Source organism: Podarcis bocagei (genome assembly GCF_964188305.1).
Source record: "Podarcis bocagei genome assembly, chromosome: 13".
NCBI classification, from domain to species: Eukaryota; Metazoa; Chordata; class Lepidosauria; order Squamata; family Lacertidae; genus Podarcis; species Podarcis bocagei.
The window spans coordinates 5869221-6013399 of record NC_138138.1 but is presented as its reverse complement, the minus strand read 5'-3'; the positions used below and the strand labels follow the sequence as shown (position 1 = coordinate 6013399).

The following is a 144179-nucleotide window of genomic DNA, read 5'->3' as shown; positions in this document are numbered from 1 at the left end:
CATCATTTTGAGAGTCTGCGCATGCGCGAGCGGCGAAACCTGGAAGTAACCTGTTCTGTTACTTCTGGGTCACTGCGGAACGCAACCTGAAAATGCTCAATCTGAAGCTACTTTAACCTGAGGGATGACTGTAGTCACTTCCTTTACATCACGTGTGTTATTTTGACCCTAATCCTGTTCTTTTTGTTCACAGAAATACAGGTCCTCCTTGACAGCCCTCTTTGGAGGCTGAGGCTGGTCACATAAGGGGAAATCCACGCCCCTTCATACAGCGGTGGAGCAAGCCGATCAGGCGCCTGGGGCAGTGTGCGTGCCCTGTGCCCAGGGGCGGGGCCAGCCACCCACGGGGCGGGGTGAGCTGGGGCAGGATGCTCTGCGGGGCCTCCAAGGAGTCTGCCTGCCTCCTCCCCCTCAGCCGCCCTACAGCTGAGGGGGAGGCGTCGGGAGGACTGTTTGGGGCAGCGTGGAGCCTGCAGGTGCCCAAGCCACCACATCACTCCCAGGAGAGATGCATGGCTCGGGCGCGCTGCAGGCCCTGCGGTGTCGCCCGGCATGTTCTCAACCCCCCCAGTGGTGACACCTAGGGTGACCCACCCCCACCGCACCCCCTTCCTCTGCCCCTGATCCTGGCCCCCTTTCAAATCCCCTGCCTGTTCACACCGCAGGGCAAGGGAAAAGGACTTCTTTTGCATTTCCAGTTAGGCTCTCCTTGTCCTTGAATCGTTTCTTAAAGGCCCTTGCTTGGCCAGGTCCTTTTGCATAGGGTAGCCCAGGAAGTCCTCTGTAGCTTGTATTTCTCCCTTCCAAATAATCCCAAACCCTACCATTTATTAATCTCTAGGGTTTAGTGGGTTCCCCCTCAATCTATAACAATAGTGTGTGCATAGCTGTCAACTTTCAGATTTGAAAATAAGGGATCAGCAACCTCACCTGTCCTGGGGACAGTCTACGGGATATCTAACAATCCGGGATAGCAGTGGGAAGCAGCGGGAAACGGTGCTGGAATAAGGGAATTTCCCGCAAAAAAGGGGAAGGTTGACAGCTATGATTGTGTGTAATGTTGTAACTAAGGTAATTCCAAAGGGAATGTCAAGCAGGGAGGGAGGGAGGAAGAGAGAGAGAGGAATTCTGGTGGAGAGAGAAGATTGGAGGAGGCTTGGAAAGGGAGTTCGAATGTTGGGGGGAGGCAGTTGAGAGTGTTGAGAGTGGTGGGTTCTAGAAGGGGGGTTCTTGGTGGGGGACCTGAAGCTAGGCTGGGCTTAGGATCAGTAGGAAAGTCGACGTTGCCAGGGGCATGTGGCAAAGAGGGGCTCTGCCAGCTGCCTGGGAACAGAGTTCCCTGAATTTAGGTGAGCCACAGAGCCAGGGCTTGGTTTGTACAGCTAATGCCCAGATGCCTCGCACCACCCCCTCACCACCTTTCGCAGCTGAGTCCTGCTGTGAAACATAAGCCAGGGTCTCTAAATTTATGTCCCTGACATTTCCCATCTGTAACATCTTCCTCTGTTTTTATTTTCCTTTCTGTCTCCCAGATCCTAAGCCAGGCAGCTGTGGCGCCATGAAGAAAAAATGTCGATCACGTCTGCTACCTAGGAAGTTATCTTTCCACAAGGGCCAACATTGATGCCGAAATTCAGCATCGCCTGAGCTCTGTGAGTGTGGCTTTCTCCCGACTGAAGTGCAGAGGGAAACCAAAATGCTTGTTTACAAAGTACTACAAAGGTACTACCAATCTTACTATATGTTTGTGAAACATGAACCACTTATAAATGCCATCTCCAACTCCTTGAAAGAGTCCATCAACAGTGTCTCTGAAAATTTTTACACATCACTTGGGAAGACAGGTGAACTAATATCAGTGTACTGGAAGAAGCAAAGATCACCAGTGATGAAGCAATGAACATCAACTTCGTTGGACTGGTCATGTTGTGCGGATGCCTGATGATCGTCTTCCAAAGCAACTACTCTATTTCGAACTTAAAAATGGAAAGTGTAATGCTGGTGGTCAACAAAAGAGGTTTAAAGACTATCTCAAGGCAAATCTTAAAAAATGTAGTATAAACACTGACAACTGGGAAACACTGGCTTGCGAGCGCTCCAGTTGGAGAACAGCCTTTACCAACGGTGTCATGGGTAAGACACTCGAACTCAGGACGCAAGGGACAAACGTGCTAAGAGGAAGGTTTGCTTGGCAAATCCACACCATGATCAACTCCTGCCCGGGAACCAATGTCCCCACTGTGGAAGGACGTGTGGATCCAGAATTGGCCTCCACAGTCACTTACGGACTCATTGTTAAAACCGTGTTTATGGAAGACAATCTTACTCGGCTACGAGTGATCGCCAAAGAAGAAGATGAAGAAATGGCAGAAAGGGAGGCTGCTGTGGAAGTTGTGGTATGTTAATTCCATGGGAAATTTATTCCTCACATGTGCCAGGAGGTTGTGGTGCCAACCTGAGTGAAACAGGGTTGGGGGGGGGGGAGCAGGCCCATCTCTCCCCAGCCCTTCGCCCCCTCCTTCCAAGCCAGGGTTGGGCCATTATGTGTCCAGGCAGGAGCAGCGATCGTTGGCAGCCAGTGGTGACGTGGGCATGGGCAGCCTGGCAGGGTGGCTTGTTCTGTCCCCCTCCTTCCCTGAGTCAGCTGGCCGGACACCCTCGCCAGCGCTCAGGTTGTCTCCGCTGTAGTTTGGGGGCAGGCCCCTCTGGGGGCCCTATGTCCCCACCGCAGGAGGGCCCTGCCTCCGCTGGCTTGCCTTCCCCTGCGCTGCTGCTGAGCTACTATGTGCCACGCAGGAGGAGGGATATAGCAGGGGGGGGAGCAGGAAGGAAGCTGGGAAGGCAGATGGGGGGGAGAAAACATTGAGGGGACTGTGCCCCAGAGGAAAATCATTGGGGAGGGCCCACAGGACCCCTGTCCCCTAGAGTGGATGCCTATGCCAGGAGAATACAATGTCCTCCTTCCTTCGCAGGGCCGTGGTTTGGGAAAGGCTCCGGCCAAGCAGCAGCCCAGCGGCGCCATGGGGAAACCCCAAATGTGCAGGGACCTTCTGTGGCAGAGGAAGTGCTTCACGGTCACCTTGCCAGCTGGAGGAGGAAGGCCTGATTTAGATATTCCTATAGTTTTACGGGGAGGGTTTCTCTGTGGTCCACCTGGGCAGGACATGGGGGGTGATTCTCTCCCATGCCAACCCCATATCCCAAGGCTGGGCTGGGGCAGTTTTAGGATGGCACGACCAGTGTGCTCACACTGGGCACCGCGCTGCAGAGAGTGCCAAAACAATGCTGAAGAACAAAGGGGGTGTGCCGAATCTTATGGTCGTACAGGGCTCTGTTGACATTTGAGAGCCCAAGGTTCACCCTTGGTTGGGCACAGTTCCAGATTAATACCTGTGGCAGTCAAAATATCGCTGGTCTCCTCGCAAATTATCTCCTGATACCTTTTTGATTTTACCAGCCAACAATATTAATAAACCAATTTTATTACGGAAAACAGTATTCATTTTAATCTGTTGTCACGGGACCCATAGGCCGGTTCCTGCTCTGCCCATTGGGCAATGTGGCTCTGGTTGGGAATGCTTCTGTGGAGATGAAACGCACCCCCCCCCCATCATTCTTTCCTTCAGACAAAAGCTGACATGGTGTGTGGAACTGGACCAGGGGAAGAAGTGGCTCTCCTTGCCTTTTTAGCTCATATTTTTCTCTAATTTCTGCATCCCATGAAAACGTCCTTCCTGAGATTCTAGCCAACATCAACCAGTAGTCTCAGCTACCATAATGAACCTTAGAATAAAAGAGATACATGTTATTATCTATAGATTTATCTTGAAATCCTCCAACCAATCAGACTAACTGAGCTTGTTTCTTCCTTAGGAGAGAGGCCGGCCAGAACAAGGGGGGAAAGGCTACCACCCCAGGTAAGTGGAAATGCCAGTTGAGTGCCCTATATGATAGAAATGCTTCCTTTCCGTGTCCCCCCTCCCTCATGTGCCAGTCTGATGCTAGCAGGTTGGAAACCAGGCGCTTGCTGATTGCTCTGTTATTTTTGCAGGGAGGGAGCCTTCCCCCAAAGTATACCTTGTTCTGGCCAAATCCCTGGAGAGACGTGAGGACCCTCAGGTACTGGGGCAGAGGGAAGGAAGGGGTCTTTGAGGAGTCTGCCTGCCTCCTCCCCCTCAGCCGCCCTACAGCTGAGGGGAAGGCAGCGGGCAGACCGTTTGGGGCAGCATGGAGCCTATGGGCGCCCAAGCCACTGCGTCACTCCCAGGAGAGATGTGTGGCTCGGGCACACTGCAGTGGTGAGTGCCACTGTTAACAACCATTCCCCAGAGTAGGCATTCTGTGGGAATGTTGAGGAAAGCCAAAGAGGATATATTGATTAAATATTATCCCTCCTCATGCTAGTGAGCAAGTAGCAGAGCACATTCCGTTGCACACTGCTGGAAGCAAGTTGATGGATTCGTTAGAATCATTTAAGTTAAGCAATCCAGTCTGGCTTGTCCAGATTGGATTGTTCCTGGTAAACTTCCCCTTTAAAAGGTAAAGGGACCCCTGACCATTAGGTCCAGTCATGGCCGACTCTGGGGTTGCGGCACTCATCTCGCTTTATTGGCCGAGGGTGCCGGTGTACAGCTTCCGGGTCATGTGGCCAGCATGACTAAGCCACTTCTGGCGAACCAGAGCAGCGCACGGAAACACCGTTTACCTTCCCGCCAGAGTGGTACCTAATTATCTACTTGCACTATGTGCTTTCGAACTGCTGGGTGGGCAGGAGCAGGGAGCGAGCAACGGGAGCTCACCCCGTTGCGGGGATTCGAACCGCCGACCTTCTGATCGGCAAGTCCTAGGCTCTGTGATTTAACCCACAGCGCCACCCGCACCCCTTAATTTCCCCTTTAGTACCCTATTAAAAACAATAATGACACAACAGTCTTCTTTTAAAAGTAATGATAAAGTTTACTTACATTCAGTTCACAGTATTGTCCTGAAGGCAGGCTTTATCTTGTAGTTACAGTTACAGTTGTAGAGAAAAGAGGTCTGAGCTAGACCTCAGACTTTCTAGCTTGTGGCTTCCATCCTCTGTAAGGACGAGCCATGTGCTGCTGGCTAAGAGCTAGCAGAGAGGAAGATGGCTGCGCGGCTAGCCGTTTTATAGGGTCTGGCAGGGTCAGGCCCATCTACCTGGTCACACACAGGGGGATGAGACTCCAGAGCAGGTATGACAGGAAGTCCTCCCTGTCTGAAGCCACATTCCCCTGTGTGTCCACTCTAGGCAACAGGAAATGTTGTATTTGACTGCTACGGTGATGATACATCCCACACATTCATTTAGAACAGGTGTGCAATTTCCCCCTGGATAATAAGTGCTTATCCTGACTTCTGTTTGCACCATGCCTTCCAGGCACAGATCTGAACTTTAAAGCTGGGGGGTGGGGGGAGGCACTTCCCCAGGGAAAATCCATGTTTTACTGCTGAATCAGATCAATTCACAGACTCCACAGAAAACTTGATTGTCATTTGCTCCAGTTCAGGGGGAAACAAAACAACAACAATACAGTGGTGCCCCGCAAGACGAATGCCTCGCAAGACGGAAAACCCGCTAGACGAAAGGGTTTTCCGTTTTGGAGGTGCTTCGCAAAACGAATTTCCTATGGGCTTGCTTCGCAAGATGAAAATGTCTTGCGAGTTCCTGCGGGGGTTTCCCCCCCCCTTTTCCCAAGCCGCTAAGCCACTTAACAGCTGATCCACTAAGCCGCTAAGCCGCTTAACAGCTGATCCACTAAGCCGCTTAACAGCTGATCCGCTAAGCCGCTAAGCCGCTTATCAGATGATCCGCTAAGCCGCTATACCGCTTATCAGCTGATCCGCTAAGCCGCTAATAGCGCTAATCCGCTAAGCCGCTAATGGGCTTGCTTCGCAAGACGAAATACCGCATAACGAAGAGACTCGCGGAACGGATTCTTTTCGTCTTGCGAGGCACCACTGTACTCAGACATAGAGCTTTAAAGCATGCGTAGGCAAACTAAGGCCTGGGGGCTGGATCTGTCCCAATCGCCTTCTAAATCCGGCCCGCAGATGGTCCAGGAATCAGTGTGTTTTTATGAGTAGAATGTGTCCTTTTATTTAAAATGCATCTCTGGGTTATTTGTGGGGCATAGGAATTCGTTCATTTCCCCCCCAAAATATAGTCCGGCCCACCACATGGTCTGAGGGACAGTGGACTGGCCCCCTGCTGAAAAATTTTGCTGACCCCTGCAGTTTAAAGTATGGTCCTGTACCGAGAAATGTGCCCCAAAAGGAAGTCTGGATGAGCCCTTAAGACACGGATTTCCAAGTATATAATCATCTGGAGTGGAATTCATCCGTATTTGGGGAAGAAGAGGAGTTGCTGAACTTGCACAGGAATGGGTATCTGCATCACTGTTGCAATTCCTCCTTCCTGAATCTAATATACCGTTTGGGGTTGTGTGCCAGAAATTACATGCTTGGTTTCTAAGGGCTAGTTCATATATATGCACATCACTTGCTTCACCCACAGTCCATACTTATGTGTGAAGCTCCTATATATGTACACACATACACGCACACACATGCACACACATGTATTCATAGGTGGTCATCAAGTGATGAAGGTCTGTTGAATAAAAAGCAAATACAGTGGTACTTCAGGTTACATACACTTCAGGTTACATACGCTTCAGGTTACAGACTCCGCTAACACAGAAATAATGCTTCAGGTTAAGAACTTTGTTTCAGGATGAGAACAGAAATCGTGCTCCGGTGGCGCGGCGGCAGCAGCAGGAGGCCCCATTAGCTAAAGTGGTGCTTCAGGTTAAGAACAGTTTCAGGTTAAGAACAGACCTCCGGAACGAATTAAGTACTTAACCCGAGGTACCACTGTATTGCCGTAATTTAGCTTTGAGTCATGCAGGCCTACAACATTCTCCCAGCTGCTTTAGCGCAGGTTGATCTCCTGGCAGAATAAATCTTGAAAACATTCACATGCTCACCAAGGAATGTCCACCTCATAAGAAGCGTCACCTTGCATACTTTTCTGTCTCATAAACTTGAAGGTCAAATGAAACATTCATTGACAAATACAGAATATGAAACAGGCACAAATCCATGTGCTAACAACCCAGGAAAGGGAAACAGATGGGGCAGTGAGTCATGCGCCCTCCGTTTATGGATCTTTGGGGACTTTTAAGGCAAAGCCCTGTGCTGGTCACTGAAAGGGGAGTATTCATTTTCATTTAATTTAGATTTCCATTCATAAAGGGATAGCTGGGGAAGTAATTTGACTGGCAGCATATAATGGTAGAGTGAAGAGCTGCAATTTAAAAATGAAAATGCAGTGTTTAAGTCCTTAGTAACAATGAGGATGCTTTCTGTATTAAGCTAAAGCAATGGCAAACTTTTTCCATTTTGCCAGTATCCTTTTTACTGATTTTCTTCCATGGTAAAAATTATACATTCTAAATAAAATACAGAAGAAACAAAAGATTACCAAATAAACAAATATATAAACCCTTAAATTCCTAAAGAAGACTTGTATTATTTAAATATTTTTGTTAATTCACAATTACTTAATTTCTTCATATGACTTCCAACCTCCGCATTGAGGGTTCATCCTTTTTTTATTCTTATTATTATCACTGCTTCCATATTCCTTCTCTCCATTTCTTTCTTTATTCTATCTCATGTGTTATTTATCTAACTTGCAAATTGAGGAGTTTAGTCAAAGCCTGTGCAGGTTTTCACTTGGGGACAATGTTTAATTAAATATTCTTTATAAATTCCCCATTCTTTTTTTTAACCTTCGAGTTGGCTGTCTCCTAATTGCCTCTGTCAATTTTGCTAATTCAAGATATTCAAACAATTTCTCCTGCCATTCCTCTTTTGATGGTATCATTTCACCTTTCCATTTTTTGGCGGCCAGTATTCTCGCTGCTGTTGCGGCATATAAGAATATTATTCTTTTTTCCTTAGGAATCTCTGGTCCCAATATTCCTAAGAGGAAGAAGGCTTCTGGTTCTTTTGTGAAAGTTTGTTTGAACATTTTTAAAAATTTCCTCGTTTATCATATCCCAATTTTTAAATTTTTTTTAAAAATAATATATTTATTAAGATTTTCAAAGTATTACAAAAGAAAAAGAAAAAAAGAAAAAAATACAAAATAAAAAAAAATGGTTAAAATCAACTCCATCTTTCCATTACTTATTTTTCATTAGCTTATTTCCCGGACCTCCTCACGCCTCCCTTTTTTGTATATCAATTCGGTTTGTTGGTTCAGCAAATCCCTACCCTCTTTGTTTATCCTAGTCTTTAATTTTAAAATATTATGACATTAAGTTTTTACCTAAATAATCCATTTTTCATATTCCCTTATAATATTACAGCTGAAAACCGCTTAATTTCTATCCAACATCATTCTAACATTCATCAATTTTACAATATTTCTGTAGATAGTATTTAAATTTCTTCCAATCTTCTTCCACCGACTCTTCTCCCTGGTCTCGGATTCTGCCAGTCATTTCCGCCAGTTCCATATAGTCCATCACCTTCATCTGCCATTCTTCCAGAGTGGGTAGATCTTGTGTCTTCCAATACTTTGCAATAAGTATTCTTGCTGCTGTTGTGGCGTACATAAAGAAAGTTCTGTCCTTTTTTGGCACCAATTGGCCGACAATGCCCAGAAGAAAGGCCTCTGGTTTCTTCAAGAAAATATATTTAAATACCTTTTTCAATTCATTATAGATCATCTCCCAGAAAGCCTTAATCCTTGGGCACGTCCACCAAAGGTGAAAGAATGTACCTTCAGTTTCTTTACATATCCAACATTTATTATCAGGCAAATGATAGATTTTTGCAAGCTTGACTGGGGTCATGTACCACCTGTATACCATTTTCATAATATTCTCTCTTAAGGCATTGCATGCCGTAAACTTCATACCTGTGGTCCATAACTGTTCCCAGTCAGCCATCATTATGTTATGTCCAACATCCTGTGTCCATTTAATCATAGCAGATTTCACCGTTTCATCCTGAGTATTCCATTTCAACAGCAAGTTATACATTCTTGACAAATTCTTAGTTTTGGGTTCTAACAGTTCTGTTTCCAATTTTGATTTTTCCACCTGGAAGCCAATTTTCTTGTCCAGATTATATGCCTCCATTATCTGATAATAATGAAGCCAATCTCGCACTTTGTTTTTTAATTTTTCAAAACTCTGCAATTTCAGTCTATCTCCATCTTGTTCCAAAATTTCCCAATATTTCGGCCATTTGGCCTCCATATTGAGCCTTTTCAGAGCTTTCGCTTCCATCGGTGACAACCACCTTGGGGTTTTATTTTCCAATAAATCCTTATATCTTATCCAAACATTAAAGAGTGCTTTCCTGACAATATGATTTTTAAATGCTTTATGTGCTTTGACCTTATCATACCACAGATATGCATGCCATCCAAATACGTTGTTAAAACCTTCTAAATCCAAAATGTCTGTATTTTCAAGAAGTAGCCATTCTTTCAACCAGCAAAAAGCTGCTGCATTCATAGTAAAGTTTAAAGTCTGGCAGGGCAAATCCACCCCTTTCCTTTGCATCAGTTAATATCTTTTATTCTGGGCTTCTTGCCCTGCCAGACAAATCTAGAAATATCTCTCTGCCACTTCTTGAAACAGTCCATCCTGTCCACAATTTGCAATGTTTGAAACAAAAACAACATTCTAGGCAATACATTCATTTTTATCGCAACAATGCGGCCTAGCAGTGAAAGCTTCAAATTTGACCAAATTTCTAAGTCTTTTTTCACTTCCGTCCAACATTTTTCATAATTGTCTTTAAATAAATTCCCATTTTTGGCTGTCATATTAATCCCCACGTATTTCACTTTCTTAACCACTGTCAAGCCTGTCTCATTCTGAAACCTCTCTCTCTCAATCGGTGTTAATTTTTTCTCTAAAACCTTGGTTTTTAACTTATTCAGTTTAAATCCTGCCACCTGACCAAATTCTTGAATTAATTCTAAAACCCTTTTAGTACTAGATTCTGGCTCCTGTAGCGTCAATACTAAGTCATCTGTGAATGCTCTCAATTTGTACTGTTTAGCTCCGACCTGTATACCTTTAACCCGCTGGTCCCTTCAGCGGGTTCAGCAAAACCTCCAGGACCGATATAAAAAGCAATGGGGAAATTGGGCAACCTTGTCTTGTCCCTTTTTCTATCTTAAATTCTTCCGTCACCACATTATTTACAATTAGTTTAGCCTTTTGTTCTGAATAAATTGCACTTATACCGTTTTCAAAACCTTGGCCTACCCCCATCCCCTGTAGGTTCTTCTTCATGAAACTCCAAGAGATATTATCAAAAGCTTTCTCCGCGTCCACAAATATCAAAACTGCTTTAGTATTTATGTTCACTTCTAGTTTTTCCAGAATATCAATTATATTCCTCAAATTGTCAGGCAAGTGTCTTCCCGGGAGAAAGCCCGCTTGGTCTTTATGAATCTCTTCCATCAACACTTTTTTCAATCTCTTGGCCAAAATGTCTGCAAAAATTTTGTAATCCACATTAAGTAATGATATGGGGCGGTAGTTCTTAAGCTGAGTCTTTTCAGTCTCTGTTTTCGGTATAAGTGTAATGTACGCCTCTTTCCAGGACTCTGGTGCCCTTTTCCCTTCCAATATTTCATTGCAGACTTCCTTTAAAGGCTGTATTAACCACTCTTTCAAGGATCTATAATATCTAGAAGTCAGCCCATCCGGTCCTGGAGATTTGCCCAATTGCATGTTTTGGATGGCACCTTCTACTTCCTGTTCAGTTATTTTATAATTCAACATTAATTTACTTTCTTGAGAGATTTTTTGTAATCCATTTGTCTTCAGAAATCGGTCTATGTCCATTTCTTTCTGTGGCCCTTGTGTGTATAGTTGTTTAAAATACCTCTGGAAACAGTTTCTAATCTCAGTTGGGTTGTGTATGTTCTTTCCTTCCACTTCTAAATTTGTGATAGTATTTAATTTTTGTCTTTTTTTCATTTGCCAGGCCAGCAATTTCCCACATTTATTAGCTGATTCAAATGTTTTTTGTCTCATTTGTTTAATTTTCCATTCTATTTCCTGATTCATCATTTCCATATATTGTACTTGGTATAACTTTATTTCTCTCAAAATCTCCTGCGACTTTGGTTTTACTCTCAATTTCTTCTCACTTTCTTTTATTTTCCCCAAAATTTTATCTTTCTTCTCATTTTGGCTTCTCTTCTTTATTGCATTCTGTTGTATCAGGAACCCTCTCATGACAGCTTTGCTTGCATCCCAGATTACTCTTTTTTCCACATTGGTGCTCATATTTATCTCAAAGTAATCTCTCAAGGTTTTTTGGGCCTTCTTAAGCACTTCTTCATCTCTAAATAAGGTGTCATTCATCCTCCATCTAAAGGAGCCAGTTGGTGTTAGTTTCATTTCCATCTTAACAGCATTATGGTCGGAGCAGGCTTTTGGGCAGATTTCCACTTTTCTTGTCTTTGGTGCCATTCCTCTAGTTACCCATATTTGGTCAATTCTAGTCCATGTTATCTTGGCTTCAGAAAAGAAAGTTCCCTCTTTTCCCAAGGGATTCTTTGTTCTCCAAATATCGACTAAGTCCAAGTTGTCTGTCATCTCGAAAAATGTTTTCGGTAGTCTACCATCCTTGGTGACCCAATTTTTTTTAATTTTATTTTATTTTATTTTATTATAATGCATTTTTATTGAAGTTATACACAAAAAACAGATATATATGAAAATACAGAGAAAAAATTACAAAGAAAAAAAAGAGGAAAAAAAAACCACACATCCGAAAAAAGAAAGACACACAATCTGAACTTCCCTCCATCCTTTTGATAAGTATCAAATATCTCCTTCCATTACGTATTTGATTTTCAATCTATAGTCTTAAATTCACTCGCTGGTCGTATTGTTCTAACCCCGTCAATTCACTTTAAGCATTTATTCCAATATATTTCCAAAATTTACTCCAATTTTTCAGAAATTTCTGTTCATCCTGATCTCTTATTTTACCTGTTAGTTTGTCAAGCTCAGCATAGTTTACCATTCTAATCTGCCAGTCCTTTATGTTGGGGATGGTTTCCACTTTCCAATATTGTGCCAACATAATTCTCGCTGCTGTGGTGGCGTAGAGGAATATCGTCCTATCTTCCTTTTTAATTTCTTTATCCATCATTCCCAACAGGAAGGCTTCAGGCCTCTTGGGAAAGGTATACTTAAATATTTTTTTAAGTTCATTATAAATTAATTCCCAAAAGCCTTTCACCTTTTTACATGTCCACCATAAATGATATAGGTCACCCTCCACCTCGCCACATTTCCAGCATCTCTTATCCTTTAATCTATACATTTTGGCCAATTTCACAGGGGTGTGGTACCATCTATATAGCATCTTCCAGATATTTTCTCTCAATGCCATACATGCTGTGAACTTTATGTTACAATTCCAAACTTCTATCCACCTTTCAAAATCAATGTTATAACCAAAGTCAATTGCCCATTTAATCATTGCCTCCTTCACCTCCTCATCTTTTGTGTACCACTCTAGTAATATATCATAAATTCTGGACAGGGTTTTATTTTTGCCTTCTATTACTTCTATACTAAATTTTGATTTTTTATCATCAAAACCCGCCTTCCTCTTATCCTCTTTTAACAAATCATTCACCTGGTGGTATTGCAGCCAACCAGTGAATAAATTTTTTATTTCTTCATAAGGTCTGAGTTTGGGCCCTTGGTCAGTTTTTCTTAACATTTCTTCATAGGTGGCGTTTATCTCCTCCATATTTATTTTCTTAATCGTTAAGGCCTCTATTGGTGAAATCCACCATGGGGTCTTTCTTTTGAGGAGGTTTTTGTTCCTTTCCCATGCTTGATATAATGGTCCCCTAAAAATATGATCTAAGAAACTCTTGTGAACTTTCACTTTCCCATACCAAAGGTACGAATGCCATCCGTACCAATTATTAAAGCCTTCCAGGTCCAGTAGCTCTCTATTCTCCAGTTTTATCCAATCTTTTACCCAATATATACAAGCCGCTTCATAGTATAAACTTAGGTCCGGGAGAGAAAAACCCCCTCTTTCTTTTTTGTCTATCAAAATTTTCATTTTTATCCGTGGCCTTTTCCCCTGCCAAATATACTTTGCCAAGGCTCTCTGCCACTCTTTACATTGTTTTAGGCCTTTAAGTATGGGGATGGTTTGGAATAAAAATAACATTCTAGGCAGAATGTTCATTTTAACAACAGCTGTCCTCCCCAAAAAGGAGAGTTTCATCCTCCCCCAAATTTCCATGTCTTTCTTTATACTCCTCCAGGTGGCATCGTAATTATCCTTGTATAAATTTATGTTCTTAGCTGTAACCCAGATCCCAAGATATTTCACTTTCTTAGCTACCGCAATTTTGGTCTTTCTTTCTAGATCTATCACTTCTTCCTTTGTTAAATTTTTAACTAACATTTTGGTTTTGTTTTTATTTACCTTAAGTCCTGCCACGGCTCCAAATTTGTCAATTTTTTGTAAAGCTTCTTTTACGCTGTTTTTTGGGTCTTCTAAGGTTAGTACAATGTCATCTGCGAAGGCCTTGATTTTGTATTCCCTCTTTCCTACCCTGACTCCTGTGGCTTCTGTTGCCCCCCTCAGTCTCTCGTTTAGTATTTCTAATACTGTTATAAACAATAGAGGGGACAGGGGGCAGCCTTGTCTAGTTCCTTTATATATACTAAAATATTCTGTTGTGGTGTTGTTTATTACCAATTTTGCCTTCTGTTCCTTATATATAGCTTCTATGCCTTTTCTAAATTTCTCTCCCATTCCCATCATTTCCAAACTTTTCTTCAAGAAATCCCACGAGATGTTATCAAACGCTTTCTCCGCATCTATGAATACCAAGGCCGCTTGTCTATCTATACTCATATCCAAATATTCAATAATGTCTATCAAGTTCCTTACATTGTCCCTTAGTTGTCTCCCTGGGAGGAAGCCCGTTTGATCTTTATGTATTCTGTTGTTCAAAACCTTTTTTAGTCTTTCTGCCATTATATCTGCAAATAGCTTGTAATCATTATTTAGTAGTGAAATTGGCCTATAGTTTTTCACTTCCAAAGTATCTGCCTCTTTTTTGGGAATCAAAGTAATATATGCTTCCTTCCAGGTATTCGGGATCCTTCCTTCCTTTAATATATTATTCATCACTTCGCCTAACACTGGGGATATTTGGTTACTTAGTGTTTTATAATATTTGGCTGAGAGCCCATCTGGGCCTGGCACTTTCCCGTTTTTCATCTTTTTAATCGCCTTCTTTATCTCTTCTTGGGTAATTTCCTGGTCTAATATCTCTTTTTCTTCTTTTGGGATTTGTTTTAAATGATGTTCTTGCAAAAACTGCTCTATTTCTTGTTTTGTTTCCTTTCCTCTTTTATATAAGTCCTTATAATATTTTTGAAATATCTTCCTTATTTCTTTTGGCTCTTCCACAATCCTTTCTCCTTCCCTTATCTTACTAATCGTATTTTGTTTTCTTCTTTCTCTTATTTGCCACGCCAGATATTTGCCTATCTTGTTTGCGGATTCAAATGTCCTCTGGTTCATCATTTTAATTTTCCATTCTACCTCTTGATCAATTATTGTAGAAAGTTTAGCTTGTAATATCTTTATATTCTGTTTTGCGATCTCCTCACTGGGGTTGATGGTTAATTTTTTTTCATTTTCCATAATCTGTGTTAGGATCTGTTCCTTCTTTAACTCTTTTTCTTTTCTTACTTGGCTGTTTTTCTGTATTAAAAAGCCCCTCATAACTGCCTTTCCTGCGTCCCACACCGTCTCTATAGCAGTTTCCCCGTTTAGATTCCATTTAAAGTAATCTTCTATTGTCTCTATTGCCTTATTTACAATCTTCTGATCATTAAATAGAAATTCATTCATTCTCCATCTAGTTGTTTTAATATCCTTGCCTTTCAGCTCACTGTAAACCGCATTATGATCGGATATAATTCTTGGGAGAATTTCTGATTTAATTAAATTCTGGGTTAATTCCTTCGAGATCCAAATGCTATCTATTCGCCCCCAGCTCTGATTTGGGTTTGAGAAAAAAGTGTATTGTTTTGTAGTGGGGTTTTTGAGTCTCCATGCATCAATTAATCCCAGATTATTTACCATGTCAAAAAAAGATCGCGGTAATTTACCTTCCTTCTTTTCTTGTTTTTTTGTTAGCTTATCTAAATTTGGAGACACCACCCCATTAAAGTCACCCATTAAAATCATTTTTTGATCCATCCATTCCATCAATTTATCTCTTAATTCAGAATAGAAAGCAGATTTTTTATCGTTTGGAGCATATATTCCAACAACAATTATTTTTTCTCCCTGAAACACCATCTGAACAATGATTACTCTCCCTTGATCATCTTTATATAATAGTTGTGGCTCATATTTTTCCTTAATATATAGTACCACCCCTCTTTTCTTCACTCTATCTGATGTCACAAAGTCTGCTCCCAGTCTCTTATTACATAATAGTCTCTTATGCTTATTTATTATATGCGTCTCTTGGAGGCATATTAAGTCATAATTCTTTTTCAATAATACATGTGTAATCTGGTTCCTTTTGTTTTTATTGTTCAGTCCATTCACATTCCAGTTTAGTATTTTTAACGTCATCTGTTCTGTAGTATAAGTTAACTTATCAAACCTATGCGCAATCTACTGTTCTTTGTCTCCTTTCTCTAGTTCTTCTCCTTCTCCTTTTGAGCTCTCCTCTCTTTCTTCTTCTTCACTTCCCCCATTTTTTTAAATTTTAATGCAGCCCCACCACATGTGAACTTCTTCCATTTTGATTTCTCTTCTGAGAAACCCCTGTACATGGATCACAGAGACTTTAATGCCAAAAAGGATCCCACTGGTTCTTTCTCACAGGCCTGGCTCCAGGTTTGGGTGGAGCCCAGGTTGCTTATCCTTCCAAATGTCCTGATTTTCCAGGGACAGTCCCAGAATTACAAAAGCAATCCTGGCTTTTGATTGGATCCTGGAATGTCCATATTTCCCCTGCCAGCACCACTGCCACCAAGCTCAAGGAGGAAGATGAGCCAACACTTGTCCGGAGTGATGGCAGTGGTAGAGCATCGCTGTGATGGCCTGGGAATCCGATTCAGAGACTGAACCGGAGGAATCCCAGCCTGCACAGGAGTCCCCGCCTCCAGGGCCGGCTGAACTGGGGCAGGGCCTTGATTCTGAAGCGCCTGCACCTGTGCCGGATCCTCAGGAGCAGGCACCAGGTGAATCCACTCTGGCTCCGGAGGTGGTTGAGGACTCAGTGCCTACAGGTGAGTCTCCCCCTGGGTCCAGTAACCCTTCAGCCTCTCCTGAACTGCAGAGGCTCAGGGCAGAGAGGCGAAGGGAACTGGTTTCTCCCAGGAGGAGTGCTCGCCTTAAGGCCAGGAGAGGCGGGTCTCCTGGGGGCTGGGGCCGCCCCCGGCCTTAGAAGAAGATAAAGGCCAGTCAGCCCGGTCCCAGGTTGAGGGAGCAATGTCGTTGATGAGCTGTTTCGGCCAGCATCCAGTCCTGTTCCCCCAGAGTCCCTGTCCTTGCCCGGCTTCTCGCTGTGGACCCTGCTTTGCCTGAGGAGGACTGTCTGGCGACCCTCAACTCAGGTCCTGGACCTCACCCCACGGTAACCTCCCCCCTGGACCAGCACAATTGCGTTACTTCTCCATAGTCTCTCCATGGCTGCCGCTGCTGGTCCCCAGAGCAGCTCCTGGTTGCCCTCCTCTGCACATGTTCCAGCTTGTCAACATCCTTCTTAAATTGTGGTGTCCCGAATTGGACACAGGATTCCAGGTGTGATCTGACCAAGGCAGAATAGAGTGGGACTATTACAGTGGTACCTTGGGTTAAGTACTTAATTTGTTCTGGAGGTCCGTTCTTAACCTGAAACTGTTCTTAACCTGAAGCACCACTTTAGCTAATGGGGCCTCGTGCTGCTGCCGCACCGCCGGAGCATGATTTCTGTTCTCATCCTGAAGCAAAATTCTTAACCCGAGGTACTATTTCTGGGTTAGCGGAGTCTGTAACCTGAAGCGTCTGTAACCTGAAGCGTCTGTAACCCGAGGTACCACTGTACTTTCCTTGATCGGGACACTATACTCAGGTCCGTCTTAATCATATCCGGCACCGTGGTGCAAAGCTCCTTCCAGCGCGAGCCCCCCATTTCCCATTTTTTTAGGGAGGATGGCACTGCCGGTGGGGCTGGAGGAGGCGGGCAGTGGCAAGAGGGCGGCTCTTCCGGCAGGGAAGATATGGAGGCTGGACGCGGCACCTCCCAGCTCAGCTGGCCACTTCATGCCGTGGTGGCCACAGCAGACAGAGGCTCCGGGTGTGGCGCTGCTTCGGCACGGCATGGCAGAGGCGGGCGAGGGTGGTGAGCTGATGCCAGGAGGCGCCGCATCCAGCCTCCACCTCTTCCCTGGTGCCCTCCAGAACTTGGTGCCCTGGCGCCCCGCACCACTAGCCTCTATGGGTAAGACACCCCTGACTATGCTGCTGCGGATGCAGCCTAGAATAGTGTTAGCTTTCTTCTTGCTGCTTCATTACACTGTTGACTCATGTTAAGCTTGCGGTCAAGGGAGATGGCCCTAAATTCATAATACAATCAGGATTTACGACCTGGTGAAAAATTGTATACTAAACCAGGTAACTGATGAATTCCAGAATCACTGGCACTCTGCTCCAATGGGCACAAAACACTTGTTCCGCTTTAGGGAGGGATAGGCTTTCATACAGGCAACACTCAACTTTCTGGGCATCCATCCTCCACTGTGAGCATGTGCTTCCTGTACTCATTAAATTTACTTTTGAAAGCATCCTTGCATGGTCAGGCTACTCAAGTGTGTGTGTGTGTGTGTGTGTGTGTGTGTGTGTGTGTGTGTACGTCTATGGTGGGAGACCTAGCATACGTGCCTTTCCTTACATATCCACATGTATACAAGATTGGGATCTTGGCTTTTCCACCTTTGAATTTTCCTAGCTGACAGTATAATTTATCAATGTCATTCTGAGAGGGTAGCTTGACAACAAACAGAGTAGTGGTAAGCAAAATAGACATCAGATACTTTTGCATCCATTTCTGTGTGTAAATGAAACCTCCAGACTAGCTTTGGCTCTTATTTACGCTGTTGTTGACTCACAGAAGTGGCTCTTCCATGATGTGGGAGCCTCCTCGGATGGATTTTTCAGCAGCAGCTCAGGCCGTGGAGAGGGAGGCTCAGTTGCCAAATGAGACACAGCCCTGGTGAAGTGGGAGCAGTTTATTTCAGTGAGGTTTGTGCAGGAAAACTGTGCAGGGGGTTTGTGGCGCTCCTTGTTACTTTATGGAAGAGCTGTGCCCTATTAATTTTGGGGTATTACTAATACAGTGGTACCTCGGGTTACATATGCTTCAGGTTACAGACTCCGCTAACCCAGAAATAGTGCTTCAGGTTAAGAACTTTGCTTCAGGATGAGAACAGAAATCGTGCTCCGGCGGCGCGGCAGCAGCACGAGGCCCCATTAGCTAAAGTGGTGCTTCAGGTTAAGAACAGTTTCAGGTTAAGAACGGACCTCCGGAACGAATTAAGTACTTAACCCAAGGTACCACTGTACGTATAAAGTTTGTTGCTGAATTTCACCTTTTGTGATTTCTGATTAGGTGAATCATTAAGGAATTTTGACCGAGGAAAGAAGAGTCTCTCTCTCTCTCTCTCCTTCTACACACACACACATACACACACACACTCACACACACACACACACACACACACACACTGTGGGGGTCATTGCATCCCTAGTAAGCTTTAGATTCCTGCTACGTACTGTATTCTCAGTAAACCTTTCACTACAATTTAGGCCTCTACACTAACCATCATAACTAAAAGGTTTCCTGTGACGTTCTGACTTTGTTTCACAAAGAGGCAACAACCAACATGCCATTAGCTTCACAATGAAGCTTGTTACCTAATACCTGCCTGGATATGATGACAGCAAAACAACCCTCAGTTGCTGCTTTTGCCCCTTAGGTTGGCTGGAGGTTATGCATGGTAACAACTCGAGAAAGAAAAAAATGCATTTTCAAAGGGAGAGACTCCAATCTTATTCCTCAACCCAGTAACATTGGCCAACTTGGATCACCCCTGCCTTGAAGAACAACCTTAAACCTTCACGCACAAGGCAGAGCTGATGTCTTTCTGAGCATGTGCGGATGAACTGTAGTCAAGATAACAAAGGAGCATCAAAAGAGGAGAGTTGCTTGGACAATTGTGTGTGTGTGTGTGTGTGTGTGTGTAAGAGCCTGCTTGAAGGCAGCATCTTCGGTCACCAGCTTTGAATACTCCAGAAGCAGTGACAGGCTTCTTGCCATTTGCTCCTAGGTTGGCCATCTAGCTGCAGCCAAAACAATCTAATGGTACGTCTGTAATGGAAACGGCAGTTCACTATAGCCATGAAAACTTGACCTCAGTACAAAAACTATGTACCAGCCCAATTTAATCCCTTCCACAACTTGGGAGGTATTAAAACTTCACAATGATAATTGTTGGGAAACAGCTACATTTGCAAAGAAAAGAAAAGAACAGAACGCCTTCCTTTAACCTCAAACTTCAGAATGGCTCAGCTAATTTTGCTTGAATGCCATAGAAAGAAAAGAAAAATTATCTGCCTGAGGCAGACATAAAGGCATGAAAAAATTTCACTCAAATACTTAGAAAGTAACACAAGCAAGGAAAATAGCACCAGGGATATGACTAGTAAGTGTGAGGCAAATTAAACCATAATAACAGTTAAAAACAAAACAAAAGACAAAAAATGTACCAGTACCTGTAAGACTAGATAGATAGATAGATAGAGGTAGAGGTAGAGGTAGAGGTAGAGGTAGAGGTAGAGATAGAGATAGAGATAGAGATAGAGATAGAGATAGATAATGGCTTTATTATGGTATTATGGATATTTAGGAGTCAACTAATTGAAAACACAGTTTGACAAGCGTCATGATAAGAAAAGCCCTCTCTTCGTGACCCCATGGATCAGAGTACACCAGGCACTCCTGTCTTCCACTGCCTCCGGCAGTTTGGTCAAACTCACGTTGCTAGCTTCAAGAACACTGTCCCACCATCTCATCTTTTGTCGTCCTCTTCTGCTTGTGCCCTCAATCTTTCCCAACATCAGGGTCTTTCCCAGGGAGTCTTCTCTTCTCATGAGGTGGCCAAAGTATTGGAGCCTCAGCTACAGGATCTGTCCTTCTCATCTGCATATTTGAGGTTGTTGATATTTTTTCCGGCAATCTTAATTCCGGCTTGGGATTCATCCAGTTCAGCCTTTCGCATGATGAATTCTGCATATAAGTTAAATAAGTAGGGAGACAATATACAGCCTTGCCGTACTCCTTTCCCAATTTTGAACCAATCAGTTGTTCCATATCCAGTTCTAACTGTAGCTTCTTGTCCCACATAGAGATTTCCCAGGAGACAGATGAGGTGATCAGGCACTCCCATTTCTTTAAGAACTTGCCATAGTTTGCTGTGGTTGACACAGTCAAAGGCTTTTGCATAGTCAATGAAACAGGTCGATGCCTTTCTGGAACTCTCTAGCTTTCTCCATAATCTAGCGCATGTTTGCCCCTTCGAAATCCAGCTTGCACTTCTGGGAGTTCTCGGTCCACATACTGCTTGAGCCTTCCTTGTAGAATTTTAAGCATAACCTTGCTAGCGTGTGAAATGAGTGCAATTGTGCGGTAGTTGGAGCATTCTTTGGCACTGCCCTTCTTTGGGATTGGGATGTAGACTGATCTTCTCCAATCCTCTGGCCACTGCTGAGTTTTCCAAACTTGCTGGCACATTGAGTGTAGCACCTTGACAGCATCATCTTAAAAAAAATTTAAAAGTTCAGCTGGAATACCATCACTTCCACTGGCCTTGTTATTTGCAGTGCTTTCTAAGGCCCTATTTTAGGCCAAATATGTTTTGGCTATGAGGCGATTCCACAGTTCAATCTTTACTAGGTTTTACTGAATCCAGGGGGACATTCTGACCACTATGCGTAAGATTGTCATTTATGATTACTACTGTGGGCCTATTTAGGCATTTTATAGGTTTACATCTAAAATTTGAAGTGTGGGTGTGCAAACCTGATGTTTTAAAATACAGATATCTGTCATTATTATCAGATAATGGAGGCATACAATTTGGATAAGAAAATTGGCTTCCAGGTGGAAAAATCAGAACTAGAAACAGAACTGTTAGAACCCAAAACTAAGAATTTGTCAAGAATGTATAACTTGCTGTTGAAATGGAATACTCAGGATGAAATGGTGAAATCTGCTATGATTAAATGGGCACAAGATGTTGGACATAATATTATGTTTGCTGACTGGGAACAGTTGTGGACCACAGGTATGAAGTTTACGGCATGCAATGCCTTAAGAGAGAATATTATGAAAATGGTATACAGGTGGTACATGACCCCAGTCTGGCTTGCAAAAATCTATCATTTGCCTGATAATAAATGTTGGAAATGTAAAGTAACTGAAGGTACATTCTTTCACCTTTGGTGGACGTGCCCAAAGATTAAGGCTTTCTGGGAGATGATCTATAATGAACTGGAAAAGGTATTTAAATATACCTTCCTGAAGAAACCAGAGGCCTTTCTCTTGGGCATAGTCGGCCAATTGGTGTCAAAGAAGGATAGAACTTTCTTTATGTATGCAACAACAGCAGCAAGAATACTCATCGCGAAGTACTGGAAGACACAAGATTTACCCACTTTGGAAGAATGGCAGATGAAGCTGATGCACTATATGGAACTGGCAGAAATGACTGGCAGAATCCGAGACCAGGGAGAAGAGTCGGTGGAAGAAGATTGGAAGAAATTTAAAGACTACTTACAGAAATATTGTAAAATTAATGAATGTTAGAATGATGTTGGATAGAAATTAAGTGGTTTCCAGCTGTAATGCTTTAAGGGAATATGAAAAAAGGGTTATAAATAGGTAAAAGTTTAATGCTATTATTTTTAAGATCAAAGATTAGGATAATTAAAGAGGGTAAGGATTTGCTGATCCAACAGATGGAAGTGGAATACAAAAAAGGGAGGTATGAGGAGGTCCGGGAAACAAGCTAAAGGAAAATAAGTAAAAGAAAAAATGTATGTTTTTTAACTATTTTTATTTTGTATTTTTGTTATTTTTTTGTTATACTTTAAAAAAATCTTAATAAATATCTTATAACAAAAAATACAGATATGTGACAGTTACACTCATTAGAGAGCAAGGGGGCCAACCTGAATAAAATATTGTGAGGGCCCAGGTATGCCCCGCCCAGTGCACACACACCATTTGAATGGCCCATCAACTTCGTTAGGGCCCGGCCCCCTCAAATATTTTATTGTGGGGGCCAAAGCATCCCCAGCCCCTAGGAGTTGGCTCCTACACTAGAGACCCAGAATTGATGGTTGAGAAACCATGATGAGAAACCAGGATCTCTTGCTGCATAGTTTTTTAAAAACAGAAAATGCCTGAAATAGCAAAATAAATATGCACCTCCATAAACTTGGTTGCTAGCTTTGATCATTTATATATTAAATGAATATTGATGAAAACATCTGCCTTTTCTTCATTGATCCAGATACAGTCCATATCACTTGCTAAATGAAAACTTGAATATCCAAATGGATATTTCATGTGCGGTTCTTTAGCCTGAGGTAATGATCAAGCATGTGCCTGCACGGTCTTTATTTAAAAAGGCAAAATCCCACTGATCATCTGTTCAGGACAGGGGGGCCAACTTGCCCCCCACATTAACCTCCCAAGCTTGTTGCAGCCGCTGCCTGGCTCCTGGGCTGCCGGGCAGAGGCTGAGGCGCATGGAGGGTGCCTGGTAGTGGTGGGGGCGGTGCCCCCTAAATATTGGGGGGATGCTGCTCCCTGCCCTGCCCAAAAATATTGGGGGAGCTGAAGTCCCTTCTGCCCCCTATACCTGGCGCCACTGGTTGAAGAAGAGAGAAACTGGATTCCATCTCTGCTCCACTCCCTTTTCCCCTCCAACAGCTGTTTGGTGGGATTTCAGACTTTCCCCCCTTAAGGGCTGTGTCTAGCATGCATCGTAACAGGCTAGAAAGAGCAGTGATGGGGGAAAATCTATTCAATCTGCATATATGGATAAACCTACTGAATTTGCACTTCTTAAGACAATAGAAGGTTCAGAGCAAAGTGCAGGGTCAGCGAAACATGAGTAAACAACCAAATAAAAAAGTCTTACTTGTTTCTTAAAGCTAGCCACAGTAGGAGTGGCCCATGTTTCCCAAGGGTGGGGGTTTCAGAATCAAGAGGCCACTACCAAAAATCCCTTGCCCCATTTCACAGACCCTCCAAGTGTCCCTATTTTCCAGGGACAGTCCCAGATTTACGGACGCCGTCCCGGTTTCTGATTTGATCCTGGAATGTCCTGCTTTTTGTTAGGATGTCCCTATTTTCATTGGAGAAATGTGGGAGGGGATTGGGGTTATGTGCTCCCGGAGCAAAGGAGATATAACCTTTAGACGACACCTGAAGGCAGCCCTGTATAGGGAAGTATTTTCTAATGTTTAATGTTTTATTATATTTTTATATACGCTGGAAGCCACCCAGGGTGGCTGGGGCAACCCAGTCAGATGGGCAGGGTATAAATGAAAATTATTATTATTATTATTATTATTATTATTATTATTATTATTATTATTATGTTTAGTCATTTAGTCGTGTCCGACTCTTCGTGACCCCCTGGACCAGAGCACGCCAGGCACTCCTGTCTTCCAGTGCCTCCCGCAGTTTAGGACATCCCTATTTTTATCGGAGAAATGTTGGAAGGTATGATGTCACCATTGCCCTAGCATCTTGTAGAGATGGGATCATTAGAGCTTTTCCTGCTGACTTCAGGGCAGTAGACAGGAATACACGGAGAGGCATTATTTTAGAAACCTGGAGCTCAGGAAGGGGCACCGACTTGCCTCTCACATTGAGGGGACCCAGAGTTATGTGCTGTCACATGCATAACGTCATGTGTCCCCCCCACCACGCGCATCCCACCACGCCCTCCAGCACACGAATGCTCACCCAGCGGCGGGGTCTGAGGCACGGGGAGGGTGATATTCACCCTCCACGTGTCCCACCCCTGCGCAGCTCCTGAACACTCACCCTGCGGTGGCAGCAGATAGTGGCCCCTCAATATTGGGGGTGAGCTCAGCTCCCCCAAGATGTTAAATGACAGCTAAATGGCCATTTAAATTTCCACTCCCCATGACCTAGATCCCCATGACCATTCCTTGCTTTGTGTCTTGATGTAGAAACTGGCTAAAAACAAACTTTGCTGAATGAAAGTTGAGTAGCTGGGATCAGTCCCCCACCAGCCTCAGGAGGAAGAATGAGTAACTCTGTCTGATTTCGGTGTGAGCTGTTCATCTCCAGGGTGAAGGAAATATGGATCACAAATTTCTGAACGCTTTAAAATAAACAAATGACGGTGAGGACTTCGCCTCAGCCAAATCACCTCACCCCTCACATTTCTCTCCAGGCCAAACTGGCCCAAGACCATTTGCCGCCTGAAGGAGAAAAATAAATGGCAACCCTGCTCATGTCACGGTTCCTGGTAAGCGAGAATGGTCAAGTTATACTAGCACGTGATGTAGAAAATTTCACAATTGCCTCTCCTTGGGAGTAAAACTACTACCACTACCACCATTTATTACTGTTATTATTATTCAGACTAATTGCTGCCTTTTCATGGCACCCAAAATCAGCTGTTTGAGGCAGCTGCTTCACTCTGACCAGTGGCAGGACTGACCCTGTGTTTATCATCTAAGTGCTATCATGTTTATCATCGCTGCTATTTTTCTAGAAAAAGAGGTGCCGGAACTTACCCTGAACACCTCCCTCGTTCTCTTAGAATGGCAATGATGCCCACCTGATAGGTGCTGGAACTGAGTCCTGGCGAGTTCTGGCTGAAAAAAAGCCCTGGTCATCAGTAGTTTAGACTGTGCAATCTGAGCTACACAAATCATAAATTGCTGGATTTACCGATGAGTTGAAATCTGCCCCCTCATGACGCTTGAACAGTTTTCTTCCTGCCTTCCTAGCTTAGGTCACTTCCAATACTGGAATTCCAGGCACGAATTCCAGGCATCCCAGGAAGGGCTCCCTCTCCTCAGCCGCGGCATTCAGTACCTCTGAGGGACAAACACAATGTTAAGCCAGTTCCCTCTGAATTCACTTCTTCATATTCAAAAAGTTATCTGAAAAACTGCTCTGTCTTCAAGTATAGCTGGAATGACAGAGGCTTGAAAAAAGAATCTGATAGTCCAGAGCATTAACATCTTTGAACCCTTGGCGCTTCAGAAATCCAAAAGAGGCAAATCACATTAAAGCCTGCATTTCGGGTAGCGACAACACCAAGCAGGAGCAAATTCCAACCAATCTCATTTTCAAGCAAAGCAGTTTCAGATAGTGATGAGGCTGAATACTGAATAGCTGTTGATGTGATATTCGTTCCAGCAGGGAAAGCCCCTGGGCACTGAATTCTTTACTTCAAAATACGCTATTTTGTTTGAGCAAATTGCTTAATGGAACTCTTTCTAAACAGAATTCTGTTACCCAAGCGCACTAAGGCAAAGCGTTTGTATCAGGTTTGAAAGTTGAAAGCTTGTTGGATTCTAAAAAGATAATTTAATCATATGATCACCTACCTACTAGCGATGAAAGAGGGTTACTAGAAGCCTACAATGCCTAGCTGATACTCTAGGCCAGTTTCCCCCAAAGTGTTACCTGTGGGGCACGGTGCCACCTGCAGAGACATCCCACTGCACCCACAAGTCGCTGTCAATCCTTCACTCTTATTGGGGTACACTAACAGCAACCCTCACTGGGTTGAAAGGGATTTTTTCCTTCTTTCTAACGTCAATTTTAGGGTTTGCATATTCCGCCTTCAGAGCAGCAGTTTTGCCTGTGTAATAGCTGTTTCGTGGCCCAAGAAAGAAGAAGAAACACACACACAGAATTACATTTTAAAAAATACAAGCAAAGGTGAATAAGGGCCATTGCTACATCACTGTTATGTTAGGTTTGCCATATCTTGAAGCGCAAAAAAGAGGACAGCTTGAGCCACTGCCAACCCAAGCTGCGCATGCCTGCAGCCGCGCCCAAGCAGCCCAAGCCGCCGGTTCCGATGCCGGCACCCGAGCCACAAACCCCCAAAAGAAAAGAAATAAATAAACCTAAAAACCCAGACATTTCCTTTAAAATGTAAAAATCCCCCCAGATGGGCATGCTGGCTCCCCAAAAAGAGGACATGTGTGGGATTTCCCGGACATTTGGCAACCCTGTGTTATGCAGCAGGCTAGATTTGATCACCTGAACAAAGGACGGTTAGATGGAAATGAGGTTTTTTGCTTACACTGTGCAGGGCTTTAGGAGTGATTTCTTAATGTCACATCTTCAAATGACCCTTTCCCACATCAGTTTATTGGCAGAGGAGTCCTGCACATTTTTTTGCGGAACCTCAGAGCGTTGCAGAGTATTCTGGAACCTGTTCCATGGAAGGGCGCATTCTCAGGATAACAATGACCTCACGGTTTTCCTCTGCAGACTGTCCCTTACACCTTAGAAAGAGGCCCTCACTTCCTTACTGCTGTGCTGGGTGTGGGAAGATTGTGGACCAGCTCTTTTGGAGAAGTTTGCCTGCCATTGCTGAACTCTTAATAAGCTTCCTACATGGAGAGCCAGGGTGGTGTAGTTAAGAGCGGTGGACTCGTAATCTGGTGAACTGGGTTCGCTTACCCACTCCTCCATATGCAGCTGCTGGGTGACCTTGGGCTAGTCACACTTCTCTGAAGTCTCTCAGCCTCACTCACGTCACAGAGTGTTTGTTGTGGGGGAGGAAGGGAAAGGAGATTGTGAGCCGCTTTGGGACTCCTTAAGGGGATCTGTCCAAGGAAAGGATTGGGTGACATATTTTACAGGGATATATGGCCCCCGTCCTGACTCACCCTCACAAGTTTACCATACTCAGTTTATTAGAACTGCCAGAATGGCCAAACGTCATGCCCAATCAGATTAAGAGACTAATCGTAAACCAACTAGCCAATAAAGCTCAAGGAGAAGACATGATCCCACTGGAGATCTATAAGATAAGACCTGATTTCTGGTCACCCATTTTTGCAAAACTGTTTTCACACATTAACAGCTCAGGTCGCATACCGGAAGGGTGGAAGCTGAGTATAACTGCCCCAATATATAAAAAGGGTGATAAGAAAAGCCCTGCCAATTATAGACCCATTAGTTTGTTAGATGTAGCCTCTAAACTATATGCCAGGCTCCTTCTTGGGAGACTGGAAGAATGGGCAGATACAAATAAGGTGATATCTGAAGTCCAGGCAGGTTTCCAAAGAGGGAAATCCACATTGATTTGACCAGTGCTTTGTGATGAACTTTCTGCTATGTAAATACATCCATAATTTGAAGCAAAAATTATATGTCACTTTTATCGACCTAAAGTCAGCTTTCGATACAGTCCCAAGACACACATTGTGGCAAAAATTGGAAAAGACAAATATAGACCTCCATCTATTATTTCTCATCAAAACATTATATACTGACTTCTTAAGGGGAGTGAAAGGCGGGATATCAAGTCCAAACTCTTCCAAAGACCTCCCAGGATTCCTAGGAGCACAGTTTGAAAATGACTTTAAATTATGAATTCATACCCTCCAAGTGTCCCTGTTTTCCAGGGACAGTCCCAGATATACAGAAGCTGTCCCAGTTTCTGATTTAATTCCAGAATGTCCCACTTTTCCTTAGGACGTCCCTATTTTCATTGCAGAAAAGTTGGAGGGTATGGAATAAGATGTCCCCAGTGTTAAGTTGTGGGTGAACATATCAGATGACACAGCGATTCTTCAAACAGCTCTTGTTTATTCAGAGACCAGAACAGAACAGAACTGAAGGGTTCAGTCAGCCTGCTTATATAGAACTCCAGTACAACGTAACTGTAACAATTTTCTAAAACTATCCAATCACTGAACGTCACTTTCGATCCCTTATTTGCATAACTATCTACAGTATCCCCCTGCTGGCCCAGGGTCAGAACTTCAGTACATAACACCCAGGGCTTTCTTTTTCGCAGAACTCAGTTATAGCATCTCTCAGGTGGGCGCTATTGCCATTATAAGAAACCAAGGGAGGCACTGATGGTGAGTTCTGGCATCTCTTTTTCTAGAAAAATAGGGTATGAATGTTGGAGGGTATGAACAACAAGCAACTGAGACCAAGATTAAGTGCAGAGAAGTTCTGTAACTGTAGAGGTGTTTGCTTGCTGTGATAAATGCTTTGCCTAAAACTTGCAGTATTCTCTGAGGCTCAGGAAGGATTTTTTTAAAAAGAGCACTCAATCAGACTAGGAATCAGTGTGCACAGAACTGAGGAAAAGCTTCCAATGAAAAGAAGGAAGGAAAGCTGAAACAAATTGTGTAGGGCCAATTTCACGACTAACATTAGAAATTCTCCATATTTCAGAAGAAGGCTAGGCTGGAATGCAGATTAAAACCCATACATGGAACAAAAATGAAACAGAGTATGAAGAAACCTGCTGGCCCTCAGCTACAGCCCTCAAGTATATAAGCAAGTTGCTTATGGATGAGGTGAAGCTTTCCGCTTCTGCGTTTCTCTGGGGCAAAATGTGCAGGTCACACGAGGCACAAAAGATGCTCCCTTCAGACCTCCTAGAGAAGTAAAATATTCTTCACACCACAGCATTTCACACATTACACAAAGTGGGTTTCCCACAAAGTACTTTGCTTCTTTAGTGCGTCTCTCAGTTTTTGTTGACAAAATTAGTCCCAAGAGGTAACCCAAGAATGCTCAAATAACTCTCCAAAGAACTGAAAGGGGCTTCTAGCTATTAGAATTTCATGCCACTTCAAAAGAAGTTTTAAAAACAATTAAACGGGAATTCTTAACAAAATGCACAGCTGTTTTAAATAATAAAATCGGAAAGATACAATTGCTTAAGGATATTTTCATGCAGTGCTATGCAGACACTCCTGGGAGATGCTAGGCGATGGGTACATTTCTAGTCCATCAATGACAAGTATGCAACTAGTCCAAAGTGTGACCTAGGCTCCACCTGTCACTCAGCTTGCGAGGGTCCCATTTGTAACCTATAGAAGGATATTCCTTTAAACTACCAGAGAAGGCGGAGGTTTTTTTTTTAAGTAAGTTTCAGAGATCATGGAATCAAGTTCTGTTGCCTTTCAGGTGGGTATAGGGCATGGGTAGGCAAACTAAGGCCCAGGGGCCGGATCCTGCCCAATTGCCTTCTAAATCCGGCCCGCGGACAGTTCCAGAGTCAGCGTGTTTTTACATGAATAGAATGTGTGCTTTTATTTAAAACGCATCTCTGGGTTAATTGTGGGGCATAGGAATTTGTTCATTTTTTCCTTCAAAATATAGTCCCGCCTCCCACAAGGTCTGAGGGACGGTGGACCAGCCCCCTGCTGAAAAAGTTTGCTGACCCCTGGTATAGGGCCCTGCCTTATATTTATCAGCAGATGCTAGAAAGGGGGAACACAGTGTCCGCCTAGAACAGGCTTCCTCAACCTCTGCCCTCCAGATGTTTTTGGCCTACAATTCCCACGATCCCTATCTAGAAGGACCAGTGGTCAGAGATTATGGGAATTGTAGTCTCTCGGAAGGCCGAGGTTGAGGAAGCCTGCCCTAGAGCCATGCAAAAAGGTAAAGGTACCCCTGACCGTTAGGTCCAGTCACGAACGACTCTGGGGTTGCGCGCTCGTCTCGCTCTATAGGCCAAGGGAGCTGACGTTTATCCGCAGACAGCTGCTAGGTGATGTGGCCAGCATGACTAAGCTGTTTCAGGTGAGCCAACAGCACACGGAAACACCGTTTACCTTTCAGCTGGAGCGGTACCTATTTATCTACTTGCACCTTGACTTGCTTTCGAACTGCTAGGTGGGCAGGAGCTGGGACCAAGCAACAGGAGCTCATCCCCTCGCAGGGATTCAAACTGCCGACCTTCTGATCGGCAAATCCTAGGCTCTGTGGTTTAGACCACAGCATCACCCATGTCCCAGGAGCCGCTGAAACACGAAGCCATGAATAGAGGCTGGACGTCAGTTCTTAAAGGCTCTGTCATGTGACTATGAGTCCCGCTCCCCGCCCAGCAAGACCAAGGTATTGAGAAGGTTAGCATGATTTTCATTTTCTCTCTGAGTGGAAATGAATGAGAGTGGGGGCCTGAAGGGGTTTCCCAAGCACGCTCTTGGGTGTTGTTAATGAGCATTGATGCATCTGATATGCTGCCCTGCCAGTGGGTCGTAGGGGGCTTCATGTATGGGGCTTCCTAGGGCCTTCTAGAAATCCGGTACTTTCTGGATTACCATATCTGCTGGACGTAGGGTGGAAATACCGTATTTTTCGCCCTATAGGATGCATTGGCCCATAAGACGCACCTCGTGGTTTTTTTTGGGGGGGGGAATGAATAATGAATAATAAAAGACAGACACCTGCGCGAAGCACGGGGCGTCCTCCGGAGGGCGCCCCATGCTTCGGGCTGCAGGCTGCTGCCAGCAAGCCTTGCGAGCCCGCGGGAACTCCCCCCGCAGGCTCGCAAGGCTTGCGGATAGCTTCCTGAAGCCTGGAGAGCGAGAGGGGTCAGTGCGCACCAACGCCTCTCGCTCTCTAGGCTTCAGCGAAAGTCTGCATTCGCCCCATAGGACGCACACACATTTCCCCTTCATTTTTGGAGGGGGGAAGTGCGTCCTATAGGGCGAAAAATACGGTAACTCCTGCATGTCATGTTTTGCCCTGTGGTAGATCACTATTCTAGACGAAAAGGATGACTTTTAGAATCAAGATTCTGGGGGGAACCATTCAAAATGGCAGGGGAAGGCAACACACTCTTCAGGCTGAATAGTCCAGCCCAATTTAAGGGCTGTCAGCCCTGTATGCTTTGGCTTGATGAAGCTGGCTGGGCTCTTTAAAGGTCACTGCAAAGAGAAGCAACCAGTCACAGATGGGCAAAGGTGTCGTTAGCTTGTCAGCTGGAGCAACAGAGCCGGGTCTGTGTTCAGCATTTATTCAACAGGCTGAGGTGGCATCCAGCAGCCATATATATCTCAGCATATTTTCTAATGAAAAGGACAACAGCCCAAGACTCCATAGCTCAGACTCACACTATTGGCTATCGATCTGTGTTTTGTGTTTTGTGTTTAATGTCATTAGCATCTGCTTTTGCAAGGATGCAAGAGCCTCGGTTTCCTTAAGTGGGTGGTGTTGATGATCCCCTCGCTGAGATTTATAGCATTTCAGCCTATTCCTTAAAAGAAAGCCATACTAATTTCCCAAAGCACTGGCTACGGAGAATTATCGCTGAAATATCACACAAGGAGAAAGATTCTACATTCCAAGTGCAGTCTTGCAGGGGAATTCTGTCGAGAAACTGCCAAGAAAATGGCATTAATTAACTGCCAAGAAAATGGCAGTAATGTTTCCAAGCAGGACAAGTTCATAGGTCCCAGGCCCTAAGGAAGTCAGATTATCCTCCACCAGGGCCTTCTCAGTGATGGCTCCCACCTGGTGGAATGCTCTGTCCCATGAGACCCGGGCCCTGCAGGATTTAACTTCCTTCTGCAGGGCCTGTAAGACAGAGCTATTCTGCCTGGCTTTCAGTTTGAACTTAGCCTGATCTTTTATTCCCCTTCCTTCCTTCCTTCCTTCCCTCCCCCTCCCCTTTTTATGAAGATTACCCGCTCTGTGATCCCACAGCTAATTCTCCCCTGGTCTCCTCGCTGGCCCAAATAGGACTAACTTAGCCAGCTAGCCCTGGTGATCACCTAATGTTTATTGGATGGATTCCCCCCCTAAATTGATTTTTGATTCCCCCTCCGTGGCAGGTGCGATCATGAGACTGGAAACCGGTTGCCAAGCCTTTAGGTATGTGGCCCTGAAAGCGAAGTTATGGCTATGGCTCAAGCTCTGTTTCAGACCGGTGGGTTTGGCCCCCTTGATTCTGAGGGATAACTTTAAATCTCCATGGGAAGAGGAGATAGTGGAGGAAGTGCAGAAGTGTGGGTTGTCCTCCCTTTATATAGAGTCCATGACGTATAGCCACGCAAAGGCGGTGATCGCGCAAAGATTAAGGGATATTGCCAGACAGGAGGACATAGCCCGTGTGAAACCTGGGTTGTTTCTGGGGGAGCAGTTGTATCGGGCTGCTCCAGCTCGCTACCTGGCGGATATCCACTACGTGGAATACCGCAGACTATTTACTGCGGCTAGGCTGAATGTTCTTGACTCGGCGGTCCTGAAGGGAAGATATGGAGGAGTCCTGTATGACCAGAGATTATGCCACTGTGCATTGGGTGAGGTAGAATCCACAGAGCACATTTTATTGAGCTGTCCCTTCTACAACGATTTAAGACAGTATCTTATAACTCCATACTTACCCCAGCTCAGTTCCCGACAAAGAGGAATGCAGACAGCATATCTGCTAAATAGGTCTTCTGGGAAAACAACCTTGTCAGTGGCTAAATTTCTTTTCCTGGCACTTAAGTGTCGGAAACGTATAACTGAATGCTTTGACGTGGGTTATCTGTGAGAGGTCTAGTACTGTGTCCCTACCTTACTTATGTACCCCCTATGATGTTATAGTTTTTAATTATTGTGTAATGTTTTAACTCTGACTATCGGTCGAATAAAGAAATTGATTGATTGATTGATTGATTGATTTTATTGTTATTCACGTTTTATACTGTATTTAATGCTGTTTTTTTGTTGCATCAAATAAGTGTTTTAAATTTGTTGTTAGCCGCCCTGAGCCCGGTTTTCTGAACCCGGAAGGGCGGGGTATAAAAAAATATATATATTTTTATTTATTTATTATATTGGGAGGCAGGAAATTACTGTCAACTATTGGCAAGGGCTGCTGAGGGCTGACTGGGGGTGCAGGCAGTGGCGGAACTTCAAGCTCTGGCGGGGGGGCAGAGAGCAGGCGGGGGCGTGGCTGGTGCACATCCCAGGGGGCGTGGTACACATTCCGGGGGCGTGGCACGCTGCCTGCAGGGGAGTAGTGCCCAGCGCAGGGGGGGACCCAGCCATGATGGCACCCCACCAGGATTGTGCCGCCGGGGCGGTGCACACCCCCCGCACCCCAGTTGCTCCGCCGGTGGGTTCAGGGACTGAGCCTGAGAACCCAGAGGCAGAGCTTGCCCCAACCTAAGTTCCTTGCCCTCCCAACTTTCTTTCAGAAATGGAATCTAGCGCAGGAGATATGTTATGCATGAACAGAGGGTGTTCCTGTTTGCTGTCATTGCCAAGAAATATTCAAAAGGTCACATTAAATAGATGGAGGAAATGAAGTGTAAAGCAATCTAATCTTGATACTGGTGGAGGTCAGGACGCTCCGCTGTCTTGCAAATTAAGGCAGCGTTTAGTTGTGTTATTGTGGCCTCGGATATTTTTGCACTCTTAAGTAAAGAAGCTTTCTTTTTTAAAGCGAAAAGCAAAAATATGCACCTCTAATTAGGAGATATAGGTTCATAAAGTAAAGTTTCCTTTTTGAAATTTTGCTTTGTTTTACAAAAATTGTTTAAATTCAATCGCACTGAACTGAAATTTAAGATATTGGCAGGTGCTTTGCATTTACGTATTTGCAGTTTCCCGTTGCTCATAAGAGGACCACCACAAAGATGCGAAGGGTCTGGGGCTCACAAATTTGCTGTCTGAGCCCAGGGCAGGCAGGTCTGCTTTCTTATAGCACAGTTAACAGTTGCTCATTCTACATGTGCCTATTTTATTGCTTTTAATTTTTGTTTGTTATAATTGTTCTGTTTTATATACAGCACATTATAAAATGAAAATAAAAATAAAAATAAACTTTACTACTACTAATAATAATAATAATAATTGTGACTTCATGGCAATATGTATTTCCTGTAGTCCAGATGGATGATTTATATATGGATGATTCTCAGAAATGCGAACAAGAAGGAAGCAACTATAAGATTTTCTTCTAAGCTGTTATAAAGGTCTGTTGTCAGGCAGGAAGTTGGGACATAAGTTTTTAAAAAAACAGTGCTTTTTTGAATATTCAGGTATATCTGATCTTAAACTGTCAAATAATCCAGATGTGTTTTTTGTTGTTGTTTTTTTGAGGTGGGGAGAGTCTACGTACCTAAATGGAGTATTTAAGGACATGTCTCTAGACAGCGAAGTGTTTTTCAATATCTCGGGATTATTTTCTCAGCCAATAACAGCTGGGATAAGCATCGCAGGCCAGCAAAGCTTTCTCACTCAAGTGTTCTGCAATATTTTGCTTCTGAAAATCTGAAAATAATATATAATGTTGCCAAAGTGCTGGTTTCAAATTGCGAGCGGCACTTCATCAATCCCACAGAGAATGAGTAAGAGGTCTGGTTGGAAAACATGGGTGTGGGCAGATAGAAATGCACTCATAATATGAATCAATTGCTCCGATCATAAAGGTGTGGTTAATATTGCACTGCAGTAATAAAATTGCCATTGGTGCTGTACAGTAGAGCAGAGATGAGATGAGGCCACAGCAGCTGGGCTAAGGATAGACGTGATGCAGCAACAGTATGTGGGCCACATTGTCTCATGGAAAACCACCTTTGCTTTTCCATTTAGTTCAGGCAGAACATGTTCTTCTGTCAATAACCTGGACCCAGTTATTTAAAAAATCAGCCAATTGTATTGCATGGAAATCACTGACAATACCAAGACATGTACAGTGGTATCTCGGGTTACATACGCTTCAGGTTACAGACTCCGCTAACCCAGAAATAGTACCTCGGGTTAAGAACTTTGCTTCAGGATGAGAACAGAAATCACGTGGTGGCGGCAGCAGGAGGCCCTATTAGCTAAAGTGGTGCTTCAGGTTAAGAACAGTTTCAGGTTAAGAACGGACCTCCAGAACGAATTAAGTACGTAACCAGAGGTACCACTGTAGTTAGACAGTGACTGGGTTCAAATAAATTTTTTTTAGCATTTTTAAAACATGCCCACCAACGCATATTCAGCAGTGGGGAGAACCCTGAATGGCCACTTTATTGGCAGGGCATCGCAACAACAGACCTAAGGTTAATATGTTTAGCCTGGTTTGCTTCTGATAAATATTGATCACTGTGTATTACACTTAAATAAAAAACCTTAAGAGTAACACTGATGCATTTTCAAAACAAACTTGAGCCATTTCAACTTGCTAAAGCCTACATTATATACAGCTGCCTGTCAGAATATGTAAAAAGGTGAAAGGTAAAGGACCCCTGACAGTTAAGTCCATTTGCAGATGACTCTGGGGTTGTGGCGCTCATCTCGCTTTATAGGCCAAGGGAGCCGGCGTTTGTCTGCAGACAGTTTTGCCAGGTCATGTGGCCAGCATGACTAAGCCGCTTCTGGCGAAACCAGAGCAGCACAAAAACGCCATTTACCTTCCTGCTGGAGTGGTACCTATTTATCTACTCGCACTAGTGTGCTTTCAAACTGCTAGGTTGGCGGAGCTGGGACCGAGCAACAGGAGCTCACCCCATCATGGGGATTCAAACCGCCAACCTTCTGATCGGCAAGCCCAAGAGGCTCAGTGCCACAGCGCCACCCGCGTCCCTGTCAGAATATGTAATATCACTCATTTCTTTGAAGGCCCATCAGCTGAAAAGGCACAAGTGCAACCTGGCTAACGTAAGAAAATCCCTGCATACAAAGACAAAAGGCTGCCCTGCCCAGCGTTTTGTTTTCAAAGTGGCCAACCAAATCACTTTATCCTGACCTCCAAAGCAGCTTACAAGTTCCTTCAGGACCAACTAATTCCCCTGAGCTCTCCGTCAGCCACTGAGATCCTCTGACAGGGCACTTGTGGTGATGCCCCACATACCTGAAGTTTGCTTGGCTTGTACTCAGTTGCCCTACAGGTGTGGCAGGCCCTGTCCTGTGGAACTCCCTGCCATTAGAGGTTTGGCAGGGACCGCCCCTGCCTTCTTTCAGACAGCTTCTGAAAACTAGACTGTTCCTATTAAACCAACCACAATGTCTTTACTGAAGTTCTGTGATGTGCTTGACAATATTTTTTACTGATTTGATTGTATTCCTGTTATGTCGTATTTAACCTTGATAAACTTTTATTATTAAAGTGCAATAATAATAATAATAATAAATTTTATTTATATCCCGCCCTCCCCAGCCGAAGCCGGGCTCAGGGCGGCTAACAACAATAAAACAGTACAAAAGTACAACATAAACAACATTCTAAAATCATTCATTATAAAAATTATAATGAGACTGTAAAATGGTCATTTTTTAAAAAAAAATAAATCAAGAATACATTTCTGCTTCCATTTAATAGCTATATCAAAATACAGTAAGCCCTCATCTTATATGCATTTGACTTGCACGTGGCTGAAATTGCACAGGTCAAGTCCCAAGTAAGGTGGACAGCTTGAAATCTCTTTTTGTGCCCAAGTTTTTAAGCTCTTGGCCTCACTTGCTGGTCAAGGCCTGCCCACTTTGCCAGCTTGGGGAACTCTTTCTTTTTCTCCTTAGCCAACAGCTTCACTCCACGTGGCTTCCATGCATAAGTACTGTATAACCCTTGGAATTGATCCCTCACATAAGACGTGGGCTTGGTGTATAACAAGTCATCAAAATCCTTCCCAAGGGCACTTGGTCGTAGATGGCCTTGTAGGAAGAGGGCACAGAACAGCTGGAACAGGAATTGGCACCTGATGTTTCCTCTTTCTTTCTTTTCCTTACAAATGGCTGGCGGAGAAGAGACGGAAAACAACCCTCTTTTCCCACCACCTCCTCTCTGCTGGAACTACCTTAGATAGTCCAAAGGAGCACCCATGATTAAGTCACTGTACACAGGTTTGTACATAAGCCCCTTTTGTAAGTTTAGCTTATGTATTTACAGTACATTTCATTATGTAGCTGAATTTCTATGTGCCACTGCAACACAAAACCTCCTTTATGTTAATTGATAAGTTTAATTTAGTGGTGTAGGAATCTTGGGTCTTTAGTGTTAAGACCAATATATGTTTTATTGTTTGTTAAGAAAATTATGTGTCTATGGTTATTCCTGTGTGTAATTTGGTATTTGTGTTTTTTCTTTTTTCTTGCTGTATCAATAAAAATTAAAGAGAGAGAGAGAGCAGGGGCAGAGAAGAAATTTGATTCAGCTTGCATTTAAAGGCGCATCTATGAAATTTGCACTTTCCAAAACTATATGAGAACCAAAAAACAGTCATCCTCCAAAATTTACACATCTCCAAATTTTGCACTGCAGTACTCCAACCAATGTTTACAAAAATGTATACAAGTAGGTATTTATAAATACTTTGTTGTGTGAAGCTTGTAGTGGGTTTCCTAATAGCTCAATATCCTTGATAGCTCAAAAAGTGATTGAATTGTGTCTCGTTCTAAATGTCTGCAAAAGGCTGATGCTCCCGCTACTTTTCACAATAGTTTAGAAAAGGGAAAGCCAATAAACCCGTCTAACTAATCTCCTGACTTGGGCAGAATTGTTCTCTTTGGTGCGTTTACTGGTGTTGTGTCTAGACTAGTTTTTAAATGAGGCAGGAGATGAAGGCTTCCAAAACCTTCTGTGGTTGGAGAAATTAGTCACAGCTCAATGGAACTTGGTAGAAATTCTAGGTTTTGCCCTGGTTCCAACCACTGTCATCCCTTTCCCATACAAAATGGTACAGACAGGATAGCAGCTGCCTAGTATTAAGACTTTGAAGTGCTTCCAACACTCTGGTTCTTGTGGCCTAGTGGTATCCAAAAGCTTGTAACAAACTGTTCCGGCGTTGGAAGTGAATAGCTCAGGAGGAAAAGCTTCCCCCATGGATCCAGTTCAGATTATAAATCATGGATGGAACTATATTGTGATGGCATCCAAAGATGATCCAACAGGGCATTCCACTTCTTAAGGCACTCCCTGATTGGAAAATTATCCTTAACATTAACTAGGCAATTATGAACAGTCAACACAATAAGAATCATAGAGTTTGAAGGAACCCAAGTGTCGTCTAGTCCAATCTCAGCTCAAGCATCCATGACAGGTGGCCATCCAACCTCTGCTTAAAAACCTCCAAGGAAGGAGAGTCCACCACCCCTCGTGGGAGTCTGTTCCACTGTTGAACAGCTCTTACTAACAGAAAGTTTTTCCGTATGTTTAATTGGAATCTCCTTTCTTGTCACTTGAAACCATTGATTCAAGTCCTCCCCTCCAGATCAGGAGAAAATGAGCTTGCTCCCTCTTCCATGTGACAGCCCTTAAGAAATATGAAGATGGCTATCATATCTGTTCTCAGTCTCCTCTTTTCTAGGCTAAAAATACCCAGCTCCTTCAAGCACTCTTCATAAGGCTTGGTTTCCAGACCCTTGATAATCTTGGTTACCCTCCTGTGCACACGTTCCAGCTTGTCAACATTTTTCTTAAATTGTGGTGCCCAGAATTGGACACAGTATTCCAGGTGTGGTCTGACCAAGGCAGTATAGAGTGGTACTGTCACTTCCCTTGATCTGAAGAAGTGTGCATGCACACGAAAGCTCATACCAATAACAAACTTAGTTAGTCTCTAAGGTGCTACTGGAAGGAATTTTTTTATTTTGTTCCCTTGATCTGGACACTATACTTCTGTTGATGCAGCCTAGAATGTACTGCTAGTAAGCCAGGTGTCCCCATCTTATATTTGTGCATCTGATTCTTCCCGCCTAAGTGCAGAACCTTACATTTGTCCCTACTGACATTCATTTTGTTAGCTTGCGCCCAGTTCTTCAATATGTTAAGGTCATTTTGAATTCTGATTCTGTCTTCTAGAGAATTAGCTACCCCTCCCAGTTTGGTGTCATCTGCATTTGATGAGTATCCCTTCAATTTCTTTGTCCGAGTCATTTATAAAGACGCTGAACGATAACAGGCCCAGGACAGAACCCTGTGGCACACCACTTGTCACTTTTCCCCAGGGTGACGAGGAACCATTAATGAGTACTGTCTGGGTTCAGTCGGCTAAACAGCTACAAATCCACCTAAAAGTTACCTCGTTCAAACCACATTTAACCACCTTCCTTGCAAGAATATCATGGGGGAGTTCGTCAAAAGCCTTACTGAAATCAAGATACACTATGTCCACAGCATTCCCCTGATCCACCAAGCTTGTTACTCCATTAAAAAAAGAGTTTCATCTGACATGACTTGTTTTTGAGAAACCCATGTTGGGTCTTACTAATCACAGCATCCTTTTCTAAGTGCTCACAGACTATCTGTTCTAGGACCTTTTCTGGTATCGTTGTCAAGCTTTTTCCCATTTTGAATGTGGGGAACATACCTGCCTCCAGTCTGCAGGGACATCACCTGTTCTCCAAGAATTCTCAAAGATAATAGACAAAGGTTTTGAGATTACACCCGCAAGCTCCTTGGATGCAGCTCATCAGGCCCTGGAGATTTGAATTCATTTAAAGTAGCTAGGTGTTCCCTTACTACCTCTTTTCCTATCTTGGGCTGAAGCACCCTCCCCACATCATTTATTCTGTTATCATCAGGTTGGGAATTGCTTTCCTTCTGGTGAGATCCCATGAGATCTTGGAACTCTTGTGAGATCTGCTGGAAGCTGCCACTGCACAAGCCCCCTTAGTGAGGCTTCAGTGGGAGATGTTGGCAAGCAGGGGTTGCCGCAGGGGGACCTTAGGTGGCAAAACAGGATGGGCTGCTCTTGCCACCAGTGAGTTGTTACTGTCACTGTGGATCCTTCCTTCAAGCCTTTCACTCCCTTCTTTTTATACCTTCATTGGCATAGTTGATTGCTCACCACAGCCCTCCAGTTGTCCTTTCTCTTACCTCTTATTGGGGGGTGTGGAGTTGAGTCCTGCCCTGCATAATTGATCACAACACACACACACCATTTGAATAGCGATGCCCATCAACGTTCACGGGGCCCAGACCTCTCAAATATTCTATTGGGACCTCAGCCCCTAGGAGTTTGCTCCTGTGCCTCTTATGGAGTGTTTGCAAGCGCTTAACCTTCTCTATTGCTTTAGCCCGGCCATTGCTTTTTTTAGCCAATATTAATTCTTCTTCCTCTACCTATATTTTTTGTTTGCTGCCTCTTTGCTCATTCCCCCATTTTGAGGGGCCTTGTTTCTCTGTGAAGCTCTGTGACCCTAATGTTAAAGGTCCTAAAAGGTCTTGTTTCAGTGTGTCCATGTCTGTGTGTGTGTGTAGAAGTATATATGGGTAGAGGAAGTGCATGTGATAAGAAAACCAGGGGATGGAACCACAAACAGATATTGCTGGGTATCCATTTTAAGAGCCAACCGTGTCATGATGACGAGTCACTGAAGGTTTTGCTTTGGAGGAAGACAGTTTGATAGACAGTGGACCGCCATTACTGGCCACCATCTGTACATAATCCGAGGGAGGGTGGTTTGGTGTGGGCCTGAGGCCATGCAAAGGAAATACTCGAATCCCAACCACCTCTAAATTTAAGCTCAGACTTGACAACTGATGAGCTCCAGAAGCTGAGTGACAAAGCTACACTTATACTGTGGTTCTCCCCTTCCTCTTCATTTAAAAGCTCTTTGATGGTACTACTGCAACTCCAAATCCAACAACTGAAGAATCACACCAGCATTTCTGTGGCAAGGGGCTACTTTGATAATTTGAGACAGACAGCATTCTTAACTTCATTTTTTAAAAACAGAATCAACATTTGCTTTGGCAATATGGCCAGGTAGCAAAAGGCTAGCAGTTATTATTATTAATCTCGTAAAAACATGTTTATGTGTAAGATGGGGTTTTTGGCCAAAGGGTTGTGGGGATGGTAAAAGAGAGAAGAGAATGTGCTTGGAAAACACATTCAAACCTCCAGAATGTAGTGAAGTGTTCAGGGTTGGCTTTAAGGGGAAAATCCAGCTCCCAAACGTCTCATTACTTGCTTCTGTTAGGCCTAATAAACACAAACCACAAGTGTTGTGGGGCCGGGTGGTGTGGAGGGTGAGGTGTGGTCCCTTCTGCTCTCATACACAGCTTTGTGTGACTTCACAACACACCAAGCCTGGTCAAATTTTCACCCTTCCCTACGTGTTTCTGTTATTCAAATCATGTGTTATGATTCAGAAACCAGACAGCACTTGCTCACCACATACAACTTAAACATACAACTTGCGAGCCACCAGATCAAATGCAGTGCACTAGTTATCTGTTGTGGCCTGTCAGGAGCTTGACGGATACCCATTGTTTTTGCAGTGCTGGATGATGGTGGGGTAATCCAGGAGGTTTATTGACGCCTATAAGATCACCATGGCAACCTTAACCTTAACCCTGGTGTGTGGGAATCCCTTGCAGACAAACACAATGCCTAGAGACAGACAGTATCCAGAGAAGAAACAACTGCTGTGAGGAGTGCAGAGGGGAGAAATGCCACAGTACATCTGCACCAGCGAAAAGAGATGCCTTTGTCTGCCCCAGCTGCAATAAAACATGTCTCTCCCCTATCGGTCTCTACAGCCACAGCAGTCGCTGTAACTCTCCAATGGTTTGACTTCCCTCCTGAAGGCGCACTCCTCCATTGTCTCTCAAGACAGATGGATGCTAACAGAAGGGGGTGGAGACAAGGTATGATGTAAAATGTGCCTTTGCAGTCAACAGCCAGCTATTTTATTTTAATGCAGATAGCATCAGCTTCGTAGATTGATACTTATCAGGATCGCATCAGTTAAGGATGAATTTAACCATTTGCCCCTGTTATGAAGAAGATGAGTGCCTCAGAAGTCCATATTTGTGAGAGGAGGAGGCTATTCCATGGGCATATTGCTTGCTTTGCAGAATGTACGGTGCCTTGCAGGTTAGCAGTGTCTGTTGGGTACTTATGCCCCTGCCTGAACGGTGCTAATAAACAGATAATTCCCCAGTGTTCTCTCCTCTCAGGGAAACAGACTTTCTTGCATCTGCTCCTGGAACACCCTAACACTTGAAGGAAGCGCAGAGCTGGGCTCAAAAGAATAAAAACTATTCTTTGTTCAACGTGCTTCCCAAAGATCTCAGCTGCTCTTTTTAGGGGCTCCTAGTTTCTCTCCAGCAAGCCTAGCATAGGGGGCATCTTTTGGGAGAGGAGAGAGGGCATCAAAGTCTTCTGCAATCTTTGCTGTGGGTGTGAAGTCCTTAAGTCAAGAGCAGAAACTGGAAACCCAGAGGCGAAGCACAAGCCACTAGCTAAAGTCACCTTTATAAAATAGATTCCCTGTAGCACCGACTGCTGGCTTCCATATTGTCTACAGGGTAATAAAAAATGTTTTCTCATGATGTACCCTATGATTTCTCTTCTGTGACCACCTCCCTTAGCTCACTGAACACTACTTTCCTGTGAGGTCATTCCCTCACAACACTAATCACTGCAGTCAGACTTAATGTATGAAAGCATTTTCTTATTTTAGCCACTGGTTTCATGCAGGAACAGTGAGACCTGCCGCTCTTCATACAAGTCTGATGTACTAAACCCCTTGTGTGAATTTCAATAATTAAGTCCCAAGCACCAGTGGTGTAGCGTGGTGGTGGTGGGGCCACAGGGGTGGTTGCCCTGGGTGCAAAATTGTTAGGGGGAGCAAAATTTCAACACCTGGTGCTGCCTCAATATAGCTGCATGCTTCTTTTGCGGGGTTCCATTGAAAATGGCTTCTCCCTGCAAACCAGGAAGTAGACCCTCTCCATCCATTTCTCTTCATCCCACCCACTGTTCCAGGTGGCCCCGGGTGCTAGCAACCCACACTATGCCACAGAGGTTTCATAAACACCTCTTTAATTTTGCAATAAGGTTTTCAGGCATGCAGAAGTAAGTAACCTCTCGTGCAGATAGGGTTGTTCACACAGGGTACCTTTGAAGCACATCCAAAGCTTTCCCTCAAAGAATTCTGGGTATTGTAGTTTGTTAAGGGTTGCTGGGAGTTGTAACTCTTTGTGGGGTGAACTATAGTGCCCAGAATTCTTTGAGGTGGGATCTGTGCTTCTGATGTGCTTTAAAGGCAGCGTTGTTGTTTTCTGGGGGTACTCAAGGATACCTGCCCCCTCCAAAAACAAACATAAAACAAAACAAAAAAACCATTAAAAGTGTGGCACTTGCTGTAACAACTTCATGGTGAGCACCTTTTTTCCTAGAAAAAGAAAAAACACCTTTTAAAGGTATAGTGTTTATCCAGCCTCAGTCATATGCAGAGTGGGTTTATGGAAATAAATGAACTTACTGTATTTTTTGCTCCATAGGACGCACTTTTTCCCCTCCAAAAATGAAGGGGAAATGTGTGTGTGTCCTATGGAGCGAATGCAGGCTTTTGCTGAAGCCTGGAGAGCGAGAGGGGTTGGTGCGCACCGACCCCTCTCCCTCTCCAGGCTTCGGGCAGCTATCCGCAAGCCTTCTGAGCGCGACGGGAGTTTTCTTTATTCCCCCCCCCTAAAAACTAGGTCCGCCCTATGATCCGGTGCGCCCTATGGAGCGAAAAATACGGTAAATTACTTAACTAGCTTAAGTCCATCACTTTCTGTGGGTCTACATCAGGCATAGGCAAACTCGGCCCTCCAGATGTTTTGGGACTACAACTCCCATCATCCCTAGCTAACAGGACCAGTGGTCAGGGATGATGGGAATTGTAGTCTCAAAACATCTGGAGGGCTGAGGTTGCCTATGCCTGGTCGACGCTGAGAATGGATTGGTTAGATGCAACCCATAAACATCTCTTGGTAAAACCCTGTGAGAAAGGAGAGACCTTTACTTCCTTTGAGGTTGAGAGAAGAATGTCTCCTGAATGGCAAGTCTCCTTAAAGCTCTTTATATTTCCCCCCCTTAAATTGCATTTAACTAGTAAAGTTTTCCATGACTTGATGTTCTAATTCAAACAATGAGCTGAGGATATTTCTGCCTTGTAGGTGATTCTACTAAATGCTACTGCCCAACAAAACATGTTAGATGTACCCATATGAATCGTGCAGCACCGAACAGAAAGAAAGAGCTAAAGCTAAATCCCAATGTACCGGTATTTAGTATTTTTAATATCTTAATATTTTTAATTTTTTTTAGTATTGGCTAAAAAAAGCAATGGCTGAACTAAAGGATTTAACAACAATTTATTCTATCCTTTGCAGTATCTTGATTAATTGGTCACTTTCTAGTCCTCAAGAGGGGAGGCTGATCTTAGGGGTACATCTAGCATAAATTTGTTAGAAGATGAGCAAATTTCACATTTGTGTTGTTGTTTTTCTTAGGTTGTTGCCATCTGGAAGTGGTGATTTCTCCGTTTTTTATTTCTCAACCGGGCCTATAATTTCACCTCTTTTTGTCACTATTCCCCTCAGACTCCCTTCCTGCGAAAGTTAGTTCAGGCACAGGGATCTGCCCTACCTGCTGAGAAGACAGATGCAAACAACATATTAAGCTTCTCTGCAATCCCTTTTTCTTCCATTAGCACAACTTCAACTCCCTTGTTCTCCAGTGGCCTTATCTATCTTCCTAACTAGTTTCCTGTTTCTAATGCATTTTTTAAAAAATTGTTGTTGGTCTTCCTGTTTTGAGCGATGTGTTCTTTGAATACTTGTTTTTACATCCTAGTCTGCTTGCACTTCTTTTGCCAAAGTTTACATTGCTTGTTGTTTTTCTCGTTTGGACAAGACTTCCATTTTCTGAAGGAAGCCTTCTGGCCTCCAAAGGTTCCTTTGACTTGGCTCGCCAACCCCTCTCACATCCTCTTGGCCCTGATGCTCCCTTTCCTGATCTGTGCTGTACATTTCAGTTGTGTTTCTGGTGCTTTGGTTTTAAACAACTCCCAAGCATTCAGGAGAGACCTGACCCTCTTAATGTTGTCTTTCACCTTCCTTCTTTGGTAGAGCATGAGACTCTTAATCTTAATCTCAGAGTTGTAGGTGTAAGACCCAACATGGATGAAAGATTCCTACACGGCAGGGGTTGGACTTGGATGACCCCCATGGTCCCTTCCAACTCTATGATTTTATGAATTCTTTAATTTTCGGGAAGTTTCCTTGTACGAAGTCAAATGTGACCGTGTTGAACTTTCTTGGCAATTGTCCAGTTACATATATCCCCCCCCCCATTGGGCAAAAGATTTCTGCATCACAGGGGGTTGGACTACAGGTGAAACTACAGGTGAAAATTAGTTCATTTATTTCAGTAACTCAACTTAAAAAGTGAAACTAATACATGAGATAGACTCATGACATGCAAAGCGAGTTATGTCAAGCCTTTATTTGTTATAATTGTGATGATGAAAACCCCAAACTAACAATGTCATAAAATTAGAATATTAAATGAAATCAGCAAAACAAGAATTGCAAATAGAGCAATATTGGACCTCTGAGAAGTAGAAGCATGCATATGTACTCAGTACTTGGTTTGGGCCCCTTTTGCATCAATTACTGCCTCAACGCGGCGTGGCATGGATGCTATCAGCCTGTGGCACTGCTGAGGCGTTATGGAAGACCAGCATGCTTCAATAGCAGCCTTCAGCTCTTCTGCATTGCTCAGTCTCATGTCTCTCATCTTTCTCTTGGCAATGCCCCATAGATTCTCTATGGGCTTCAGGTCAAGCGAGTTTGCTGGCCAATCAAGCACAATAATCCCATGGGCACTGAACCAGGTTTTGGTACTTTTGGCAGTGTGGGCAGGTGCCAAGTCCTGCTGGAAAATGAAGTCAGCATCCCCATAAAGCTCGTCTGTGGAAGGAAGCATGAAGTGCTCCAAAATCTCCTGGTAGACGGCTGTGTTGACCCTGGACTTAATGAAGCACAGCGGACCAACACCAGCTGATGACATGGCTCCCCAAATCAACACAGACCGCGGAAACTTCACACTGGACTTCAAGCATCTGGCATTGTGTGCCTCCCCATTCTTCTTCCAGACTCTGGGTCCTTGGTTTCCAAATGAGATGCAAAAGCTGCTCTCATCAGAAAAGAGATTTGGGGAGCCATGTCATTACTGAAATAAATAAACTTTTTCACGATATTCTAATTTTCTGAGTGTCACCTGTAGATGATCCTCATGGTCTCTTCCAACTCTATGATCCCTTCTATGTCAAATTTGGTAGCACTGTAGTCACTGTTTCAACCAGTTCACTTGCATATCAGACCAAGTCCTGGGCACCACTTGAGATTAAATTCAGAGTCGCCATCCCACTGTTTGGTCCCATGACCAAATGTTCTCATCATTTAGCGTTTTTGCAAATGCTACATCTTTGCTGTTGATTAGATCGTGCAGGCACCCATTTTAAATGAATCGGCTATTATTGCAGCACTTTCTCCTTTGGATGCCACCTTGATTCCATTCTCCAACTCAAAATCACCAAGGCATTTGGGGGAACTACTGTTGGAGTCAGGTACTGCCACCCACGGCAACTTATGCGGAGGAGATTGTCCCTTTCGGCATTCCTAGCACGCTGGTCTCTGTGTCCCCTTTGATGGGAGTTACGTCGCCTCCAGTAGGCCCTTCCCTGTCCTCCTCATAGAGTTTTAACCAGAAATTACAATGTGCCACCATCTCCAGGCTCTCCTTTAAAATCAAGCCCTCCAGTTTGCCCATTTGGGCTCACAGGTGTCTACCATTAGCACATCAACACCTTTATAGGGTATCATTCTCCCTATGTCTTTGCCATCTTGTTTCCTGGCACTTTCAATGCCTAGTTCCACCCCTCTCCCATTTGGATCTTTAATGCTGGTTTTGTTTTTTGTTTTTAAATAATGTTTATTAAGGTTTCACAAACCATAAAAGATTCCAAGATTTATGCATAAAAGAAAACTACTAAAATATAAAAATACAAAAACAAAACACATAAAGAATACACAATAAAAAAACAGTTAGCAACGGAAAAAAGACAAAGAAAAGAAAAAAAAGAATAAAAACAGAGAAAAAAGCCAAAAGACAAAACAGAAAATAGATTAATATTATTCAAATCTTATATTTCACTCACTAGTTTCTTGACCTCCTCACACCTCCCATTTTGTATTCCAGTTCAGATATTAAGTTCAGCAAATCCTTACCCTCTAACATTTATCCTAGTTATCAATCCTTATTTACATTTTCTTAAAAGTCTTTTTACCAATACCAATTATTTTCCATCAGACATCATTTTAATATTCCTTAATTTTACAGTACTTCTGCAGGTAGTCTTTAAATTTCTTCCAGTCTTCCTCCACCAACTCTTCTCCCTGGTCACGAATTCTGCCAGTCATTTCTGCCAATTCCATGTAGTCCATCCCTTTCATCTGCCATTCTTCCAATGTGGGTAGCTCCTGTGTCTTCCAATATTTCGCGATGAGTAGTCTTGCTGCTGTTGTTGCATACATAAAGAAAGTTCTATCCTTCTTTGGCACCAATTGGCCAACTATGCTCAGGAGAAAGGCCTCTGGTTTCTTCAAGAAGGTGTACTTAAATACCTTTTTCAATTCATTATATATCATTTCCCAGAAAGCCTTAATCCTTGGACACGTCCACCAAAGGTGAAAGAATGTACCTTCAGTTTCTTTACACTTCCAACATTTATTGTCGGGCAAATGATAGATTTTTGCAAGCTTGACTGGTGTCATGTACCACCTGTATATCATTTTCATAATATTCTCTCTTAAGGCATTACATGCCGTAAACTTCATACCTGTGGTCCATAACTGCTCCCAGCTTTAATGCTGGTTTTGGAGGTGGGAAGAACTCAAATGCGTTAGCTTCCCCTCCTGCCCTTTGCAGGCAGTGACTTTGCTATGAAAATGGCAGACGTCAAAAGATGGCGCTAGGAAGGTGAGCTGCAAAATTTCAGAAGGATGGGTTCAGGGACCAAAGAGTGAACGGAAACAACAGCTTCAGGCTTATATTCTGCTCAGTTTGCACCACATGTCTGAGTGTCAGTCTGACTTGGCAAGAATGGAGGCAGCACAGAAGAATAATAACTTGAATGTCCACCATTTCCAGGCAAGCACCACTAGCATAACTATCTAAGGGGCGTGGGTGGCGCTGTGGGTTAAACCACAGAGCCTAGGACTTGCCGATCAGATGGTTAGCGGTTTGAATCCCCGCGACGGGGTGAGCTCCCATTGTTTGGTCCCTGCTCCTGCCAACCTAGCAGTTCGAAAGCACACCAGTGCAGGTAGATAAACAGGTACTGCTCTAGCGGGAAGGTAAACGGCGTTTCCGTGTGCTGCTCTGGTTCGCCAGAAGCGGCTTAGTCATGCTGGCCACATGACCCGGAAGCTGTATGCCGGCTCCCTTGGCCCATAGAGCGAGATGAGTGCCGCAACCCCAGAGTCGGCCATGACTAGACCTAATGGTCAGGGGTCCCTTTACCTTCACCTTTTACCACCATTTCCAGGCAAGCGCCGCTAGCATAACTATCAAAGCACAGAAAAAACAAGAACAAGGTGATACGTTATTTCAGTGCCCCCTCCCCAAAGCACTGAAATTGGAGAACCTTGGTAAGTCATTCATATGATTAGAAGCTAGACCTGTCAGTCACAAAAGAGATTTTGCTTCCACCACCTTAATGCTTTTGTATATAGCAAGCTTAGGGAGAAATGTTTCAGTTTTGGAAAACACTCTTTTTGTTTTTTGAACATCTGATTCGCTGAAATGCTCTGAGATGTTGTGGGCAAGCCATGAAAGTCTGGAACAGCCCTACTTCATGATTCACAATTTGTGCTAATATTTTGGCCACCGCTAGTATAAATATATATATGTTGTGTTGGACAGCCGCTGCTTGTTTTTCTGCTGAAATATTGCAATTCTCAGGCATATCAATAAAAAAAGTTTTCTACTCCAGAAATGATATACCAAATTGTATGGTCATTAAACACCCTGCTTTGAACAACAGCAGCAGCAACAACAACACCATGCAAATACTATGATTTTACCAGAGAAGGCAGGGCGCAGAGTCACAGCAATATATATGTCCTTCCAACACCAGTCTTTCCAACTATGTGTAAAAACCAGCATTTCCACTTCTTTGTATGCTGCAAGCCTTGCATGGATTTGGCAGTGATGAGCTAACAGATGGTAATTTAACAGTGCTCTTTTGCAGAGGTCATTAATAACATCAAGCACCTGTAATATCTAACTTACATTTGTGTCTGTGAAAGAGCTATCCATGCATCAACCAGCCCCAAAAGCTACAGGAGATTTGAGACAATGCTGTTCTCATTACCCTTTTCACAAAACTATTCTTCACAACTCACCTAACTATTAGATATTTACAATCTCTTTGCGCAAAAGCACTGAAGCAGGTAGACTGCATAAGGGAAAGCAGCAAAGTGACCTATATCTGCAGATACAAAAAAAAGGTAAAGGACCCCTGGATATTATAGTCCAGTCAAAGGCAACTATGGGGTGCGGTGCTGATCTTGCTTTCAGGCCAAGGGAGCTGGCATTTGTCCACAGACAGCTTTCCGGGTCATGTGGCCAGCTTCTGGCGCAACAGGACACTGTGACGGAAACCAGAGTGCCCAGAAATGCTGTTTACCTTCCCTCCGCAGCGGTACCTATTTATCTACATGCACTACGTGCTTTTGAACTGTTAGGTTGGCAGGAGCTGGGACAGAGCAATGGGAGCTCACCCCGTTGCAGGGATTCGAACCACCAACCTTCTGATCAGCAAGCCCAAGAGGCTCAGTGGTTTAGACCACAGCGCCACCCGCTCCCTCTGCATATACAAAACGCCACAGTTAAGGGTGCATTACCAGGTGCAGATATGGACTGGGCTTGGCAATGGACTGAATAAGTGCCAATAAACTGAGACTCAATCCAGGCAAGAGAGAGATACTCTGGGTGCGTAGTTCATCTGCCCTGTTAGATGATTAGCCTGTTTTGGATGTCGTTGCACTCCCTTCTAAAGGAGGAGGCTTGTAGCTTGGAGCTGCTCCAAGATCAGGGGGAAGGCATCCTGGTTCACTCCTTGAGGCATCAAGGGACTTGCCACACTGCTGTGCTGCTGCCACTGTGCCATCCTACTCCCCCACTGCAGTGGTGCCCATGAAGCTTTGGCAGTGGTGCTGACTTCTGGGGAGAGCTTGTGAGGTCCTGCCTGTATTGGGAAACTATTGATGTCTGATATTTTGTTGTGTTCTTTTATACAGTGGTGCCTCGCAAGACGAAAAGAATCCGTTCTGTGATTCTCTTCGTCTAGCAGTTTTTTCGTCTTGCGAAGCAAGCCCATTGATGGATTAGCGGATTAGCGCTATTAGCGGCTTTTAGCGGCTTTTAGCGGCTTATCGGCTTATCGGATCAGCTGATAAGCGGCTTAGCGGCTTAGAAAAAGGGGAGGAGGGGGGAAAACCCGCAGGAACTCGCAAGACATTTTCGTCTTGCGAAGCAAGCCCATAGGAGATTCGTTTTGCGAAGCACCTCCAAAACGGAAAACTCTTTCGTCTAGCGAGTTTTCTGTCTTGCGAGGCATTCGTCTTGCGGGGCACCACTGTATTCTGGTGGAAACTGCCCAGAGTTGCTGGGGCAGCACAGTCAGAAGTGGGGTAATAATAATAATAATAATAATAATAATAATAATAATGGCCGAGATCTTGTGAGATCTTGTGCACTCCTTGAGATCTCACAAGCTCTCGTGAGGTCTCACTGGAAACCAGTGCCTCTGCCACTTCTCCAGAGGTGGCCTGGGGTATGGGATCCCCGTGACGGCACTGCCTCATGCGATTCTGCTTGAGGTGGTCACCTCACCTCGTCTCATGGACAAGGTGCCTCATGGGCCCTGTCCTAGATCCAGTATTGTCGCAGGTGGCCTCAATGATTTGAAGCATGTTTTATCAGCTTTGGTTCATTTACCAACTCGAGAACACTGGTTTTCAAGCTTAGAGGGCAAAAGCTGCCTGCAAGGACTGAGTGACTGCTGAGGAACCATGCGATGGGGGAGCCAGCCCACAGCTACACAATCACACACCTAATTCTCTTTTAAACCATTAAATGCTGTGATGCCTTGCTGCTGAGCATGTGGAATATCCCTTTTTTGCAAGCAATAAGGAAAACTAGTGATTTTAAGGTATTTTTAGAGCTGACCTTCTACTGAACTCCGCAGTTGCATGACATTCCCATTGGCGCAGTGGTTAGTGTTCTATAGCAGAGAATTGCCCCCAGAACAACAGAAGCCCATTGATTTAAATGAGCTTGCATAGTTGTAATTGAGGAAGGACGGTAGGTTCTGACCATTAAAATAAACAACCCGGTCTATTTTTACTTGTGGCTGCTTTGTGGGTAGCCATATCATGAATATTAGGCTTTCCAATTTATTACTTTGCATCGGGTCATCAAATCACTCACACTATGGAAGCCAATGCCCACGAGGTCCAGGCCTCTCTGTCCTAGGTTTCCCGCCACAGGCTGCTACAGGATTGTCAGCTATTTTGTGAAATACCGTTCTTAACGGCAATAAAATCCCTCATAAAAACCATAGGACAAAATACCTTAGCCTGAAGGGGCAAATTACATTTTCAGCAGGTTTTTAGAAAGGAAGACAGAACACAGCTCATAATGAAGTCTCCTTCACACAAAAAGCAAGGATTCAAAAAGCCATGAATTAGACTCTGCTCGCATGTTGCTTGTGTAAAGAGGCTACACTTACAGAAAGAGGCTGTGTCCCTGTCCCAGAAGTATGGCTCCCTCCCACCTCTGTAACATGGGGGTCTGAGGCAGGGAAGTCTTTGTGCATAAACCTCTGTGTGTGTCGACTTCTCCAGATGCTTGAATCCTGCTCACTCAGAGTTCCCGGTCTTACAAAAGGCTGCATGTGTAGAGGTCTGTGAGTGAAGGCTTCCTTGCCTCAGAGGACCGTGCGACTTCAGGGGCGCTTGTGGATGGTACAGAGACAGCCCAAGACATTTGCCACCTGAGGTGAATCACAAAATGGCGCCTCACTTCCCACCAGGGAAGAAGGCATGAGTGAAGATCTACATCAGGAACAAGGGGGGGGGATAAAGATCTACATCGGGGTCTGCTGCCCCTGTGGATCCTGCTGCCTGAGGCGATTGCCCTAAGGGTGGGCCAGCCTTGTGATGGTAGGACCAAGAAGAGCCATGAATCAGTAGGATTGGTGCCCAAGGCACAGCCCTGCAGCAGACACACACACACACACACAGAGAGAGAGAGAGAGAGAGAGAGAGAGAGAGAGAGAGAGAGAGAGAGAGAGAGACTCCTTATGGTGGTAAGGAGTTGGCGTCAGTCATCTCTGCTACCATATATTCATAGGGTCAAAGGTAAAGTAAGTTACTCAGGCACAAAACAATTTGGATTCATCAGGTCAAAAAAACACATAAGCCCATGCTCTTTAAACAGTCTCAGAACTAGGGAAATCTTTCATTTTTTTGTGTTCAAAACAGAAAGGTCTCTATTCCTGAGGAACTAATACAGTGGTACCTCTGGTTGCGAACGGGATCCATTCCGGAGTCCCATTAGCAACCTGAAAGGAATACAACCTGCATCTGCGGACGCGCGGGTCGCGATTCACCACTTCTGCGCATGTGCGTGATGTCATTTTGCCTGTCTGCACATGCGCGAGCAGCGAAACCCGGAAGTAACCCTTTCTGGACGCAACCTGAAAAGACGTAACCTGAACCGAACGTAATAAGAGGTATGACTGTATCTCCTGTTTTGCAGTGTAGGAAACACAAGGAAGGAAAGGAACAGCAACAGGCAGGGCTTTTTCCCAGGCAGAACTCCCTGGAAGTGAGTCCCAGCACCTGTCCGGTGGGCACCACCGCCATTATAAGGATGTAAAAGACATGTCCCTGTTTAGATGTTCTGCCAGGGACTTCTGCGCCGAAAGGTCAAGTCAGGAAACCTAAGGTGGTTGGATGTGGTAGGTTTGCTGTGCTGTACGGTGGTACCTCGGGTTAAGTACTTAATTCGTTCCGGACTTAACCTGAAACTGTTCTTAACCTGAAGCATCACTTTAGCTAATAGGGCCTCCTACTGCTGCTGCGCCGCCAGAGCATGATTTCTGTTCTCAACCTGAAGCAAAGTTCTTAACCTGAAGCACTATTTCTGGGTTAGCGGAGTATCTAACCTGAAGCGTATGTAACCTGAAGTGTATGTAACCTGAGGTACCACTGTACTAGTAAATACCAATGATCACAAAGTGAGTATGTGACCTTGGAGAGCTTGAGTGAGAAAGAGAGAAAATATATGTTTCTGCTAGATGCAGAAGGGGAGCCAGAGCTGGAATAGGAAAACAGGGGATTTCGTACTACAAATAAAACATGAGAAATGAACTCTCCTTTCCACTTCTGCCATTGTATGGCATTCTGTGAATCTTTCTCTAAACCACCTATTTTGGTGGCGCATGAAATGTTATTTCCTGCTAATTCACTCTGACTAGTTTGCGTGGCATAATTCCACACGGAGTTCAAGAGGATTATCATGTCCCCGTGTAATTATCTCAGCACTGTAACACAACAGTTAACAAAGACTATGATAAATAAATGCTAATGGGAGTCATGAGATTAAATTTAAATGGCCCACCTTCAAATAGCTGGAATATCATGAGCAATAAACTTGAGTCAATAAATAGCCCAATTCCTTTACAATGGTTGTTGTTATTTGTGGTTTTTTGTTTTCTTTTGTTTGAAAAGGAGACAACTCTTTCGGAGGATGTTTAATTCAACTAGAACACATTTGGGACTCAGCTACACAGGTCAATTTATAATGTTAAAATGTGTTATAAAAATGTGACATCAGAAGGCGCTGTAGAGCAGAATCCAAGGTCAGTGGCAGATTGCCTTGGGAGCGTCCCCCCACCCCATAGCGTTTTTTAAAATATATATCTGTCTAGAGCAAGCCTTGGAATCATTCAGACATTTGGGAAGTTATGATGTGGTTATTTTGAAGAAATAGATTTAGCAGAAGAACACAGAAGCTTGTAAAATTTAGCAGAATGCAGAAGCTTATAAAATGACTGGGGAAATAAAGTGGATTACAGCATGTTGTAGAAGTGGAAAGTTGTAGAAGGGAAGTTAAAGTGATATATGTACCCAAGTTGCTACTTGCTCCAAATGTGCTCTGGTTGGAAGAAAAGCGCCACAATGACAAAACACAAACTCATGTAATATGATTATTGATATTAATTAAAGGATGTGTAATGATGAGGTGGGATTTGCTAGGAACAAGAACTGTAAAGATTTGTGGCTAGAAAGGTTCAAAGCAGAATCAAGGGTGTAGGTAATCTAGAATGGGCAAACAGAAATCCAGAAAGGGAACAGACATTATTTTTGTAGATTCTCTTCCTTGATGTTTTGTCCCATCTACATTATTGCCGGGGTTCTGCCTTTCGGTCTTTCTGACTGTGGGTTTTCCCACCACCATTCCTGGCAAACACCACTGAGACTGATGACAGACAGAATAGCAAATGAAAACAGAACCAATAGCCAGGTACATATCCAGAATACACCATACCATTGTAAAAAGATTGTCACAACATCTTTTTGGATAAAATTTCTAGAGAATGTTTGCAGTGCACTGGAAAATTAAGGGCTTTATTTATTTCATAGAATCATAGAATCCTAGAGTTGGAAGAGACCACAAGGGCCATCGAGTCCAACCCCCTGCCAAGCAGGAAACACCATCAGAGCACTCCTGACATATGGTTGTCAAGCCTCTGCTTAAAGACCTCCAAAGTAGGAGACTCCACCACACCCCTTGGCAGCAAATTCCACTGTCGAACAGCTCTTACTGTCAGGAAGTTCTTCCTAATGTTTAGGTGGAATCTTCTTTCTTGTAGTTTGGATCCATTGCTCCGTGTCCGCTTCTCTGGAGCAGCAGAAAACAACCTTTCTCCCTCCTCTATGTGACATCCGTTTATATATTTGAACATGGCTATCATATCACCCCTTAACCTCCTCTTCTTCAGGCTAAACATGCCCAGCTCCCTTAGCCGTTCCTCATAAGGCATCGTTTCCAGGCCTTTGACCATTTTGGTTGCCCTCCTCTGGACACGTTCCAGTTTGTCAGTGTCCTTCTTGAACTGTGGTGCCCAGAACTGGACACAGTACTCCAGGTGAGGTCTGACCAGAGCAGAATACAGTGGCACTATTACTTCCCTTGATCTAGATGCTATACTCCTATTGATGCAGCCCAGAATTGCATTGGCTTTTTTAGCTGCCGCGTCACACTGTTGGCTCATGTCAAGTTTGTGGTCAACCAAGACTCCTAGATCCTTTTCACATGTACTGCTCTCAAGCCAGGTGACTAATACAAATTGGACTAATACAAATTGGAGATTTCATGAATCCTGCAAACTGAAAATCAGGGAAGATTCAGTCAGACCTTGACACCTATTTCAAAGTCATCTGAATCTTAATATTTGAAAAGATGCTCTATAAGTTATATTGGAATAGCAAAAGCAGGTAAGCCTCCTGTGCTACAAAATCTTCTGAGATCACAGTAAACCTGTTCAGCTGCCGTATGAGAAACACACTCTGAAGTACACACATACATATTTATGTCTTGAAGGGGAAAATGGACAGGGAATGCCTCCCATTCTTTTAACCTTTTACACTGCCACCAGACAGAAACAGAGTAGGATATTTATTTAAAAATACATCCAGAATTGGCAGCAAAATGTATTTTAAAGGTTGTTTTGGGAAAGTAATGACAGGAACATAGGAAACTGCCTGGTACCAAGTCAACTGGTCTATCCAGTTCAGTGCTGTTTATGTTGGTTGTGGCTTTCCATGATTTCATATATTCCTGGCCTTACGTGAAAAAAACAGGGATGCAACCTAGGACCTTCTGCACGCAGGCTCTGCCCCTGATCTACGGCCCTTTCCCACAACTAACAGGCAGCAAGGAAGCATCCACCTACAGTGGTACCCCGCAAGACGAATGCCTCGCAAGACGGAAAACCCGCAAGACGAAAGGGTTTTCTGTTTTGGAGGCGCTTCGCAAGACGAATTTCCCTATGGGCTTGCATCGCAAGACGAAAGCCCATAGGGAAATGCTGGCGGTCGGGAGCAAAGACTTTCGCCCACAGCCGGCCTTCAGAAGAGGACCTCTTCTGAAGGCCGGCGGGGGGCAAAAGTCTTTGCTCCCCCCCCCGCCTGCCTTCCCCCCCCCCCGCCTGCCCCGGGCGATCTTAAAATGCTGGCGGGCGGGAGCGAAGCGTTCGCTGCCGACCCCCAGCATTTTAAAATCTCCAAGGGACAGCAGAGAAGTCTCTGTCCCGGGGAGATTTTAAAATGCTGGGGGTCGGGAGCGAAGCGTTAGCTGCCGACCCCCAGCATTTTAAAATCTCCCCCTGTCCCTGTTCCGAAGTGGGGAGGGGGGGGCGGGGACACCTGCCCCCGCCGCCCCACTTCGGAAAGCTGTTCCGAAGTGGGGCGGGGGGCGGGGACACCTGCCCCCGCCGCCCCACTTCGGAAAGCTGTTCCGAAGTGGGGCGGGGGGGCGGGGACACCTGCCCCAGCCGCCCCACTTCGGAAAGCTGTTCCGAAGTGGGGAGGGGGGGCGGGGACACCTGCCCCAGCCGCCCCACTTCGGAAAGCTGTTCCGAAGTGGGGCGGGGGGCGGGAACACCTTCTGAAGGCGGGCAGGGGGCGAAAGTCTTTGTCCCCCCTGCCTGCCTTCCCAGGGGCTTTTAAATCGCCCCGGACAGCGGAGAAGTCCTCCGCTGTCCGGGGCGATTTTAAAATGCCGCCCGCCAGCATTTTAAGATCGCCCCGGACAGCGGAGAAGTCCTCCGCTGTCCCAGGGTTTTTTAAAATGCTGGGGGTGGGAAGAAAAGCCCTTGTCCCCCCCCCCAGCCTTCAGAAGAGGTCCGGGGGCAGACTGTCCCCGGACCTGGTCCGAAGGCGGTTTCCCTAGGAATGCATTAATTGATTTTCAATGCATTCCTATGGGAAACCGTGCATCGCAAGACGAAAAAACCGCAAGACGAAGAGACTTGCGGAACGAATTAATTTCGTCTTGCGAGGCACCACTGTATTTATCCAGCATTTGCCATGATTTATTTGCACAAAGCTTACATGGTGGTTCCACTATCTCCGGTCTTTATTGAGCATTTATTCCGATTTGCTTATGGGGTGGGTTACATGACAATAAGCTGTCATGCTTATCTGAAGGAGCGTCTCCACCCCCACCATTCTACCTGGACACTGAGGTCCAGCGCCGAGGGCCTTCTGGCGGTTCCCTCGCTGTGAGAAGCCAAGTTACAGGGAACCAGGCAGAGGGCCTTCTCGGCAGTGGCACCCGCCCTGTGGAAAGCCCTCCCACCAGATGTCAAAGGGAAGAACAACTACCAGACTTTTAGAAGACATCTGAAGACAGCCCTGTTTAGGGATGCTTTTAATGTTTGATGCATTACTGTATTTTAATATTTTGTTGAAAGCCGCCCAGAGTGGCTGGGGAAGCCCAGCCAGATGGGTGGGGTATAAATAAATTATTATTATTATTATTATTATTATTATTATTATTATTATTATTACTACTACTACTACTACTACTACTACTGTCATTCATGCAATTAGCTTGTGGCATATTTGCACATCTTCCTATTAGTAGCTCTTTCTCTACACACGTTCTGTGCATGTCCCAAGGCATTTTAAAAAGTGGGTTTTTCTTGCCTGAGGGTGACAGGGCACTTTGCTTCACTTTAAACTACACAGACCTAAAGTTCCTGTAAGCACTTGAATCTCTGACCCGGCAAAATGGTGAGCCCCCCTCCCCACTTGGAAAAGCCAAAAGAGTTTACCAGCCTTGTGAGGAATGGCAGGCATATGGGATAGTTATTCTCTTATTTAGCCACCCCAGAGTTCGACCAAGTTGGATCCTTCCATTGCATTGCATTGGGGGAAGTGAGGAAGCCATGCTTGTCTGTGAGCAATAGTGCCTCAGAAAGGGGGGGGGGGCTATTGTTGGATACTTTACTGTAACCAAAAACTTCAGTCTTGTGTTTTATCCCCACCACAGCTACTCACCGGGGGTTATAGCAAAGCAAATAGTCTAATTTGCCAACACCTAAATGACATCAAGCAACAGAATTTGGCCACAAGAAGGAAATTTTGCCCATGGTATGACCATTTTTCATCCTTCCACTTTGACTCTCTGGCACCCTATTCGTATAATCTAGAAATCCCAAAATATAGAGGCACCTTTACCCTCGCAAGACTGAATGTACTGCCCTTGGCTGTACTTGAGGGACGATTCCAACAGATACCATATGAAAAACACTTACGTCCCTGCGGATATGGCAGCACCAAATCAGCGGCGCATGCCCTCCTCGCGGGCACTCTTCACAAAGACTTGAGGAACGAGATTATTAGGCCTCTTTTATTGACCATTCCAGGTCACCCAACCACTGCCACAGTGTTCTCCTGACAGATCAAGAGGAGCAGATGGCTGCAAAGGTTGCAATGTTTCTAGCTGGGGCAATCAGAATAAGGTCCACTATTTGACTGCTGATTTAGGACCCTAAACTGTGTTTTATATAACCGACTTTTATTTTGTTCTGTGTATATTGCAATGCTTTTTGTTGCTATGGTCGACGGCCGATGCAAATAAAGTTTCATTCATTCATTCATTCACTGTAACTGAGGAAAAATTAAATGGTAAGTGTTTAATGGCCAGAGTATGAAGATTTATATCACATAAATCACATAACATTCTAAATTCATGAGTACTTTAAGATAGAATACATGAAGAAGCAAGAACTGTAGTACAGAAACATGTTGGAAAACCACATCACCTCAACATTATTTATTACCTCTGTTAAGCTGTAAAAGTTAATCTGCTGTACACAAGTTTTGGTGTTGCACAAGCTGCATGCAAGTACAGTGGTGCCTCGCAAGACGAAAAGAATCCGTTCCGCGAGTCTCTTCGTCTTGCGGTTTTTTCGTCTTGCGAAGCAAGCCCATTAGCAGCTTAGCGGATTAGCGCTATAAGCGGATTAGCGGATCAGCTGATAAGCGGCTTAGCGGAACAGCTGTTAAGCGGCTTAGCGGATCAGCTGATAAGCGGCTTAGCGGAACAGCTGGTAAGCGGCTTAGTGGATCAGCTGATAAGCAGCTTACCGGAACAGCTGTTAAGCGGCTTAGCGGCTTAGGATCAGCTGATAAGCGGCTTAGCGGCTTGGGGAAAGGGGGGGGAACCTCCGCAGGAACTCGCAAGACATTTTCGTCTTGGGAAGCAAGCCCATAGGAAATTCGTTTTGCGAAGCACCTCCAAAACGGAAAACCCTTTCGTCTAGCGGGTTTTCCGTCTTGCGAGGCATTCGTCTTGCGGGGCACCACTGTAGCTGTCTTCTCTGTCTTTTTATTCTGGCATGCAGCGCAATCTTCGGCTACCCTTTTGTTGAAATGCCAGAAGGGAGTGCCATTAAGGGTGGGAAATCATGTATTAAGGTTAGCGTGAGAGACTTCATCGAAAACCAGAAGAAGAGCCTGCAGGATCAGGCCAGTTACCAATCCAGTCCAACCTCCTGTCTCACAGCGCCCAACCAGACGCCTGTGGGGAACCTGCAAGAAGGAATGGAGGAAGGGACAAAATTGCATTGCCAAAGTGATTTGCACCAGCTGGGCTTGCAGTGTGCCTTTAAAAAAGAGAGAGAGAATAAATTGGCTTCCCAAAGAAATGACAAAAGATTGGAGGGATGGAGCTGTAGAAAGAGAGTGAGCAAAAGACTGCAGTCCTGAGGTGAACAATAGTGTGAAAGCAGCCATAAGCCAAGTGAATGTGTAACATATTTTGCCAGTTCTGTCAATCCAAGAATTTACTTGGCCTTTGCACTGTATTATTCTTCAGGCAGTGAAAACTGCCGCTCCAGCTGGGTTGGAAACGGGCACATCGTGGCTGAGCTTAGCAGAATTTGGTGGGTCATAGGCAAAGAGTGAGTCCGGATGGTCTGGGACACTGAAGGGCGAGGGCAGATAAAAAATATGGTTCTGCAGTTCAGTGGCTTGTCAAACAGCAATACGTGGCCTTCCGGATTGTGGTTTTACCGGTTGGACTGAAAAATACCAGGTCATTGGCACCAGTATGCTGGTGCATTGAAAGATCATAGTCATGTATTCGGCTATTATAAAAGAAATTGCTGCCATTTGCAGAGAATTGTTATGGAAAATGTGGTTTTTCCTTACCACATTCGGTACATAGCGATAGCAAATGACAGTGCGGCTTTTCTGAACAAGATACTCAGCCACTGCTTTACATCACTAAGAAATTATGGAAATGCATTAAACACACACACACACACACACACACACACACACACACACACAAAAAGAGAGAGGTGTGTGTGTGTGTGTGTGATGTTAAGCTTAGGTAAGAACATTCTGCCCAGTTCTTGTTCTCTCTATATAATTTTATTTTCCTTGTTTATGCATATCTTGACACATACCCCCTCAGCAAGGGCTGTGCTTTTTGAACCGTCCCTTATCATCTTATTTCCCCAATTCATAAAATTCTGCCTTGTGAAAATCCTCAGAAGAATGCCAAATGCCTCCCTCCCCCCCAGCCCCTATGTACCTGGCAACACTTTTCACATTGCTGACAAGGAAAAGGTGAAAAAATGCATGTTTAAAGCTTGGATTTATCAAATTTAGATTTTCATTCAAGTTATTGCCATGGCTCTAGGCTAGCTGACAACCTCGTCTTCAGTGCAGTCTGTTTCCAGCTATCAGAGTGTATTGTATGCATTCTGGTTTCAGGGTATGTAAGTTAAGGTCCATTTTCTTATTATGCCGTCTTTCTTCCTGCACTGGACCTTCTCTAAGGCTGAGATAGACCTGTGGACTGTTATGACAAATACTACCAGGTTCTTTGAGACGAGATCTCGATCTGTGGAAGAATTATGAACCCTGATGCGTGGCAATTAAACACTGGGGTGGAGAATCTGATAGCTTATGTTTGATCTGTACTTATTATCTGTGCCATAAACAGGCAAACAAATGCAAATTAATGAAATCCATAACAAAGTACTGCTTGGCTGCTGTAATAATTAAGGGAAATATTGACTCAGTAAATCACAGAATGTGTGAGAGAGACTTAAAGTGCTTTGATTTATACTTGTGGGAAAACAATAATGAGACACTGGATTTGTTCTTATTTCTGAATCATTTTGGAAATAAGAAGTTTGAGGTCTGAGTTCATTATTCCTCCTGCAGCTGATCAGTGCAACACTGAAGCAATCTGGGGTTGCCGTTCAGGCAGAATATATGCTGTAAAGAGTTGACACCTGTAAATGCGGAGAATAATTCGCAAAGAGCTAATCTTCCATTGGGTAGGACTGCCAAGTGAAGAAGAGAATTTGACCATTTCTCAGCATTCCTAAATGATAAGGCATAGGGTGTAGCAAAATTCTTTTCGTCACTGGGCAGACCAATACAGATGACTTGCTTCCCGAGTAATTATGAGCACAAAAGCTGAAATAAGTTAACTTCCCTGAAAAATGGCTGTCTTTATTCATGCTCTGGTGTCAGGGAGGGAAGCAGGCTCTGTGAGAAACCACCAGCACCATGCCTTGCACGACAGATCTTTCCATTTAAGACTCTGAAAAGTTCTAAAGTATGTTGAATTAAGTAACCTTTCCTTCTGATGTAGGGACAGTGTTAACTACTAACCTTTCATATTTTAGTATACGAGTGCCCTCTATTGGTGCTAATTACATTTTACACTGAACTGGGCAGGTGGACAGATAGATTGATTTGCTGTGAATATATTAGCCATCTGATAAGTGAAGTTATCTGAACAGCATACAACATACAGTAAAAACAATTTTAAAACTATAATGTACAAAAATACATTTCTAAGAATAATGTGAAAACAACCAGTGCAGCTGCAGCCCACAGAAAACTTCTTCAACACAATGATTAATGGGATGAGAGTAAGTGGTTTTAAGGTGGTGGTCTTAATAAATGATGAAAAGAGGCGATAAACACACACTTTCCTAATTCAGATCACGGGAAACTCAAGTGACTCCTTATTCCCAAGTTTCTTTCCATTCTCTTATATCTCAACAAGCCTCATTCATCTTGCTCTGCTCCTAAAGAGAACTTGAATGCGGTGCTGAATTGTTAACTAGCTGCAGTGACACAGAGCTCATGTCAAGATAACCATCAGCTGTACAAACCGTGACAAGAAGGAATTACCTTGTTACATACAAAAGCTTTCAAAATTATTGAAACCTCTCTCCTTCTCATTACTGAACTACGCAGGACAAATTATTACAAAAAAGGGCAACTGTTTAATGCATATTCTTAAAGCTTTGTGTATAGATTCTTACATTAGTATAACTTTTAAAAGTCACTTGTAATAAGATGAATAAGATTTTAAAATTGGATTGTTGTATATAAGGTCTTACTTATATTATCTTCTATTAGGTATACTTATATTATAATGGAACCAAGAGGGAGAGTGGAGGGAAGTTGACCAGAAAATTCTGGTTTAATTTGGTTATGATTTTTCCCCTGTCCCCCCCCCCCCCCGTTTTGTTATATTTGGAAAATCAATAAAATGTTATCAAAGAAGAAAAGAAAAAACAAACCTCTCTCCTTCTCAAAGAAGGATCCAAAAAAGTTGCAATCCACATTAACCACCAAGTGGTTCTTTTTCTTCATAGAGGTAGGAAGAAGGAAAGTAAAAGGTTGGGTCTTTGCTTCTATATAAATTGGGGGTGCGGAGAGAAGGAATGCTTTCATACTTGCCTCCAGTCCTATTCTGCTTAGCTCCCACATTTATAAACATGGAGACAAAGAGCAGAGTCACACTGAGTCCCGTCCCGTCCCCCCCGCCAGCCACGTTCTGCATTCCTTCCAGGATGTCTGCAGGTAGGGGGCCTCTGTGGACACAATTGTCCCCAGGAAGGCTTCCTCAGGATCTGGATTCCAGTACATCTTGGCTTCAAGAGCCTTTTATGGGGTCTTCAAGAGCCTCCATAGGGTTGCCAGACATCTTTGGGCAAAACTAAAAAAATACTCAACAACTTTTGTGTCTGGATTTTAACTTTTTGAACTATGGCAACCTTGCCCTACAAATGTCCATGCTGCACGCTACGGCTGGGTAGAAATTGAGCACAGTTCATATTTTAATGTAAAGCTCCCTAATTCACACTTCCTGCAGCAATATAACAACTATAATTCCTTCAAAATATGCAGTTTTGCAACACATTCCTCCAGCTAAATCATGTGTGGATATTCAGGGAAAGTGCATGCAAAAATGGTTCTCTTAGTGAAATTAGCATACAGAAATGCATTTTATTGGGGTGGTTTGCCTGGGAAACGATGTGTAACTGGATAAATTCACACTAAAACACTGGTGAATTTTCAAGAGAACTTTATTTGGGGGAAAATCAGAATTGTAATGTGGAATTGTGGAGAACTGAATTTAAGATTGCAAAAATGAGAAACTGAAATGGACAGATTATTCCCTTCCTCCATATGCGCAGAGGTCACAGGGGACAAGATTACAATCCCAGGAGGAGGGTGTTTGGACTGCTCCCATGTTTTATGAACAGGGGCATTAACTGCTCAAATAGGACTTCCTAGTCAAGAAGAAGAAGAAGAAGAGTTTGGATTTGATATCCCGCTTTATCACTCCCCTTCAGGAGTCTCAAAGCGGCTAACATTCTCCTTTCCCTTCCTCCCCCACAACAAACACTCTGTGAGGTGAGTGAGGCTGAGAGACTTCAAAGAAGTGTGACTGGCCCAAGGTCACCCAGCAGCTGCATGTGGAGGAGCGGAGACGCGAACCCGGTTCCCCAGATTACGAGTTCACCACTCTTAACCACTACACCACACTAGTCAACCATTTTCAACTGCTTTAATCAAAGGCTGTAGCAGCCTACAGAGAAACAGACCATCAAACAAAACAAAACAAATCCGAAATAAAATGAACAAAACAATAAAATGCCAAATCTTATTTAACAGCACTTAGATACTGCTACATGTGTCACCCCAGTTGGACGAAGAACCATTTGTGATTAAAATGGACGCTGATTAATACAGATGCTCTCTAATTCAATAGCTGCATATGCTCCTACTGAGTCTTTTCAAAAATACTAAATTTTAACTGATTAGCCATTCTGTGCCCTCTGCCCTGAAAAACAGCTAATTGGCAGCTCTTTTGACAGGTCTCCCTTCACACAGTCCAGGCTGCTCTGTGTCCGCTTACTTTGACAAGAAGAGGCAATGTAACCCTGACCGTACACTTCATTGCATCAGATCTAAATACCAATTTTGTTTCCCTTTTGTAACATCGTTCAGTAAATAATGTGAAAGAAGTGCAACAGGAAGTCTGTAAAGTGTAGAAGTAAAATGCATGCAAAAGTAAGTGATAAACATTTCCCAGATGCATGAAGTGTTGCATTGCACAAAGGGATGGCATGATAAGAGGATTGCAAAATAATGAATGGTATGAATAGAGAGTTGTTGTCCTCCATCCCTCACACTGCAAAAACTGAGGATCATGCAAGGGATGTTGGCTAATAGCAGGTTTAAGTCCTGGTGCCTTGAACTTGATTATCCTGTGTGGAATCAGATGGGCATGGCTGGCAGTTGATGGCAACTCTCACGGCCACAGGAGTGAACTCCTAGGGGTTGAGGCCCCTCCTCCCAATAAAATATTTGAAGGGGCCACCTCTCCCAAGTTGCTGGGCATTGCCATTCAAATGGTGTGTGTGTGTGCCATGTCTTGTGATTGTTTACGTGAGGCAGGGCTTACATGGGCCTCCCCAATATTGTATTCAAGTTGGCACCTCTGCTCATGGCACATAAGCAAGTGAAAGGATTCTTGATGTTGTGGCTGCCACTGCTTTCTTGTTTTGCTGATTAATTTATTTTCTGCTGCACTTCACCTTGGCACTGGTGCTGATGAAGGTCAGGCTATGATCAGAAGCAGCATCAAGTGTCTGAATGGCTGGAGCGGGGTTGCCTAACACCTTCAACTACAGCTCCCACAAGTCTTTATGGGAAGACATGACTGTTTAGTGATACTGTAGTGTTTTACTTGTTTGGTGGCCTACGTTGGCCCAGCCACACTTCAGTTCTAAAATACAATAGTAGAGGATTAATCTCATAGAATCATAGAGTTGGAAGAGACCACAAGGGCCATCGAGTCCAACCCCCTGCCAAGCAGGAAACACCATCAGAGCACTCCTGACATATGGTTGTCAAGCCTCTGCTTAAAGACCTCCAAAGTAGGAGACTCCACCACACTCCTTGGCAGCAAATTCCACTGTCGAACAGCTCTTACTGTCAGGAAGTTCTTCCTAATGTTTAGGTGGAATCTTCTTTCTTGTAGTTTGGATCCATTGCTCCGTGTCCGCTTCTCTGGAGCAGCAGAAAACAACCTTTCTCCCTCCAGTTCTTATTTTCCCAGTTACTTAGCATTTACTAGCAGCAAAAGCTCATGAGAAAGTTATTGGTTCCAAGATACCACAGAGTTTGAGATAAGAGCTAAGGTAGGGCACATAGAGGCTGCTGAGGGGATAAAGAATGAAGTCACAGTTACTTCTCTCTGCTGAGAAATACTTTTTAACTCACAGCTATCAGTAACCTAGATTCACTCGGTTTTTATGAGATGTTTAAGATTCTGCTGCTAAAACTGTAGTTGCCACTGGTTACTGTGCCCTTCAGTGAAATATTACTTTGCTTGTGTAGCTCTGCAGAAATCCCCAGTGACCCCGGGAGGGAGAAAGGTCACTGGAAAGAATGATCTTTCCTCACATCTTCAGTTCAGTTCAGAATCCATTTTCTGATGAAAGCAACAAGATAGAATATGGGATGTATCTCAGGGAGATAATGGAACTCCTGGCATATGTGAGAAGGTTAAAAGTGGCAGACCTCAACTTCTCAGAGTTTAGTCTGTGTGTGTGTGTGTGTGTGTGTGTGTGTGTGTGTGTGTGTGTGTGTGTGTAGTTATCACAATAGAAATATATATGGGGGGGGGGGAGTGAGCTACAGGGCAGATAATTTACTTCTGGATTGAAACAGCAAATTTATGCCACATAGGCTGGAGACTGACAATTTCTTGTAACAACACAGCAACTTGTCCAGGCTGGTTGTGCAGGGTTATGGAGACCAAGGTGCAGTTTGTTCAGTACTAAGCCAGTTTGTGAACGTAATTAATGAAAAACCTTTATATCAGTAAAAATGGGGCCCCGGTCTCTGTGCTCAGAATGCTGTACAGTGGTACCTCTAGTTACAGACACTTCAGGTTACAGACTACTACAGGTACTAACCCAGAAATAGTAACCCAGGTTAAGAACTTTGCTTCAGGATGAGAAGAGAAATAGCGTGGTGACGGCAGCGGGAGGCACCATTAGCTAAAGTGGTACCTCAGGTTAAGAACGGACTTCCGGAACAAATTAAGTTCTTAATCCGAGGTACCACTGTATAAAGATTTCAGCTGGGCTGCTGACTAGCGAGTGGTGCTTGTACTTCCTTTTCACCTCGCCAAGGGGATGAGCTCTTGCCAGTCATTTCACCTGGTCAGGGCAAGAGCTCCTGGCACCAGCTGAAGGGCAAGAGCGAACAGGTTCTCACCTTGCGTCTCTCAGCCAAGAGCAAGCAGCCCAAGCATGATGTGCTGGCGAATGAGACATCAATGGAGCCTTAGATGGAGCTGGCCAAGTCACTGGTGGAGAAGAGGAGCCCGGCACCTGGTTGGCTGCAACAACTTGAATCTGTGGCTCCTTGAATGCAAGACTGATGTTCAAATTTGCCACCAGTGCTGACTGCTGATCAGACGTCAAGGTTGTGTAGTGCCATGCACGTTGCGTGTCCAGACCCTGAAACCACCCCCTTGTTGATGAATAAGACACAAGGACATGGATATTAGGTTAAAGTTATTGGGCAAATTTAGGCCACAACTTTATTGGTTACAGAATGTGAGCAGTATTGGCTTAGGCATTGGCATTGACCCAACTATATCTGACTCCTGCCCGTCACGCAGGGAGTCCTGTAAGGGTCAACCACAGGTAGGGCGAGCCCCATCGATGAGGAAGTGAGCCAAGAGGAAGCTCTCCAGTTCACACCTCGGTTTGAATGGGGCCTGGCCACGCCTCCCCAGCCAGCGGATTAGCTGGCTGGTTCATTACATGGCCAGGAACCTCCGGTTGACGTGCGACTTCGTCCCCCACCCCCGGAGGGGAGTGGGTGGCTACGTGGTCCACTGCAGCTCCTCCCCACTGTGAAGTGTAGCAGATTTATGATTATGTAGCTGGGAGTGAGGGGGTGGAAATAATTCTATCACTCCAGAGTGAGAGCATGCTCTGATATAGATCTGGGCCTCTACATAAGATGGGAAAGGAGTGGTACATTGTCCAGTGGGTGTGGGGCACAAGTCCACAAGTGCTCCAGGGATTTGGAGAAGACCTTTTATGTGTATGTTTGGCAATATTGTAGAGTGTGAATGGTTTACATATGAGTGCAAATGTTTGAGGTAGTGAATGGTTGCAGCGGTTGTGTTGAACGGATGGCAAGTGAAATTGCGTGAGTGATTGTACATATGTTGTGTTGATTGAAATGTTATATTGCTTTGTAGTACTCTCAGATTTTTTTATTATGTTTGTGGCTATTACTATATTTTGTTATATGAATCGCCTGACATGACTTTATTGCACGTGTGTGTGTGTGTGTGTGTGTGTGTGTGTGTGTGTGTATCTATTGCAAATGACTTCAATGTCTTTGTGAGATTAGGCGGTCCATAAATGGAAACAATAATAAAAGCTGCTGATGTTGTTGGACTCCTCAACTCCCCTCAGCCTCAGTCAGTGTGATCATGGTCAGAGAGTTTTAGGCCAGGAACATCTATGGGGCTATAGACTCCCCGGCCTAGAATTACAGGGACATACTCATTTGTGTCAACTAATGGGGCAGCTTCATGCCCACAGAAAGAGTGCAGGCATGGCAGCTCCACCTGCTGCCTCTTGCTCTCTGCTTTGTGTCTTCCCTGGCTCTCTGTAGGCTGTTCCCACAGCTGTAGGATCCAGGCCATGTCCCACTCCATGGTGACCAGAGAAGAAACTCCTTGACCAACATCCGTGGTGTCTATTCTTCAACAGAGTCAGTCATCTGCTTGCTCCAGACAGGCTTCTCGACCACTGTATGCTCTGTCAGCAATACAACAGGTGAAGCTGGTTCTGCCCTACTGCTGATGCCATGAGGGGCACAGCAGCTGCTACTGTTGAGCCATTGTCCAAGGCACACAAGCCCAACAGAGGGACCAGTTGGCAATCTTATGCATTTGTGTTTATTTTCCAGAATCCATTCTATCCTGGTTGTTGCTCAATAAAGGATTTGATTTGCCAGTTGTGCCGTGTTTTTGTTGCTAGAGAGTGCTAGATGGGGATCATTCTGGAGTGTTGAACTTTCAGAACAAAGTTGTTCATTTTGCAAGTGTTGACTTTTCTGTTAGGGATTATTTCAACCCTTTTAAACTACTTCCATCAGTATATTCAACAGAAACAGAAACTGGTTCATTAAAACAAGTTTACAATGGCCCCGCTGTTCTAGCCTATAGCTGCAGTATTTCTTTCATTAGCTCAATAACTTTGGATAATCTGGGTCACAAATGGCTCCCAGCAGGCTGCATGGTTTTTTTTAAAGGATGTAGAATGTCTCTCACTGTCTTGCAGAAACAATGAGCAGCTGACCCTAGAGGCATGTTAATGATAGTAGCAAACCATTTTGTATTTCATTTATTTAAAGCTGTTTTTAACTCAAAATAACATCAAGGCGATAAGTGACAAAAGGTAAAAGTCCAGAAGTCACAGAAAGGGAAGGAACAAAGTAGAAACAATTTAGAGAACCAAAGAGAATTTCTTATAGCTGGAAGGGCCAGTCCTCCACTTTTGTTTTGTTTTAGTGTGTGTTTTCAGCCAGTTTTGGATTTATGCATTATTTTAATTTAGGATTTTAAACTCTGATTCTTGGAAAATAATAAACTAGAAACCCCCTTAAACATGGCAATTCTAACTTTTTAAAAATAGCGTTGTCCTCATCAGATGAAAAGCCAACCTTTTCTTTTGCCTTCAATTTGAGTTTGAAGTAGTTTAAATGAACATCAATATAATTCATTGTCTGGCTGTTCCTAACCACTGCAAACCCTACTCACTTATCTAAGGTCTTAACAGAAGCTGTGTGGAAAAATAGCCAGGAAAGGCAACAGAAGTCTGTTTTTTGCAGCTGATCTTGGGAAAATTGCATAGGAGGCATGCCACTTGCTTTGGGGGAATTGTGTTTGGTGCCAGAATCGCTCTGATCTTTCATACAGATGCCCACTATGGGTTAATGCAAACTTACTTTGTTTAAGCTGTGTAATTTAGGGGGCCTATTTTGTTGTAGGGACGCAGGTGGCGCTGTGGTCTAAACCACAGAGCCTAGGACTTGCCGATCAGAAGGTCGGCGGTTCGAATCCCCGCAACGGGGTGAGCTCCCATTGCTCGGTCCCTGCACCTGCCAACCTAGCAGTTTGAAAGCACCTCAAAGTGCAAGTAGATAAATAGGTACCACTCCGGCGGGAAGGTAAACGGCATTTCCGTGCGCTGCTCTGGTTCGGCAGAAGCGGCTTAGTCATGCTGGCCACATGACCCGAAAGCTGTCTGCGGACAAACGCCAGCTCACTTGGCCTAAAGAGCGAAATGAGGGCGCAACCCCAGAGTCGGCCACGACTGGACCTAAACGTCACTGTTAGCTGCCAAGGAATAGGAATAGATTATTAACCTTGGACTGAACACAAGGTCTGTATGTCCCGTTTAAGATAGTTTAATATTGAGGAAACAGAAGCATTTTAATGGTACATGCAGAGGGTAAGTGGATGGAAGGGAAAGCAAGCCAGACTTGCAGGTATGCCAGGTTTTCACCTGGAGATGGTGCTTGTATCTTTAAATATTCCTGCAGAAAGGATGTCGTAGCCATGCACTCCACCCCACCCCCACCCCCTATATCACGGGTGTCAAACACAAGGCCCGCGGGCCGAATCCGGCCCGCCAGACCTCGTCATGTGGCCCTTGTACATTTGAATATCTACTTATATTCTAGTTCCGGGCAAGCGGCTTCTCTGAAAGACAGGAACCGGCCGCAGCCCCGGGTTTTTATTCCCCTCCCTTCCTTTTGCTGCGGAGAGGAAGCGAGAACTGCAACGAGCCCCGGAGCTGGGAAGAGGGCGCGTGGGTGGCTGGGTTGGAGGGTGAAGATTTGGGTTGGGCAAGAAGGATCAAGGGTTGGGAGCAAAAGCGCAAGTCAGGGCTCCCTCGGCACCCCCCTCTTAGGACATCCAAGCAGACCCCGCAGCGCAGGCAGCCGTGAATGGGGTGGGGGAAGGCAGGCGAGAGAGACCACCAATCTGGGCCAGCTGTGCCCAAAGAGGGTCAGCGATCCAGCTGCGCCGCAGCCCGCCTGCCCGCCCCCCTCCTCCAACGCGAAGATCAGCCACACAAGCTCGCCAGCCGAGCTCCGGGACGCGGGCCTGACCGAGTCCCCAGCGCAGCCGCCGAAGCTAGCAAATGCACAGGAGCGGCAGGGTGAGAAGAAGCTGGGCTTCGCCAAAAATGCTGTAGGTGTGAGACTGCGCGGCGTGCTTTTTATATGGCGCGCTGTATCCCTCCGCCGGAGCAGCGCCTTCTTTTCCCCTCTCCCTCCTGGGACCCCGGCCCCTCCCCCGCTCCCTCCCAGCCGCCAGCCCAGCTGGTAGGCGGCGAGGAGGAGGAGGAGGAGGAGAGGGGTCGCTGGGCACGCGCTCCATCTCCCTCCAAGGAAACAGCGGGCAGCTGCAGCAGCCGGCGCATTGGCTTCGGAGCGCCTGCCAGGGGTTGCAGCAGATGCTGCTCGCGGCTTAGGCGGCTTCCGTGTTCCTGCTTTGGTCCGAGAGGCCAAGCTGTTCCGCAGCAGGCAGGGAGAAGGGCAGGCTGTGTGTCTGCTGCTTCCCTCGGAAGCCCCGAGGTGCAGAAGCCTGGCAATAAAAACAAGAGCGGAAAGGGGCCTGGCGAGGATGCGTTTGGGGCCGGCCCTACTGTTAGGCAGAGTGAGGAGGAGAGATCTTGAGGCGACTGGTTTGTGGGTGGGGGTGGGGGGCAAGAAGAGGAAGCAAATTCTTGCCTAGTTCACTTATTGTTTCTGGAGTTTTGCTCCCAGGGAGAAGGAGAGGAACCTGTGGGAATTCGCAATATCCGCAATAGCCAGCCTGTACATTTGAATATCTACTTGCCATTATTCTGACTATGTTTCTGCTTTCAGAGCTAGTTATTACTTACATTATTACAAAAAACAGTAATAATTGAATGCAGTGACAATAATTTATGATAATAAAGAGTGGACACATAGTCCTACAGATACAACCGGCCCTTTGAGGGTGACCAAACTGCTGATGCGGCCCCTGATGAATTTGAGTTTGACACCTCTGCCCTATATACATTAGAAGAAGAGGAGTTTGGATTTGATATTCCGCTTTATCACTACCCTAAGGAGTCTCAAAGCAGCTAACATTCTCCTTTCCCTTCCTCCCCCACAACAAACACTCTGTGAGGTGAGTGAGGCTGAGAGACTTCAGAGAAGTGTGACTAGCCCAAGGTCACCCAGCAGCTGCAGGTGGAGGAGCGGAGATGCGAACCTGGTTCCCCAGATTACGAGACTACCACTCTTAACCACACCACCACACTGGCTCTCTTTACATTAGATCAGCCTTGCAAATACATGCTCAGAAATGACAAACCTATGAACTTCTGAGCAGACTCCCTGCCCAGGTATACCTATTTTAAAGTATTTGCAGCTCATCAGTGGGATGAGAGGAGCAGAGAATAGCGTCAACTATAATTTACAAAAAGGCATGTGCCTTCTCATCTGGAGCCAATTCTTACTCGACATTCCCTGGGTCACCTGTGCATTTGTCTTAGACTGGAAAAGAGGACAGACTGTGAGATTGCAACTTGAACACCAGCCATAGACCCAAATGAAGGAGACAAGGCAATGGCAGTTCCTTCTATGCACTCTCACCTGCCCTGCTCAGTGACATAATCAGATGTGGATATTACTGGCTGGGGGTGGGGTCTACTTAGAACTTACAGAACCTCTGTTTTAAACATATAATTTAGAACTTATTTAAAACACCAGCACTGGTCACCAATTACGGTAGTTTCCAGGTCCAATTCCAGGTCCTCATATTTGTGTTCAAAGCCCTAAATGACTTCCTTCTTCCCTACTGAAGGTTGGTAAGGTCAGTAAAAGGGGTTGGGACAGACTTTGGTAATCCTTAGTAATCTGGTGCCCTGAGCGAGGCCAAAATTTGGTGTTCCCAAATGCAGTTTATCAATTATGGATCTAATTTTGCGCCTCCTCGGCTCAGTGCCCTGTGCAGAGAAACCGCATGTACCACCCTAAATCCAGTTCTGGAGTAGTAGTAGTAATAATAATAATTAATAATAATTTATTACTTATACCTCGCCCATCTGGCTGGGTTTCCCCAGCCACTCTGGGTGACTTCCAACAAGAGATTAAAAATACAGTTCCACCCCCCTCTGAGGTTTGGGGTTCTCTGTGGCAGCCCCTAAATTGCAGAATTTCCCACAGAGGTGCACCTGATGACTTCATTATGCAATTTCCATTTATGTAGTTTCACTCTCCTGGCCTTTAACAACTGAGATACATGGTTTTTTTTGGACAAACCCTACTCCTGTCCTTTGCTATAACTTGCCCAGGGACCTTATGGCGGATAAGAAATCGAAATTACTGCCATTACAATTACTTCACCACAGCTGGTGACAGAAACATGGACAGAACAGGCAGAAATAGCTGCCCTGTATGGAAAGTAGCATCCTTAATCGTGGGGTGGGAGAGCTGGAAAAGAATTCACTGTCTACCCATGTACTATCTGAAACCAAAGGGTCACGTTGGTTGCCAAATGTCAAAAATCTTGGCAATATTTTCGGCTCCCCCATCCCACTATAATCGTAGACAGAGGAATCCTTTTGATCATTGTACATTTTTCACTGCGGTGCCCAGATCTTCCACATTTGTACTCAAGCCATGTGGTTTAAGAACAGGGTAGATGTTTCTATTTTTAAAGATAGTGTTTATTTTGGAAGGGAAGAAGAAAGTGCCGTCATTTCAGTTCTTCAGGATTGCTTTGCAAAATGGTAACATTGAACGAAACGCAAGTTGACAGTGCCTCTCTGAATTAAGGCTGCTTAGCTCCACAACCTAATAACTTTAAACAGCGTATTAAATTAATGAGTTTTCTGTGTTACTGTTCTTTTTAACTTTGGAGTCACCAGGAAGACGGCACCAGGTTTTGCTGCAGAAGCTGATCAAGTTATTCTATGGTTTATTTGTATACAGTGGTACCTCAGGTTACATACGCTTCAGGTTACATACGCTTCAGGTTACAGACTCCGCTAACCCAGAAATAGTGCTTCAGGTTAAGAACTTTGCTTCAGGATGAGAACAGAAATCGTGCTCCGGCGGCGCAACGGCAGCAGGAGGCCCCATTAGCTAAAGTGGTGCTTCAGGTTAAGAACAGTTTCAGGCTAAGACCCGAACTCTGGAATGAATTAAGTACTTAACCCGAGGTACCACTGTACTGCTGTTTGGCCCAAAGAAGCAAACAGTATATTAGTACAAAATAAAGCTGCAATAAAAGCACAATAAATAAATCAGAACAATATAAACTTAGTTGTCGTCATCTTGGGAGACCAGTGCACCTTTGGAGATGAAGTCAAACCTAGAGTTACAGCGCCTGCTGTGGCTGTAGAGACCGATATGGGGCAGATGAGGGCATTCGGCTGTGCTGCCGCAGATCCACCACAGCATTTCTTTGCACTCCTTCCAGCATTAATTTCTCCTCTGGTCACTGCTGTAAATAAAAAACCTGTGGTCTTCTTCAAGGGATTCCCACAGCAGCGTTGATGTTGTCAGCCTTCATGTCACATTTACAGACATCTTTGTAGCACAGAGTTGGTCTGCCAACGGGCTTGTTGCCTGAAGCCATCTCCCTATAGAGCATATCCTTGGAGATCCTTCCATTTTGCATTCTGTGGACATTACCAAGCCAGCATAGAAGTTTCTGAGACAAGAGTGTGAATGTGATGGGAATGTGGGCTTGGAAGAGAACATCTTTGTTTCAGACTTTGCCCTGCCATGTGATGCCCAAAATCTTCCTGACACAGAGCACGTGAAAAGCATCGCTCCTGACAGTTGTAAAATAAACACTACTTATTGGGTTCAAAACAGGCTGCCTTGAAAATAATCCTTGGCTATCTTAAGCCATTGCTTTGCTTTCAAGCAAGGAAAATTAGGTACACACTTCTAATATGTACAGGATTTAGGATGAAGTGTGGAGGGCACATAAAATAGTAGTGCAGGTTGCTACCAATTTAGCCCAGATGATGGCACCAAGCACACACACTTAAAAAATAATGTACAAAAACTGTTACTGACTTGTCCTTTAGACCACCCAACTCTGAAACCTTCAAAAGAGCACCTTTTCAAAAATTTTGCAGGGTAAGGCGACCTTTTCACTTGGAGGGAAGGCCTTTTGGGGTGGTTTCCACATACGCCTCAGATCCAGAGCGGCAGTGCTATTGCTGTGTCAGGTGGGGGAATAGGCAGCTGCTAAGGAAATGCGTTTTCCCCTGTTGTTCTTAAATTGCCGAGCCCCCGTACAATACATTGGTTTTCCTCATGCTCTAACTCAAGGGTGGAGAATCTTTTTCAGCCAGAGGAAAAAGCAATGAATGCAAAATATGCATTTGAACAGTAGACTAACAGTAGACTACATACCCCTGGGGCTGGGGGGAAATGGTTGTTTTGGGAAGAGTCCCAGGAAACTGGTTGGAAGCAGCTGCAGCAGAGCTTATGTTGACTGGCGGCGGTGGGCTCTCTGCTGTAATGCTTGGAACTGGTGCCCGAAACTGATCTTCTTGGGTTGAGTGTGAAGGTCTGTCCTTGGTCACATTTGTTGGTGGGCGATCCAACCCTAAGTGGAGTGGCTACCTCAGGCTATCACTGCACTGAGGTCCAAGTCAATGTGATCCTCAAGCAGGGATGCTACATATAAGCACGGGGTGGAGTGGATTCTTTATTAAAAAGAAAAGTTCTAGAGAGCTCACCAGAAACCCTGCTACTCAGCAGGGCTGGTCTGAAAGAGCAGACGTCTCTCTCCTGGGAGAACCATGATTGTGCCCGGCTTGTGGGGAAGTGCTATCCTTAAGGCTCTGGAAAGCCCTCTGGAAGTTGCAGCCGAACACCTACAAAGTTTCCAAGTGAAATGTCAACATCTAACTTACTTAAACATTTATAGCAACAGTTGTAGGGTCAGACCCAAATTTTTTAAACTTTTAAAGAATACGCCAAGCCTGCAATAGTTTTTAGACATTCAATGTAGAATTTTATTTGGAAAAATATCATTTGTAAAGGTGTGAAGCTTAAATATATACCATGATAAAAGCTTATCATAAATGTTCTAGGTCAGACTACAAAAAATAAAATATTCCCAGTAGTGAAAGTCGTGTGCATTTTTAGGTATGGTCTTGTGCATTTGGCATCCAAGCCACCAATCTCCAAGGTTATCCCTCAATAGCAGCTTCATTCATTCTTCTACCAGAAATGAAATCAATGACTAGGCTTTAATATACTTGTAGATAAAATTTCTACTCAGTTCATACAAGTCTTCCCACATTTTGATGATGTGATACCCCTGTGTCTTTAATAAAGCAACTGGAAGATTACCGTATTTTTTGCACCATAACACTCACTTTTTTCCTCCTAGAAAGTAAGGGGAAATGTCTGTGCGTGTTATGGAGGAAATGCCTACGGGTGGCATGCCTACGGATTTTCCTTCTCTAAAAACTACGTGCGTGTTATGGTCGGGTGCGTGTTATAGAGCGAAAAATACGGTATATTTTGAGGTTTAGTAAACTAGGGCTTCTTCACGTACAGTAAGTTTTTTTAAAGAAAACTTCACACACATTAGGATTGTTTTCCTGGGTGCTCAATATTGTGTGAAAAATGTATGTGCCTTTCTACTACATGTGCATTTTACCTGTATAAATGTTGCACAAATCTGCCACAAACTATGGCTTCCAAAACACATATTACGAGAAACACATTGGCATATGCTTCACTGTACAGTGTACAGTTTTTCAAAAGTAGTATCTTGGGTGAAGTAGTCCTCAGTCGGAACATACAATCTGCAGTCTAAAGAAATGGTTTAATATTTTTGTTGAAAGCTTGAATGCAAATTTGCTCATGTTCTGTCTCCAAAATGTAATGTAATTTATTTAAGTTGCAATACACTAAGAACACTTTAAAAGAGCTAATTGTTTTTAACCTTGAGGCAAATAAAGTTTCACTGTAAAAAGAGGTAAGCTAGCCAGTCAGTCTCACAATGTAAGTAGTTTTCACTGTTTCAAAATGTCAGTATTTTAACATTTTACTTCCTATCTAAAATTCAGGATTCTTAAGAGTATTTTCAATATCCTTTTAAAAAAATTAGTTATACCTAATGCCATGCAATAGTTCTCTACTGAAGGGGGCTTCTTTGCAGTAAGCATAAAGTTGATTTCTGGTATCTGCAAAACATAATAACCCAAACTGCTTAGTGGGAAACAAACCGATTCCATTAATGCGCAGCTACAGACAAGAGTATGAATAATATGATAACAAAGATGGTAAAATGTTCGAGTACCCAGCATCGTACATTGTGAGAGTACATTCCCAAATACTTTAGCTGGAAAATGTGGTTTTATGCCACTATTCCATAAGAGAACTTCATTTGGTCTGCAATCTCAAACCCACTTATCAGGGAATAAAATTTACTGCATTCAATTGTCTTACTTCTTGGTAGTTATGCATTGAACTGCATTACTAGTTAGCAGAATTTTGTCTGACAGTTAATGTCCTCAGAAAATACTCCTTACTTTTATCACGCAGGTGTCACAAAACTTCAAAATTTCAAAGATACATGATAGCAAAGATGGTCCACTAAAATGATCTGAAGGTTTAACATAACTCAGTTGTATACACAAGGTACATACAGATTTACACCATAGAAATGGTCCCCAAATATTTTTGTTACCTCTGTAAGTTTCCTAGTAACTGGAAATGCTAACTTGTTTCTCCAGAATTCTGATGACCATGTAACACTATTATTATAGCCATAAAATACATTCAGAAAGCCACAATGAACCATGTGAACTCTTAAATGTTGAAATCAAGGGAAAATTGTCAGACTTTGGGCAGTCCTATATTTTGGAAGGGAAATCTATTAGAGACACTGTCTCTCTAATCCAGTGGTGCCCAAACTTTTTTCAAAGAAGGCAAGATTTGATGAAGTGAAGGCCAACCAAAGTTTTTGACCTTTATTTTTAGAATTGAAGTTGTTAAGCTTTTTTATGATTTTACCCCAAAGTTGTTGAGCTTTTATTTAGGGTTGCAGTTGTTGAGGTTTTTTTAGGATTTTACCCCAGGAAATAAACTGCCACAGGGGCCGGATTAAACTGTTTGGCGGGCCAGATTAGCCCCCCGAAACGGACTTTGGACATGCCTGCTCTAATTTATTAGCAGTTCTCTAAATGGTAAGGGGAGGGGGGTGAGGACTTGTAAAAACAATTACAGTCGTACCTTGGATTTTGAACGCCTTGTGAGCCCAACATTTTGGCTCCCAAATGCCACGACCACGGAAGTGAGTGTTCCAGTTTGCGAACTTTTTTTGGAAGCTGGACATCTGATGCGGCTTCCGATTGAGTGCAGGAAGCTCCTGCAGCCAACCGGAAGCCGTGCCTTGGTTTTCAAACATTTTCGGAAGTTGAATGGACTTCTAGAACAGATTCTGTTCGAGAACCAAGATAACAACTGTATTAGGAAAATAACAAAGCGTCTAGGAAGTGGTTTACTGGATTTGAAATCCAATTCTTGTCACTTTTAGTATTGCTGACTTTGATTAAAAGCTATCTGTGAAAAATATTCTGGCAAACTGAAAATAAACATAGTTCTTAAAAATTACGAAGTCTTTTAATATGAGCTCACCATTAAAAACCCAAAACAAATGTGGCCAAATATTTCCTACAGGCAGGCTGAAGCAATTAGGCAGATTTTGCTCATGAATCGGCCTTAGGCAAGACAACCAACTGGAAGCAGGGTATACTCAAAGGCAATTCACGCTCCAAGAGTGGCATGGGAGCTGCTTTTGCATGGCGGATGCCAATGCCACTTCAATAATATTGAAGTTGGATGCATTGCTCTGAGGCCACACAAACAGCTGCTGTGCCATGCTAGTAACCCATGGACCCCTTCTTTACATAGATATTAACATAATGGATCATAACTGAGTGTTAAACCAATCTTGCATATGAATAAAGAACAATTTTGAAGAAAACAAAGTGCACACTTTATTTTTAAATAATGTTATGTGTGGGTCAGAGCAGAGACCATTGCATAAGGGGTATTTCCTCCTTCATGAAAGGGAAATGTCTCATCTAATATGGTACCTGCTACTTCAGGTTTTCATAAGTAACCTATTTAAGGACAACCGTACCCCAAACAGACCCAGAAACTGAAATATACATTTCCACTGCCATCTGTTCACAGTAATGGCATTTCCATTCATCTTTTATTAATGCCAATGTTAAATCGGACACAGATATTGTCAACTGTTCCTTTTCACCAATGGAAGGAAATATAACTCTTGAGCTACAATGCTACTGTGCTCATTTATTTCAACGTATGCAAAAGCTAACTTGACCCCAGAACCTTCTAGTCTGAAGGATTCAACTTGCTAAGTCAAGAAATAAATACAAACTCCAGTGTTCAAAACAAACTTTACAAAAGTAGCCTCAAAACAGGCACGTGATAGTTTGTACCTACAACTTGTGAAATACAGACATTAAAATATGCAATTCTTCCAATGACTGGATTCATTTCCCAAACACATCAAGGTATTTATGCACGATTTCATTTTAGCTTCTCCACATACAAGTTTCAATCCAGTCCACAAGGAGTGCAGTGTAGAGGCACAGCTACAGGAGGGCGAGAGTCCTCCTTCCTCCTTCCACCCTCTGCAGGAACAGATACCACACAAGGTCATTGTAGTGAATGGGAGGGCCTGTGTTGTGTCTCCCAAAGTCCCAGCTAGATAGCCATCCCCACTCAGTTAGAGAACGAGAACTCAGTACGTTCCTGGATTAAGCAGGTGTGTTTAGGCCTCACGTCCTCTGCAGCTGCCAAGTTTCATGAGGCATCTGCACCCACCTGTGTGTGTTGCGGGTGGGGAGCGAGAGAAGAGGGCTTCATTATACCTTGCGGGGTTTCTTCTGCATGCAGGCACTGAACTGCAGTTGACTGGATTTAACTCATAACGTAACAGATATTTTTTATAACACCTTCAAATGAAAACCAACCAACCACTGGTCCTAATATGGTCCATAAGATGCACACTGCCATCACAAGGTTTTTTTATAACCACTAATGTGAACAGGATCAAACCCTTTAGTTACCAGATAGTCTAATGCTGACAGATTTCATGTACTGGAAGCTATATAGATATGAAATGCATGCAGTGGGTGCACTAGTGTAGGAACTCAAGACTAAACGTAGAAGCAGACACTTTGATATTACGGTTTTACTTTGTTTTAAGTAAGTATAACCATTAAAAGTGCTTTGTCTTAATCCATTCATTAAACAAGTATTTTTGAGTGTCTTTAGCTTGTCACCTCTTAACCACCAAATCACAATTATTTTCTTTGGTGCTAACAAATCAGTATTTCAAGTCAAAAACCTTTAGCCAGCATGGAACATTCCTGTGCTATACGCTTTAGCTCACAGACATTTTTTTTTTAAAAAAAAAACTTTATGCTGAGTCACATTCCTCAGTAACATACCCAGAGAATCTATAGAACAGATTTCTCTTTCCACCCTGATTCATTACTCTGTTAATACCTTTAAAAATACAATGTAAACAACATCCTATTCTTCATCACTAGTAAGAGCTAGATAGATTAATCCAGTGCTACATTTCCTAAAAAATATTATAGCACCTTCATAAATTTGCACATATTATTTTGAGTACATTGTCTGTTTTTACTTTAGTGCACTGATAATGCTTCATCAGTAGAGAAATTTGCTTGAACTGAGATTAGATGAAAAAGTTTAGTTACAAAGCTGTTTTAAACCACCACCCTCCCCAAGCCATACTGCAAAGAATTCTGTAAGTCTGTTATATAGCCACCACAGATATAGCATCCTGACAAGACTAATATTGCTGTCTTACTAATAGCTGATTAAAAGGTGACTATGAAGTTGCAATAAGGCATCCTTCATAAAGCAGCACAAAATTATAATTAACTTTTAGCAGGTGCTAGACTTTAATGGTTTAATAGCTATACCTCCTTGAGATGAGAATATTCTAAGAGCAAAAGCTGTGGGAACTGAACACCTAGAATCTAATTACGCAGGTAGCAAAAAATATTAATATCAAATTTGAATTTACAACAGGCTCCGACCTAGAATCAAGTCAACAAAACTTGATGCAAGGTGTGGTTTTTTAAGAGGAATTATTTGGCAAACCAGGCACCCAAATCCCAGGTCTGTGTAATAAGCAAACAACAGGCAGCAGACACTTCCACTTACAAAGGAAATGTGCGTGACCTAAGGCAACGTGTGTCAACAGGGATGCTCAACAGGGAATGCTGCGTCAGTGAAAGCTGTCAGGAGGCACAGCTGGAGAAGCGATCCAAGGCCACGACTCTCCTGAGCTCAAGGCTCGCATAAGAAAGAGGAGTCCTTCCTAAAGAAGCAATTAAATACTCCATGTGTCATTCTGTGGCAGTTTTCTGTTCCTCAGGACTTTCTCTAGAAGACCTATAAAGGGGAAAGGTATCAAAACTTTCAGTAAAAATAAAGGATAAAATATTTATGAATGCTTGGAACAACCAGTAGTTTTTTTAGCTTCCCCAAAAAGTTACAAAGAAATGGAGAGTATTTGGGTGGGTGTGTGTGTGTGTGTGTGTGTGTGTGTGTGTGTGTGAAGAGTTATCCAAAATTTGAACTGACCAGAGGTCCTCCTTGTGACCTTGTGAATCTCAAATTTAAATTACAATGCAGGATTCCTGAATGTAATATTATACTTGAAATGAACTTGCGAAAAAGACCCAACATTTATGGTTAAATACGGCTGCAGTTAAAGGAATAGCTTGAAATAAATATAATCAATTATAAAAAAATGAGCACCCATGTATTTTGACACTCAATTTATCTACTGTCTTGCTAACAGATTTCTTCTGCATATGCTGTTAAGTCTGTCCACTTAGGCATTAGTACAAAAAATATTTATTAAAATTTGTTACACTATTTATTTATTAGAACATCCATTTCTGGCATCTCACTTGTACAACAACCATCTGCTTGTGCAAACAGGATTTTCCTCCCCTCCCCCGTCATCTGCTCAGGAGGTTTGGGGGACACTCTGGAGCAGCTGTGGGGGCCAAGGGAAAAGAGAGGAAAGCGAAGTCCTGTCATCACCTCTGATAGCACAGTTGGATCTTGACCTGCACTTACACCGGGGCTCTATCTGCAATCAATCTATCTATCTATCTATCTATCTATCTATCTATCTATCTGCAATCTGCAAGATAACAATCTGCAAGATAGGATAGGCTGAGAGATAAGGAGTCGTCCAAGGGAACCCAGTGAGTTAGCATCTCTGGTCTTAATATAACACTCTTAACCACTGAAACACACTGGTAGTGTAAAACCTCTGCTTTTCAGCTCTTTGGAACTTAGCTCCCACGCCCCCGCTCCCCACTACTAAACTAACTTTACTATAAGCACCAGACAGATAGATAGGTGGGTATAGAAACTGTGCACACAGCTGCATATTTGCAGCCCACTGATCAGCATATACAAATTACAATACTAATAGAACACTGACAGAAGAAGAGAACTAGAACAGGGTGTTTCACACGCCCTTCTCAAGCCAGCCGGCCAAGGAAGCAGGTGGAGGAGCTGCTGCCGCCAGAAGCTCCCATGTACTCCACGCCTCTTCTATTTGTATGATCTAGTTGAGATCCCTGCATTGCAGGGGGTTGGACAAGATGACTCTCGCGGGTCCCTTCCATCTCTACAATTTCATGATTCTATTATTCAGTTCCTGTGGCTGCAGAGTCAAATGTCTCTGGATCTGCCTGCTGTAGGATGCTCCCCATTCTGCAGAACTGCCTCCCGGGGTCTTGAGGTTTCCAAGGGGGCTGCCCCACAATTTGTGATCTATTATGTCCAGCGTATCATGATTCCTCAGTTGAAACACAACTTCTTCCTCCCCCTTCCCCCTCTCCCCTGCTTGCTGTTTCTTACTAACTAAATTCAGGGATCAAATAGCTAAAGAAGGGCATAATTTAATTATCAGAGACTTTTCTTTTGGGTCGGATTGTGCCCCCGGGTGTTTTGGATTTCTAGATATTTCAAATATTTATTATTTCTGCCCTTTGGTTGTTAAAGATAAAGGGAGAGGTCAGTAAACTACAGATTAAGAAATACCTTACTAAGAGACAATACTATGTGACAACTACTGTAGAAGCTTACCGGTATATCTGCAAAGGCCAAGGCATCTGTGATGGCGTGGGCAATGCACTTGTGGGGCTCACAAGCATAGCACTATAGATATTGGAAGCAACCACAAGTGTGCAGAGCAGTATGGGTCCTATGATGGCTCCTTCCACGCCTAGGTAATAGGCTCCCCCAGCTACTGCAAGGCCCGTCAGGTATGGGTGGCCCCCTCTGCAATCACAACACGCCCTGTTAAGTTACAATCATATTCTAATTCTAACCCCTTCCCACCAAAAGTTTAGAGAATAAAATTTAGCATTCCTTTCCAAGCATACCTTTTAAAGGAACATTTATAAAGGGGTCATGCCCAAAGTATTAGCTGCATTACAAATATTAAAAGAAGGGTGCTTCCTCTAGGCACAATATATTTCAGTTAAGCTATAACTTTAACATCTATGCAAGATGGTGGAGGGTTTCTGGGGAAACTAAGCAGGCAACTTTGGATAAGGGTCTACGTGTGTGGAGCACATTGATGGTGTCAGAACAAAACTGTACAACTAACTGCCCACAAGTTATTCCTGTGCCACTTCTGGGATCACTAGACTTCCACACACTGAAAGCACTGTGTGCACAGGGCCTTTGGGTAGGCCTCATGCAAACTGGTCCAGCTTCTTAATGCAATAGATAAGTAATAAAACTAATTTTATGGTTATTGTTATATCTAATAGTTAAGCACAAAAATTAGTTTTAGATTATGTTGACAACGATAATGATTAAAATTTGTACACCACCCTTCATTCACAGAACTCAGGGCAGTTCACAACATAAATTTACCATATAAAAAACATAAGATACATAAAATAAGAACAAAAGCAAACCGATAACCCCCCTCCCACAACACATTTTAAAAGGGCACTGCATGTCAATCAGCCAAAGGCTTGGTTGAAGAGGAACGTTTTTGCCTGGCGCCTAAAGGTTTATAATGAAGACGCCAGGTGAGCCTCTCTGGGAGGAGCATTCCACAAGCAGGGAGCCACTGAAGAAAAGGCCCTGTTTTTGTGTTGCCACCTCTCATGGAGGAGGCATGTGAAGAAGGTCCTCAGAGGATGATCTCAGGGTCTGGGTAGGTTCATATGGGGAGAGGTGGCCCTTGAGGTATTGTGGTCCTCAGCAGTTTCATATGGGTTTTTAAGGTATTGTTACAGAATGATTTTTTCCATGATAGTAAAGAAGCTATTTTGAAATATTTACCCGGATATATCTGAATAGATTGCTGTGTCTACAAAATATGTTGGCAGCAGATGGCAAACCAAGAGAAGCACGGCTTTGCATCCTTCTCCCTGTACAAGCCAGAGGTCTAGAACAGCAGGTATGGCTGCCCAGTATGTTCCCAGAAATGGAACAACTCCAAGAAGTGCAGCCAGTGCTAAGGATAGAGAAGGGCTGGAGTTAGAAATGACAATTAAAAAACACAATTATGTCAATGGAAATAGTTTCAAAAAATATTGCATCTCTTCACAGCACGCAGTTGCATTAACATTCACAGGACTATTTAGATGCAGCGTAACTGATCAAATCAAGAGTGTATAATTTGTCTTGGATTCAAAGTTCCTGGTCGCGCCTTAAGCCATGGACTTACGTCTTTATTCATTTTTAAAGTTATATCCTGCCATTCAGGTGGAAAAAGATGATTCATCATACTGAAGCGAAAGATGGCTAATCTTCCTGAAAAATGGACACCTCATTTAAGGACCAGTGTGTACATGATTCTTTGCTCTGAGCATCAATACATCTATTGCTAAAAACTGGTTATGATTTTGAGGCAACTACCAGAAGTGGATACAGTCCTTTTCACTATTACACACAAAAAATAAACTCAGCCTTGTTTTTTTATTTCTCACCTGATGGTATGAAGACAATGTTAATTCCAAAGACAGTATGAGTCAGCCAGGTGTACAGTCCATAGAACCCAGCCATTTTGAGGGATGCATCAAACACACCTCTAGAAGGATGAGATAATTCCATATAAAATCTATTAGTTGAGCAGCAGATATGTATTTAAAAATTGCTAAAACAAACCTTAAAGATCAAAGCTATTTGCTACACAAATGGCACATTAAATGAAGTTTCAGGGCTACTTCCTGCCACAGTTCAGGATAATTTGCTGTTTCCTATTCATTATCTATTCATTTTGTATTTGTGCTTTTATTATTATTTTCATAATATTATTTTCACAATTTTTTTTATTTTTAAACAAACTTTAAAAAGTAGCTTACCCTGAAATAACAACAAAACCTACATAAAAAATTAAATGCAGCAGCTCTTAATTGAGACCTTCCCTCCCCAGTGCTAAGAATACAGACCTGGCATCTTTGACCTCTCTGAATACCCAATTTTCTATGTAAATATTCTCACAATCCTAGAAACTGTGAATGCAAGCACTTCATAACCAGATGTTTGACATTCTTCTGATATAGCGAGTAGTCTTTCTATGTAACAAGAGAGCTTGCGTAGTGACTAATACCAGACTGAGTCATAAATGGCATGGAGCCACTAGACTTCCTTCAGCAAACCACTCTTCCTTAGCACCCTACTGCCTGCAAAATGGCAACCACACTGATCTAGCTGATGAGGTAGTTGTAAAGATGACAAACATAATGCATGTGAAAAATTTGAAACAAAAAGCATGATACAGACACAATATACGTATGATTAGGGACCAAAATATCACTTAGATTCTATAGTGTTCAGCAGTATATAAATTGCTGCATTAAATAGTAAAGCAAGTATTAATATTAAATGCGCTAAACACTGTAGATGTTTAAAGGTACTACCAGAAAATTATGACTGAAGATTTGACTTGTGCCCAACATCTATGATTGAAGGGAAAAGTGATCTAGGCTTCCTAGTTTGCAGCTCTGTTGCAAAAGGAATCTTAATCCAAATACTGGATAAAACATCTATGACGGAATCCTCCAGGGAAAAAACCTCCTGACCCCCATATTCCTTTGCTAAAGTTACATTTTAGTACCTACTCCTTTCTCCGCAAGAACTTCTGTCCAGAATGAAATGTGTCTGCCTCAAATATGCAACTTCTAGACATCACATCAGCATTCACAAACTTTTCAAATGCAATTGAAAAAACAACCCCCCTAAGCCTAGACAGAATTGCTCTACATTTCTGCAAAAGACGCAGCCGTGGTGAGTTAACAAAACCTATCTGGAGCTACTCAAGAAATGTGCTATTTGTGCAAATAGAAATGCAAACATTTAAAAATTGTTAATTACTGTAGCTGGGTAGGAATTTGGAAGGTATTGCTGAACTGTAACAAAGAAAACCCTGACAAAGCCAAAGTACCTAAAATAAAATATGAAGTATGTCCAGCCCACTTAAATAGAAAGTTCGCTAAACACTTATAATTAAAATGTTCCAGTGTGTAAGGTACTTAAAACACAATATTTCTCCGTATTATTATGATGCATCGTTTTAAAAAGAGACCAGCATCTTTAATCTGGCCTGAGAATTTGATGGAAGACATCAGCTACCCTTTGGAATTAGTGTTACATCTGAAATTACAGAAAATATTTCATGATACGAAGCAATTTGAAAACTTTCCTTTGGGCCTTTTATGCAAGAAAAAGAAAAAGTAGGATACCAGTTAACTGGAGTTGCAAAAACCTCCATGGGCTAAAAGTTTTACAGTTTCAGCAAAATGTTGAAGGAGCATTGTTTGGACAGTATGGATGTTTATAAAGAAAGTTTTATTACTACAGGCTATGTACTTGAAGCCACGGAGATGTTGAGTTCAGAAAAGGAACTTTGCTGATACATGAATTTTCACGTGTCTCAGAGAAATAAAGCAAAGCATTTATCACTCCACAGCATAGTGTAACAGTAACAACTGCTTGGATGTAATTTACTAAAGGTAGAATTACATTCACAGGTGGAGCTCCCTCATTTAGTACAGCAAAACCTCAACAGCAGCCATCTCAATTATGACCTATTTCTCAGTGAGGTGGTAAAACTGGGTCTGGTAAAACTGCAGACTGCTAGTGGAAGCTCACAGGACTGGACGCTCCTCCATGCACATTCTTTGCACACAGAAAACTAGCATTTCAGGGAGATGGCTAGACTAGAACTCATTTCTCTTACAAGCTAATTTCTATGTGCACTGAAGAGCATTCCAATCATGTGAGCCACCAACCGCAGTCTGAAGTGGTGCAGCCCAGAAACAGGTTTATCAATGAGTTTGAGTTCAGCATCTTTAGTGCTGCTGTTTGAAAAGCTACACTTGATAATATTGTTTCCAGAAAGGTTTCATAAAAGATTTAGGTTTAAAAATCAGTGAATGTCTAAAAGTGAAGAAATTATTGATGATAGGAAAAATCATATACTCCAATGATTTCAGAAAGCTAGCCGGGGAGGGGGGGAATAGTCCCAAAGCATATATTTTGAACCACCACTCCATCAATACTTGGTTTAACAAGTACGTGCAAGACAGAGTATAACCTGGGACAATGCAAGAATGCTGTAAGTCCTATTGTTAATTGTACAATTCTCTTGGCACTGAAAGACCATCAAATTGCACGCAGATTACCAACGTCATTTAACCCATCCAATTAAATGATGTTGAGATTGCAGCCAAGCATTCACGCTGGTTTTCCTTAGCATATTACATGCTTTAAACTTTAATATGCTTGAAGACGAATTGTTTTCTCTGGAGATTGTATCACCATATCATTTCCATCATCAAGCTCATTCACTGACTGCAGTGGCCTGATGCAATTATGACAAGTAATCATAATTGATTTCAGTAACCAAGATTAGGTTAAGTTTGCATCAAATTACCTTTAGCATTATGGGCAATTTTGTCTTAGGAAAAATGAGAGTGGTTTAGCAAAGAGACTTTTGGAAACTTTTTCTTTCTTTTTTTAAATAAAGAAACCACTCTGCCCATTGAACATAATTGTTTGTGGTTCTTACGGTGGATGAAGAAAATGAAGCAAGCAATAAAACTTTCTCAGAAAGAAAGCACACATGTAAACCTGATCACTGGCTAACATGTTTCGAGCAAAAATACTGATATGGGTATAGGCTCTTCCAGAACTAATTCATCCCCGTAAAGAAACATACCCTGCAGTAACTTTAAGCCACAGCCATACGCGTGTGCATGCACTCATGTGAAAATATCGCACACACTAAATTGCACTGAGGCCGTGACAACGTGCAACTTAGTAATGTGCAATATCCCCACCAGAGCAAGCAGAATGGGAGCTTCGGGGAAGAAGGGTCTGGTGCATTCAGGAAGAAAAGAGCATGCCACTTAGTGGGAGGACAATGGTTCAGGCAAAAGGTGTGCATGCAGCTCAGAGATACATAAGTTCAACGATCTCTGCTTCGGTTGCGCAGAACATAAGACAGGTTAGGTACTGCCCTGTTAGTTTTAAGAATAACTCTATCAAGGCGGCTCCATTTTTACTGAATGGTAAGGTAGTAATGAAAATAAGTGACTGTCATCTGAACCATCCACAGCTAACGGTTTTAACTTTAAAGTCTTAAGCTATAATCAATAACCAGCCTACTGCTGAGGCAATTCATTCTAAACTCTCAAAATACTACACTCTCAGTTTATTGCAGTACACTTTTATAAAAGTGAGAGAAATACTATTAAATGGCAAATACATCTGGATACAAATTTGGCTGCTTTTAAATCCCCCAACTCAAGGCGTTCATTTCCTTGACTGGTAAGGATTCCTTGAACATGCTCTTATTTACACAACAGATGCATCCAACCTGTCTTCCGGCGTCAAGTATGAAATATTCTCATATCCCAATAGTTCACAGAGTGAATGAACTTTTCTGTGACAGGGGAAGGCAACCTTTTCATTTCCTGAAGGCCATGCGAAGTCTCTGGTGTAGACATGCCCAACATATAGTCATGCACACCTCCCACTTCATATCAACATGCATAGAAAGTATTTCCTCTATGAGACCCAGATAGTCATTTTACTGAAACTGTGGGAATTTGGAGCCTGCTCTCCACCATGTGACCCAGAAATGTACCATTAAAAAAATAAAGTTGTCCAAAGATAAACACACACATGCAAATTCACAGTGAATTTCTAACACACGTGGAAGCTTCCAATTCGCTTGGGCTTCAAATGCAACAAATAGTGTACATGGGGTAGGAATGACCCTATAGTTTTCCTTAGGGAAGTGGCTAAAAGTGCAACATGCATGGGGGATTCAAAATTCATCTTCTAGAATGGTGTCCAAGAAATACATATTAAATTATTTGCACCTCCTGTACTGAATTTTTACACTGCAGCCTGTGTTTCTATAATAAGCCTATTAATTCCCCAAAGCCAGCAAAAGATGGCTCCTGGAAAAATGTAAATTGCAACAAACCATTGTTTCTGCAAAAGCAGATGTGAAAGCATTAAGTTGCCTTTTACAGAAGCAAATTCTTACATTAAGTCAGTACTGTCTAATCTGCAAGTGTTTTCCCCCAGCATAGCAATGTGAGATTCATAACTTGGGAGCTGCCTGCAAACAAACTCCTTTCAGATGAGCTGAAAGTCATAATGGAAATACTTTGTAATGAATATGGTCTAGAGACTGATAGCCATTAAACTATTCATTACACATAAAATAATAAGCAAACAGGATTAAAAAAATTAACTGTAGCTATAACCATTCCCTATGACTAATTGTCATCACCAGTACAAAAAAAAAATTGATCACTTGTTTCTGCAAAATTGTTTAGCCTTAACATATATACTCCTTTAGTCTCCCTTCCTCCTTTCAAATTGTTCACAACTTCTTCCTCTCTACACCAGAAAATGGCATGCCCAGCAAGATATATGAATTGAGATATATTCCAGACATGTAGGCTACATCTTTCAAAGCAGAAACTCTACATACCTAGATAGTGCTTTAAAAAGTAAAAATACGATAAAAAATGAAAGATATAGAATAAAACTCCAAGGGGAAATGATTAGGTATTACTTTGGTCAGAAAGTCCCTGAACCCCAAGCTTCTGCTTGCAGGTAATCAGCAGGGTGGCATGGGACTTTATTTGGCATGCTCTGGTGACGAAAAGGAAAGGAGGCAGCCAATCCACTGGAGAGGAGCCCAAACGTGGAAAAATGGGAAGCAAAAGGCAGCCCATTTTAAAAGAGGGAGCCAATTAAGCAAGCCTAAAAGGGGAAATAGCAAAAGGGGGGGGGGGAGATAAAGAGAATAAAACTTAGTTTAAAAGAAGTGCAGGAGCAATAGTGAAGAGACTGCTTCATTGAAAGGTAAAGGTAAAGGTCCCTGACAGTTAAGTCCAGTCGCAAACGACTCTGGGGTTGCAGCGCTCATCTCGCTTTAATGGCCGAGGGAGCCGACGTTTGTCTGCAGACAGTTTTTCCGGGTCATGTGGCCAGCATGACTAAGCTGCTTCTGGTGAAACCAGAGCAGCGCACGGAAACGCCGTTTACCTTCCCGCCGGAGCGGTACCTATCTACTTGCACTTTTGGGTGTGCTTTCGAACCGCTAGGTTGGCAGGAGCTGGGACCGAGAAACGGGAGTTCACCCTGTCGTGGGGATTCAAACCGCCAACCTTCCGATCAGCAAGCCCTAGGCTCAGTGGTTTAGACCACAGCACCACCCGCGTCCCACGCTTCATTGAAAGGCAGAAGCGAAAACTAATCAGCGAGGCACCCACATCCCGATAAGTTGCTTCTCCTGCCTTCCTTAGCATGGGAGGAGCCTGAGTCCAACCCAGTGACCTGGCGGTGCAGAAGGAAAATGAATTAACAGAACAAAGAAGACATACCCCAAAACTATACTTATCATACAACTTGTAAGAAAGTAACAGTGCACCTTATGGCCTCTTCCACAGACTGGCCAACTATATTGGAGGAAGGGCCAGGCTGTGACAAGGGAGTCAAGTTGATCACCCACTTCACTGGCTTGTAGTATTCATCACTGGAACTTAAAAGGTAGAACAATGTGGTCAGGAAAATCACCTGCAAACAGACAAGAAATAAAGCAGCTGAGTGTTAACTAGAAACATACAGTGGAACCTCAGGTTACGTTCCGTCCTCCTTACGAATGCTTCGGGTAACAAGCTCCACTAACATGGAAGTAGATGCCCCTAGTTGTGAACTTTGCCCCGGGGTGTGAGCGGAAGTCGCGCACCAGCGGGAGGCCCCATTAGTGAAAGGGCGCCTCATGTTAAGAACGGTTTCAGCTTAAGAACGGACATCCGGAATGAATTAAGTTCATAACCGGATGTACCACTGTAGTATGATGGGGGTGGGGAAGAGTGCAATTCTGCTTTGCACCTCTTAATATAACTGAGAAGGGAATTAAACGCTGTTTAACATACTAGATGAAACCCACCTTGGGCAACAAAACATTTTGGAATAGCCTTGCTTGGTGATGGCGTTATTTGCAAACATTCCATCTCACCCAATCTTTGCCTTAACTAGGTTATTTTTAGCAATAAAATATTGCAGGAAATGGGTACAATATTACACTCTGACCCATCCACATTCACTGATCAATCTAATAACCTCCACCTGAAAGAAATGATCGTTTTTATGTTAGCTGCAGCATTATTCAGAATTAGAGTCCTGATATGTGGTATTAAAAAAGTTTTATTGACTGCAGTGTTGGAATACATGCACATCATATGAAGATACGAAGAGGGAAAGGTGGCCCTGAAGACTGCAGCTATTTTGGTGGCTGTTCATTACCCAAAGGTCTGGTGACACTCACAAAGCTCAGATCAACCAAGCCACTTAACTTTTGTTTGGGACTATAGGTAGCTTAACGCTCCCCCGCCATGCCCAAGCTTGACGGCAAAGCTTCCCTGAGCTGCACTAAGCTGTTACACTTTATTTTTGCATCAGTGGACACACTGTATACATCTGTTTTATATTTTACAGTACTGTTCTTTATGGATAATTCTGTGTCTGCTAGATTTTTTTACTAATTGCCTACCAGATTTGCACCTTTCTATTTTTGCAAGCTCCAAATTTCTTTTTTTTTAAAAGCACTTTTGCTGCAGTTACCAAAGGATTTTAATATATTTAGATACATACATAAAAAATATGGTTTCATTTTCTCCATTTCCAATTCAAATTATAATCAGGAAATACTTCTGGTGATTAAAAAAAATCCTTAAGAATCCAACATTGCCATTTTGATTTTTCTAAATGTAGAAAAGAACCTTAAAAGTTGGCTTCAAGTTCTTTTCAATAGCACTGAAGTTTGTATTTTGATTATCCAACCCAAAGGGCAGATATTCTTTCCATTCTTTACCAACTCAGCTTTTGCAACTAAGGGAGCCAACACTGTTAGCAAACCCTTCTTTTCTAGCATTTTTTTTAAAGAGAAAGCTGTGGTTGTTTTCCCATCACCCAGCAAAACCTACAATAGCCTCTTAGCGCAGGTCATTGCTTGTATGTTTAAGGGGGGGGGGGGAATCACACATTCCCAAGCCAGAGCCCTTGACATAAGCCAGCTCAATATCCAATATCTAGGTGATAGCCCCGGGGCTATGTTCCAGCCATTAAATTTCCCACAAGCATTGCAGCTGTCATAACACAAAACTTAAATGGAAAGAAATCACTTCTAACATGACTAGTTGTGCCGCACAGCTGTGTATGCCAAATTTAGAATCAAAGGAAACGCTGAAAAAATTATAATAATAAATTATAAAAAAAATAGCCACACATGCTAACATAAAGCTCTCTCCACTCTTGCCAAATAAAACTTTGTATTTAAAGCAACACATTTTGGAACATATTTTTTAAAGAATAGCCTGATTAGTTTTTCAGATACCTTTCAATTGAATAACTTTCTAATGAAATGCCTGAAGTAACTGATATTTTGTCTGAAGTTTTGTTTATTCTGTTATATTTTACTCCAATAAGACCCATTTATCCTAAATAGAACCCAATAAGGTAGACATGTATGCAAAAAAAAATTGCAAGTAGCTCTTAGAAATATTACATAATCAATACATTTTCGGGGATTTTAAAAACCGTATTAATTTTTTAAAATCACTTTTTAAAATTTAAAATTTTGTAACTTAACTTTAAAATTTAAAGTAAACCCATCATGTGACATATCATATTAAAGTCCATCAAGTTCTGAAGAGATTGGTATTTTTAGTTTTGAAATATCTTAAATCTGGGCTGAGCTTTGTAGGTTTATGTGCAGTCTGGCAAGGCCAAAAATGTTATTTTTTTAAACTTTCAAACCGTCATAACCCAAAAATGGGATGAGATAAATTTTAGATTTAAAGTTAGTTTTGATCATTCAGCAAGTGTACAAAATATTAAGAAAATCAGATCAATTGATATGGAATTACCCTCTTAGGAATATAGGAAGAACGGAGTTTGCTATAACTTTTCTCCTCACCAAAATATTACTGCATACAGGTTACCTGTCATTTTTCAGAGACTGGTGCAAATAAAATATTGATAGTCTACTCATTTGCCAGACAGTGGTTCAGATACTGAGGTGCTCTCCACTCTGTGCAGCAGTTAACAGAATAATTTTAATTGCAGATGATGTGACCAAAGAACTGAGCTAGGAAGGTACCAGAAATGACTATCTAATGTCTAAAGAATAGCCCTTACTTCATACCAGGTGTGGCCTGATTAGTTTTGCCACCTGAGTCAAAATGGGAATTGCTACCTCCTATCTACCCCGCCCCATTCCCCTCAAACTTCTGCCACTGCCATAACCCTGACTTTCTCCAAACTTGGCAGGAGTCAGAGCACTCCTCCATGCATTGCCACTCAATTTCCCCATGAAGCCAATTGGCAGCATGGCATGCAGGAACGCTCCCAGCTCTCACCAAATTTGGCAAGAGCCAGGGCACTCCTCAAAGCCTTGCTGCTCGATTTCTCTGTCCAGGTTTAGGAAAGATGCGCAGCAACACTGCATGCTGGAACACCTCCCTCTCACTGCCAGTGGCGGAAGTGCCACTGTATGCCCTACCTCTTGGGCTGGCTGGCTCTGCTTCATGCAGACTACCACACTCTTGACACTCTTCACCAGCCACTCTACAGGGCAGAAGCTATCTGGCAAAAATGTAGAATTCACAGGCAAGAAAATTCTCTTTTTTCTCTACTTGGCACCATCAGAGCATAATAAAACAGTGCAATACAGTGGTGCCTCACAAGACGAAATTAATTCGTTCCGCGATTTTTTTCGTCTTGCGGTTTTTTTTGTCTTGCGAAGCACGGTGTCGGGAAAGTTTTGGAAAAGCTTCAAAAATCACCAAAGTCTTCAAAAACCTCAAAAAAGGGGGGTGCTTGGGAGGGAGGGAGAGGCGGGCGCGGGGCGTGGGGGGAGGCGGGGCGGAGGTTGCTGCCTGAGCCCCCGGGATCGGTTCGGCTCACCTTGCTCCGACAGTCGGCGCCGTCTTGCTGCTGCTGTCGCCGCGGTAGTCAAAACTCCTACCGGCCTAAAAGTTGTCTGGTGCAAAATCCCTTCTGCAGCAGCAGCCCGAAAGAAAGCGAGAGCTCCAGCCAGCCAGCCAGGGAGGGAGGGAGGGAGGGAGCGTCGGCGACGATGGATGCCTATTGCCCGTTGCTGCTGCAGCTGGCCAGCCAGCCAGAAGCGCGCGAGCGGAGAGGGGTGCATCCAGCCCGTTGGAGAGGAGCGCGGGGGCGCGTCCCCAGTGGCTCCCGAGCTGACCTTGCCTGGCCCAGCACCTTCCGCAATGCCAAAGGGCGACTCACCTGCTGCCTGCGCTGCGCCGGGACTAACTCGAGCGGGGCGAGGAGAACACACACTCGCGCGCGCACACACCGAGAGGCAAACTTGTCGCAGCCGTCGACATCGCGGGGTTGGAAAGCGCGGAGATGCAGGTAGGGGGCGCCCCTCGCAGGGCGAGCGCCGGAGGGCCCGGGCAGGCGCTCTTGTTACCGCCGGGGCGCTGGGGGGGGGGGGAGAGAAGGAAGGAGCCCCGTCCGAAGAGCCCCGGAGCCTGGCCTCCCTAACTGGGAGTTGTGGGGAGGGAAGTGTGCGCGCCTTGCTATTTTTCGCCGAAACAAAGCTCCCTCTCCCTCAGAACCCGCCTTCACACGTTCTTGCCCCTACGGAGATGCACACCGCGTGCTATGAGTTGCTCCTCGAAGTCAAGTTGCAACTGTATTAACGGTTTTAAGAAAAAGGAAACAAACTTGCAAGACGTTTCTGTCTTGCGAAGCAAGCCCATAGGGAAAATCGTCTTGCGAAGCAGTTCAAAAACGGAAAACCCTTTCGTCTTGCGAGTTTTCCGTCTTGCGAGGCGTTCCTCTTGCGAGGTACCACTGTACTCATTTAAGGGGTGTGTATGCATTGCCTTAAGTGTCTCAGCAGAGAGAAAAGCATAAAGCCTGTAGAATTTAGTGAGATTGTTAATGGAAAACCAAGTTGTGGTCCTGCAACCTCTTCAGGAGATGGTCTACACTGAACAGCCCAAGATATAGCTGCTCCTCTCAATGAGTAGGCTCAAGAATAAGTGAACTCAAGAAAGTTACTGCCTCAAGAAATGTAAACCCTTTTTAAAAACAACAACCAAAACCCCTGCACTTACCAGTGAAAGCACAAAATTGAGAAGAGCAGTGCCACTGTAAAATAGAACAGTTACTAAAGTTGTAACTGTGGTGAAAAGGAGGCTCACATTGTGGCTCATCACTATCCAGAGGGATTCCAGGATCTGGAAAAGAGCAGAATCAGATCCTGAAGTCAATAGCTTAGCAGAACTGTTTTGAAAAACACTGTGCTTTCAATACGTAACGTGTCAGGGTCATATGGAGATTTTTGTTAGCATCAGTGCCAGCAGCGGTGGATCTTGTGACTGGAAAGCCCCATTATTTTCTTTGTTATAAATACAAATTGACTCAAACTATGTTGAAACACTACCATGAGAAATGTAAAACCACCTAGCTAATAGGTGAAACATAACGTAAAACATAAACAAGCAGGGGGTGGTTTTTTTGCTCAACTGAATATTTTTTCCTGTGAATTAACACAATATATTTAGATATTTGAATCCATTTTGGAAAATGGGAACAGATATCTTCCATATACTTTGGTCTTTCAAATCCCTTTACATAATCAAAAATATAACTGGATGACAGACTCTCCTGTCTCTAAAAAGAGCAGTTCTTGGATACGTAAAGAAAATAGATCTAGAAACAACCTATCTGACATCAGTGAGGCAACTGATAGCATTTTACTATTAAAGGCACGTACCGAAAGAAATGTCTCAATGTTCTCATGAATAAAGGAGGCAACATCTTGCCAATCAAGCATGTCACCTGGCCAACTGTTTTGACGGTTTAAATGTGGCTTGTGTCCTTTGTGTCTTCCTGAATGAGTTACATTCTGTAAAATAAGCAAGAAACATTTAACTGGTGCTCACAAAATTTCTGGGAATTATTTAAGGAATGCATGAAGTTACAAGGGATACACACACACTATTAAAACTGTAACTCTCTGAGCCTGCTCAAATTCTCCCCATCCACCCAACAATTTTTTCCAGAAGCAAATAGGCCTGGGCGATATATCGATACATCATAATTAATGGTTTGGGAGCCAGAGTGCGATGATGTCTTCACCTGGCGGTAAATCACAGGTGGGGCTTGCCTGCGCCTGACTCCCTCCACCACCAGCGCTGGGTTGAAACTGCCTCAATGATGTTTGGCTAGTTGATTGTTATGTTGAAATGCTGACATCGCCCAACCCTAGAAGCAAACCTTGAGCAAGTACAAGACCTTCATGCAAATACAAGAACCAGGAGATACTGAATTTATTTAACTGTGGGGTTTGTCTTTTCAGTTTGCCAATATCACTAATATTAATTTGCCCTGAGTCAATAGACTGGGATACTTACTTTCACAAACCACGAATGATATAGTCTGTCCCAGAGCTCCAGAACTTGTTTTTCAATCACAGCGGTGTTGTTCACTTTGTCTCCTAATATTTTGTGGAGCTACAACATACAAGAGGGAGTTTTATGTCAAAATAACTGAAAGGCAACATGTCAAAGTGAATACAGTATCAGGAAATCTAATTTTGTTTACATTTTTTTACTAATTTGCTAGCTAAAGAGAGTAATCCATCTTGAGTGGATTCCCTTCATTTATTCTGCTGCAAGCAATACTGCAAAAGTCGCAGGAAGCCAGTAGCCACTAGCTGTTCAGCTAAGCTGTTTTCTCCCCCCTTTTGTAAAGTAATCTTTTGTTCCTTTAATCCATAAACACTATTAATATATTTTTTGTTTGTTTCATAAAAAAAAATTTAAGCTAGTGTAAGGCAGTCTAGCAGACCCTGCCCAGGGAAGAATTGTACATGTTGCTTCCTTGTAAAACAGTGGACAGTGAGTGGTCCTAGCTGCTTTGAAAAGGGCATTTAGGAGACCACTCCTAAAAATGACCTTTCTGGACCACAAGGGCATTCTAACTATTGGCTGACCAATAGTTCCTTTTGGGGAAAGATGCTAGAACAAGTCATTGCCATGCAACTCCAGGACATTTTTTGTCAACATCTATTAGGGAAGTTTTAAATATCTGATGTTTTATCGTATTTTTAATATTGTGTTAGGAGCCGCCCAGAGTGGCATGGTCTTCCCAATTTCCCTGGACTTCTCAGCAGCTTTCAATACCATCAGTCACGGAATCTTTCTGGAACAGCTGCCTGGGCCAGGGATTGGGGAGACTGTGCTCCAATGGTTCTACTGTCTCAATGGCTATTTCTAGAAAGTGGCACCCGGGCATTATTGTTTTGCCTCATGGTATGCCACAGAGCTTTAGTCTGCTCCCTGTTCTATTCAACACGTATGTGAAACCACAGAGTGGGGCCAAGTGTTCAAATCTTCAATGATTTTATAAATTGAGCGCATTACAAACATCTGAAATAAGTGTTTCAAAGCTTGTAAATCCTTCAGGGTACTATATGTGAGCAGTAGTTTACTGATTTCTTAGCTGAAGACATTGAAAAAAGGCATCTCTCCTAGTTGTCTTCTAACTTGGTAATCCCTATAATCAAGTAATAAGACTATTCCCTTCTTTTTCCTTGGAATGATCCCATTTTCAAGTTCTTTAAACTGAGCCAAGATTTAAACTTTCTGCTGTTAATTTAATTTCTTTACTGAACTGTATTTTCTTAATTTGATGGATATTGGGCATAACAACTAGCTCTTCTATAGCATATACGGTAGTTGCAGAAAGACTGGTTTCATCCTTACCTTATGTGTTATCCATTCTCGGCCATACTGATAGACATTATTGGCAGCTGAATTCAAAGCCTTTTGAAAAACCTGAGCTTCAGGAAGCCAGCTGGTTTTAAAAAGTAAATTTAAAAAAATATTACTATTACAGATTTTGTTTGTGTCATTATAATAATCGGCCGAGATACCAAAATACTGATTAGCCATGCCCGGTGGGATTTTGATCCCCCTCCCCCAAACAGCAGATCCCTGTGCCATTTAATTGTTTGCTTTTAGAAGTATACTCAGGATTTCAAAAGATATTTAAAACTTGGTGCATTGGGCTGTTGTTGAAGGAATATAAACCTGAAGTTCCCTGGGGCATGTTAAACTGGTCCTGTGATTCTTTGGATCCAGTCAAATTCACCCTTACATATATACACAGGCTTCTTTTTTTAAAACTATAATCTTATTAACAATTTCCATTTTCTAACAATATGGCAGGCTTATCTAGATCAAAGGCAAACAGCATGCTTCTATAGGAATCACTCTCATCATATAGTGGAATACAGTTTTGGGGATGATTCCTATAAAGAAAATATTCATGTCTTTTGACACTGAACACAGGCATTGTGCAAAGGAGTACAGCCTGGTAATATCAGCTCTGGTAATATCAGTAGCATTAAGAATTCCTCCCTTCCTATATAATTTAATTGTTCCCAATGAAAAAGGATTTAAACCATGGGTAGGCAAACTAAGGCCTGGGGGCCGGATCCCGCCCAATCACCTTCTAAATCCAGCCTATGGACGGTCCGGGAATCAGCGTGTTTTTACATGAATAAAATGTGTGCTTTTATTTAAAATGCATCTCTGGGTTATTTGTGGGGCATAGGAATTCGTTCACCCCCCAAAAAAATTTATAGTCCGGCCCCCCACAAGGTCTGAGGGACAGTGGACTGGCCCGCTGCTGAAAAAATTTGCTGACCCCTGATTTAAACAATAACAAGGGGTATTAATCCAAAGTTAAATGTTCTGAAGAACATAAATCTGCAGTTATATCAAATGACCAAATCTCCTCCTCCTCAACAAAGGATTCTAGAAAGTAATTTGTTTTGAGAAATCCTGCCTCTACTTGTGCCAACCGTATTTGTGGACTTAAGATTAAGAGAACATTTGTACACTACTGGGTATGGCATTGACAGAATTGTTCTTCCAAATTCTATCACATTATTTCAGTATTCTTACTTGGCCCATTCTGGATGATTGGCTACAGTTTCATTGATCAAGCTGCTTGTGACTTCAATCATATGCACGCTTTCTTGGTGCACCTAAGTTGGGAGGGAAAATATAAATGAAATTAATGCAACTTAGCATACATCATGTTCCAAATTAATGCAAAGGCAATGCAGCCTAGGCTTTAAAGGCAACATTAAAACATTTTTAGTGCAATACGGACAATGCAATATAGTCATAATATAACAAGCTACATAAACCTCAAGGCAATAAACTAAACCAGATATTTTGCTATTGACAGATAACCTAAAGTAAGGTTGGCCTCAGGGGTTAAGTGACAATATTATTTTCCCAAACCAATTGCAAACCAGAATCAACCAAGAGCCCACAAAAAGCCAAAATGACTCTTCATAAGGACCCAACATTGTGAATTTTTCACTAGTTTATACATAGCAATATTTTATTACTATCATTTTTGTAGTACAGTATACTTTTCCCAATAGTCATGCAAATACATGCCTAAATATTTGTTGTTTTCATTACAGTTAGTTTCCCTGTCATATATCCGTTGAAAATTGAAATTAAAGTATTGATTAAAAAATAGTCATGCACATATCAAAGTTAAACATAACAAAGTTAAAAGAACCAGACAACTATGTACTGTATTTAATTGGACTCAGTACCTTTGCTGTAAGGAGCAGAGCTAGCAGAAGGGTGCCTATCACTAGCACAAATATAATGAAAATGCTAATGATTTTATCTAGCATTTTTTCCAGCCACACGATCATCTGCGCAGAACAAAAAGGGGAAAAGGTAAAACAGAAAAGTCAATGAACATTTAGAAATCAAAATTGCATGTAAACATACTCAAACCCTACTAGCAGCCTTTCCTCTCAGTGAAATTTGGTTGGATCCAGACTTAGACCATGCTTAGAACAGGCCCACAGAAATCCATGAGACATGCAACACAATCCTAGCCATGTCTGCTCAGAAGACCTATTGAATTCAGTAGGGCTTATTCTCATGGATGTGGACACAGGATTGCAGCCTTAGTCATAACTAACAGGTCCTACTGATTTCAATGGGAATAGTTTAAACTTGACTAAGCATGGAACTAACATGTTGACTGCAAGAAAGCGTACTAATATAGGTGCATTGACACATAAGACAGAGAGTACAGAATTGAGAAATATTAAGAGAGATTTTATTACTCAGCACCGCAACACAGAACAATAACCTTGAAAATAGTTTAACATTATTTACCAGACTCAAGAGCAACTTCTATTAATTTCTCAGCTTCGCGGACTTAATAATCAGAGGGTCATTATCTATGCATGGAAAGTACAGCCTGTAATAAGCTGCTAACTTGGTGCCTTTGTAACTCCAAATGATTTTCAAAAACATTAACCATCAAACTCCTTTCCATCAACGGAAGCCAGGGTGCTTCCACATATACACACATTTAGTGTATGCCACGTCATTTATTTAATTGCCGAGAGCCTATGTTTGAGCAACTTACACGGTTTTAAATGTAGATTCTGTTAGCCCATTTGCTAACACCAGTTGTAACTTATACCACCCGTCTTTGAAGGCACTGTCCTCAGAGTATGATCAGAAAACAGTAAAATCAACACAATATTTGTCTCACAAGTCTTTAGTGACTTGGAGAGGTGCAGGTAACATAAGCAGCACTGCTGGTTTGCACATGCAGCTATGGGGACCAACAATACTAGCAGTAAAATGGTAGTTTCAAATTCAGTAGTAAGAGGCACAAATGCTGTTTGTGAAACCAGAAGCAAAACAGAAATAAGGAGATGGAAGCCATGGTCTGTGAATAAGCCAGAAGAGTATGTGCAAGAGGCAGTGTGATCAGCACGGATATCAGTACCAATAATAGCAGAACTGTGTTTGTCATTGGTTTTGGCGCCGATACCAACATTAACCAGGAGAGAAAATGGCTCTGGGATATTGGGGGGGGGGGAGCAAGGAACAGACAAGGCTATGGATACCAGAAGGCCAGTGAATGTTGGCATGGATGGCAAAGCAGAAAGCAACCAATGAAACTTCAGAAGATATTGAACATTTGCAACATTTGATGTGTTGGAGATATGGGAGAGAATGAAGCATCCCTGCTAGGTAGAATTTCAGCCATTAAAATGAATTTATTGCCCAGGATGCTCTTCTTATTCCAAACAATCTCAATTGTAAACAATTCAGGCTGCTTTAAAGAATGGAAAAAAGATATTTCCAAATTTATTTGGCAGGGGGGGGAGCCAAGAATTAAACATAAAATTATGATAGATATAAAAGATGGAGGAGGCTTTGCTCTGCCAGACCTGCAAATGTATTATTTTGGTTAATAATACATCTTATTTTGTGTTGGTTAAAAGAATGGATTACACTGGATAATGCAGACATCCTGGATCTAGAGGGTCACAACTTAAAATTTGGCTGGCATGCATGCCTTTGGTATTGGAAGGTGAAAATTTACACCTTTATGGCTATCTCCCACAGAGGGAATTACAATTAAGAGAGTTAATATGGATAGACAATAGGCGGCTGACGGGGAATTGCTGTATTTCAGTGGGAAGGAACCCAAACTGAAATCAATGGAAAACCTAAGGAGCCAAGTTATGGACTGGTTGCAATATCATCAGTTATACTACATGTTTAAATTAGACAGAAAGAATGTTTTTTTGGACCAAAGCTCACAATTCAGAAAAGAACTCCTGCAAAACAAAGATAAACTTTTGTCTACAATGTATATAACCTGTTAGAATGGGGGGGGGGGACGAACTAGTTAAAGTCTCAATGACACACTGAGCAATAGATGTAGGACACAACATAGATTTAAGCCTCTGGGAGAAACTTTGGAAAAGTGACTTGAAATTTACAGCATGCTATTATTTGAAAGAGAACTATTCGGAAATGATTCAGAAATGGTATCTAACTCCGAGTAGGCTTGCTAAGATTTACAAGACAGAATCAAATAAGTGCTGGAAGTGTAAAGAGGTGGAGGGAAGGTTCTTTTCATATGTAGTGGACATGTAAAAACGTAAAAGAGTATTGGGAAATGATTTATAATGAACTGGAAATTACTCCCCCCCCCAAAAAAAAAAAACTAGAGCCCTTTCTGCTGGGGATAACTCTGACTGAAATCCCCAGGTTTCAGAGAGGGTTATTTATGTATGCAACAACTGTGGCCCGTGTTTTGTTAGCCCCCAAATGGAAAGTATGTGAGGTCCCAACTAAAGAAGACTGGCAACTTCAGTTGACAAAACAAGCATAACTTGCAGATTTAACAGATAGAAGAAGAAGAACATACGCTTAAAGAAGATTGGAAAACGTTTACTGAGTATATGGAAAATAACTGTACAGCTGAAAATGCTGGCAGCATTAAGATAAATTCAACATGAATAATTTTTGATGGATGTAATAGAGGAAAACCGATTGGAATAGTTATTATAAAATACGCAGGGATGTAAGATATGCAAAATGAACCATGGAAAGAGAAGGGAAGTCATGTTAAAGTATGTAAAATGTTATATAAACACATCATCATAACCCCAGGAGAGTTTAGACACAGTTGCCAGGTCACAGCAGCAGTAATCCAGAAGACATAAAGATGGCTAGTGAGCCTCATAGCAACCTTCAAGGGAAGGAAGATGCTGGTGCCACTGCGATTGTAGGGATCTAGGTTGCAGCATAGCAGTACCTTTCCCTCTAGGGTAAAGTAGTCTCTACCTGGATTGGGGAGTAAACATGACCGAGGGATAGAGAACAAAGGATCTCTGTTCTTCAAACATGAACAGCCCTAATGATCACCTTGGTGGAACTCCTAAGAGACACCTGATGTTCCCAGCCCAGAGACAAAAGGTGGGTGCGGTGGAAGAGTTAATGATGTAGAAAGGAGTGGCACAAATATTGATTTGCGTGGGTACTTCACATCACAACCTGGAGAGTGAAGGGAAGAACGTTCCTTGGTCTCCTCTTCATAAACTGAAACAATTACCTCCACATCTGGAGAAGGTAAACAACTTGAGTCACCAACACTAGCTGTGTATAGCCAAGGCATTATTAACCATTCACTTGGGAGACAGGAAGCTCTTTCCAAAAGCATCACCCACATGTGTGTATATTGATGATCTTCTGACAGCAAACACCACTCTAAACCCTGTGCTCTTCTCTTACAGAAATATTATAATCGTCATATTTATCAGTGGTTTGTCATTGCCTCCTGTGCATTTTGCAATTTTAAAACAGTTGCTGCACCACAGACACTTCACTACAATTGTAACATCAAATAACAGTGAAGTGAAATCAAAAGTAGAGAACACACACGTACACATGAGAACGAGAGAGACAGAGAGAACACAACAGAACATTAGAGTGAGTGGAATCATCAGATCTCAGAGATATTTTCCACAATGCTAATGGGTGGTAGTTGAAGAACTGAGCAGGAAGGTGTAGCGTCCATCTCTGACAGCATGCATGCTTAGTTCAGCGGGTGCAGTTGGCTCCTAAATATGTGTTAGTTTAAGCTCTACATGTTTCTGAATTGTGCTCTGTACAGGACTCTCTTTGTGTGCCTGCACAGGGAGTACAAAGAAGAACAATGGTTTATGTTCCTCTACTATTATTGATTACTATATACTCTGTATACACTTGCACTACTGTCTCATAGCCCTTCTATACATGGGTCACATTAAAAGAACAAAAAGTTAAACTATGCAAGCATAAATAAGGCCACCCTGAAACAAATAAGCAAATTTAGCCATGTGATGTTAACAATTTGGGACTGTAGCACATAATAAGTGAACACATTGGAAAAGTTATTTAACTCTAGAACATGTTTTACTTGCAACTGCAAAAGGATTATTTACTGATGCACTTATTCACACTTACGGGACAAGTGGGGCCATCAACAAAATGTTGCAGTGAAGAATGCTTCTGTTCATTGTTCCAACTAGGTCGCCATGCTCTTTTCTAGAACACTCCACTACATTCCATCCTCCCCACCCCGGTTTTCCACTCTTCACCCGCAACAGACACCGTTTTGTGGCTATTGAGTGCTCAGCCATCACTGAAGTATTTTGGGATCTCTTTCCCCCTTAGGGTTCTTTTTTTAAAAAAAGTTTAAAAAACATTTCTGCAACCCTTGGAAATCCTCCAAGCCTGCCAATACTCTTGTGTGTATCATTAACCATCCCTCTCCTTCATGGGTGAAAACTGATGACTGAATCATCTGATTAATCATGCAATTTTCTTGGCTACTCTGATTTAGGTCAAGACTTTGAAGGTTTTCCAATAGTTTCAGAAATAAACTAAGATCTGATACACACAAGACCCCTAATCCCTTATCCAAGGAGTAACTAGCTTCAAACTCTGGTGTCAAACCAGAGGTTAGCAGTAGTAACAAACCCAGGTTAGCATTAATCACAGTTGAGATTAGTGCTGACACAAGGCTTAGTAATAGTTAAAGCCATGGTGGGAATTTGTGCAGAAGGGAACGAAACCCCACAGTTCACTTCCTTAACCACAATAAAAGGACCAGAATCACAATGTGTGCACTAGCTCCTTGCTGCAAGTCAATGTGAGTTAGAGGCAAATGAATGAATGGCTTTATTTTTCACTCAAGAGCACCTTGCACCTCAGTGATCACGCTTTACCTTTCTGGTGATCTTGGATTCTGCATCAAACCATCTGCGTATTTTATGTGTAAGGACTTGAAATATACTTAAGCTAAACTTGCATCCACTATCCCTTACCAGGCTGGACATGATCAGTGATTGCATTTCCTGCCCACACAGAAAAATATTCTAAGATATTAGTGATTTACCGGTAGTTTCATAATCAAGTAACTAATTGAAGTTATTAACAGTTACAAACAAATGTCATGATTATCTATGAGTTAGAGATACCAAACCATTAAGTCGCAGAAGGTCGTTCACTTAAGGAAGAGTAAGCATGTAGTCAATGAAACTCATTTTTAACTATTATTTTTAAAAAATAACTTTACACAAAAGTTGTGTTTTGAACCCTAGTACAAAATAAATGCATTAAATGAAATTCTTGTAAATATTGTTTTCTGATTATTATTCTTAGAATTTCAGGGGGGAAAGCTGCAGTGAATAAAATTTCAAACTGTTTTAAATAGTGAATTCAGTATAACTAATGAAATTTAATTTAAATGCTTATACGATGGAAATCGTCCTTTGAGGATAAAGCACATTTTTCCTGTGTGAATTGCACACAATAATTGGGCATGGCAAGCATCAAATATTTTATATACATATTTAATTGTTTTTCAATCAAATATTTGTGCATAGAGTATTATGTTTCTGAGCAAATATGCAATTTTTCTCTCAAATCAGTATTTGCAGGGATCAGGTTGTATCTGAATAAACCATACATGGGAGTAGGCCTAATGAAATAAATACAGTCTATTCTGAATATGACTTAGTCAAGATACAGTCCATTAGGTCTACTAAGAGATAAATAAACATAAGCAATATTATGTCCCATCAATCTTAGGTCAGCCTATTAGTAATTTACATTGCACTGGCTTCAGCTTGGTTAAGAAAAACCATGTGCAAGGAATAACCATGTATTTATATGTTTTATAGCTTTTTCTTGAACATTATGGGAAAAACCAATTCTAGCTGCAACTGCCAATTGCATTCTACAGAATTTCCCAAATGGTATCAGTGTAGACATATCAGCCATGGTTAATTATGGTTGGGCAATTTGTGCAGACGGAGAGGGGGAATACACAAGCTTGTGGCTCATCGTAATTCCTTAAACAGGCTTTCGGGTTTTGTTTGAACTAGCTCAAAGGAGACTTAAACAATTTCAAATATTAAAAGTATTGTTAAGTTATAACTTTTTAGGGAAAAAAACTATAGGCAAGGGAACCTGAGCTGATGAACAATATAGTAAGTGGAATTCTGCTTTCTTTCCCCTCCACTGCCCAGCAACCTTCCAGGTTCAGAAGCTTCTCCACATCAAGGTAGCAGTCTCTCATCTCCCAGTTGCAAATGAAAATCCCAGGTAATCCATGTTTTGCCCACCTTCTATATTCTTTATTCACCATCACATCACTGAAAAGCTCCATCCTCATGTTCTTTTAGAAACATCCCCCCCCCCCCGCAGAAGCCAATTTTTTGGCAGCAAAACATGGGGCTCCCAAAGCAGAGAAGGGATACCTACAGGTGAGAAAATGTACCGTATTTTTCGCTCTATAACACGCACCCGACCATAACACACACATAGTTTTTAGAGGAGGAAAATCCGTATGCATGCCACCTGTGGGCATTCCCTCCATAACACGCACAGACATTTACCCTTAATTTTTAGGAGGAAAAAAGTGAGTGTTATGGTGCAAAAAATACGGTAATTGAGAAGGGTTGCTGAACTTTTGCCCCACTCCCTGTTTTTCTTTGTAATTTCATTTCTTGGTTGCCTGGGAAGGTAAGTGGGGGAAACCACCTGCAGGGCGGGGAAGCAGAGAGAAAGCAGCAAAAGGGCAAGAGTTAAACAAGCATCTTCCTCTTGCCATTCCTCTACTGCGAATAACTCTCTTCTACTGGCACCCAATTTGCACTTCTGGCAGCAAATGAAGCAATATGCTTACATGAAGGCCATATTATTATTATTCACCAAAAGTTGTGTGAGCATTCTACATAGGTTTATATATCTATTCCTCAGCTTCAGGTTCTCGGTTGTGTATAAACATGAGCTAGGTGGAGTTTGGTTATCTCAATTTGAGGCAAATGGAACATATATCATTCAATGTCAGTGTTCAGTACATAATCCTTCTTCATCAAGCATGCTAAAGAAAACTAGACGGCATTGAATGACCTTCTGTAGCTTATATCATGGCCTGGAATAAAATTGCTGTGATGCAAATCAAGAGCAAGCCATGTTACCAACAAGAAACAAAAACCACTTCATGCTGGGAAAGGGCACAAAATATATTAACTGCAAACAAACTGTCTGCTTATTTACCTTCTTATTAAGCCAATGCCACAGCTTGGGAGAAGGAAAGTGGGAGAACGCAGAAGAGAAAGAGACAAGAAGACAGTGAAGAATTATTGAAGAATGCAATTGTAGTGCAAAAATGAAAAACACACACCCCTGGATTATCCAAGGAATGAAATGAAACCATTCCAGAGACAGACTTTCATCAAAGCCGTAAAGACGTGGCAGAAACCATCAAAACCGTTTTTTCAATCAGAAAAAAAATGTACAGTATTTAGAAATTTTAAGACATGCACTGTACCGACAAAAGTCGGACTGCACTGCTGATTTATATTAGTGCATCCTGAGCTAAAGTTTATGGGCCACTGTGAGCTAAAATATACACAACTGCATTACCTACAGAAGACAAACTGCCTTCTGGAGTTGTTTGGATGACACTCTTTAAAAGGGTTCATTCTTCTGGGGTGAAAAAAATGCTAAATTCATTTAACAAGCCATGGGACTGGAGATAGGGAAGAGAAAAGGAGATTACTTACCATGTATTTTTTTCTTCTCCCTGACTCACCAAGGGCATTCCAAAAACCTTTGGCAGCAGGCTTCCCCCCTTGCAAGGTGCAATCACTTTAGCTGCTCCATCAAGGGGAGGGGCCTTCATTCTACCCAGACTAAACTAGAATAACCCCTCAACCCTATAAATTGATAACAAAACTCATTAACTCGATGTGCAAGAAAGACAACTGTATAGAGAAAAGAACAGGACCGCAGGAACAACCCCAGGGCTCCCTACCTAATCAACCACCGACCCAAAGGATAGGACAGACATGCACAGAATGCTCTCTGGCAGTCATGGAGAACAGGAATAGGATATCTTCTTCTCCCATGTCTCAAAAGGGCATTCCAAAAATGTTCAGAACTCTTTAAAAATCAGTACAGTGGCACCTTGGTTTAAGAACAGCTTAGTTTATGAACAACTTGGAATAAGAACGCTGCAAACCCGGAAGTGTTTTGGCTTGTGAACTCGCCTTGGAAGCAGAAAATGCTCTGCTTCCTGTTGAGTGTAAATTGAGTCCCCACTGCTATGGGAAAGCACACCTTGGTTTAAGAACGCTTTGGTTTAAGAACGGACTTCCGGAACGGATTAAGTTCGTAAACCAAGGTACCACTGTACTGTTCCAGAGTGGGGTCCAGGGACTAAAACTTTATGAATAGCTACTTTCTGCAAGACCCTTCCCCTAAATGCTGTATGTACTGAGGGCATCAATTGTTCAATGCCTTAAGAATTGTGTACTGGAAAATACACTACCACTTTGCAAATTTCTGCCAAATAAGAATGACTTCAGGAGGCTGCTGCAACCCAATTACCTAGAAATGGTGGGTTTTGATACTTTCCTAACCTCTGAACCAATCTGAAAGAAATCAAAAAGAGATTCAGAGTGTCTGTCACTCTCCCCAAGTACAATTAAAGAGCCCCTTAAATGCCCAGTTTTTGCCACATCTTTGTCTGTTGATGCACCAGCTTAGGACAAAAGGTTGGAAGGGAAACTTCCTGATAGCCATGTAAAAGGTAGAAGAACAATATTTTGCTTCTGGCAACCACACGCCTTGGTAATTTTGAGGTATTATCATAGTCAGAATCCAAAGAAAAAGGAGAGGAAAAATTCTTCTCCCACACCCCCCCAGGGGACAGTATTTGGCATATCAAATCTGTATAGATAAAATGATGCCTTTGTGGAGTGAATACAACAGTGGGATATTTAAGTAGTTTGTTCCCATTAATGAGATCTGCTCTCAACTGCCAGGAGAACTGCACAGACCTTTGACGGGTTTCTATTCCTTTACTGGTTACAATAGTTTATTTCTTCTGTGGCACCGGAAAAACTTACAACATGGAAAATATGGGTGGCATTTCAAAACACTGACGAAGCATTCCTTTGGCTCTCTACTACAGCAAACTCTCTGATGGATGGGGAAAAAACTTGTCCTGCTGCAGCGATTCATTCTACTCCTGTCTGATGGAACATCACAGCTCAATAATGTCCAATGTGCCTACTCTTTCAACAGCAGACACACTGATGCTACACACAAAACATGTAGCATTGCAAACCCAGATATGGAGCAGCTCTTAACATTATGCAGCTGGAAGCGGAAAATATCACGAGGCTGGGTATCAACCAAGTTGGATGACACAGCTAAATATGGCAGCCCATGTTTAGGAGCTTGCCATCTGCACATGTCACAAGCGGTACAGCATTCACAATTTTGTGGTTGTGAATGGCACTGTTCACAAAGCATGTAAGTACTGTGAGCAATTTTAATAATTATTAGTTAATTATTAATTGATGTTAATGGTGTTCTTATTATCATTATCTTCAAATGTATGTTAAGTTTATCCTTTCATATGCACTATTATGCACTATATATGCATTTTGCTCTATAAATGACACTATCTGAATAATAAATAATACTAAAATAGATAGATAATGTTCTTGGAGGATCAGCATTTACATATTCCTCTTGTTAGGTTTGGTTTATGACTGACTGGCTAACTCACTCCAGCTGAATTTTCAGGCAGAAAATGTCCTTGGCATAAACTGAATATGCTCCCAAAGTTAGGTCAGGGTTGGATTAACACACAATTCTACCTATAAAAGTGTAACATGGCCTATACTGGTCCTCTGGGCAGAGGGTGGCGAGTATGAAAATTTGGATTCAAAAGGTATTTGTATTCTTTGAATTGAGACAGAGATGCCGTGAAAAGAATCTTGAATCTTTAGTATTTTCAGCACTGGAGAAGAGATCCATTTCAGGTTTTCATAATCATTGAACTAGAGTCAAAAGTATTTTGGGATTGAGGACTCATTCCATCTCTCTCCAGGTACGTTTTCCGGAGCGAGTCTGTAGGCTTGACACTCCAATTTGATGAACAACAGGGGCTACTATGCCCATTTCATTATGTCACCGTTTTTTATGTGGTGTGACGTAAAGCACCCACCTCCCTGTTTGCTTATGAACACTTTTGCAAAACACATTGACTGTTCAAACAAGGACATGGCCATTTTGAAGTGAGTTCTGAGATTTACTAGTTCCTGGTTGCAGCCAACCAGTGCTTCTTGTGGGTCTCTAATGAAGGCCAGACACAGGAATCTTCCACTGTCTGTTCCTGGATGCAAGCAAATAGGAACAGTCGACCTCTAATGGGCATGCTGGGTTTTGCCTGGCATCAGGTGGCGCTCTAGTTCTCGAATTGTTTAAAGAAGATTCATAAAGAGTTAGACAAGCATCTCTGCACTCCTCTGCAATGGGGCTTTGGTCCTGATCACTTGAATTTGCTGTATGACTACCATTTTGGTTGCTTTGAGAAGTGAAAAAACTTTTGCAACTTGGAATTGTGCTCCTTTTTGCTGTGAATAGCATCTTTTTTGTCCTTAGCTTCAGTAAGTCTAGCATCCAGTGGTTTACCACACACCTTTGCTCCAGCAAAAGTAGTAGATGGAGATGGATATGTGAACTTGAATCTATTTCCTTAGCCACACTTATCCAAGCTACCCCACTGGTGGCCTATGTCCTCAGTACTTAAAGGGCATTACTGGTACATGGTCATTACCATATTGTATGCAACAATTGGAGAACACAGTATGTTGGCTGTTATGTGATTTTTATTTTTTTCCAGCCATGTCTTTAATGGTGTTTTTTTTCATTGTGTGACAAATAAAAACATTATTTTTATTTAACAAAACCTATTTAAAAAAAAAAAACAAGTTGGACTCATCAAAGAACAAACATACCAGGAATGCTGTGGAAACTGGTATCTTTCTCAATATATCTTTGAGCTGTTTGGACTTCAGCTCTTTTATAGTGAGCCCATCTACCCAAAGGCAGCTCATGCAAAAAAAAAGTTTAGAAACATTGCCGCTGAGGCCTGAGAATTCTTTCAAAGAGCAGCTTCTACTCTCTTATTCCTTCTCCATCAACTGGAATAATGGAATTAGGTGAAAAACATTTGGCACTTCAGCTTCAAGGTTTGCCAGGGCTGATGGAGACTAGGGCTTCAATAGGATTACCTGCTAGTTGCACCATGTCATTCTGTGCTTTAAGGTGCTTAACGGAGAGTAATGGGAGAGCGGTGCTTGAAGAAATTGCAGCTAGAGGCCAGTGAGCAGAAATAAGACTGTGCTTATCAATTCTAGATAATATCTGATTGTGTTACTTTTGTAGCACATTTTAAAAGGTGACCTGTGTAGACTGAAATGGCAGGAGCAAACTGCTAGGCCATTGCCAAGGCAAAGAAATAAGGCATTGTCAGTAACACTGGGCAATAGAAACTAGATGACCTACAAGAAAATAACCTACTACAAAATTAAGCAGCTTTCAAATCCAATTAATTATCTTCTTAAAGGCCAGTGAAACAGTGATGTAGGGCGGAAAATTTTCCTTAATTTTTCAATTTGATTAAATTCACTACTAACAAAGAAATAGATGCCAATTGCAAATCAGTATTAGGTAAGCTTTTTCAAAGCTTTTAGCTTTGTTTACTAAACAGAAGTAAAATAAGCATGCTAAATTAGTTCATTCTCGTAAGACATCAGAATATTTTCCAATGCAAACTGAAAACATTCCTATGCAAATTACTCATACTTTGTATAGGACTTTCCCCCAGAAAATCCACACAAGTGGCAGCAAGTCAGTAATGAAGGAGCCATGCACTTTCATTCTGCTACAATGACCGCAGCATGTCAATCACTGAGGAAGCAGTAGGAAATTACAGCATGCAACACTGGAATTCACTACACAGAGAATTCATGCATTTACTACAAGGTAGATGAGCAAATCTGAAGATAAAATCCTAAACATAATCTATTGCAATACCTTCTAGAAAACCAGAACAAGAAATAAGATGAAGAGTGGATCCAACCTCAATCGTCATTCCAGATTTTATTTTTTTTAATGAATTGCTTCCCAGAAACAATCCTGAAGTGATCTAACAATAAAAGCATCAACTATAAAAATAAATTCAAGCTCAATATAGATGGGATAAGAATGTCCACTTACAAGGCTTGCTGAAATAGGAAGACCTTCAATGGATGCTTTTGTCATTTTTATGAACACCACTTAGAAACCTTGGGGATTAAGGGATTAAAAATAGCTGGTGCAAATAAACAATTAAAAGATCACAGAGATGGCACCATGAGAGGGAGTTCCAGAGGGTAGATGTCACCACACTAAAGGTCTGATTCCTACATCGTAGGAAATGGACAACTTGATGAGATGGTATTTGTAGGAGGGCTTCCACTACGTACAGCAGTGATAGACTGGATATATAAGGGATGAATTTTTTTTTAAGTATCCTAGTCTTAAACTGCATAGGGTTTTGTACACCAGTACCAGCACTTTAAACTAAGCATGGCAGCTCATTGGACACTTTCAGCAGCACTGTTAACATATTGGCAATATTCTGCCTCACTGAGCATAGGGTTGGGCAATGTCAGGTTTTCAACGCATCAGGGCTGTTCAACTGGGGGGCAGGAGCACTGTAAAGGATCCCCCACTCTGCCGCCAGCTTGCATGGGCCAGCAGTGGGATGGGGGCTCCGTTAACTGCTTGGCTGAGGGGAGAGGCAACCGCACAAGCCGGCAGTGGGGTGCGGACTCCATGAAACTGCTTGGCTGAGGCCGATACAGCTAAAAGCTCATACAACTAGACAATCAATTAATATTCAGTGGACTCTCTATTGTTTGTTTTGTCCCAATTATACTATAATAAAACAGTAGAATGATAATGATTTACTCTGTGCTTTAGCTTGCAGTGTTTATTGAACTTTGCTTATCTTAGATATTAGTCTAGACACATAGGAAAAGCTGTAAATATCACAATGCTCATTTGCAGGTATGGTAAGGTGGTTCTAAGTGTTTACCGAGATAATATAACAGAATAGTCAGTGCCATCAGAAAATGTAAAAGATGTACAAGGCACTGGGGGAACTTGATGATTTTGGACTGGTTATTTAAAGCTGAAGCTTGATATTCAAAGATGAATGATTACTTAAAGACACCATCCATTCCTGTTGTGTCACATTCCCCCTCTCTAGTCACCTAGAACTATTTACTCCACAGCTTGAGTACTGTACTCTGCAGTCCAGGACCTTTGCCACTGATGCAGCAATTAATTTACAAGCAACCCCGCCTTTATGAGGGGGTTATGTCCCAAGGCACCGCGCCCACACATGGAATTGTGTCTATTGGAAACACCATTGGAGAAGCCTGCAAACACCCTCTAAGCCTCTCAACAGCCTTGAAAAACCCTTTAAAAAACCGGCTCCACTTACCAGATGCCAAACTCCACCAAGCTCCCTCCAAGGCTCCAACTCTCCACAGGCCTCAGCCATTGGTGCAAAGGCTCCTGGGATAGCTGGGTGCTGTTTCCATGCCTTTTTTGCGCTTTCTGAGCTCTTTTAGGGCCCTTTTTGCCGTTTTTAAACTCACTTCCAGGTTTGGTGAAATGCACGTATGTGCGGTTGCACAAATACCGAACGTGCATAAATGGAGGGGTGTCTGTACATGCAAACTGTATCATGAGCTATGTCCACAATGACTTTTCTGAGAAAGGTTTCTCTTTTACCATTTTTAAAGAATATTTTTTATTTTATAACAAACAAACATTATCAGGATAGTCTCCATATGACGAGACATGGTAGGTTAGAAAGCAAATTTCACCCACAACAATTACAGCTTCTCAGACTGGCCAAGTACTACACAACTGGAAAGGCACCCTAATGTTTGTATCCATTAATGTAGCAAGCTCTCACCTGGCCTGCTGTTTCCCACCCTTTGAAAAGTGCAGAATGTGGCCCAGCAAGTCATCTAGAAGGAAGCTTCTCCATTACTAATGCCAAGGCGGTATGTATTTGACAACTCCTTTGGATGGGTTTATTACCGGGAGTCCCTCTTTGGGGAGGGAAAAAGAAATTTGGTCTGTGGAGGCTCAGTTGACTATAGACAAAAGAGGTATTGGCTTGGGAACCAAGTTCTCCGATCCAGTGGGGACTCCCATTGGCACACATGTGTATGTGTATGATGATCCTAAAACCTGCTGGAGCAAATTTTCATGAAGCACAAAGGGCTACAATCAACAAAAGTCCCCTCCCTACCTTTCATCTGCAGGAGCATCCTATGGCTTGAGTTCTGGTCAAAAGAACACTGTACCTAAGCCATTAACTACAGCAACCCTAACTGTGTAACTAGTACTGTTTACAACCTAAAGCCCAAACGGTGCAAATTACCTTCAGGATTGTACAATACTAAAGGGTTCTGTGCATTCATTACAGTGCATGAAAATATTTGTAACTGAAATAGGCAAAACCGGTTTGACTCTGCCCCCACTCCCCCAATATAGCTGATGCTCTGGTTGAAAATCAGGATAAAAATGTTTAAATAAATTTTATACATGATACACATAGAGAGACGCACAAGTTTAAGAAGCAACTTTAAATACCTTACTGTCTAGCTTTAGAATGACTCTTCCGAGGCCCTTGATTGGTCGTGGTGCAAGAGCTTCTTGACGTTCTCTCACAAAATCTTCAAGGACATGCCACCAGACACTGCAGTGACTCACCAGAAATTTCACCACTCCAAAGTGGACCACAAGTTTTTTGACAACCCACACTGCAATATTAAAAGAAGACTTACTAAAAATATAGGGAAAATGAACACAGCAATATTGCAGAAAGCTATGCTAAAATGGCTGCTACATTTCTTTTGCTGATATACGCAGAAAAATAATTTTGGATGCCTGAAACAAAAACTTCCCAAAATATGTGCTTCAGGTACATAATAGCTAATAGGTTCATACAGATAGTAATACATATTCCGTAGTTACAAGAGCTAGAGTCAAATAGGTACACACACCACGCCTCAACATTAAGAACTTTGAAGGCTCCTTGATTCCAATTAGTGGTAAAAATTATGAAGGATTCTAAAAATTCCAAAAATATTCGGCTTTCTGAGATACACATAGCACAAATGCACATGTTTAAATATGTTTTGGAGTCTCACAATACATGGAAAGCCTCAGAGGATCCTAAACCATAGTTTGAAACTAATATGGTGTCTGAAATTACTCATGATGCCTACGGTTTTCAATGTGAACTGCACACAACTCAGTCTGCTGCTGCTGGAAGTACTGTCTGGGAAAATGAAAATTATAAGAAGAGTCAGTGGAGAAAGAACAACTTGTTGGGTACTTACTTTCCCCTCACGTAATGGAGACTGACCGGGAGTTTCTGAGGCAATTATGTAACTAGCATCAAGATTAAATATATTCTGCTCATTAGCACCAAAATCTAGCTTAGCCGTATGCTTTGGGGCTAAAATTATTTATACAAGACTTAATTATATGACTGTGGTACTCTTAAGCAACAAATGACAAAGACACAGAAAAGTCTTCCCAGACAGGGCAGATAATTCCTTTGCCAACTTTTTTCTTATACTGCAATAGGTAAATCAGCTCCATGTCACTGTGGCTTATAAATAGAAATTCATATATGAGCAAGTCACAACACGTTCAGCCTGATCCTTAGGCCTCAACGGAGTTTCTTTTTCTTTATATTTTAAGTATTCTTTTTATTTCAATATCATCCCTCCTCCTATGGGAGTCCAGAAGTACTCTAACTACTTTGATGACCACTTTGGAAAAATCTTCAAGGCATCAACTGTCATATGATCACATGCAGGGTAGCCAACAGGGCTGGGCGGTATCTGGTTTTCAACACTGCGATATATCACCAGCTAAACATCGCAATATACCAATATATCATGATGTCTGAAATAAGGATGGAACTATGCAGAGGCAAACAGTAGGGCTTGATGGTATCTGGCTTTCAATTTCATGATGTATCACCAGCTAAGCACTCATTACCAAACTGGGATACAATGGTCAACAGTTTCAGAACAAGCCAGGATGTTGTTAATTTCATAAACATGGTTTAAGACCCTGGTTTGTTCCAGTTCGCTGCTTATGTTCCATACAGTCCACACCAGCTCAACTGGTGCCTCTTACTATTTATACTCTGTAGCACAAAGTGACCTAGGGTATGTGATGCTAGGGTATGTATTAGGAACCTGCCTGCCCAGTTTCCTTAAATTCTCCTCTGTGCCACATCCCACAGGGATTCAGAGGATCTGACCCATAATGGTGGCTTTTCAGGGAACACAAGGAGCTGCAATATAGAGGAAAGGGTAGCAAAACTCCCTTGCACAGCCACTGTTCTGCTCTCCTGAGTCTTGATTCAGCCAACTGAAAGTTTTCTGCTTCCTTACAATTTGACAAACTCCCTTTGCTCCACCTTCACAACTGATCTGCACTGTGGAGACTTTGGTTGAAGGTTTTTCATCTAAATATTGTTTTACCTCACAATATAAGAAAATAGAGAACAACCTGCAACAGGTACGGGCAGCAGCTGTATTATCCAGAGATTCAACCATATTTGAACTATTACAATGGCCCATGCCAGCAGAACAAAGTAGATATCACTTGTATTTTTCTTTTTAAGAAGTGTTCCGATCTCAGGTCTCTGTCTGCCACTCACAGTGGATGGAGAAGATGTGGCACTACTTTCTGCGGTTCCTGGAAGAAGAAAAAGTCAGCTATATAATACATTCAACAAGACTGGGAAGTTTGAACTTTAAGTTGAATTTTGTACTACTCCCTTCCAGTTGAGGTCAAACATTTTAACTGAAGTCTGATTCTATCATTTTAACATATTCCTACCTTTTCTGTATTCAATTCTTGTAACCACTAAGAGACAATTGCAGTTAAGTGGTATATAAATTGTTTAAATAAATAAACAAACAAACTGCTATTCAGAAGCACAGCAGCCATCAGAACTGTTTCTAAGATGCTTGGGAAGCCATGTATACCAGTCTCATTTAAACCCATACAAACTACTATGCATTTAACACCACATTGTAATTTCCCAAAAGCCCAACGTATCCAGAACTAAATGAGTTTAATCATACATTTCTAAAAAATAAAGAAGAAAAACTTAAAAATGAGAATTGCTTTCTAGTTTTCAGTGAAATATTTGCTTTCAGTGTACACAGAAATAACTTTTGCTGCAGTGTTTTAATCAAAGACTTAATGCTTGGAATTCTGAAATCTCAAAAGGAAGCTTATATACAAATAATCTATTCATACGCCAAGGTTTGGCTAAGCATGATTTGGTGTGATGTCTAAAGTCCAACTATGGTTTAGCACAAAGTTTCAACTGAAACCAAGAATCAGATACGTGGTTTGACAGATGATTGTAAACCATGGATTTGTCTCCTGTTTGAATTTACAGAGCATAGCTGTAGTATTCCAAAGATCACTGTGTTGAGTAGACAGAAAACAGAAGTTGATAAGCAACTCTAAATTATAGTTTACCTATACATTTGCCTCAAAAACTCTGCAAAATACAAGCTCAAAACACAGAACTACAATTACAAAAGTTTAATCTAATGGTATATAAAAACCTCCCTGATAGGATATTCTCATACTCTTAGAGCATTCAAGCTTTCTGTTTTGTGCAGAATACATCTCCTTGATGTATCTAGCAAGATTAATTTCTGCAAGAGTGACAGTATGAATGACCCTTCACAAACAAACATCAAAAATGATGAACTGAAGTCATGTATATTGTACGATAGCAACTGCTCAAGGCTGCAATCAAAACAGGCTAAACAGAAGTCATCTGACTGAATTTGGTTTGCTTGGTTTATAAACTGCTACTTCATATTTGGAATTACTCTATTGGTAGGTTTATTTAGTTTCAGCTGTATGGTATGCATATAAACATTACATAAAAGTAAGTTTGGCAGAACAAATCACAGATGGAGTTCTGAATTATTGCTTGCGCAATCCATGGTTTTGGATGGTGCTGAAGCCCTATTTAAATTTGACAACATGGTCACTAAAATCTCAGAAATCAATTTGTGTATCATGAAAAAATCCACATGAAACTAATATTTGATCAACTGAACAATTTAGCAAGAAAAAAAACCCTGTGAGATTTCTCTCACAGCTCTCAAATTTCCAACTATGTTCTGTGAAATTTTGAGAATAGTCCTTATTGTTTGCAGAGTGTATTAAAAAAGCAAGTTAAATTGACAGAATCTGACTTGCTAATGTAATCACCACCTGCCCAGAGAACAGTTTATCCATACAAATACTCAAGGCTTACTTGTGTGCCTTATCATCTGACAAATAGTTAAACTGTTATCTTTCAATATGGCATTCAGCCATTATAATGCCACATCACTAAAATCACCATTAACATGACAGTTTAAAATACAAGTTGCATATTTTGCACTTTATGCAGTAATCTTAAGGAACAAATGACAAAGCTGAAAGATGAATTACAGAACAAACAAGCAGTAACAAAATAAACATAGCTAAACTGCCCTGCGATCCGTGGACAAAGGGCAGTGTATATATATTTAATAAATTCAAAGAGCAAGATTAAAGCATGCAAACATATTGAAAAATGTCTAGCATTCTTACAGAATATTCAGTCACCTGAGGATTGCGGTGAATGTTCCTCATTATTCGATTCAAATCCTGTAATTGATATTGCCATGGCTATTGTAGATGCTGCAATAGAAACCATCTGACCAGGAAGCTCTACCCCTATAAAAAATAAAATACTTATAAAGGTCTCAAAGTAGTTTAATTGTTTTTCTTTCTGTTCCCATTCATGGACTGTCACACCAGAATAATCCTAGACAACATTCTTTTTCAGCAGCAACCATTCACTTAAGATACTCTAGAACAGGAGTAAGTAACCCATTGTCCTCCAGATATGTTGGTCTACTGCTCTCATCATCCACCATTACTGGTGATGCTGGCTGGGGCTGATGGAGCTATAGTCCAACACATCTGAAGGGTCATAGCTTAGCTATCTCTACTATGGAACTACTCGGCCCAGTATACCTGAAGGAGCGTCTCCACCCCCATCGTTCTGCCCGGACGCTGAGGTCCAGCGCCGAGTGCCTTCTGGCGGTTCCCTCATTGCGAGAAGCAAAGCTACAGGGAACCAGGCAGAGGGCCTTTTCGGTAGTGGCGCCCGCCCTGTGGAACGCCCTCCCATCAGATGTCAAAACGATAAACAACTACCTGACATTCAGAAGACATCTTAAGGCAGCCCTGTTCAGGGAAGTTTTTAATGTATGATATTTTAGTGTTTTTTTGGTTTCTATGGAAGCCGCCCAGAGTGGCTGGGGAAACCCAGCCAGATGGGCGGGGTACAAATAATAAATTATTATTATTATTATTTCTCACCTGAAGACTCTTTCCCACTCGGGTGCTCGTGCAACATACCCACCGTCATTAAGACAACTATAACCAAAAACACTGGAATCTTCCAAGAACCTGCTGCGGAAGCTGAAAAAAAGGAGGACCTATGAATAAAATCAACATCCTTTCTAAAATCAACATCCTAATATGCATAAACTAGTAAATGGAATGAACAGAACGATCAGGTAGGACTGTCACTACCTGACAGATATTTGCAAAAACCTTATTATAGATGAAATGAAAAGACTACATTTTGACTGGATATATTTACTTTGATAATACTACTTCTGAAAACACAAGTATTATTTCCAAAGGGAGACAACAAGAACTGTAATAAAATAACCACACTCTGGGCAGTTCATATAAGGGAAACCACCATTTCCTACTAAATCAGAAGTAGCTAACCCATGACCTTTCAGATGTTTCTGGGCTAGGACTTAAACTGACCATTGGCCATGCTGTCTAGAAGTTGTAGGTCCACAGAACCTGGTTGGCCTTGGGCTCTCACATTCCTCCCTCTTCTTTCACATATCAGAGCAGAGTGAAAGCTTCCAGTTTTACCGCAAATTAAGCACAGAAATTAAGCATCAACATTTGTGGTTGAACTATGTTTGTTTATTAAATTTGTACACCGCTCTAGCTATACCTGTAGATCTCAGGGCAGTTCACAACATAAAAAACAAAAATTATATCATGAAAACAAAAACAAAGACAGCCCAATAATTCTCCCTTGGTTAGTGAGATCTGGATCTGAACCATGGTTTGATCCTCACTTATTCTCACTGTAGTTTCAACAAACCAGCTTGCTGAGTTTAGATGTCACAGGGAACTGTGGTTAGTTTGCAAGTGGAAGTGCGACCTTTTGAACTCCTCCTCTAGCACAAGAAAAAGAAGATGGGAGCATGCATCCCTGAGGTTCCAGCAGATTCATTCACAGAACAAAACCATGGTTTCCCATTACAACTGGATTCCAGGCATGGTTCAGATACAATGCAAAACCATGACCATACCTTAATTTAGAATCCCAATTTGCAAGGCCAGCATGAATCATTGTTTACTAGTGCATATTTGTGAATAAACCCTATTTATTTTAATTAAGTTTTAATTCAAGGTATTCTATAACGTATTTGAAATGGGAGGTCTTTTGTCTGGTTCACTGAAAATTGGTTTAAGACATCTCTTTCAGAAATCTGTAGAAATACTTTATAGCCAAGTCCTGAAAAACAACAAATAAATGAAATAAATATTTTTATGAGGTTACTCACCCAAATGGAAGAGCAGTAGAATCCAGACAGGAACAGAGATTGTTCTCAAATAACGTTCAGTGCTTGGGTTCCACTTGAATAATACAGTCAATAAATAGCCTGCTATCAAGGTCCATATCTTAACAGGAAAAGGGAATAAAACAGCTATCAGTACTCATCCCTGGCAAACCCAAGTTAGCTGCCCAACTGGCAACTTTAATTATTAAGCAGAATAAAAACAGATTACATTAAAAAAAACACAAAAAATGGGCTTCCTTTAATCCAAATAGCTTTTTTAAGTCCCTAGCAGCCTTGTCTCTTTTTTTAAAAATCAAGGTACAACAAGAATTTTGCCTATAATGGAAAAGAAAAGATGTTCTGTGGTTTTAAGTGATGAGCTATTATACATTATTATTATTATACATTAGGGCTGGGTGATATATGGTTTTCAACACTGTGATATACAGATATAGCAAAACATCTGAAATAAGGATAGAACTATTTAGAGGCATTGGGTGGCTTCACGGTTTCCCCCACATTGTGATTTCTGCATAGCAGGTACATACACATGCATACCCACACCATGATTCACGATATATTGCCAGGTCAAAAGATATGAAACCATTATCATGATATGGACTTCAAACCAGTTTTGGAAGATATATCAATATATTGCCTGGCCCCACTACTTCTCCTCTTTGCATTTTATATGAGATTTCCTGGCTGCGCCTGAGTGCTTACTCTGTAACTGAAGGTTTTCTTTAAGATGGTGCAACCTCTGGCCATCCCTGATATAGGCATAAATCCTATATAATCCAGTATTATATATTGTTTTCAGCTTTTTGTTACTATGTTTTCTAGTTTAATGGGAACAAGTAGTCATTTTTGAAGAACCAAAACCCAAGTACTGTTTTGTTAGTGATTGCTATTCACTGTGAAACAACATAAGGGAGTGAAATTAATGCCACAGAGTCTTCAGGAACTCTCACAAAAGTTCCTGTTACAATTCCCAAAATGTATCATGGTAACTAAGAAAAGGCAGTGAAAGCAACAAAGGATTTCACCAATATGAAAGACTATAAAAATACTAAGCACAGCAATATGACACTAACACATGCTCTAATCCTTCCCAATGGTAGGACCAATAGAAACATTAACAACAGGACTTGCCATATGTCACTAGTCACAAGAATGCCCCCCCCCCAAGAATGCCAAGTACTGCCAACCTTGATGTCAGAAGGGCAAATGCTTAAAAGATTTCACTCTTCAGGACGCTTCATAACTTTAGGTTTACAATGACCTCTAACTACAAGAGTCAGACATATATTACAAAAACACAAACAGCAAGTTGTTGTAAAATGTTTGTACCCCATAAGAAATAAAGATTTTACATGTGCAAAAGAGGGATGTACTGAAACAGTACACATATCTACAAGTCTTTATTTCAGGGCAGTGTGAATTGAGCAGTGATCTTATGCCGTATTACACAGTAAGTTGTGATCTACATGTTGCACAGAATGAAGAGGGATTTCCCACTTTATTAGTTCTGAATGTAAACTGGGGGTGGAGGGTTGCATTATGATATATTCACCAGTGTAAGAAGCTCCCTGAATATAGTAAAGTAACACACCAAAAAAAACTTTAGCAACCTCTTCTCCCCTTCACATGCTTGTTTACTACAAGCATGGCGCAAATTAAATCTTCAGTCTCAAGTGGTACAAAAATATATCACTTCATTCTACCACTTCATTCTGCGTAATGCGCCAGCTCTAGCAAGAGAAGGCTCAGGGTCATCCGCCTCTTCTGACGTGGGAACGACAGCCCTGAGACGTGGTGCCGAGTTGTTCATTTCTGAAAAGGATCCAAGTTTTCCTAGACACTGCATTTCCTGACTTACTCTCAGAGTAAGCAATTATTTGTATAGTGCCCACAATGAGCATAGTGCTTCAAAGACAGGCCCCTGCCCCAAGGAACCTACAGAGGAAACTACAGAGAAAGGGAGAAGAAGTACGGTGAAACAACAGGATAAAGAGCTACTGTTTCAAGCTGCAATCCTGCCCATGTTTACCTGGGAGCAAGAGCCATTTACCGTATTTTTTGCTCTATAAGACTCACTTTTTCCCTCCTAAAAAGTAAGGGGAAATGTGTGTGTGTCTTATGGACCGAATGCAGGCTGCGCAGCTATCCCAGAAGCCAGAACAGCAAGAGGGATTGCTGCTTTCACTGCGCAGCGATCCCTCTTGCTGTTCTGGCTTCTGAGATTCAGAATATTTTTTTTCTTGTTTTACTCCTCCAAAAACTGGGTGCGTCTTGTGGTCTGCTGCGTCTTATAGAGCGAAAAATACGGTAAGTTCTGTCTAGACTTACACAGGATTACACTGCCAGTTACACTTACAACAGGGCACAGGAAGTTTAGGGAAGTATAATGACTACTGTTTTAATGTATTTTTAATGTTTTGTGGGAAGCTGCCCAGAGTGGCTGGGGAAGCCAGCCAGATGGGTGGGGTATAAATAATAAATTTATTATTATTATTATTATTATTATTATTATTATTATTATTATTATTATTATTATTACAGTGGTACCTCGCAAGACGAAAGAGTTTTCCGTTTTTTGAGTCGTTCCGCAAGACGAATTTCCCTATGGGCTTGCTTTGCAGGACGAAACGTCTTGCGAGTTCTTGCGAGTTTGTTTCCTTTTTCTCAAAGCCGCTAAGCCGTTAATAGCCGCTAAGCCGTTAATAGCCGCTAAGCGCCACTAATAGCCGTGCTTCGCAAGATGAAAAAACCGCAACGGATTAATTTCGTCTTGCGAGGCACCACTGTATTACTACTACTACTACTACTACTACTACTACTACTACTACTAGGGACTGAGCCAGTCTTCACAGAAAAGTGGGATTTGAGAGATGTAAATAAAACAGCATGATGCTGGTATACAAGGAGGCAGTTCTAAGCTTATGAGACAACAAAGGAGTGAGCTCTTTGAGGTAGCAGACCTCCAGGTGGCTGAAGATGGCAAAGCTGGAGAAACGGATACAGGCAGGGGTGCATCAGAATGCAACAGCAGAAGGATTAGGAGGAAGGGCCATGGATGGCTCTGAAGGGCAAAGACTGGAAGTCAGTGTAGGGTTTAAGGAGAGGCATCACAACATCAAAATGACAAGAGAGGTTTAGATGCGGGGGAACCAAGACCAGAGAGAATATTGCAGTAGTCCAAGCAATCTACAGTAATTTTTTTGCAAGAGAAAAAGAAAGAAGCAGCATGACTTGATCGACACCTGGTTTTCAACACCAGGATATATCGACAGCTAAACATCACAATAACTTGATATATCATGATATATATCTGTGGTGGTGGAGGGCCTTGCTGCACCTCCCCGCAGTGGCAGAGGGTGTGCCGCGCTTCCCCGCTGCAGCAGAGGGCCTTGCCGTGCCTCCCCATGGAGGGCCTTAAAATGTAAGGAAGTAGTAGATTTAATAAAAATATTAAATAAACTTCCATATATTTAAAATATTTTCAACTAATTTAAGAGTAGTTTAAGTGATTTACTAGTCAAGTTGCATCTGCTTCCCCACTCACGAGGTCTAAAAGGAATCTATGCATGCATAAGCCCTACTGAGTTCAACTAAACTTACTTCTACTTTCCTGGGAGTAAGCCTCATTGAATTCAGTACGGCTTGCATGTGAGTAGACACACATTTGCTTGCACTGCTTACCTAAAAACACCCTCCCCATCATTCTCACCCAAGCTCCCATTTCAGCATAAGGCAGCCAGCTAAATCTTCTCCACTCCATTCCACCCCCACCCCCCACAGAACGGTCCCCCTGAAAGCCATCAATCTCTCCCTTTTTATCAAAGGGAAAGAGGGAGGGCAAGCAAGCAAAAAGATAAAGGTAAAGGACAGTTAAGTCCAGTCACAGATGACTCTGGGTTTGTGGCGCTCATCTTGCTTTACAGGCCGAGAGAGCAGGCGTTTGTCTGCAGACAGTTTTTCCGGGTCATTAGGCCAGCATGACTAAGCTGCTTCTGGCGCAACTGAACACCAAAACCAGAGCAGTGCAAGGAAACGCCATTTACCTTCCCGCCGGAGCAGTACGTACTTATCTACTTGCTTTTTTTGTGTGTGCTTTCAAACTGCTAGGTTGGCAGAAGCTGGGACCGAGGAACAGGAGCTCACCCCACCGCGGGGATTCGAACCGCCAACCTTCTGCCAACCTACCCCCTGGAAAGCTGTCAAGTCTCCACCTTTGATTCACCAGTATATTGCCTTGTTGAAACACTTATCATGATGTTATTTCCATACTTGGTAACAAACTGAACACAAGAAACAAGGAGGACTCAGCCATAAAGCTGTTCATGACTGTTCATCAGAGTAGATTGCAACTTTGTCAATGGATAAACAAGCATAAGAGGGAGTAGGACTTGGGAAGGGAGATTAAAAGTTTGGCTTTGGACATACTGAAATGACCAAAAAGCATGTGATGATCAGAGAGTCAGCTGGAGATGCAGGACTGAAGAAAGGGAGACAGTTCAGGAGTAGAAAGGTAAGGCTGGATGTCATCCATATGTGGCACAGAAAGCAGTGAGTGCTGATACCATCAACCAGAAACAGTGTTCTGAGGGCCAAAAACAAATCCCAAGGGACTTCAGCAGAGGGGAAAAAACCAAGGATGAGCCTTTTCTGTGGTGACTATGTGACTCTGAAATGCTTTCCCCAGAGAGGCTCACCTGACGCCATCATTAAATGCCTTTGGACGCCAGGCAAAAACAGTCCTCTTTACCTAGGCTTATGGCTATTAAATAATCTAGGGTCTGTGAAAGTGTGGAGGAGAGGGCTGTTATTACTATGATTATTTTACTATTAATCTGTCTGTCAGTATGCTTTTTACTATGCACTGATGTATCGTGTTTCTAATGTTGTACCCCACCCTGAGATCTTTTGATAAAGAGCGGTATATAAACTGAAAAAATAATACAGTGGTGCCTCGCAAGACGAAATTAATTCGTTCCGCAAGTTTTTTCTTCTTGCGAGTTTTTCGTCTTGCGAAGCACGGTTTCCCATAGGAATGCATTGAAAATCAATTAATGCGTTCCTATGGAGACCGTCCGGGGACAGAGGGGAAGCGCCGCACGCCTTCCCCTCTGTCCCCGGACCTGTTTTAAAGCAAGGGAAGGGGCAGCGGGGAGAATCGCTTCTCCCCGTTGCCGCCCCTTGGTTCAAAAGGGGTCCGGGGAGAGAGGGGAAGGCGCGCGCGCCTTCCCCTTTGTCCCCGGAGATTGCGGGGCTGGCAACGGGGAGAAGCGATCTTCTCCCCGCCGCCCCTTGCTTCAAAAGAGGTCCGGGGACAGCGGGGAAGACGCGCTGCACTTCCCCGCTATCCCCGGAGCTTGCGGGGCAAGCTTCGTTTTGCGAAGCAAGCCCATAGGGAAATGCGTCTTGCGAAGCGGCTAAGAAAATGAAAAACTCCTTTGTCTAGCGAGTTTTTCGTCTTCTGAGGCGTTCGTCTTGCGGGACACCACTGTAAAACTGAAAGAATGATTAACAGCTCCATTCTTACCATGTGTAAGTCCTACTGAATTAAGTGGGGCTTACTTCCAGATAAGTGAGGTTAGGACCTCAGCCTAAACTGGCAGGGGAAAGAACCATATCAAGACAGAACCATAGACACCTAGACCAAGACATAAAAGGAATGAAGCAGGAGAGTGATAAAGGTAAAGAATGAGGGCAGAATAGTTTTTGTGCGTGTAGTTTCAATAGAATCCAAGGAGTAGATATCAGACAGAAAAAATCAAGATCTGAGTTAGAAGGGAAGTCAAACACAATGGGAGTTTGGAGACAAAGGGCAGAAGAGAGAGGGAAGATACATCAAAGGATGGCTTTTTGAAAATAGGGGAGACAATAAACACCTTTGAACAGAGGAGGGAAGGGGGCAGAAGAGGGAGGGTTGCTTTTGTGGTGGGAGGGGATCAAAAGGACAACTGGAAGCATCAGAGAACAATAGGGTAGTCAGCCCAGAATGCAGATGCTGTATTCTACACATACTTTGAGGCACACTTGTTTAGATTATCTCTTCCAGGCTGATCTCTGGTGTTAAAGGCAAGTTCCAGAATGTAGCCCCAGCTCAAAGGAAGCCCTATTGCTAGGATTCAAGCTTTCCTAGAAGCTGCATCCTCTAACCTCTCTGTGGGCGCAGTTCCAAGTGGCTGCGATTAAATATTCAAGATGTGGGCGATTCCCAAACAAAATTACCCATTATGTCACATCTCCTGGGTGCTGAAACTGGACATGTTCCAGTGCAGAGCCAACGCTCAATTAAATTAAATTAAATTAAATTCTGGACCGTCTAGAGGGGTTGGGAGCTGGGGGCACTGTTATACAGTGGTTTCGCTCCTTCCTCCTGGGCCGTGTTCAGAAAGTGGTGGTGGGGGATGAGTGTTCAGACCCTTGGGCCCTCACTTGTGGGGTGCCTCAGGGTTCCGTCCTCTCCCCCATGCTTTTTAACATCTATATGAAGCCGCTGGGAGAGATCATCAGGGGGTTTGGACTGGGTGTCCATCAATATGCAGATGATACCCAGCTCTACCTTTCTTTCAAATCAGAACCAGTGAAGGCGGTGAAGGTCCTGTGTGAGTGCCTGGAGGCGGTTGGAGGATGGATGGCGGCTAATGGATTGAGGTTGAATCCTGACAAGACAGAAGTACTGTTTTTGGGGGACAGGGGGCGGGCTGGTGTGGAGGACTCCCTGGTCCTGAATAGGGTAACTGTGCCCCTGAAGGACCAGGTGCGTAGCCTGGGAGTCATTTTGGACTCACAGCTGTCCATGGAGGCGCAGGTCAATTCTGTATCCAGGGCAGCTGTCTACCAACTCCACCTGGTACGCAGGCTGAGACCCTACCTGCCCGCGGACTGTCTGGCTAGAGTGGTGCATGCTCTAGTTATCTCCCGCTTGGACTACTGCAATGCGCTCTACGTGGGGCTACCTTTGAAGGTGACTCGGAAACTACAGCTAATCCAGAATGCGGCAGCTAGACTGGTGACTGGGGGCGGCCGCCGAGACCACATAACACCGGTCTTGAAAGACCTACATTGGCTCCCAGTATGTTTCCGAGCACAATTCAAAGTGCTGGTGTTGACCTTTAAAGCCCTAAACGGCTTCGGCCCAGTATACCTGAAGGAGCGTCTCCACCCCCATCGTTCTGCCCGGACACTGAGGTCCAGCGCCGAGGGCCTTCTGGCAGTTCCCTCATTGCGAGAAGCGAAGCTACAGGGAACCAGACAGAGGGCCTTTTCGGTGGTGGCGCCCGCCCTGTGGAATGCCCTCCCATCGGATGTCAAGGTGATGGACAACTACCTGACATTCAGAAGACATCTTAAGGCGGCCCTATTCAGGGAAGCTTTTAATGTATGATATTTTAGTGTTTTTTGGTTTCTGTGGAAGCCGCCCAGAGTGGCTGGGGAAACCCAGCCAGATGGGCGGGGTACAAATAATAAATTATTATTATTATTATTATTATTATTATTATTATTATTATTATTATAAAGCCCTGTGCACAGTGCCATGGGTCAATCTTTCCTGGGACCTGCACCTTCTTGAAATTATCTTAAAATATGTTTCAGTGACTGCAATTCATTATGCAGGATACAGTTTACATATTCTATGTTTATCCCAAGACCTTCTGTCACACCTTTGCAGTTAAGTATCAAATTGTGCTGTGATCTATCACAAGAGCATGAAAGATACACCTGCTGAAATTCCCTTTTCCACATCCATTAAAGCTCAAGGACCCCAGGTTATCTTCATCTAACCACGCTACTTATCAACCATGAGTGTTTAATTCTTGTTTGCTGCTTTATTTTGAGTTAGGGGTAGGGCTGGGCCAAGACTGAGTGAAACCAAAAGAGCAACACAGGAAAGAAGACAAAATTATCCAGTGTTCAAGTTCCTACATTCCTACTAACCACATAGCCTAATAGTTCAAAGACATGCTTTCTAGGTAAACAAGGAAAGCATGTGAAATGTATATACAGTATGAGAAGTGATGTAAAGCCTGGAAAGATGAAATCATGTAAATAATACTAGCTTTGTTGTGAATTAATCTGGTTTAGCGGTCACAGTTTAGGTGTAAAGGTGTCTAAAAACGCAAAACTTAAACCAGCTTTTTGCCCTTTCTTCTTGCTAGTTTAAAACAGCCCACCCTGCCAAAACCACATTCTCTTGTACTAACCAGGGGTGGGTGGGTGAACAGCAGCCTATTTGCTGCAAAGTAATCTGGTTTAGAGGGACGCGGGCGGTGCTGTGGGTTAAGCCAAAGAGCCTAGGACTTGCGGATCAGGCAGTTTGAATCCCCGCGACGGGGTGAGCTCCCGTTGCACAGTCCCTGCATTCTGCCAACCTAGCAGTTCGAAAGCACGTCAAAGTGCAAGTAGATAAATAGGTACTGCTCCTGCGGGAAGGTAAACGGCATTTCTGTGCGCTGCTCTGGTTCACCAGAAGCGGCTTAGTCCTGCTGGCCACATGACCTGGAAGCCGTACACCGGCTCCCTTGGCCAATAAAGCGAGATGAGCGCTGCAACCCCAGAGTCGGCCACGACTGGACCTAACGGTCAGGGGTCCCTTTACCTTTTACAGTTCTTGAGAGCTAACTGCAGCAGTTGAAGGACAAGCAACCACTGGAAACTGGGCACCTAAAAAGTGAGTTGTTACTGAGATCTCTTCTTCTGGACCTGTTTGTATTGGCACTTTGCTGCCCCTCATCTTGATCTTGAGTCGGCCACGACTGGACCTAATGGTCAGGGGTCCCTTTACCTAATCTGGTTTAGTGGTCATTTTTGCGCCACCGTGTAGGTGTGAAGCATTCTCAATGGGAAACTTAAATCAGCTTCCCCTCTCCTTTCTTCCTGGCGTAATCCGGTCTACCACAGGGCAACCCAAAACCACCTTGCGGGAAGCCGCATCCTCTTGTCCCAACCGAGGGAGGAGTGCACGTGTGTGGGCGGGCGCGCTTTAGAGGACTGCGATTAAAGGGCGGGGGGGGGGACCCGACCTGGGATGGGACCCACGCGCTCTGCACATGCCCCGGAGGCTCTCTTTCCCTCCGCCCCGACTTACCCAGAGGCTGCTGAAGCAGTCCAGCCCGGCGCCGATGACCCCGGCGGCCTGGGCGAGCGCGGCGCGGGCCCCGAGCGAGGCCCCGAGCGCGTAGCAGCCGTAGAGCGCGGGCCCGCCGGCGCCCAGCAGCACCAGGAGCCTCCTCCGGCGGAGCAGCTGGCGGCCCAGCGCCTCGGCGGCGGCGTTGGCGAAGCAGAGCGGCAGCAGCAGCGCGGCGGGCAGCACGGGCGCCCCGGAGCGGCGCAGGCGGCGCAGCCAGGCCCGGCCCAGCGCCGTCAGGGAGCTCTTGAAGGGGTGCAGGAAGGTGCCGCACAGCGCGGCCCACAGCAGCGGCCGCAGGAAGGCCTCCAGGATGAAGTAGACCAGCACCGCCGCGCCGCAGCACAGCCCCGCCAGCACCAGCGCGCCCGTGTTGTAGAAGGCCTGACGCAGGGGCTTCTCCAGGCGGGGCAGCGGCAGCGCGGCAGGCGGCCGGCCGGGAGGGCCGGGGCTCGCCGCGGGCTCCGGGCTCGGCGAGCCGCCGCCACCCCCGCGGTCCCCGCTCTCGGCCATGGGCAAGGCGCCGGCGACGCCGGACCGCGGCTGAGGGGCCGCCTCAGAGGAAGGGGCCGCGGAGGATGCTGGGGGCTGTAGTGTTTTCCTTTCCCCTCAGGCGGCTGCTTGTTCTTTTTCTTCTCCCGGGTCGTGGTTTCGGCTGGAGCCTGCAGTGCGTGCTGGGAGATGTAGTTCTTTTTTCTTCTCAGGGCGTGGCTTTGGCTTGGAGCCCGCGGGGGATGCTGGGAGACGTAGTTCTTTTCATTCTCCCAGGTTGTGGCAGGGTTTTGAGGGGTCCTGGGAAATGCAGTCTTAGCAGAGGAGCCTGGCTTCCCATTCACACCAATAGGCGTTCCCTTTTGTGCTTGTCCCCACCTTCTGATTTGTTGCTTTTATTATGCCAATTACGTACAGGCAGAGCATGCGTGCAGATAGCTGTGCTGGAAGCTTTTTTTAAAAAAAATAACCGTTTTTTTAAATAAAAAAAAATTCATAGAAAATTAGAAGGACCCAAGAGGTTCATTTAATCCAACCAAGGAATCCTTTGCTCAACATGGAACTCCAACCCACGACCCTGAGTTTAAGAGTCTCATGCTCTACTGACTGATATCTGACATCAGTATTTGCTGTCACCTGGTTATCTTAATCTGCTAGGACACAGCAATGGTTGAGTATGGGTAGTAGAGGGGTAATAACCTTACTCCTCAAATCTTTATAGAGAGCAAGCTAGAAGCACATGAGCTACTGATTCAATACTGCCATCTCCACATGGGCATCAATGTTTTCCCAGTGGCAATTTTTGAAATCGACCCTCAAGTACAACTGAAGGCAATATATTTAACGTTGCGTAAGTGAAAGCACGTCAGTATTTTGGAATTGTTAAAATTTGCAAATGGGGTGCCAACGTATCAAAATGACTAGGTGGAAAATAATCATACCATGGGCAAAATTGTAGGTACACATCCTTTCTGTTAACAGCTGCTGGTCAGACTATTGCAATCTGCTCAGTTATTGCAAATAATATTGCAACTTGCTCAGTTGATTTGGGAGGTCTTACCAGAGACTGCTGCTGCCACCAGCTGGACCAGTGTATATTGCAATGCTTAATGTTTGCACCTTAGTAGGTTGAGCAAGAGACCCAACTCACGGGCTGCATTCTTGGACTGACCCTAAGGTTTAAAGAACATTGACTGAAGAAGTAAGATGGGCAGTAACCAAGGAGAGAGCTTTTATGGAACAGCTTTCCTAGAAAGGCCAACCTAGTGTACCCTTGGCATCTTTCCAGTGCCACAAGAATACCTTTCTGTTCTAGCCAGGTCTTTTGAACACTTTATGTAGCCTGGCACCTTAATATTTTTTCATTTTTTTCTGTGTTTGGTGTATCTGTACATGTTACATTTGTCCCTACTGAAAGTAACAAAATGAATTTTAGGAAGTGTAAGGTTCTAAACTTAGACAGGAATAACCAGCTGCATAAATATAAAATGGGGGACACTTGGCGTGCTAGTAGTACATGTGAAATAAATCCTGGTGGACCACAAGCTTAACATGAGACAACAGTGTGATGCAGCTCTGTCGAGAAACTTTGCATGTTGTCCTGTTGCTTGAGCTGGGGCTAGGTGGGTCACAAGTTGCGGCACCTTCTCTTCCAGCAAAACAACCATATTCTCCGGCAGAAAGAAAAACATGGCACGGATGTTGCAGGTCACTGCAGCAGCTCCCTCGACCGCCCAGTACTCTGGATCTCCCCCTTAAACTCCCCCACTAAATGCCCCTGTTCGCAAGCTCACAGAAGCTGCAATGAGCTAAGTTTGACTGTTGCTGGCTACTAACTCCTCCACTTCCTCTTTCAGCCTGGCTTCCACTGTACATGTACTGAAAACAAACTCATTTTTTTACTTCATTTGGTGGAGGGTGTGTGTGTGTTATACACCAAGGAGATGATGCTTCAAATGCACTGAGGTCATAGTTGTTTTAAGCAAATGTTTGTGAGGTATAAAGCCTAACAAAAGAAAGTCAGAATGCAAACTGCATCAAATTATCTTTACTTATCTTTTGTCACTCATATTTCACACAGTAAATCTGACATAATACTGACCTCTTTTTACATTTCCATGTACTGAACATTTTGTAGAAATACACATTTAGTTCAAATACACTTTTTAGTTCATTCATAGTTCTGAGGAACAAGTCGTTCCTTTATATTGATTCCATGTCAGCAACATAAATTATATTTCCGTACCCATGGAGATATCATTTCAAATAAAGGAAAAATACAAGATAAAAGGGTTCTTTTTTCTTCTTTCACTTGCTTCACATTTATGCATACATAAGAAACTGAACACAAATTGTGTCAAAATATATACACATGTAAACATCTTCTTTTAAGTCACTTACCTCATATAGTGCTGCTTTTTCCAGAAAATGTACACTCCATACTGGAAACTTAGCTATTATTTTCACTTTTCCAATGGCACTACTTTTGCCTATGAAACAATTTGAAGGGGGCAGAGGAACTATAATTTCCTAAGCCCTGCCGGACTTGCTTTAGCTTTAGTTGGGGGTAAATGACTTTTTCTTTCCCCTTTTCCCCTTCACACATTATTAAAATGGTTCCCTTCCCACTGGTTTCACGCCTCCAACCTAGTATATCCCTTTCTCAGCCCCCATTGCTGTCAGAGCAACAACAGTGGAGGAGCGAACAAGACGGCATTTGCGGACAAGCTTCCTTTGCTGCCTGCAGAGAAGGAAGTTCTACAAGATCCACCAACCTCTCAGCCCCCCTTCCCAGTAGCATAGATTTAAAATAATAATAATAATAAATTAGGCAAAATGTGGCCATTTTCTTAAAATGGCCTGTTGGTGACTTTTTCAGATAGAAAAGTTATTTTCTTGGCTAAATAATGATTATCTTCTATCATTTCCCAAAAGATAATTTTTAATACTGACTTGTTTTAGAGCCCTGTAAATACTTAAGCTTATGCACAATTTTATTTGGGAAGGTAAAAAAATAATTAACATTATTTTGACTCTGGGACCAGACACTTAAATTGTAAGTATTTAAACATATATTACCTAAATAATCTCATGAAATATGATATATTTCTATTTTTGTTTACTCAATTAAATGTAATTTAGAGTTAGGAAATAGAATTTACGTGTTTCTCATAATAATTCACCATCACACCCATAGGTTTAACAATGCAATCCTTTCTATGTCTACTCAGAAGTAAGTCATGCTGTGTTCGGCTATGCTTTCTCCCTAGTAAGTAAAAGGAATGCAGCCTTAATCTTTCATGAAACAAGTTATATATCTACTAAAAATGTTCTGCCAATTACAATTGTTCCTTGATTATTCTCAAATATCGTGATTGTTTGGCACACAACTATGGCTCAGGTAGCAGAGGAGCTCAAGCTGCCAATGAATAACTAAGTGTCCAGTGATACCATTTCCAATAGAAAAAGCTCCTGTCCTGAGCAATGCTCACTAACAAATGGTCTCTGTTTGCAGTCGTCATGGGGTTCCCATCAATAAATAGAATGTCAATGCAACAATAAGCAACAAGCAGAATGGAGAAGAGAAGGTCTGATAGGCAGCTGACGGCATAAAAATATCTTCATACTTGTAAATACTGACCACACGCTCCGAGACAGGTGGAGAATCTATGTCATGCCTAGTTATAGAACCTAAAATAGTTAAAGAACAGAGAGCAAGAAATTGAGCAGGGTTGCTTAAGATGTTAACTCTATTTCTCGCTAACTAGCTAGCATTCAAAATGGTCAGTCTGATCCAATACAGTGGTACCTCGGGTTACAGACGCTTCAGGTTACACATTTTCGGGTTGCGCACCACACCGAACCCGGAAGTACCAGAATGGGTTACTTCTGGGTTTTGGTGCTGGCGCATGTGCAGAAGCACTAAATCGCCCTTTGTATATGCACAGAAACACCAAATCGCGAGCTGCACGTGTGCAGATGCAGCGCTGCGTGTTGCAAACCTGCCTCCCACACGGATCACGTTCGCAACCTGAGGTTCCATTGTATTTTGCTCTTTTTTTAATGTGCAAAGGAAAGCATGCATTCCTACATCAAAGACAATAGCAAGGTAGTCTGGTATGGCTTGGTCCTTTGCGAGGTATCTTCTTACAGCAGAGAAAGCTATGCATAGATCTGTAACAGCTGCCAATTCCTGGGAACGTGAAGGTCTCCTTGCCAGCATATAGGCATAGTGCAAGGAACTGAGTTCTCTACAATAAAAACCTAAGTATACTTACTTATTGGGGAGATCTCCCTAATAAGGTTGAGCGAACATGCTTTGGATTGAGAGAAGAGACAAAACTACAATAATTCTGGAGTGCTATGTAACTTCTTCAAGTGACATCATGAACTAAAAAATAAAGCATAGCAATGACAGCTTAAATACAAATCATGCAAACTACAGTGGAATGGAATTAGTTCTGCTTATGGTGAATACATGATGGATTAGATATTGCTAACTTCATGCATTCCTACTGGAAAACACTGCTGCTTTAAATTAACTGCAGTTAATTAGAAACTCAAAAGAAGAACAACTTACCCTGAATTGCTGGGCCCCAAGCAAATAAATAATACCAGCTCAGATGAAGATCTACAATAGTTTCATCTCTGGGAACCTTCACAGGACGCTTGAATCGACATGTTACACGGTTGTTTTCAAAAAGACCCTCTTCGTCTCTAGCAGGATTTCTTGGGATTTCTTTTGCCCACTGTCCAACATTGTAAAAGTGATGTATTCTGACTCTTCCATTGTCATCGTGAACACAAGCCATGACATCATCTCCACCCTAAATGGAGAAACCAAAATAAGGATTCCACTGTGACATCACCTGTACCCATTAGAAACGAAGGAATTGTTCACATGAGATCTTCAAATCACAGACAAACCATTAACAGTAACAAATCTCTTAAGCAGGAAGAGGATTCCCTACTACACCCTTGTGCAAATTAATTGAAACAAACAATGTAGTTTATTGTACAAAACTCACATATACATGTACAAAACTCACATATACGTACATTAGTAACGGATAGGACCTCTGCTATTTTTAAGCAGCATTTGAACACGGTTTGGCATGGAGTCTACTAGTTTCGAACAGTCACTGTTGATTTTCGGATGCCTGTACCACACTTGAATCAGTGCCTGAATGAGCTTCTCCACAGCCGTACAGTCTACAGCACGGAGGCGACTTTTGCATATAGCCCACAAATTCTCAATGGGATTTACGTCCAGGGAATTCCCTGGCGAATCAAGTACCTGTATTTGCTGCTCTGTCATGAATTTCTTCACCATTTTCGATGTGTGACAGGGGGCTATGTCCTGCTGCAATATCCCAGTACCGTCAAGATACCTCTTTTCCAGCTCTGGAATAACTCTCTTTCGTAGAACCTCACTATATTGTGGCAAGCGCATCATTCCTTCTATTGGCTGCTGGCTTCCGACACCATAATCATCAACTGACTTTTTGTGTTTGTTTTGAGTACAGGATTACGAGTAAGATAGAAAACATGCTTTGTTTCAATTAATTTGCACAAGGGTGTATATATAGGCTGATTCTATCACAAAGTTCTTCCTGATTTAAACAGATACTTACCCCCTGCCTAGATTCTGCCAGCTACACTCTCCTAATAACAATAATGGGTTACCCAAGAGATACCAAGAAGTAAGGCTGAAAACAGGCATTTCCAACATTTCTCTTTTTATGACTTTTCTAGGGATTAAAATAGGGCTACTCCTGTTATATCTATTTGCTGTCCATGTAGCTGCCTTGTTCATGTGCAAGTCAGGGTAGGCAAATCCAAGTTTGACATCAAATTGGTGTCTGCGTGAGGGAAGTTGAATGCTTCCCAAAGTCCATCACCCCAAGCCCTTTTCTCCCAACCCACCTCCAATAACAGAAGAGTTGGGACAGAAATGTCTCTACTGACCGAGCACACAAAGGTAAAATGCACGTTGCTTTTAACTCTGCTGCTATGCTGTATGCATGAACATGGCAAGTCTGGCCCCATGACTAAGCAAATGGGTGAGTATTCTGTGTTCTGGAAAATGTGATCTCAGAGAAAAGCTGTGAAGCATCAACAGGTTTTTTCCCCCTATTCCTATTTTCTACTCCTATCTGCATGCTGCTTAGTAAAAATAATTAGTAATGTTTACTTTCCAGAGACAAGCTAGAGCAGGATGTATGTGGGTGCGTAGAAACTACCCAGTTGCACACAGGCAAAATTTAGACATATTGCTCTGCCCACCCTGTCTCTGGCCCCGCCCACTACTGGCATGTAACTGGCAGAAGACTGGCGAGAAGGGTATGTTCCTCGGGCTGACAAACGCTCCACAGTGCTTTACAGCTTCATCTGAGATGCTTTAAAGCAGATTTTTGCCACTAGACAAGTACCAAGTACCCCCCAGTTGCTGACAGGGTAAACCTCCCCCTTCATCCAGCGTCAGGATGACTAGCAAGTCCATGTTTGGAGGCTGTGATCTCTAGCTCCAGACTTCAAACCTCAACATTGAACTGAAAGGTGAAATGCACTGTTCTGTTGACCAGGCCTTCTGCTATTTATTTATACCAGGCCTGGATAAGCAAAAGCCTTCTTACTGTTTGGCCATTCATATGTGCTGATGCTTCACAACGTTCTTTCCATCTGTGCCCAAAGAATTCCCTGACACTGAGCACACACTATCCATAGCAGCTCCCTAAGCAACCCTAACACGGTGGTGGTAAATTATGGTAGACATAGAGAGGGTGTTCATCAGACAAAGAGAAAAGAGCTCTTTATTTCATATATCCCTCAAACAATTCCAATAATCCTTGCCATCTGCTTTGATGGACAATGTGAGTCTTATTTTTTCAAAGCGCTTGGGGGCACTATTAATTTGGTGCTTGTGGGCACCCTTGACAAATACGAAAGTTGTACAATATGCTTATGACATTGTCATATTTTGTACTTTACTTCTAGGGATTTATTTATTTTTTAACTACCTGAAAATCAATTTTTAAAAAATTTAAAAAGAGAAAGGACCTGTCCAACATCAAGAATGGCATAAAAGAATTGCCCTCTCTTGTGTTTTCATTCCCCATTGCTTGAGCACCCAGTCTAACATCAAACAAGTGGACCTTGGGCATAAAATGGAAACGTTTTACTTTTAACACTTTTCTAACTTACCATTTCATGTCCAAGTATACAATTGTGCAAATCAATGCATTAACTTAATTTTTATTCGTATGTCCTTTCTTTCTCAAAAACGAATCAGTGCTTCGTTATTATTAACACCATCTTACCATTTTCTTATCAGAGGAAAATCCCACAGCTACCCAACCATCTGTCTCGGCACTCAGTTCAAACTCTATGTCAGCTCCTATTCTCCGGTAACTGAGAAAGTAGTCACAAGTCTCTGCATTACATCCTGGTTTACCATACCTACATGTGACAGAGGAGACAAAAAAATCACTGCCTATAATTCAGAGATATACAAGGAACGTTTCTGTTTAAGTCTACCTGTACTTTCAATCCAGCTGAAAAATTTGCTACTGACTTAGGGTTGTCTGATGGAAATCTATGGCAAATAGCACTGCAGTCCAATCACTGAGCATGCATAGGACAGCAATATTAAGCACACAAATGTAGGCATCATATAGATACCCAAGCCTAAATGTCTCTAGATTGGGCCTCTGGTGTTTTTATTATTTAGCAAATCATGAATTACTTTTTATAATAACTTAGGGTTATATTCAACATAGTGCTAAGTTGCAGCATCCATTAGGATAAGGGAACCTTCACCACCCAAATTCGTCATGGAGGTTTCCCCAATCTTCCAGACATACACTTGGGAATGGAGTCCCATTGCGTTAGCACTAATCATTGCACTAGCACAACAATTTAGTTGAATGAGGCAGTAGTTTCACAAATGTCCCAAAATGACTTTATTATTTTTATTACTTGTATTAAAAAGGTGTAATACACTTCTTTTGGCACTATGCCTACTTACAAAATCTTAAAATAAAAAGAGTGTGTCTAATCAAACTATAAATCAACAAAACCAAAACAATAAAAACAGAAGAGCAGAAATTCCAAAGAGAAGAAAAATGACTGAACAGTTTTAATGCACATTTAAAAAATGGATGTTGGGAAGGTCTATCAAATATACCTGGGGAAATAATTCATAATCCAGATTCCATATTGGACAAAGCCCTTTCTCTTAACCTCATCAAGCAAACTACTAATATTATTACATAAAATGTGCAAAAGCATTATCATGCATCGCTGAAAATGGGGTAAACATAAACCCCAAAACATAAAGAATCGGTGACAAAGATCACAAAACCAAAATCAAGTTTAGCTTAATGTATATTCTACTAAACTATTAATCTATTCATTTGTGACATTGGTGCATTGCAAGAGACCCTTCTCCTATATTAATTGCTTCTGCTGATTTGTCAATTTCAGCCCAATTGCCACTTCCAAACTGCAAGAGGTTGAGGGGCTTTCCAATGCTTCATCTATAACTCACCACAGCAATCAATACACTGTACATAATTTCCTCAATTACATTCAGTAAAATCAAGAAAGGGTCTAAAGCTAAAGTATTTCCTGATATAATCTTAAGTATACCACTACAAACGTTAAAAAAAAGTTCTTAGCAACATTTAAGTTTGGCAACAGAGAGTATCCTATTAAGCTGAGCTGGTGTTACTGGAACAACAATTTATACTAAATTTCTGGAATGAAAGACTTAAGGAGACAGTTCTGATTGGCTGAGATACAGAAAAGCCTATTTATTTTTTTAAAATGTGATTAAGTCTCCGAGATCCTTTTCCAATGTAAGCATTTTAAAATGAAAACAACAAACTAAGTTGTTTCCATTCTACTCTTAAGGTTATCCTTCAATTGTTATCCATGTAGATGATGCTATTCTTGTTTTCTACACCAGGTAGGCCAGATCATCAATCAATTTCGTCTACACTGTCAAAATGAACAGTTTTCCACCAATTACTTATTTATTTATTATTGAGATTTATATTTCATCCATCATCCTGGGGTTGCACAGTGGGTTACATCAAAAGAAGAAAGAACAGTTTATTATCATTAAATATATAGAACATATACTGTATGTCTCTATGTTTTTAAACTTTTTTGAGCATTTAGAGATACAACTAAAAAGCTGACGATACGAAGCAGGTAGTTACAACGACACCATACAACACCAATCTGTCAAATAAGGTCCACCTAAACATTTGGGCCACCCATATTTTTAGCAAAAGTAGACTTGGGGTATTTCTTTAGGCATTAATCTCAGTCTGAGTTTAAGAAACAAAGCTGGTATGGCAAGTGCCATGAATTCCTTCATGTATACTGCAAACAAGTTCCAAGTCACACAGGAGCCCATCATCATTACTTTAGTCTTTGCCAGTCTTAAATTAAATGCAACTTTCTGTCCAATGGCTGTGTGCCATAACCTCTTAAGTTCAGACATTAATCATTCACATCTCAGTCATATTCCAGTTTTTTGCAACTTCGAACCTGGCTACTACTAGCTGAAAGGTTATCAATAGCTTCTGTAATACGGTCTCGTTATTTTGGTTACCCCAGAAAAAAGAGATATTTTTATATGGATTGTGTTTTTATGAAAACAGAAAACTTTGGGTAGGCTATGCACCAAAAGGTAGTACATAGGTAATTTAATAAATGTACTGATTGACTGATGGATGGATGGATGGATGGATTGTATTTCTATACCACCCTTCCCGCTAAAGGAGTTCACAGTAGTGAACCACAAGCAATAGACAATAAAAACATATTTAAAAAATAAATAAGGTTTGGCAAACAAGAGTTCTTAAGTGGAAAATATATTTCAAATTCCAATAAACATGCATGTCATTGGACTCAAGATTGCAATGTAACAGCCATAGATATATACTAGTATTAAACATTTATATAAACAATTCATGGACAGCACATGTTTGGGAGCCAGAATGTCAGCATTTATAAACTTAAAAGCAAACATGTTTCATACCAACCTAAAGCATCCTTTAGTTTTCCCACAGTCATCCACTTTAATTTTTGCAAATGGATCCACTGGAGGAGCAGTAGGAAAAGGATAACCTTGAAGAATCAAAACAAATAATTAAATATGTGGCAGAATATACTTTCTCTTAAAGAATAAAGTTTCATATAAGTAAGCTTTGTCCTGGCATATATAGTTCCAAATCTATCAATGTTTAAATTTTTTAAAATTTGGGTTGCTCCTCGCCACTTGGTTTTTAGCCGTTCTTTATTTTAGGGGGCGGGAGGCAGGGCATATATATATATAATCCAAACTGCCAGAATAGATAGATAAGACAGATATAACCCTGGCATATATAGTTTTAATTTATTAATGTTTAATTGTTTTGTTAATTTTGGGGTTCGCTCTCCTCCTCGTTTTAAGGCATTCTTATTTTGATCTGTAAAGGGTAACCTTGAAGAATCAAAGCAAAAAATTAAATATGTGGCAGAATATAATAAACATATAATAAACCAAACTGCCAGGATAGAGAGATATAATCCTGGCATATATAGTTTAATTGCTTTGTTATTTGGGGGGTTTGCTCTCCCCCTTGTTTTAAAGCGTTCTTATTTTGATCCACAAGCCTCCTTGAGTTCCCGTTAGGGAAAAACATCATCATCATCATCTTTTTTTCTTAAAAAATGTTTAGGGATACTCTCCTTTTTCTACTCATATTGAAATAATAATAATAAATTTTATTTATATCCTGCCCTCCTCAGCCAAAGCCGGGCTCAGGGCAGCTAACAATAAAATAATACAACATTCTAAAATCATTTCATTATAAAATTAATTCAAATCAAATTGATGGCAACCATTGGGCTATATACTGCCCCTCAATGAGGCCAAACAGATTCACAAAATGTTTAGGAGTATGTATACCCCCAGAAAAAAGTACCCCACCCCGTGTACCCAGAAAAAAGTAATAATAATAATAATAATAATAATAATAATAATAATAATAATAATAATAATAATAATAATAAGGCCTTTGGCCAGATCCAGCCAGGGCCCTTTCTTAGCAGGCTGGTCCCGGGAGTTCCGGGAGGCGTCGGTTCGCCTCTCCCGCCCTCCGGCGCCCGCTTTCCCGGGGGATCCCCGCTGGCTGTTTGCGGTGCTCCGAGCGGCGGGCCCGAGGAGCCCTGAAGGGGCAAAGGCGGCGAAGGGAGCCGCCGGCGGAAGGCCTTCCCGCCTGGGCCCCGCCGAGGGGGGCGAGACGCGCCGGCCGGCCGCGCTCTCCTCAGAGCCCCTCTCTCTCCCGCCGGGCCCCTCACCCTCGTCCGAGAGGAAGCGCATGTCGTAGAACTCGCTGGCGAAGGTGCCGTACGAGGAGTCGTGGCGCTGCCGCTGCTCGCCCGCCTGGGCCCCGCCGGGGTCGGCGTCCCTCCCGCGCCCGCCGGCCGACCCCGCGCCTCCGCCCGCCGGGCTGCCCCACGACGAAGAGGACGGCGCGGGCCCGGCCAGCAGAAGCAGCCACAGCAAGGCGGCAGCGCGCGCGGCCATGGCGGCGGCAGCGGCGGAGGCCCCCTGACTGGAGCCGGGCTGCTTCGTCTTCCGTGCGCCGGCGCCTCCGCCGCCTCCGCTCCCGCTGCTCTCCGGGCTGGAGGGGCTCAGTGCCCGGAACCGGTTTCCTCAGCGCCTGAGGGAGCGGCGGTGGGGGGAGGAGAGGGCTCTGAACATGTGCAGAGCGCCCTCCCCACGGCCGAAAGGTGAGGCGGCAGGGAAAGGGGGCTCAGGAGCATGTGCAGAGCGCCTTCCCATCGCCACCACTGGCTGGACGAGTGTGGGACCCAGGCCATGGGAAACTTGGTCTTTTTTGCTTTTTCCATAGGGAAACACACACACACACACACACACACACACGGGCCTAGCCAAGGGGGGGGAGTAAGGGGACGGCTGCCCCCCTCTATCAATCAAAATCAATACAAAGCAATTAAAAATTGAGATTTGCCGCCCCCCAAGAAATGCTTGTGTGTGTGTGTGTCCCACAAATTCTGGCTACGCTTATAGACACGCATCCCTCCCAAAAAATCTACAATCAAAAGATCGCATGTCTTCCCTGCTTCAATACAAAACGTGGAGCTTGACCGTGAACCTGGGTGAGTTTTGTAATGGGATTCTCCCCCACAAAATCAAACACGTGTCACTCCTGCCTTCACAGGCTGAAGCGTAAACATTACAAATCCTGGGCTCGGCCCATGGCATCAAAAGCACTTTTGGCCTGCCAGCTGATTGTGAATTAGAACTCCCATTATCCTTGGCTTGCTGGGGCTGATGGGAGTTGTAGTTCAGAAACAGCTGGCAAGCCAAAGTCATAGAATTGCACAGCTGGAAGGGACCAGGGGGGTCATCCGGTCCAACACCCTGCAATTAAGGGATCTGTTCCCCCAACATGGGGCTCAAACCCACAACCCTGAGATCAAGAGTCTCAAGGTCTGTGGACTGAGCTCTCTCAGCTGGCAGGAGTCATCTTCTAGGGCATGACTCCTCCTGCATCTTCTGAGGTTTTACAGGGGATTCCCCCATGCAAGCAACTCTCAAGAACCACTCAGAGTCAAGGGATAAACAAATTTTGTCACACACATACATATATCCAATCCTTGCCCATTGAAACTATGGATTCAGGGTTCCATGGTGTCGCTGTCGCACAAAAACATGGTACAAGGGCATCAAACCTCAAGATTTTATAACGGACCCCCCCCCCCCAAGCCATGAACAAATAACAGGTCACATCCATCCCCATGCAGCCAGTGTTTCCCAGTGCTTGCCTCACCACTTCTCTCTTTTGAAAGTATGCAGTCTTGTTATCCACTCCATCTGGAAGGCCAGAACTATTTTGTAGTCCTGAGACAACTATCAGAAAGGGCCCTAGAAATAACATTGCACAATATTTTTGTTGTGGGAAATCTCCCCCCATCACTTCACCAGAAAATCCATATTTCCACTGCAGGAATTAATACAGAGATGAAGTACAACGTTTTGTGAAAATTGGTATCATATTTGTGTGGCAGCATGGCTCATCTTTTTCCAGTGATCAAACACTTTTCAAGAAAAGCACCTTATTTACACCATACGTGTTCTCTTCCATAATGAGCATTTTCAGATATGCACAGCCAATTTAATATTTGAGCAATATATATTTAGTCATATTACAATTGTGCACTTTTTCATAAAAGTGCAACTGTGAAGAAATCTTGTTTATTTGAATTTAAATTTGAATAGGTAGGTACTACGTAATGTGTTCTGACATTTGTATTGTAATGTACATTGCAATGTATTTGATGCGGGAAGTTTTTTGTCGGGTTAGGGCAAAGTGTGTGGCCTTAACTGACAACTGTGGGTTAGAAATGCCAGGGGGTAAAACAAGGATGTTATGCATATTTTGATTGGTGGGTACAGGTTCAGAATATACAGTTAGACAGTGTGATTGGCAAGGGCTGGTAAAGGGTCAAGGTCAAGGACCCCTGGATGGTTAAGTCCAGTCAAAGTCGACCCTGGGTTGTGGCGCTCATCTTACTTCAGGCCGACGGATCTGGTGTTTGTCCGCAAACAGCTTTCTGGGTCATATGGCTGGCATGACTAAACCGCTTCTGGCACAGCAGGACACTATGATGAGTGCCAGAGAACGTGGAAACACTATTTACCTTTCCACCGCAGCAGTACCCATTTATCTCCTTGCATTGGCATGCTGCTAGGTTGGCAGGAGCTGGGACAGAGCAATGGGAGCTCACTCCGTCATGCGGATTCAAACCTCCGACCTTCCGACTGGGAAGCCCAAGAGGGCAGGGCTGGACTAGACGTGTATATATAGCAAGCAACTGGTCAGCAGGTGGTTGGTTGGTTGGTTGGAGAG

At 42.9% G+C, this 144179-nt stretch overlaps 2 protein-coding genes and 1 long non-coding RNA gene across 5 annotated transcripts; all 3 read right to left on the bottom strand.

The window, feature by feature from the left end:
- Window positions 1–3306: 3306 nt before the first annotated feature.
- Window positions 3307–27706, bottom strand: LOC308571455. The gene is made up of 3 exons (XR_014001451.1): window positions 26449–27706; window positions 25120–25268; window positions 3307–3783 (listed from the first exon to the last, which is right to left on the bottom strand). It is a non-coding gene; the product is annotated as an uncharacterized lncRNA (long non-coding RNA).
- A 48618-nt stretch (window positions 27707–76324) lies between these two features.
- Window positions 76325–130281, bottom strand: TMEM245 (transmembrane protein 245). Of its 3 annotated transcripts, XR_014001260.1 has the most exons (19): window positions 129715–130281; window positions 120621–120738; window positions 119341–119442; window positions 118579–118689; window positions 116461–116649; window positions 114520–114689; window positions 107059–107082; window positions 99735–99839; window positions 99064–99146; window positions 97858–97948; window positions 96505–96603; window positions 95865–95996; window positions 95203–95325; window positions 90483–90628; window positions 84514–84614; window positions 83864–84038; window positions 82649–82843; window positions 80699–80929; window positions 76325–76644 (listed from the first exon to the last, which is right to left on the bottom strand). XR_014001260.1 is itself a non-coding variant. In XM_081166249.1 (18 exons), exons 1-18 carry the CDS (start codon window positions 130264–130266, stop codon window positions 80884–80886), a joined length of 2562 nt encoding a protein of 853 aa, XP_081022375.1. In that variant the 5' UTR covers window positions 130267–130281; the 3' UTR covers window positions 78438–80883. The 3 variants fall into 3 exon arrangements, 2 of the variants coding, with proteins under 2 accessions (XP_081022375.1, XP_081022376.1); XM_081166249.1 differs by lacking the exon at window positions 76325–76644 and having other exon boundaries at window positions 78438–80929; XM_081166250.1 differs by lacking the exons at window positions 76325–76644; window positions 107059–107082 and having other exon boundaries at window positions 78438–80929.
- A 1996-nt stretch (window positions 130282–132277) lies between these two features.
- Window positions 132278–141957, bottom strand: FRRS1L (ferric chelate reductase 1 like). Its single transcript, XM_081166983.1, has 5 exons — window positions 141601–141957; window positions 140301–140385; window positions 137565–137703; window positions 134825–135071; window positions 132278–133935 (listed from the first exon to the last, which is right to left on the bottom strand). The coding sequence occupies exons 1-5, from the start codon at window positions 141827–141829 to the stop codon at window positions 133763–133765; spliced, it is 873 nt and encodes a 290-aa protein (XP_081023109.1). The 5' UTR covers window positions 141830–141957; the 3' UTR covers window positions 132278–133762.
- Between the last annotated feature and the right edge of the window lie 2222 nt (window positions 141958–144179).

What these genes read in the sequence shown, in the direction of transcription:
- TMEM245 (XM_081166249.1), bottom strand. Translation starts at nt 130,266, where the DNA reads ATGGCCGAGAGCGGGGACCGCGGGGGTGGCGGCGGCTCGCCGAGCCCG. An exon ending in ATCTATTCAGATATATCCGG is followed by an intron (nt 82,844 to 83,863) that starts GTAAATATTTCA and finishes TTGTGATTGCAG; the next exon opens with AGGGGGCCACCCATACCTGA. An exon ending in TGGCCTTTGCAGATATACCG is followed by an intron (nt 80,930 to 82,648) that starts GTAAGCTTCTAC and finishes TCCCCTTTATAG; the next exon opens with GTCTTCTAGAGAAAGTCCTG.
- FRRS1L (XM_081166983.1), bottom strand. Translation starts at nt 141,829, where the DNA reads ATGGCCGCGCGCGCTGCCGCCTTGCTGTGGCTGCTTCTGCTGGCCGGG. An exon ending in AAAACTAAAGGATGCTTTAG is followed by an intron (nt 137,704 to 140,300) that starts GTTGGTATGAAA and finishes TGTCACATGTAG; the next exon opens with GTATGGTAAACCAGGATGTA. An exon ending in TTGGGGCCCAGCAATTCAGG is followed by an intron (nt 133,936 to 134,824) that starts GTAAGTTGTTCT and finishes TAACTATTTTAG; the next exon opens with GTTCTATAACTAGGCATGAC.